Below are 144,179 nucleotides of genomic sequence, written 5' to 3' on the forward strand. Positions count from 1 at the left end.
GGGGAATGGAATATCCCACTGGAATAGCATTAGAATTACGGAATAGAATTATGAAGAGAAATAACATCCAATAGTCCGGGAACCCCCTAATCCGGCAACACCAGGCGCCCCCACCCTGCCGGGTTAACGGAGTTGTGCAGCATCTCTCCGCGCGCTTTACCGTCGTTGACGCGCGCGGGAACGGGCGGTCCGTGCGCGCGCCGGGAAGGGAGGGGGGGGCGTGCGCGCGCCGGGAGGGGCGGGGCCGTGCTCGCGCCCGGAGGGGACGGTCCGTGCTCGCGCCGGGTGGGGCCGTGCTCGCGCCCGGAGGGGACGGTCCGTGCTCGCGCCGGGAGGGTGGGGGGCCGTGCGCGTGCCGGGTGGGGCGGACCGTGCGCGCGCCGGGAGGGGGCGGGGCCGTGCTCGCGCCGGGAGGGGGCGGTCCGTTATATAAAAGCTAATTATAGCCGCACGGCCGGCCGCTCGGAGACATGAGACTTGCTTGAGTGGTCTTGGCCCCGCTCCGGGAGTGGGGTGGGGTGGGGCGGTTCCGCAGCCGCGATGGCCGTGAACCCCAGGCCGAGCTCGGCGATTACCTGCCTGATTCTGCTGCTGTTGGAGGTGAGGTGCTGCGCCCGGGGCCTTTTACCCAGCTGGGGTGGTGGGAGGATGGAGCAGCTGTTAAATCCCGGGGCAGCCGAGCTGGCGTCTCCGGGCAGCTCGGCTGATGTCGACGGTGTGAGGGAGCCTTGCTGCTTGTGTCTTAATCAAACTGGCTGAGTCCGGTGGGCCCCGGGGAAGGACGCGGTGCTCGGGTGGGAGCCGACCATTCCCTCCCTATCTCCCACTGTGGAGGGGCATTTGTTTATATGAACGCGGGATTGGAAGCCTACATACGTATATTTACATCGGTTTTGGGTTTTGTAATTCGGAGTGAAAATCCTCTTCTTGATAAAAAAGAGGAGATTTTCACACTTCGAATATGTGTCGTGGATAATATGCATAAATGGAACAGAGTTTGCGGGGACAAGCTGTTCCAGATCTGTTTGAAAACTTCGTTAATGCCACAAACCATTAAACCCACTGCAGTTTTGTAATGTTTGGGGTCATAAAATCTCTTAATTAACCAGCTTCCCTGTTATGTAAATGGCTGCAAACTGATTATAGGATAAGAAGTTGGTTTGGGTTTATCTATGAAAATATTTTTGTCATGGCTGTAGTTTGTATTGGATTGTAAGTACACATTTTGTACATTCTTTCCAAATACTGGCCCTTTCTCGATACCCTTTGTCTTGGGATATCCCTGTTTACCATATGTGTGAAGTTTTTTAAATTTTGTTTTAAAATGAATAATTTTAAAGTTTTTGCCATCATATTTCAATAGACCAAGACCTGGAAATTGAACACTAGACATTTGAGTGGCATGAAAACAATGTTTCCACATTGCATTTAAAGATCTAATAAAAGATACTCATCTTGAGAATGCCTCAAATAAGATTAAATATTACATGTGATTCAGTGTTAGCTGGAGCAGTGGTAGGTGCCCCATAGTTTGCTGCAAAATAGTCATGGTTGTTATTTAATGGCAGCTGTTGAAAATGTGCAGGATCAAACTGCAGCAATGAACTTTAAGCAGGCTTCTGGGAATTCATGTGAAAAGTGGCTGTTTGAAATAGATAACCAGAGTGTGATAATATGTGATATCTTTGGAAATGGAGGAAAGCTTTGAATATTTAAAAAAAATGCTGGAAATACTCCGCAGATCAGGCTGCATCTGTGGGAAGAAAGACAGCTAACATTGAGCTTGAAGACCCTTGTCAATTTGGAGAAATTTGCTGGATGTGAATTTCTTAAGTATATTGAGATCTGCTACAAAATGTAACAATATGAAGTTCTTGACTGTAATTTTGTTTTAAGCCAATGGTTGGTGGAGAAAAATCTTGAAATGTAGCTGTTAGCAAAGCAGCATTTATAGTTGTGTAAAATTGGTGGTTTTGAATTGTTCTGGTTTTATAGTGATAGTAACTAAATGGAACAAGAAAGAATGGTTTGCTTGTAATACTTAGATGATTTGCACTCCCAGATATCTGTTTATATGTGAGGTATATGGACTAGAGAAAGCTCAGCTGACCTTGTCTCAGTCAGAATGACTATAATTGGATTTGACACTTCTTGGATTAGGGAGAAAATAATTGGCCAACTTCCTTCCTTGATGGCTATTTACTAACTCCAGATGAAAGGGTGTATAATGACATTTGTGGTTTCTTAACATGTTGCTATTAACTCTCATAGAACAGTAGTGGAAAAAGTACCAATAAAAGATTGTGAAGGCAGAGTGGATAATATTGGAGTAATTCGAGATTTTCAACTAGTTTTACTTCAATACATCCAGTTTTAGATGTTTACTCACCAAAGCAATTTCAAATTTGGAAAATGTTAAGAAATGAAATCCGGCACTGATGTGTTAATGGTAAATGGTCAGGGTAAATTAATTTCTTAGGAATGACAGGATTACTGAAGGTAGTGCAAGTAATACTACATATGGATATTAAAAGGTACTTTATCAGAATTTAAGTCCATATGGTTAAAGCAGCATGGAAAGGGAACTAGTGAAGAACAGAAATTGTTCTAATAGATGGTTAATTTTCAGACTAGAGGGAAGTGTGCAATGTTTTCCTCTTGTGAATTGGTGTTGGGACTGCAGTTCTTTTGCATATTAATTGCATGGACTTAGAGGTTCGTGGAATTTATCCAAAGTTTGCTGAGGATTTGAAACTCATGGTATAAATAGTAAGGAAAATAGTAATGAGACGTGAGGATGTAGACATTCAATAGGAATGACGTGCCTGGCATTCGTATTTGATTTGAAATGTCAATTGTGCTCCCAGTAGCTGTTGGTTGGACAGAACCTTTGTAGCCCTGTTGTGTGAGGGACACTGTATAGCTGTCATTTTGAAGAAGGGGATTTTAATTTTTTTTAAATTTAGATACACTTTCATGGTTTATAAAACAATATGAGTCAAATTTAGCACTTTTTAACTTTTTTTGACTGGATCCTGCCTAATTAAAGTTGGCCTGAAGTTGCAACCATTTCATTAAAAATAAGCTCTCTTGATATTTGGTAACTTGACATTGACCTTTTCAAAATGTCAATAAATCCTCATCCATAAAATGGAAGCAAATTGAGTTTCAAATTATCAAAAACATCATATTAAAGTATTTTTAGTTTAATTGAACAGACTTTTTTAATGGTAAGGACTGGATGGGTGGCATAAGTACAGCAGAGGATCAATATCTGCTAATCCAAATGCATACTAATGTATTCTATAATATAACCAAATATGAATTTTTTGGCTGTATTCATTACCATCTGACTTTCCAATTTGGATGCACTCCATATAACTAGTTTTCACTAATTTCTGTTGGACTGATGTGGAATGATGTTCTTTGTTTGAAAATGTACCTTTTTCCAGTTCTAAAAACATTTCATTATGGAAAGTCAGGGGGACACAGGACTGCAGATTGTGGATGCTGGAATCTGGAGCAACGCAGAAGGTGCTGGAGGAACTCAGTGGGTCAGGCAGCATCTGTGGAGGGAAATGGACAGTGTCTAGATAAAGGGGTCTCGACCCGAAATGTTGACTATCTATTTTCCACAACAGATGCTGCCTGACCTGCTGAGTTCCTCTAGTGCCTTTTGTGTTACTCACCAACTCACCATGGAAAGGCTACATTTTTACAGCATCTTTCACAACCTTGGGATATGGCAATGGCTTTTAGAGCCATTGAATTGGTAGTACATTTTGTATGAGAAATTGTGACAACCATAAATACAAACAGAAAATGCTGGAAATGCTCAACATGTCGGGCAGCATCTGTGGAGTGGGAAAGCTATTGTTTCAGGTCAATGACCTTCTGTCAGAACTCAGAAACTGAACATGTTTTAAGTTGCAGAGAAATGGGAGCGATGGGAACAGACAATGGTTGTGGTAGTATGGTAACTGAGAGAATGGATGACACAATGGTTTTGGCTAAGCTTCTGGTAGGAGTGTTTGGGTTTCTGGACAGTGGTAAGGGAAGAAGGCAAAGAGTAGATATTGCATCTCCCACAGTTGCCTGGGAAGGTACCATGAGAAGGGGAGTGGATGTTTGTTGAAGTGGAATTGTGAACTAGTGAGTTGCAGAAGAAATAGTCCCCTTGGAATGCTGAAGGAGGAGAGGGAAGATCTTCTCCATTTTGATGGAGATGACGGCATTCGGAAGTTATTTTGAAAATAGAGGCAAATGAAGATAAGGAGATAAGAAGAAAAGGAATGGAAGTAGTAGTGCAAAAAATGAAACAGACTATTCCAATCCTCTCTTGTTCTCTCTATTTACTCCAATAATAAACATTTACCCAAGACACCCTTTTCTGTCCTTGCCATCTCAATGCAAAATATGCATTTCACTGAGTGTTTTGATGCACGTGTGACTAATAAAGACATCTGATCTTATCTCCCCACCACTCAGCCAACATGAATTTCTGTCATCCATATTTCCTTGGTCTCCACATACATTCTATTTGACCCTCCCCCTCTTCCCCCTCCCTCCTCCACCTCTACTCTGCAGGTAAAACATAATTGTTTTATAAATTTTTCCAGTTCTGATACACAATCTCTCTCGCTCCAGTGATGCTGGCTGACATACTGAGACATTTTACTGCACTTTTCAGATTTGCAACATCAGCTTTTTGCTTTAAGTCATCGGCAAGTTTCTTGAAGAAAGGACATGACAGCCAATTATCTAGTTTACAATTGTTGATTGAGGTCTAAATATTGCCATGGAAACGTGATTTTTGTTTTTCAAACAGCATCCTGTGATTTACTTTTATATTTGCCCTCTTGGATAGGCAGAGCAGCCCTTGTTCTAGCATCTCCTTAGACTACTTTTGACAATGTAATATTTGGACTGTAGTAAATGTAAATGCAAAGATTGAGCTTTGGTGTTAATTAAACAATGATTTTTGAATCAGATGAGTACTGTGAACTGATCAAATGTTAAATTATATTTCAATCATAAATTATCAACCTATACCTTTCAGAGTAATTGATTGAAGGTTTGATTTGCTACTGAAAACAATGCTGGAAACGTTTGTCAGGTCAGGCAGCACGTGGTTAGAGAAACTTTGGGAATGAGAGAAAAGCTGCAGAGAAGATGAGACGAAGGGTATATCTCTAAGGTGAGGCTAGGGTTGCTTTGGTGATAAGCAGATGATTAGATCATCTGATTAATGGGGGATATCAGACAGAACATGGACAAAGGAATATAAAATCTATGAAAGAAGGGTAGTTTAGAGTGCGAAAACAAAGGTATGTAAAAGCTGCAAAATGTAGAGCTATAGGACATGCCCAGAAGGTCAGGCTGTGCTAATGGAGAGAGAAATCTTGAGGATCACAATCTGGCCAGTTCTGATACTAAAAGTGAGTTACCTGAAATTGTAGAACTTGGTAGAGTTCAGAAGGCTGCAATGTGCTCAGTCAGAAGATGAGATGCTGTTCCTCAAGCTTTTGTTGGGCCACAGGGTTGGGAGTGGGTTAGAGAATTAGTGGCAGGAAGCTTGTCATCACTCCTGTGGACTAAATGCAGTCACCTGTTCCATGTTTAGATTTTCCAGTGTAATTTTGTACTTGAATGTTTATTTATTTTCTAATATACTTGATATAAAATGTATGTTAATCAAGCATAGCATTGAACAAAGAAGTCACTGTTTCGATAGACTGGGAGAGGTATAGCACTATTCCTTTGGAATAAATTAACATTTCATCATTTGACTCATGCACTGCACAATAGTGAATTAGAGAAATATTAGAGTATTAAAAGTGCATAAACAACGTGATTTCCTGTTCTCTTTCCTTTTTCCGTTTTACCACCACCCCCCCCCCCCCCACCTCCAATTAGTATTTCTGTTGGTTAATGGGGTTGTTTAAATTCTGATCTGTCTTAGCTAGGCCAGTGTACAGGAACTCTTTTAACAGTTTACTAAATTAGGGAGATGGCAATAGATCAGGGTGTCTGCTCTGATCTCCACCCAATAACTATGACAATGTAGATATCTAATAAGGTATTTGGGTTTGGTGTGAATCTCCCTTTCAAGCCTCTGATAGTCTAGACTTCCTTTGATTCCTTGTGTACCAGTCAGACCATACTTAGATCTTTTGAGCTTCAGAGTACTCGTATTCCGAAAGTCTGCGCGTGTTATTGGTGTATTCATTATTGTTATATTGTTGATTTGCTGCTTAAGCTAGCTGGATCACCACATTGCCTTTATAATACTTCCACATCACATATATGGCGGAGTTGCCCACATTGCTTTTTAATGCATGTCATGAATTGTTAATCAGCTCAATTGATTTCCATATAGTTTAGCCATTGTTTGGTATCTGACAATGTGTTGACTGCCCAGTCAGATTTCCAGCCCTTTAAAGCAATGTTCTTATTCCTCTTACGTGGGCCTGATCATATTAAGTTGGGGGGGAGGGGGAGGCATGACTTTGCTTCGTGAGGCAAGGGAGATTGCTGAACTGTTGGTTAGGATCTTTGAGTCCTCGTTGTCAATGGGGATGGTACTGGAGGATTGGAGGGTGGCGAATGTTGTCCCCTTATTCAAAAATGGTAGTAGGGATAGTCCAAGGAATTACAAACTGGTGAGCCTTACGTCTGTGGTGGGTAAGCTGTTGGAAAGGATTCTAAGAGATAGGATCTATGAACATTTGGAGAAACATGGACTGATTAGGGACAGCCAGCATGGCTTTTTGAAGGGAAGATCTTGCCTCAAGCCTGATAGTGTTCTTTGAGGAGGTGACCAGGAAGATTGAGGGTAGTGCAGTGGATGCGGTCTACATGGATTTTAGTAAGGCGTTTGACAAGGTTCCACATGGTAGGCTTCTTCAGAAGGTCAGAGGCCAAGGGATCCAGGAAAGCTTGGCTGTGTGGATTCAAAATTGGCTTGCCTGTAGAAAGCAGAGGGTTGTGGTGGAGGGAGTGCATTTGGATTGGAGGGCTGTGACTACTGGTGTCCCACAGGGATCGGTTCTGGGACCTCTACTCTTTGTGATATTTATTAACGACTCAGATGAGGGGATGGAAGGCTGGGTTAGCAAATTTGCAGACGACACAAAGGTAGGTGGTGTTGTGGATAGTGTGGAGAGCTGTCGAAGCTTGCAGAGGGATATTGATAGGATGCAGAGCTGGGCTGAGAAGTGGCAGATGGAGTTCAATCCAGAGAAGTGTGAGGTAGTACACTTTGGAAGGACAAATTTCAAGGCAGAGTACAAGGTAAATGGCAGGATTCTGGGCAGTGTAGAGGAGCAGAGGGATCTGGGGGTTCATATCCACAGATCACTGAAAGTTGCCTTGCAGGTGGATAGGGTAGTTAAGAAAGCTTATGGGATGTTAGCTTTCATAAGTCGGGGGATCGAGTTTAAGTGTCGCGAAGTGATGATGCAGCTTTACAAAACTCTGGTTAGGCCACGCTTAGAGTACTGTGTCCAGTTCTGGTCGCCTCATAGGAAGGATGCGGAGGTGTTGGAAAGGAGATTTACCAGGATGCTGCCTGGATTAGAGAGTATGAATTATAAGGAGAGACTAAAGGAGCTAGGGCTGTTCTCATTGGAGAGAAGGAGGATGAGGGGAGACGTGATAGAGGTATACAAGATATTGAGAGGAATGGATAGTGGACAGCCAGTGCCTCTTTCCCAGGGCGCTGATGCTCAAAACAAGAGGACATGGCTTTAAGGTATTGGGTAGGAAGTCCAAGGGAGATGTCAGAGGGAGGTTTTTCACCCAGAGAGTGGTTGGAGCATGGAATGCGCTGCCTGGAGTGGTGGTGGAGGCTGATACATTGGACAAGTTCAGGAGATTGTTAGATAAGCATATGGAGGAATTTAAGTTGGAGGGATATGTGGGAGGAAGGGGTTAGATAGTCTTAGGTGTGGTTTGAAGGTCGGCACAACATGGTGGGCCGAAGGGCCTGTATTGTGCTGTATTGTTCTATGGTTTGCTCTATGAAATGGTGTGTTTTGTGTATTTTTTCAACACTATTAACTACTGGCATTGTTACCAACTTGGGGTCTTGCATCTAAACATGGTAAACTTCAAAAATATGAGTAAGTTAGCTATAATAGATTTGGGAGCTTCTTTGAAAGGCATAATGTTGTATTAGCAATGGCTAATACTTCAGGAATGAATGGAGAAACTGCAATAGCTATATATTCCATTCAGGTCCAAGAACACAAGGGAAAGTGACCAAACGTGGCTAACAAAAGAAGTTAAGGATAATATTAGTTGTATGAATGGGAGTCGTATGAATTTGCCAGAAAAAGTAGCAAGCTTGAGGATTGTGGGTAGTTTAGAATTCAGCAAAAAAAGTAAGGGTATGATTGAGAGCAAGAATAAGTATGAGAGTAAAAACACAGTGAAAGCTTCTATGAGTACGTGGAAAAAAATAATTGGAGAAGGCAAATATAAGCCCCTCTGGTCAGAACTGGGAGAATCTGTAACGGGCAGAGCATTTAAACATTTTCTTTTTGTTCCCTCCTCATGGAAGAGGACACAAATAACTTCCCAGTGCTGGGGAACCAGAGGACTAATGAAAAAGAGGAATTGAAGGAAATTAGCTCACTTAAAGTGCTGATGAAATAAATGCTACTGAAAGCTGTTAATTTACATTCCAGTTTACTAACAAGCAGCCATGGAAATAGTGGGTGCATTGGTTGTTGTCTTCCAAACTTCTATAGATTATGGAATGGAGGGAGGCAAATGTAACTCCACAATTTAACAACCAACAGGAAATAGAAGGAATAAATGGGCCCTTTTCAGGGTGGAAGGCTGTGACTAGTGGGGTGCTACGGTACTTGGGCAATATAAATTCATTAATTTGGATAAAAGAGCCAAATGTAATTTTTCTATATTTGTGATGACATGAAACTAGGTGGGACTGTGAATTGAGGGGGATGCCAAAAGGCATGAAAGTGATTTGGATAAGTATCTGGCAAATGCATAGCAGATGCAGTATAATGTAATCAATGTGAATTTATTCTCTTTAGCTGGAAAAACAAAGGCAGAGAAATAATTGTGATTGACTAGGAAGTGTTGATTTATGAAAAGGGATCTTGACGTCCTTGTACATGGTTCACTGAAAGCAAATGTGCAAGTGCAGCAATACAATTAAGAAGGCAAATGGTATGTTGGCCTTATTGCAAGAGGCTTTGAGTATAAAAGCAAGAATGTCTTGCCACAAATATGTGGACCTTGAGACCGCACCAGGAGTATTGTGTGTAGTTTTGAATGTCTTGTGTAAGAAATCATACACTTGCCCTGGAGGGAGCGCTGTGGGGGATCACCAGGTTAATTGCTGGGATGGTGGGAATGTTGTAGGAGGAGAGATTGGGACAACAAGGCTTCTGCTTGCTAGAGTTCAGAAAAATAAGAAGAAATCCCATTGAATCATTCTGATGGGGCTTGATAGGCTGGATGCAGGAAAGCTGTTTCCCCTGAGTGGGGAAGGTCTAAAATGAGGGGTATTATTCTTGGCATGTAGGGCAAGACATTTGGATGAGGAGAAATTTCTGCACTTAGATGGTGATGAACCTGTAGCATTCTCTACCACAGAAGGTGGAAGACCATGGCCCTAAATATAGATTTTTGTGGACACAAAATGCATCTAGGGGCATGGGGAGAGAAGAACATGGATTGAGAAAGAGGATCAACCATGACTGTTGGAATGGCAGAGTAGGCTTATGGAGCCATATGGCCTGCTATTGTTACTTGTATGGAGTCCTGAGATACTAAATTGTGTGAATGTTGGGAAGTTAGGCTATCATATCAGTTGAAATCTATGAACAAATTCACTACACAGTGTCAATAATCCAATGGGATTGCAATAACTGACCTCAGAAGCAAATTATTATTTGAGAAATTTCCAACTATGGTGATCAATATCATGATGCTGTTGTACACCTTTGTAGTGCGTGCTGTATGTACATATCCTGCGTTGATTCTGTTGAAATCCCTAAGCCTTTAACACTGATGCCACTAACGTTCTGCTGAAAATTGTAGCGGTATTGTTGCACCCAAATGGTTCATTATCAATGCCAATAGAGTCCTTGCATCAACTTGCATTTATACCCTTGTACAAACTTCAAGGTCTGTAATTCCCTGATGCATGAATTGCCAGTTTTATTTTAATTGGAAATGAAGATAAATTGTGGTTTGTTATGCTAAGTTAATTGGTAGATCACTTTCATCAGTCAAAATTGCTGATGTGGTGTCAGAAATGTATGGCAAAAAATCTTGTTGGGTATTGTGATGCATTTTGAGATGTCATGGACTCTGGATTCTACTCGGTATACAACTACTCAATACTCTGAATTAAGTACAACTGAGCCAGCCTCTCCTAGAAATGGGATTTTATGTGAATTCACAGGGTTTGTAGTGTGCTGCAGCACCTTCGTCTCTTCCAGCACTTCAGGATATAATTAAATGGTCAAGTATTTCTTTAAAATAAAAAAAACTGCTGAAAATCTGAAATAAAAATCACTGCCTTAAGGCATTTTATGCAGCTGCAGAAGATGCAACGATTATCCTTTTGCCTTTTTTTCCTCCACCTTCCAGGGACCCAAATGGTCCTTGCAAGTTAAGTAGCGATTTCACAAGATCGCAAGACAAAGGAGCAGAAGTGGGCCATTCGGCCCATCAAGTCTGCTCTGCCACTCCACCATGAGCTAAACTATTCTCCCATCTTGCCCCAATTCCTGGCCTTATCCCTGTATCCCTTGATACCCTGACTAATTAGATACCTATCAATCTCCTCCTTAAACACCCCTAATGATCGGGCCTCCACAGCTGTATGTGGCAATGAATTCCATAAATCCACGACCCTCTGGCTAAAGAAATTTCTCCTCATCTCGGTTTTAAATGGGTACCCTCTAATTCTAAGACTGTGCCCTCTTGTCCTGGACTCGCCCACCAAGGGAAACAACTTAGCCACATCTACTCTGTCCAATCCTTTCAACATTTGAAATGTTTCTGAGGTCCCCTCTCATTCTTCTAAACTCCAATGTCCAAGAGCCGACAAACACTCCTCGTATGTAAGCCCTTGCATTCTGGAATCATCCTCGTAAATCTTCTCTGAACCCTCTCCGACATCAGTACGTCCTTCCTAAGATAAGGGGTCCAGAACTGCACACAGTATTCCAACAGAGGTCTCACCAGTGCCCCATAGAGCCTCATCAACACATCCTTTTATACACTATTCCTCTTGAAATGAATGCCAACTTAGCATTCGCTTTCCTTGCTACCAATCCAACCTGGTGGTTAACCTTTAGGGTATCCTGCACGAGGACCCCCAAGTCCCTTTGCACTTCTGAATTTTGAATTTCCTCCCCCTCTAGATAATAACCTGCCTGTTTATTTCAAAGTGTACAACTGCACATTTTTCGACATTGTATCCCATCTGCCTTTTCTTTGCCCACTCTCCTGAACTGTTCAAGTCTCTCTGCAATCTTTCTGTTTCTTCAGCATTTCCTGCTCCTCCATCTATCTTGGTGTCATCTGCAAACTTAGCCACAAAACCATTTATTCCATAATCTAAATCATCGACATACAGTGTAAAAAGAAGCGGCCCCAACACCGACCCCTGCTGAACACCACCAGTAACCGGCAGCCAACCGGAACAGGATCCCTATATTCCCACCCTTTGCTTTCTGCCTATCAGCCAATGCTCCACCCATTCTAGTATCTTTCCTGTAATTCCATGGGCTCTCATCTTACTAAGTAGCCTCTTGTGTGGCACCTTGTCGAAGGCCTTTTGAAAATCCAAATACACAACATCCACAGCCTCTCCCTTGTCCATATTACTTGAGATTACCTCAAAAAAATTCCAATAGGTTGGTCTAAAATAGATTTGCCTACACTTCTTCCAATCTAGGTTACTCACAATGTGATACCTTTACCTTGAAGACACCAAATGCAAATTGGTGACCATTTTATGAAGCACCTGTGTCAGTCTGTATTGATTGCCTATCACTTTATTCTGTACTCCATTCCCACTCTGACTTATCTTTTTGTGGCCTCTGACACTTATATCAAGGCTCAATGTAGGCTTGAAGATCAGCACTTCATTTTTCATCTGGGCACACAACAGCCTTCCAGATTCTATCAAATTCTATAACCTCTGGTAACTCTTTCTCTGTATCATAACTGGCCAGACCTATGTTTCCTATAACTCTGCAATTCACAGCAGTTAATTTCTATTGACTCTGTTCTGAGTCTCTAATTGCTTTCCTTTCATTGATTAATGAAAGAAACAAAAGCTATCAACGGAATGGCTTCATGGACTACTTTTTAACCACAGAAATCCAGGTCCTTCTATTAGAGAGATTACCTTTGTCTTATCCATTTCTCCTTCTCTTTCCTCTACCACCACCCACCCCCACCCCCTGCCCTACTTGCATCTTGTTTTCTATTAAGAATTTTGATGGAGGGTGTTTGACCTGAAATGTTAGCTGTTTCTTTTTCCACAGATACTGCCTTTGTGCTGAATGTTTCCATTTTCTGTTTTTCATGGTTGATTCTATTGGTTAGAGACTAATTTTACTTTTGCAAATAACTAATTTTCCAGGATTAATTTCATAAAGATGTGGCCCCAGTCCTCCTCTGCAGTGGATGTATAATTTAGAGTCTACAGTTCCCTGGCCATTGGTCTCACGAAAAGCTAGGGCTGACGAGGAGAATGTGGTAGGTTCCAAATGCTGATAGGGCCTTCACAATGATCTTTCCTTTTTGCCAAATTATTATAGCACAAGGCAACTATTTAGCCTAGCGAGTCTTGCTGACTCCTTGCAGAACAATCCAGTCAGTCTAATTTGCCACATTTTTCTTCATAACCCTGTGAATGCTTTTACCATCAGATATTTATTGATTTCCTTTTTGAAATTGAATCTGCATTCCCCATGCTTTCTGCAGTGCATTCTAAATCATAACCACAGATCTAATTTTTTGTCATGTCACCCTAAATCTTTTGCCAGTCACATCAGTTGTCCTCTGCTTCCTGCATTAATGAGACCAATTTTTCTCCACCCTTTTGTTACTTTTCATTATTTTGTTACACTGCTGTCAAACCTCCTCTGCTCTAAGAAGAATAATGCTCACTTCTCTAGTCCATTCTTGTAACTGAAATTCCCTCATCCCTCACACCATTCTATTAAATCTCTTCTCCATCCTCCACAGGACCTTGTGTCCTTTCAGAATTTGGCACATTACTCTAGTTGTAACCTATCAATGTTTTATAAAAGTTTAACATGACCCTCTTGCTCTTTCACTCTGGCTGTATACATGAAGCCCAGGTTCCCATGTGCTGCTTTAACTGCATTCTTAACCTACCCTGTTACCTTCAAAGGTTTATACAATCCATGTCTTTGTTCCTGCATCCTTTTAGAATTACATCATTTAATTTGTCTCCTCTATCTTCCTTCCAAGATGTATCCTTTTGTACTTGTTGCAGAAGGAAATTTAGTGCTTATTTGTCATATTATTCCACCAGCTTATCTTCGTTCTCATGAGGTCTGCTACAGTTGTCCTTGCTGCTTACTGCTCCAAGGGTTGAAGTTTCTTTGCATTTGGAGGTCTGAGACCCCTTTCTGGGTGAGTGGGTAGGGGCAAGGGGAAGAATACCATTCTGCTTCCCTGCAGTCTTAAAACCTTGCGGTTCTACTTTGTCCTTTAAGTATTTTTATCTATACCACCATTGACCCTTTCATTTCATGGGCTTTGTTTTGCCAGCCACCTAGTATACAAATGTTTATCAAATCCCATCGAAAAATCGACTTGTGCAAGCAACATCTACCACAATACACTCATCCTCTTACTCAGCGGAAACATTCAAATTGTTTGGTTATGTTTTACTTTTTAACAAGCTCTTATTAGTTTGTACTTCTCTAAATGGTAATTTTTCCTGATTCTCATTTCTAGAAACTTCTCCAGCAAACATTAAACCTGTAGATTTGTCCTTGCATCCTTTCTAGTGTGGAATATTTGCCATTTTAGTCTTCCAACATCATCCATGCGACTATGAATGATTGTAAAAGGGTGGTTGGTCTTTCTGGAATTTTCTTTTAACGACGGCCTTGCACTCGCACCCCCCACCCTGACCCCTATTTTCCCTCCCTTGTCCTTTGCCTTCTGTCATCTGGGCCCCATCCCTTTTTTTTTTGAAAAATACTTGCACAACCTTTACTAGCCAAATACTGTTACCACCTTTGCTAATTATAACCCTCCAGCCTTTTGATTTATCTACATTTTTCTCTTTCCAAGCTCCCTGTTTTCTAAAAGCTCTTTATTTTTAATAACTTTGTTCCTCTTTTCCGCTGACATGTTTTTTATCGGCTTTTTTAAGCTTCTGATAAAACCCACTTTAGTTTAAAACTGTATCATCTAACGGTCAATAAAGGCATTACTGATCCACAAGCTATTCCAGCTGTCTGTATGTCTGTTCTAACGCCACCAATTAGCAAGCTCATCCAATTAGTGAACAGCATTAATACTGATTTTTTTTTAAATAGTACAAATCATTGATACAATTATTGTAATCACCATTAAATATATTTAAATCCTGTAAATTCATTTAACAGGCCATGCCTTGTTACCCCAGAGGAATCCATAGCAGAGCAATTTTCTGGGTATACACATCATAGACTTGGTGTTACAATTGTTATAATCATTGCCAGGCCCAACTCTAAATCAAAATTTAGGACACAGGAGGTGGCCATTCAGCCCATCCTGTCTACATAGGAGAAAAATGGCTAATCCCACTTCCCAAACCTTACCTTATTGCCCTGTGGGTTATGACTCTTCACATGCTCATCCAAATACCTTTTAAATCATGGTGAGGATTTTGGTTTTGCCATTCTTTTGGGCAGTGGATTTTAGACCCGACCCCACAAAAATTAATGTGAAATAATGACTTGGTATTCTTGAAGAAAAAAATTGTGTATCAGATCTAAAGGCTTTATTGCTGTATGCAATGAGTGTAAGAGCTCAGAATCCTTCTAATACCCTTCTGATATGCAAATCGGGATTAAGCTGGGTCAACCGCAATGTTTAACCACCTGTGAAACCATTTAGGGATACTTGCATTGTGCAGAATAAAATCGGAGCAGCTTTGTACAGTAAATGGCTTTCATTTAGCTGATGATGGGTTTAGATTGAAAAGTTTCTTTTTTCTGAATACTTCGTTTTGCTTTTCCTATAATTGGAAACAAAGCAGTTGCTATTTGATCCTCCAAGCCTTGTGCATAGCTTTTATTTCAGTCCTTGCATATTTTCACTGCTTTTACTTGAATTTTAAAATTATATAATGAACATAAATGTTGAATCCAATGTTTTTAGAATTTTTACTGGTAATTGTGCAATAAATTTGTTCAGATTATGAATGTAAGATTTTTAATCTTAAAATGACTTTTGATGAACTACCTATATGGATCTGATGTTTGAAGCACTTATCTGCTGATTTCTTAGAATCATCTATTGACTGCAAATGGTTCTTGTATCAATATTGTTGAAGTGACCAAAACTTGCTGTCCAGATCCACACATGAAAAATAGTAGAGCAATTACTGCAGAACTTCGTGTAAGGTGCTTTACTCCTGCCTCCTTTCCTCCCTCCCAAGAATCAGTGTCTATCAAGAAAGCGGAGAAGACTGATAAACTATAACTAATAGTGTTTTAAGTTTGCTCTATAAGAATCGCATTCTTCTTTTCTGTAAAGTATGTTTTCAATGCCAGCAAAGCTTGTTTGGCAAGTGTGTGCTTTGAAATTAATCACCTGCTACATACTGAATGATATGATCATTAATATTGGGAGCTGTAAGCTACTTGTTCCATCAAGATGCCTTGAATCAAATCAAATCAAGCTTCCTTGTTCCCCTCTTTACAAGGGTATGAAAACACACACAAGTAGGAGTGCTGTAAATGATTAAGCAGCAAAGCATCTATTGTGTGGGATCAGCTGGCCCATGTGCAAACAAAAATTAAGTATGGTTCTTTGTACACAACAGAAGATTAATAGTGCAACAGAGCGAAGCTTGGATCAGTCAGGTAATGAATTTACTGTGATAAATCACAATGCTGATTTTTGCTGGTGGCAGCCATCTAACATTGGTATTATTAAAAAGCAAAGCTTGGGAAACTGAATGTAGCATTTGTTTATGATGATGATGTGTGGAACAAGTTCTATAGCTACAACTGGAATGATTGGGTCTTTGTCAGTTCTAAGTGTCTTTGAACGTCTACTTTCTGATTTTAGTTAATGGACTTTTAGCAGGAAATTTGTTAACATCACTTTCTGTTCTAGCCAAATCATTGTTGGGCTGGCAGGGTTTGAGGTCAAAGGTACTCTTGCTAAAGCTTGAGTACTCAACCCAGAAGTGACTAGAAAATTTGTTAAAGCATTATAAGTGGGCTCCACACATTGGCTTGCATTGCTTTGTGGTCTATGAATTGACAATGGCATGTTTCAAGATGGATTGCAAATTGTGTGGACATGGCACTGGAGGTCCAAAGGGAAAATGTGTTCAATACCTGCTGGAGGAAAGAGACCATTTTACTCTCCCATTCCTTAGTGTTCCTGTGTGCTTTGCATGCTCTCTGCCCTGATCCCATTGCTCTGCAAACCAAGGGATACTCCTAGCAAAACATCGCAGACTACTTTTTCCTGTAGGCACTCCTGTATGGCTCTCTTGGAGAAATCTTTGAATTTACAGATATTTATTCTAGTTTTGGTGGCTTTGACTATATCCAAGATAATCTCCCAGATATGTTGAGGGGAAAAGTCCTTGAGCAGTAAGACGGTGATCCTCTTTAGTACTTCAATACAAAGTTAGCAGGCAATTTAAGTGACATTAGATGCCTTAAAAATCATCTGGGTGGCTGTTTCTTGTGTAAGCTTCAAGTCATTTAATAAAATGCATCAAATGTAGACTAAGTTGGGTTTTGAACAACTTCAAAGTGGCAACCTAACCAGAAACGAAGTATGTAGGGGAAATGGTTAGAGTTCTTTTGCATCTATTTGAAAAGGAAAGAAATAAGCCCAAAAAAACAGCAATTTCTTTTTCATGTCTGGATATATGACGGCATGAATAGTGACCTGTCTGAGGGATTAATTGGAGATGTATGTCAATAATACTCTTAAACTCTCAGGAGGAGATGTCATGATACTGCTCCCAACAAGAGAAGAGGCACAAAAATGCCAATGCTGATGTAAAGTATTCCAAGACACCATGAAATGACACATTTGCTGTTTTATCTTGAATAACTTGAGGTAAATTCTTGATTGAAAATGACTGACTTGCCCTCTGGTTTTGTGGGTTCTGAGGCTGCTGATCTCTTCCCAAAATGGGGTAGGTTATGTCTGATGGAGCAGGTGGGTAGTTTGAGGTGGTGCACCCTTCCTACTGCTCTCATTGGGGCTTCTGTGTGCTACTGATGCACAGCCTAAAGTTTCATTACCATCCTGAATATCCTTCTCTACCTTGAGTGGTCATTATCAGAGGGAATGTTGCATCTCTTCAAAGAGGCTTGGAGGACATCCTTGAATCTTTTCCTGTCTGCCAGGTAATTTCTTTCCATGATCAACCTGTTTTGAGTGTCTGGTATTGGCCTGCCAATGTAGCTTCTAATTTCTAGTTTAAATGTCATAGCCCCTTATTTTGCAGCTATATGTCCTTGTCTTTTCCTCTCCCACAAGTGGAAACATCTCAACATCTGTTCTGTCAAGCCCCCTTAGCATCTTATGTTTGAATGATGTTACTCATTCTTCTAAACACCAAGGAATACAGATCCAAACTGTATAGCTCTCTTGATAATTCAACCCTCTCATCCCAGGAACTGGCGAATCTCCTTTGGACTGTCTCTAATACTAACTGTGTGTAGCATTCCCTATGTGGCCACGCCAACTGCAACAAAATCTCCCTATTCTCAAATTCCAACCCCTTTTGTAACAAAGGTTAATGTCCTGTTTGCCTTAACTACTTGTTAGACTTGCCTACTAACTTTGTGATTCATACACAAGCACAGTATTCTCTGCATATCACAGCTTGTCCAGGTGACCTTTTCTCTGGAATGAAGAGTCAGTTATATAGCCTCCAGCCCTGAGCTGGTCCCATTTACCTGCATTTGGCCCATGTCCCTCTAAACCTTTCCTATCCCTATACCTGTCCAAATGTCTTTTAAATGTTTAATTGTACTTGCCTGTATCACTTTGTCTGGCAGCTCATTCCATATACCAATCAACCTGTGTGTGGGGGAAAAACTTGCCCCTCAGATTCCCTATAAATCTTTTTCCCCCTCTCTCCTTAAACCCATGTTCTCTTGTTTTAGACTTCCCTACACTGGGAAGAAGACTGACTGTCCACATTACCCATGCTCGTTATGATTTTATAAACGACTATAAGGTTAGTCCTCAGCCTCCTTCACTCCAGGGAAAACAGACCCAGCCTATCTAGTCTCACCTTGTAGCTCAAGCCCTCCAGTCCCAGCACCTGCTCTAGTTTAATCGTATCCTCATCAACATCTTGTAATATAACATCCCGACTGATGAAGGCAATTGTGCCAAATGCTGCCTTCACTACCCTGTCTACCTGTGTCACCACTTTCAGGGGATTATGTACTTGTATTCCTAAGTCTGTGTTCTACCACAGGAACCTGCCATTCACTGAGGCCTGCCCTGGTTTAACTTCCCAAAGTGCATCACTGCATTTGAGTTGAATTCCATCTTCCACTCCTTTTCCCACTCTCCCAGTTGATCTAGCTGTTGTAATCTTGGATAACCTTCACTGTTCACTATACCACTAATTTTGGTGTCATCCACAAACTTATTAACCATGCTACATAATTCTCATTCAAATTGTTAATATAGATGATGAACAATGGGACCCAGCATGGATTCCTGTGGCACACCACTGATCACAGGCCTCCAATCTGAAAAGTAACCCACTACCAGCCTTTGACTCCTACCACCAAGCCAATATTGTATCCAATTGACTAGACCACCCTGGATCCCATGTGATCTAATATTCTGGACCAGTTTACCATATGGGACCTGATCAAAGGCCTTATAATTTTGTACATTGAACAGTTTCCTATTATTTCTACTCTCATGGGAAGTTTGTGAGTAATGTGTAACATTGCAGCAAGAAACAGAATTAGTGCTTATACTGATACTGGTGCTGCTCATACTGGTACTGTTAGTCTCAAGGCCATGCACTGGGAGCAAGTAGTGGCCTTAAATAATCAGCAGGAGCGCACAGCCTCTCAAACTAACTACCCATTTGCAAATGGAGGCACCTTCTGCTCCATTTGTGTGAAGTTTCTACATTGGTTGTATTAGCCACCTCGGAACACAACCAAGTGTGCCTGTATGTGTGTGAAAGTTGGTACCTACCCATGTGTCCACATATGTGTGTGTTAATTATCTTGAATAATGCTGAGTTAACAACAGCTGATAGAAGAGAAGCTGTTAAATAATCCTCGAAATTAGGCAAGATCTTTCTCATCCTTGGCTGTAATCCTTTTCAAAACTAAAATCCTGAGACTATAGGCAAGAGCTAGGCTGTGGAAGTATGTGTCATTGTGCAATTTTGTTACTTCTGATGAATTGCAGTACATATTGGGAGTCTAGTCAGGCATACAGGTGATCCCTACAATACAGAGGGGTTATGTTCCTAGAAAAGTGCCTGTATTATGATTTTCTGTAATGCAAAACCCTATTTCCCATTGAATTCCTTCTTCTAAGAGGAGATGAGTTCCCACAGATGGTTTTCTTTCAACTGTAATTAAAGTACTGCAGCTGCTGGTTCATGGCAGGGGGCCACTTAAGAGATTGCCTTGTCAGTTTCCAAAGTAAATCTCAAGTGGCCAGCAGCTTCCTTTAGAGACACAAGTGACTACAGATGATCAACTTCCAGTCTTCAGTTTGAATGGAGACTTACACTTTTCAATGCATATCAAATATAGGTGTTAGTTTAATTATATAAAATCTCATCGAGTAAGTGGTCGTTTAGGTTTACAACTTGCACTTAAACTTGCTGGCCTTGTTTCAGACATCTTGAGGGTAAATAAAATGGAAAACTTTTGAAAACAAAACTGCTAGATAGCAAAATGAACTAACAAAAGCACCACATTGTGCAAGCATCAAAAAATGCAAGTTTAAAAATATATACAAAATTTTTTTTCTCTCCACATGAATTGTGTAAGGGTGAATTTTATTCTATATTTTGGGTGGTGATTTGTGAATTCCAAAAGGGTGAATTTCTGTAACCAGACAACTAATGCGAAGCTTGTATTTATACTGTTGAGGGAGCTAGTTGAAATATCATTTTTTGATACATTTACAGGTTAACAAGATTGAGTAAATTTTCTTGGCCACTTGATTTGTCTGTCTGAAGTGATCCATATCTTAAGTTTTGAGAATTTTTCTTGCAAACAATTGCAGTAAATTCCTGATCAGCTATGCACGTCATGGGATTCCTGCAGAATTTCAGTTGGGGATATGAAAACATTATTTATGTGGTACAGCAAACAATTCTTGAACATCATCACCTGTAGGTCTCCCTCCAAGATGCAAACTGTCCTGACCCGGTCTTTCATCATCACTGGGTCTGAATCCTGGAACTCCCTACCCAACAGCACAATGGGAGTACTTTCACCAGAAGGACTGCAGCAATTCAAAAGGCGACTTGCCACCACATTCTCAAGGGCCATTAGGGGTGAGTAATAAATTTACCAGTGAGGCCCAGATCCTGGTAATGACTTGTCTAGCTCAATGGGGAACATAAAAATATAGAACAGGACAGGAACAGGCCCTTCAACCCATGACCTCTGCGCCAAACACTATGTCGAATTAAGCTTGTATCGGGAGAATGCTTTGTCTTGTGTTAGAATGAAAAAGGCAAAGATCTTGATTTTGTTTTCTATTTTGTGCTGTTAGGTAATTCCAGCAGTAGAAGCACTGTGAGGCCAAATGTCCTTGTCTGTTGATTCCTGCTGGCTTCCATAATGTGGTTTCTTTTATCGTTGATGCTATAATTTTATATATTTGTGATCTGAGCATTACTGGCAAGTCCAGCATTTGTTGTCCAAGTGGCCTGTTAAGCAATTTCAGAGGGCATTTGAGAATTAACCACATTGGCCTGGAGAATCATATATGCCAGATAGGGTGGCAGATCCACCTCAGAAAGACGCTTCTGAACCAGATTGGTTCTGATGACAATTTGATAGTTGTTGGTGATGACCACACAAAGGCAAATCTTTTTAAATTCTAGGCTGTTAATTGAATTTAATTTCCACACTTGCTGTGGTGGAATTTGAACTCTGGTTTCCAGATTGTTGGTCCAGGCCTATAGATTTCTAATCCAGTAATTTAATCTGTGCCTCTGCCATACCTCATCGTGTTCAACATCATGAAAAAATTTAAGAGAATGAGATAAATCTACAAATATGGAAATATAAATTGCAGACAAAATGCTAGAAATTTGCACCAGGTTAGTGGGTGATTTTACTTGAACAAGAAAGCCAGTGACCTGTCAGGTAATGATTTTGATTCTGTTTGGGTTAATGTTTCAGAACAAATACAATCCTAAAATGTTCTTTGTCTAATGCTGATTTACCAGTTGTGAATAATTATTGAAGAAACTTTTTTAAAATAAACATTTGTAGGTTGCTCAATGTATCTTTTTTTCACCTCATTCCCCTTTGCAGCTAGGTGCTCAAGTTTACCTGTATGAAATACAAAGAAAGCACATGCATTAAGAAAATAGTTTGAAATATTGGCTTGCATTATATGGGACCTTTTTTTTACTGTTGAAGAAAATCCTGTTAACACGCTGGAACACTTAAATCTGTAAGCCATATTGTTTGACTTCCCTTGGTTTTAGTGCTTAAGTGAATGTTTTGTGTCTACTCAGCATACAAAATCTAATCTGTTGGTACAAATCAAATGATTTTTTCGCCCCCCCAGAGTACAGCAGCCAAAAAGTACTGCTGGTATGTGGATGCAGGATATCCCACTTATTTTATGTAAGTATTTGAATATCTTAATTTTTTAATATTGTTTTACACTATTAAATGCTGCTCAAGTACAGAAGTCATTAAATCCCTGGGTGGGTGGAGATTCTTGTCTAGTTGGCCTGTTTAAATTAAGATCTTTTCTAAGAGTAAACCTTTTTGGGGACCTACTATATGAAATTTGTAGATTGCAATGCATATCTTTAATTTTGAGTTTAAAAAATTTTAGTTATCAATCCTGTTTGCATGGATCAATCTAGGAATGTCTCCATTCTAGACTTACGGTTATGCATATTACATACCAGTAAACATGATTTATCCTTTTTTGCTATTCCTATTTGGCACTTTATACCCAGGTTTATCTGGAAGTTTAGGGATTGATGAAGCATCATAATGAAGCACCAACATAAGATGGGTTCCATCCTTGAGTCACAGCACCACCATTTTGGCACGTTAGATGCTGACCAGGGAGTTGACAGGTGTATGATCATTAAATTGAGAGGCCAGCCCTTTGCCACCTGCATTAATTGAGTCTGCAGACTAATACCAGTCTGTGCACTATCTGTATGAGAGATTGTGCACAAGAGAAGGTTTAAGGGAAAATGATTAATTTTAAAATGGATCAAACGCCATTTAGTGAGGATAAAAGTATGCTGGTAAAGTTGTGAAAATACAAGTAATTGGTACAAATATGCATTTCTGCTTCAGCTTAATTGGAACTGCTGGGACTGTTTTTCTCATTCCATTGATTTACAAGATGAAAATGGACAAGCCAATGCAGCTGGTCTGTTCACATTATTGTTTATGCTCCCACCTTTCGTATAATCCTACTGGCACAACTGTATTCCTTACCCCCTCTTTGCTCTTATCTAGTTGTCCTTTAAATGCAAATGTTAGTCATCTCTACTATGTGACATTGTGGAAAATTCCTCATTAAAACTGCCTTATAGGTGAAGATTTTTTTTATTCTATGTACTGGGCCTGTCTTGTATTTATAGGTTTAGTTTTGCATTTCCCCTACAAGTAAAAAATATCATCCCAGTCCTCTTTAATATCGATAACCTCTAATCAGTACACTGACTTCTGTAGAGAAAATGACCTTCAGTCTGGGGTTTGGCCTTTTGACCTAACTAGATGATTGGACTGGTCTTCCATGCCTTTATCATAATTTAGAAAACACTACTGAGCAACTTTGGTAAACTGCTTTGCTATCAATAGCATCCATTTTTGGTAAGAGCAGTGCAAGAGCCAACATGACTTATTAAAACACAGATCCTTTGCTGTTGAGATGTAACAAACTACCTTTGCCAAGTTTTGCTTAAATTCTTGTAATATGTGCTGTATAAGGTGTCATAAAGCAATGGTACTTGTTAATTGGCTGGGTTTCGGTTTAATATCTTTCCCTGAAAGATTGTACATGCCAGTACTTGCAGCATTTCAGTGCTGCACTCATTACTATTTGCTTGTCTAACATTCTAAATTCTAAAGTGGGATTGAATTCTCAGCTTTCTAGTTTGAGACTGAGTGCTAATAAGTGGAAAAGCATTGGTACTTGCAGCACATAAATGCAGCCGGTCTCACTCCTGATTCCTTTATCTATAAAGGACCTGATGTTGGCACCAAAAAATGACAACATTGATCCGTATAATAAATTTGCTATTGTGTTGACTAGTTTATCTAATGTTTTCATAGATGCCGTGCATATGAAGATTGTTGTGGTACAAGATGCTGCATGCGAGCATTCTCTATTCAACGGTTATGGTATTTTTGGTAAGTTTTTGGTGTGATACTTTATGCGTGGGCTTGTAGATTTGGTGTGATGGAGTGTGGGGGAAAGGAAACTATTGATCAATATCTTCATATCTTGTCATCTGTTTTCTGGTACAGTATGAAACGTCTAAATATTTTGTTTAATCTTGATCATTCAGCTTATACAGTGAAATCTGTTACAAGTTGACTCGGCTTGGCTATAAAACATGGCATTTCACATGGCATTTGCTGAATTATTAAAACTGTACTACAGAGTTGTACTTCCTGGATGATTACATACTTATAAGTATGATGTCATGCACAGGTTTTGAATGAATAAAATCCAGATCCCTTAGAACATGAGCATGAGGACATAATATGAAGCATAGATCTGATTTAATTGTCGAAAACCTGGAGGGGAATTGATGGAGGGAGAAAATATAACTGAGGATGAGGTCTGAAACTTAACAAAAGCCCTCACCAAGTTTTACAAACTATTTGGAAGAGCACTGGAAGAGTATAACCAAGAGCCAGGAAGAGGGATTAACCCAAAGTTTACTTTGGGTCAGTATGGACATAAAGGATGAGGGAAGGAGACCCAAGGAAACAACACCTGAGTGTTTTCCGTCAAGTTATGCACTGCCTTGGAAATGAATTACCATTCCTCCTTCATCACAGCATTGAAATCTTTGAACCACAGTCTCAAGGAATCGGCAATTCCTTGAGACTGTGGTTCGGGAATGAATAGTGGCTTTGCCAGTGGCATCCACATAACAATTTTATAAAAAGCTTGTATACATGATTCCTTTTGCTATTTATTCCTTTCACAGGTTTCTTTTAATGATGGGAGTCCTATTTTGTTGTGGTGCTGGTTTCTTTATCCGGAGACGACTGCATCCTCCTCAAATGACTGATGACCCTCCCTTTACAGTGGGTTTCACCAGGCAGCCTGTTAACACAACTGGATGTCAGACAACAGGAAGTAAGTACTAAACCAGCTCAAATTCTAGGAGTAGATTTGTGCCGCGAATGAGCTCATTTCTGTTGAACATTGTATTTCCAAAGTAGTGTACCAAGAAAATTGTGCAAAGCAATGAAGTAATTACTAAAATCTGCTGGTTGATCTTGGGCCAAGCAGTTTGCATCAGGACTGAGTGGAGAGGTGAGGTGGCCAGTATATAAAAAAAAGAGGAGCGGTGAGAAAGGAGTCCAAAATGATTGGTGGACTAAGGAGGGGTGTAAGAAGACAGGCAGGTAATAACAGGTAGGGGAGATGAGAGAGGGGTGGAGGTGGGAGACAGAGGCAGTGAATAATGGAGGCAGATGGAGCAAGATGGGGGGAGGAGTGTATGAAGATTGGAGACAGCTGCTGGGGAGATGAGCAGGAACACAAGTAAGTAAAACTCACTCTGATAAGTAAAGGAGGTGATAAAGGAAACCATTAGGGGACAGGTGAATGGCACTTGGAACCAGAAGCAGATAGGGGAGAGAGGGGAAATGTGTGTGTAGTGAGTGGATGAGTGATTTACCAAACTGATACCTGGAATGGGCAGGCTGTCTTATGAGGAAAGGTTAAACAAGCTATGCTTGTGAATGCTGGAGTTTAGATGAGAGGGGACTTGATTGAAGTGCACAAGATTCTGAGAGGCCTTAATGTGGTGAGGATATTTCCTTTTGTGGGAGAATCTATAAACTGTGGTCACTTAAATACAAGAAGTTGTCCAGTTAAGACTGGGATGAAGTGAATTTTTTTTGTATTCCAAAGATTCAACCTTGAAAATGCAGTGGAAGCAGAGTCTTTGAATATGTTTAAGATAGATTAGTGGCAGGCAACAAGAAGCTCGGGGTCACCCTTGGTAAATTAAATTGGTTTATTATTGTTGTATGTACTGAGGTACAGTGAAAAACTTTTGTTTTGCATGCCATCCATACAAATCATTTAATTACAACACTGTATTGAGGTAGTACAAAGGAAACAATAACAGAATACAGAATAGTGTTACCGTTACAGAGAGTGCAGGTAGACAAGGTGCGAGGTAGATGGTAAGGTCAAGAGTTCATCTTATTGTACTAGGGAACCGTTCAATTGTCTTATAACTGTGGGATAGAAGCTGTCCTTGAACCTGGTGGTACGTGCTTTCAGGCTTTTGTATCTTCTGCCCCCAATGGGAAGGGGGAGAAGGGAGAATGTTGAGGGTGGGTGGGGTCTTTGATTATGTTGGCTTCTTTACTGAGACAGCGAGAAGTGTAGACAGAACTCACGGACGGAAGGCTGGTTTCCTTTTTGTGCTGAGCTGTGTCCACAACTCTCTGCAGTTTCTTGAGGTCACGGGCAGAGCAGTTGCCATACCAAGCTGTGATACATCTATAAAAATTGGAGAGGGTTAAAGGAGACGTGCCAGATTTCTTTAGCCTCCTGAGGAAGTAGACGCGCTAGTGAGCTTTCTTGACTATGGCGGCTATGTGGTTGGACCAGGACAGGCTATTGATCATGTTCACTCTTAGGAACTGAAGCTCTCAACCCTTTCAACCTCAGCACAGTTGAAGCAAACAGGAGCATGTGCACTGACCCCTTTCCTGATGTCAAGGACTAGCTGTTTTGTTTTGCTGACATTGAGGGAAAGGTTGTTGTCATGACACCATGCATCTAGGCTCTCTCTCTTCTTCCTGTACTCTGACTCGTCGTTATTTGAGATGTGGCCCATTATGGTGGTGTCATTTCCAAACTAGTAGATGGAGTTAGAGCAGAATCTCGCCACACATTCGTGAGTGTATAGGGAGTAGAGAGCTGAGGATGTAGCCTTGTGGGGCACCAGTGTTGAGTATTATCGTGGTGGAGGTTTTGCTGTCTATCCTTACTGATTGTGGTCTATTGGTCAGGAAGTCAAGGATTCAGTTGCAAAGGGAGGTGTTGATTCCCAGGTCTAGGAGTTTGGAGATGTTTGCTTGGAATTTCAGTATTGAAGGTGGAGCTGTAATTAGTAAACAATCTAATATAGATGTATTTTACTCATAGACTGAATGCAGGTGTTCTGCAAATCAGTCACCCAATCCGTTTGCTTCCTCCAGTGTAGAGGAGACAACAGTGAACACTGAATTCAGTACCCTAGATTGGAAGTGCAAGTGAAGAACTGCTTCACCTGGAAAGACTTTGAGCCCCTTGATGGTGGGAAGGGAAATGGTGAAAGGACAAGTGTTGTATCGCCTGCAGTTGTAAGGGAAAGTGCTGTGAGAAGGGGGTTGGTTGGTGGGAGTGGAAGAGTGGACTGGGGAGTCATGAAGGGAAGCTTCTCTGCACAATGTAGAGATAGAATGTCTGGTGGTGCAATCTCTTTTGAGGGTGGCAGAAATTGCAGAGAATGACCTGTTGAATGTGGAGGCTGGTCGGGTGGAAGGTGAGGACTGGGAGAACTCTATCCCTGTCCTGGAGGAGAGGGGGTGGGAGCAGAGGATTTTTGTATGTATATTGAGATTGTGTTTCACAATGTCCCAAACACTTCAGCCAAAAAAATACTTTGTAGTGTTGTGGTCAACCATGGGATTTTGTGTAATCCTAAACTGACCTTTTCTGATTTTGAATAAGAAAGACACTGGTATTCTGCCTAGTGCTACCCTGCAGGGCACTGATTTATTTTGGCACTCTCAGCCCACCAAACATTCATGAATTGTTACCCCTGTACTATAAAGAAATCTTCCACTTGGACTGCATGGGAACATGCCACAAATCCTGCCATCTCTGCTGCTGTAGTGGCTGTTACCTGGAAACCTCCAGGCTAAGAGCTTTGCAGTCAGAGTAGGGGGAGACTGCACCTCCCATCACATCTAACAGGTGTTGAGAGAAACCAGAGGATTGGGGTGGCCCATCGACACATGGAGCAGGTGCTGCCAGACCCCAGCAAAGGCCTGCACTCACCCTACTGGCCAGGTTGCAGCTGAGCCCAATATTTATGTTCAGTAGCTGCATTGATTGACCGAAGCCCACCCAACACCAGTTATTGTTGCATTTATTACCACGTATACTGTTTACTTTTGGCTTCACATGAGCAAGGAGTTTCATTGCACCCTGGTTGTGTGACAAAAAACTAATCTGAATCCTCACAGGCAGCCTCTCCATATTCATTGCTGTGGAGGACAGGAATTCGCACTGGGTTCCCCCCACAGCAGTAATCCAGCTCCCTAATATAGTGGTCCCTTTTAGCTCTAATTCCATTTTCCCCTTGTTGCTGGGAGTACCTTCTGACACTGCAGGGTACCAGTGTATGAATTGGAGTCGTCCATAGCAACCCCTCAATCCTGTTCTTCCATTCAATTAAGTTTATCAGAATTTTGACCCCAACTTAATTTTCTGCCTGATCCCCATAACCTTGATTTCCCTTATTGTTCAGAAATGCATCGTTGCCTTGGATTAAAGTGTCAAAATTCGCAGCCTGCTGGGTAGAGAATTCCAGTGAATTGCAACTCAATTTATTCTCATGCTTGTGCTGACCTCATATCCTGAGGCTGGCTGTAGTCCTATATTTTCCCATCCTCAAGGGGAAACATTCTCATGTTAAGAATCTCATTGAAACAAGATTCTAATGCTGGAGAATGCAAGCCCAATCTGCTGCTGCTTTCAGCAGAAGTCAACACCCTAATTCAGGAATCAGTCTGTTGAAATTTTGCTGCATTGGCTTAAATCAAGTATATTTATCTATAAGGCGATCAAAAGTTTGCAGTTTTCCAGGTATGGTCCCAGCAACATCGTTGCCAAGATTTTCTTAGTTTTGTATTCTAATTTCCTTAGAATAAAGCTTAACATTTTATTTGCCACTTTAATTGCTGTATCTCTGTGCCAACTTTGTGGCACCCTGAATATTAATAAAGTCTCACTCTCCTACCTCCCTTTGAAATGCTTTTCATGTCCTCAAGTTCCTGCCTATCTTTGTATGAGCAAACTTGGTCCCTTTCCCCAAGTCATTAATACAAATTGCAAGTAAATGTTAGCAGCTGATTCTTGATGCATTCCACTTGTTACAGCCTACTAATCTGAAAATGACCTGTTTATCCCTAATTTGTTTCTATTATAAACAAGTCTCCAGCCATGCTAATATATTGCCCTCATTCCCACAAACCTTTATCCATCAGAATCAGGTTTATTATCACTGATATATGTTGTGAAATTTGTTTTGTGGCAGCAGTATAGTGCAAAACATAAAAATTACTACAAGTTACAAAAATAAATTAGTGGAAAAGAGGAATAACAAGTTGGTGTTCATGGACTGTTCAGAAATCTGATGGTGGAGGGAAGAAGCTGTTCCTGAAACGCTGAGTGTGGGTCTTTAGGCAGATGGTGAGGGTCTTTAATGACGGATGCTGCCTCTTGAGGATGTCCTTGATGGTGAGGAGGGTTGTATCCGCGATGGAGCTGGCTGAGTCTACAACCTTCAGCTTTTTTTGATCCTGCGCATTGGGGCCTCCGTACCAGGCAGTGATGCAATCAGTCAGAATGTTCTCCCTGTACATCTATAGAAATTTGCAAGAATCTGACATACCAAATCTCCTCAAACTCCTAATAAAGTAGAACTGCTGGTGTTCCTCTTTCATGATTGCCTCAGTGTTGGTCCCAGGATAGATCCTCTGAGATGTTGACGCCCAGGAATTTGAAGCTGCTCACCCTTTCCATTGCTGACCCCTCAATGAGGACTGGTGTGTGTTGTCCCAACTTCCCCTTCCTGAAGTCCACAATCAATTCTTTGGTCTTGCTGATGTCAAGTGTGAGGTTGTTGTGACACCACTCAACCAGCCGATCTATCACTCCTGTAAGCTGCCTCATCGCCATCTGAGATTCCGCTAACAATAGTGGTGTCATTGGTGAATTTATAGATGGTTTGAGCGTTTGATCAAAGATGGCACCAGAGAGGGGCAACTTTTTGTGTGCTGCTCCCAAGGGAATTATAAAATACTCCCGTTTACAACTACTACAGCTGAAATCTGCAGCCAAAGACACTGCAATAAGTAACATTGTTTCAAGTCATTTAAAACTAGTGATCTTCAGAACTGACAGACGAGGGACTCCAGACCACCAGGTAGTGAGTGCAGCAGCTGGAAGCTTGGGGAACGTCTCCATTGTTTCAGAAAGTGTGGTTACAGGTATAATGCCATCCACCCTTAGCGATAAGCTTTTGTCACACTCATTTTATCAGATGCCTTTTGGGATTCCAAGAGCACATCCATTGGCTATGCTTTTTATCTTTTCATCTGTAGTGTATGCCCAGTCATTCCCTCCATCAAGAATTATTTTATATTCTGTTTTGAGCTCCAATTTAGAAACCCAAATAGCAACTGCGTTCTCACAAAACACTCAATCTTACACCCCTTTATTCTTATCAGCTTGTTGTGCCTTAGCATATTTGTTTCAAGTTCTCCATTCTTGTCAAATCCTTTATCATGCTTGAACTATCTTCATCTTTCCATCCATTAATGAATGAATCCTTAGTTATTGCTCACTTCATGCTAGTTGATCCACCACTAGTAAGCAGATTTGTTGGAACATATCACAACCAAGTATGAAACTGCAGAAGCTGGAAATCTGGGGAAAAAAAACAATGCTGGAAATGCTCATTAGAACAAGCAGCATCTGTGGAAAGAAGTACAATTAATGTTTCAGGCTGAAGATTCTTTGTCAGAATCTCTTGACTGGAATGTGCACTTCAGGGTAAAGTTTCTGAATATTTTTGAGCAGAAATCTAAGCATTATATCAACTCTCCCTAATGCAGGAACACTAAGGTGAGCTGTTACATTTGAGCTCTCTTGCAGCAGACACTCCTTGAAGTAACACAAGCTGACAATCAGACTGAGACATGCTTAGTCCATAATTCAGTTCCCTACTGGATAAACTTGCCGAAGCTCTCAAGGGAACCTATTTTAACTTTCTAACTATCTAATTTTCTAGTATATTTAAAAATAATCTAACTTGCTGGCATCAGTTTTTTCTGGCTTAAAAGCTGCCTTTGAAGTCCATTTTACTTAAATGATAAAACCTAAAATGTGTAATTGCATTGTTGTAATAATCAAGACAAATCTTTGGTATTTTAAATGTCAGACTTGGAAGGGAATACATGTTAGCAGTATTTAGACAGTTCTTGTCCTGGAGGGTGGCAGTCTCATGCTAATGGCTGGCTATTGGCGATTTGTGACATTAAGCTCAAATCAAATTGCATGCAGATTGATATCCAGAATGAGTTTGACAGTGTACTGGTGTTTCTGCTCCTTATGTTACTGTTGATTACTCATCTTGCACCATTTGCAGTTATTCTCATCTCAAGTGCAAGAACAAGTAGCTTCACACTATATAAACTGGATGGTATGAGAATCTTGTGAACAATGATGTAAGGGATAACCTTTTGAGATTTGTTTTAAATTTCATTTGTTTTTTTTGAAGAGCTGAAATGACGAATCTAGCCTTGCTGTACAAATCTTGTCTGAAATCCAATCTTGTATTGAAAAGTAATTTGCCCAACACAGTTTTACTATTTAAACTGAGATTACATCTGTTTTGTGGTTTTTCAGCTTTTGAGCACCATTTCATTGCTAGGTAAATAGAACACTTAAGCAAGAGGATTAGTGGACCATATACTGTGTAAAGGAAACTAATGTATAGAAAGCTTTCTATACATTTGATAGTCAAGACCTTGGGACCTGTTTATAAAATAACTATGGAGATTGCCTGCCTTCTAAAAAAAAATCTGCCTATGGTAACAGCATCCCAAGCAAAACAATTACCAAGCTCATTGCTGTTTCTGTCAAGGCTTTGGCTAAGAATTTTTCAGTTGCAGAGCATGGAAAATAAATTCCTGAGGTGTTTATGCAGGTAAAATTGAATTTTTAAACAATATTTTTTTTAAAAAAAGCTTGAAAGCATTGCCCATATGGCTATTTCATCAGGCCCCTAATTAGGGATGTATTTTCAAAGGAATTAATAAAATTGTTTTGACTTGATTTATAGGGTCCACCAAATTTTCTATGAAATAAAACTGAAGACCATTCAGCCAATCATGCTTGTGCTTTTATATATTTATCAGGTTAATGGCACAATGACCATTTGTTGGGCAGCACTATTAAGGTTTAAGCTGTAACAGTAATTTTCCATGTGTCATCCTTGATTATAATCATCTTTTCCTATTTGCTTACAGATACTCAGAGTGGAATGCAATATTATACAGAACCTGGAGCACCTGTTGTTAATCCTATTGCCTCAACTTTTCAAATCCAGCCTAATTTTCCTCTCCTCAACCCAGCCTATCCACCCCCACCAGCATACTGCAATCAGCCACCCCCTCCCTATGAGCAAGTTGTAAAAACCTCAAATAAGGAAGCGGAGAGATAAATGTTGAATTTCAGCAGACATCACACTTGTAGATGCTGATTTTATCTTTTTATACAGTCTGGAGAGCTGCAAGTCTTCAGTGATTATACCCTTGACCTCACAGTACACCTTACGAGTTGCATTTAGCTCTGTGATGCTTTTGATAGGTTAATATACTGTAGAGACTTAAGCATGTATGATCAGGAATTTGTAGAAAATAATGTTTTATTTAAAAACTGAATTTAAATTGGGGAGGTGGAAGGAAATGTGCATCAGATTCTGTAGAGGTTGTTTAAAAAGCTATTTCCCATGATGGTTACAAGTAACTTGTCTTCCTTTTAAATATTTGACAATTTTTGGTTGGATTTAAATAGAGGAAAAAATCATAGTTTAATTGGACTAGTGTTAATGAGCATACTGGTTAGCTAATCTGAAGACATTTAATTTTTATGATAAATGTTGATAACTGAACAATGTGCTATAAAGTCATTGAAAAGTTTTAAATGATTTATGGATTACAATTCTATTTGTCTTGTTTGCAATAGCACCTTGAAGGTTTTGAATACAGTTTTGTTTCGGGGTTTAGATTTGTCATGTGAAATACAGGTTTAGTGGCTAGCTAGGTGTTTACTGTAGAATATTCCATAAAATGGATTATATTTAATTGTGAATGGAGAGTCATTTAGTGCTTTGTAAATTTATTTAGAACATTTAGGAAATTACTAAATGATATGATTGAGAAGATTTCAGTAATTTTTCAATGCTCATTGTATTCTTAGTTTCTCAGTGAGGTTAAATCAGTCTTGTTAATTTAAAAACCCTTATGGTTTTTCTACATAGCACAATAGTGTTCAGAAAGATGCATGACTGCATTTGGTTCTGCTTTTTTTAAATGTATAAACTGTTGAATTGTATACTTTATTAGATTTTTTTTTGGAGCCAAATACTTGAGATGCTCTGTATTCATAGTGTTCAGTTCCATCAGCTACTTGTACTAAAGTAACAGTTTGTAAAATTCTCATTCTGAGCACCTATTTTGTGTGATCTGTCAATTAATGGAATAGAACTATTGATTCAATGCAAAAGATCAGTGTAAAAATAAATTTAGTTCTGCACTATGCTAATAAGGAACTATTGTAATTATGTATATCAGAAAGCATTTAAGTAGCAAATACTTATCAGTTTTCTTATTTTCCCCTTACTATATGCCCAATAATTCAGGAGGTATGAAGTCATTCATGAGCATATTGCTTTTGATTTTTAGATATAGAATTGCAGTCTTAAAACCAACAAAATGCTACTTAATCCTGTGATTTCATCAGGTTACTAAACTACAGGGTTATATTCTCATGCACAGCAATGAAATCTGCTTTCTAAGTAGGTTAATAAACAATGTAAACAGTAAATACTTCAGTGGACTAAAAGCTTCTTGGGACCCAGATCTTCAAAATTAAAATTGAATGCAAAGGTAACCTGAATATATCCAAGCAAGGGGTAGATTGGAGCACTTTGCCAGATTGTGTTCTATTGTGGTAAGATTTTTGGTGCATGGCCTATAAGTATAGGACTGGGAATAATTTCAACTGTAGAAGTTGCAGGTCTATGCAAAAAAAATGCAGTTGTGAATAGTTGAGTGACACTGGTTTGGACCAATGGTTGACTTTTGCTATAAAATAGTTTCAAACATAGCTATGATCTTCAAGTGGGGAAGGCTACTTAGAAATGCAGTAGAAATGTACAGTACTTGAGGTTTGAAATGCTAAATGAGAATTAAGTACTTCATTTTTGTACAGTTTCCCTCATGTATACCTTGAAGTTTAACTAAGGCACATGACTAGAAAATTTGTTTAATGTCTGATACCTTTATAGATAAGACTACATGCTGAAAATGCAAGGAACATTTTGTTACAAAAGGGGAAGGTTAAAAGACAATTTTACATGTGGCTCATTGACTAAAATAAGTGACTATATAATGTTCTATTAAATGTATGCAGAATTTTGAAACAGCAGCACCATTGAGGAAATTTGAATAAGATGGATGGGGAGAAGGGGTGAAAATGTTAATTTAATAGTACCTTGGTTAACATAGGCACATTCAGTATTTATAGTCTGCAGATGCCATATTCTGCAGTTTTGTAATGAATAGTTGAGGCTGTTGTATCTCATTCGACCTATAACTTGGTCCTTGGATTAATTTTCTGTAGTTATCTTGGTTTTTTTGGCGGGGGGGGGGGGGGAAGAGAGAGAAAGAGGTGGTGTGTTGAGAAATGCATAATTAGTTGGTTTGTTGCATGTTCACATTCATATGCAGTTTGATGCATTTAAGTCCTTAACATTTATGAATAAATAACCAGACATTGGCTTGAATTTCACACCCCTTTTTGGTTTAAGTGCAAGTCTTCATTTTTTTGATTGTCAACTCATTTAAAAGGGGAGTTGAGCTCAAAGCTTTTGGTTAAAAGTAAAACAACTCAGCCAGCCCTGCTCAGGGCAATCTTTTCCTGTCCACAAGAAGAACAGGGATACAAGGAGGTCAGAAGTTTGAAGTGGAAGCGAGTGACTTCAGTGAAATTTTTCTACTTGCATTTAAAGAATGGAAAAGATTTTTTTTTTACCTTTTTGTCCATCAATCATTCTCACACTGCTCTACAAAATAAGTGCTGCTGGTGGACAAATGTAGATTTTGGATAAAGATGGATTTGGGCTCAACTGTAATGTTTGCCATAATTTAGCAGCTTGTTCTGTTCTATACTTCAAGTTTCATATTTTCTTACCATCATTGGACCATCAATGTTGGCTATCAGAGCAACCTCATCAATTCCAGTCCCACACTTATTTCCCAGTTATCTATTCTCATCTGCCCATCAAATCCATTCAGGTTCTTCTGCTCATTTATCCTTATCAAATTGAGGGTTATGTGGAACTGGCAGAGGAGGAGAGTTGAAGCTAGTATAGACCAGCCATGGTCTTTGCAATTTCTTCCCTTCTGCCACTGCCACCAGCAACCCCCCCAGCCAAAAAAACTTTTCATTTCACTTCACATCCCTCTATTGAGCACCCATTTACACCAATCCTACATTAATACCATTATATTGTTCCCATGCTCCAATCAACCGTGCACAAGATTCAATTTAATGACTTATTAAACTAGCAACCCATTCTTTGGGATGGGTCAGCAAACTAGAGCATGCAGAGGAAATCCATGCACTCAAGGACAATGCAAACTCCACACATACCATACCAGAGGTCAGGATTGAACTTGGGTTGCTGAACTATGAAGCAGCTACAAAATCTCCCAGCTAAATTTCATACTTGCTGAACAAAACCAGTATGTTGCTTTGCCAATGTAATTCATACAAGGCTTTGGTCTAACAAGTAGATTCTTCTTTGTCAAACCAGCTCAAAAGGTCAACATGAACCCCTTTGTGAATCCAATATTATCATCCAAAACATGTATAAAGTCCAGTATCCAGCAGCATTCCCATTTGTTTCAAATTAATATCAGGCAGTCTCTTCATTAATGTTTGTATTTTTTCTTTGTAGGTTAAACCATTTGAGAAAGCATTTAATTAAACTAGATCTTCAAACAGCAGGTGGACCAGCTGATCTTTCAAGATATTGCCAGGATTCTTTCCTGCACAAGGCACTAAAATTTACATTTAAGTCTTAACTTTTCATTCACTAAAGATAATTCATATACTGACCTTCTATGGGCTGGTCATTCATGCTAATCTTCAGTGTCCTCTATATCCTTATGATCGTAAACAGCTGGAGCAGAGGGAGACCATTTCTTCCTTCAAACTTTGCCATTTATTAACATACCTGATGAGATTACCCCAGCTCCTGCACAATCTATTTCTTCCTTGATTTCTTTAGATCCTAAAGTCTATTAATATGTCTCAACTGTACTGAACAATTCAGTATCCACTGTCCTGTGGAATAGAGAATTCCATAGATGCACGTTGACAAACCTTTTGGTCAAGACAGATTTTTGCCCTATATTCACAATCTTCTCTTTCCATGTCCCCCCCCGATACTGATCAACAGATGTGGCAGAATTCTTGTAACAAGTTCACTCTTGGATAGTTTGTACAGATAACTTTTTCCAGGATATGTGCAAAGTTGGCAAGGTTGCATTTACTGATCGAGGTTGGAGAAAGGAGTAGGCTGAATTCTGATCCTGCTCCATCCAATTAAATCACAACTGATCCAGTGCATCAAGTATATTTTACCACCCACTCTTCATATCTTCCCAATCCCTTAATCTCACCATTGAATGTACTCAATGACTGAGCATCCACACCTTCCAAGGTAAAGAATTCCAGAGATTTGCATGAAGAAATTTGTCCTCATCCAGGTACTTACCATGTTACTCTCTGACCATCAGCCCTAGTTCTAGACCCCAAACAGAGGAGAACTTTTTTGCCATCAACCACTCAAAATTTTGTGCATCTGAATGAGATTGCTGCTTCTTCTTCCAAAGACTGGCAAGAATAAGGCTATTCTCTTCATGGGACAATCCAGTCATAATATGTTCAAAATCTGATTCCAGTCCCACATGGTAGTTCCTGTAACTCCAATGGAAAGAGCATAAAGCACATCACTGATGCATGTGAAAGAAACAATGACTGTTGCAATAAGGTTTAACTGAAGACTGGAGGGGACATGGGTTATGAAAGACTGTCCTAATTATCCTGGATACATCAGTTGATAGCTAAACAAACCAACTTGGTCATTCTCATAAACCCGTGTAATACCAGTTATAAGGGAAGGGAAGGGTGCAAAAAAAAACGCACAAAGGATAAAGAACAGTTAATGTGGTGGGCAGAAGTTTAGCAAATGAAGCGTATTATGGGAGAACTATTACCACATCCTGTAGTGTGACAGAACTGTACACAATACTCAATGTGGTTGAAGCAATGTTTTGTACAGTGGTTCAAAACATTGGTTTAACATGTCTCAACTCTTAGGTGGCTCAGACTATGAAGGGAAGCATACCAAATGCCTCCTTCACTATCCTATCCACCTGTGTTGCCACTTTCAGGGAACTTTGGCCTTGCACCTCAAGTCTCTCTGTACATCAGTGCTTTGAAATGTACCTGCAATTTACATGTCCTATGAGAATTTCACTTCCCAAAGTGCATTACTTCACACTTGCCTGGATTAAGTTCCATCTGCCACTGCTCTACCGAACTTTCCAGCTGGTCTATGTCCCACTGTATCTTTAAACAGCCACTTTTGGCATCTATGACTCCATTAAATTTGTCATCTGCAGACATACCCCCTACATGCTCATCCAAGTTATTATTACACACACAATAAATACATTGCAAATATCCAAGCACCAGTCCCTGGGTTTCATCACTTGTTACAGATTTGCAGTCAGAAGATTACCCATCCACTACTACCTTCTGGCTCCTACCATCAAGCCAGTGTTGACCATTCCTTTCCCTCCACAGATGCTCCCTAACCCACTGAGTTCCTCCAGCAGTTTTTTGCTCCAATTTTGGATCCAGTTTGCCAACATGCTTTAAACATCTGGACCAGCCTATGATGTGGGACAAAGTTTTGACAAAGTCCTTAATAAGCAACTGCTCTGCCTTCAACAACTTTCTTACTTTCTCAAAAAACTCAGATGTTCTCTTTCCAACTGCTCCCATTTGTTTATTTACCAGATAACCTTGTTTACAGGTTAGGGTTTTACCATATCAGAGTCATTCCCCTCTTCACCACCCTCCCTATAGTTTAATGAGCTTTTCTCTCCTTCCTAGTTCTGACGAAGGGCCTTCGATCTGAAATGTTACCTCTTCTTTTCCACAGATGTGGCCTGACCTACTGAGCATTTCCAGCATTTTGTATTTATGTTAAAGCATCTGCAATTTTTTGATTTTCAATATCAAAACATGCCTATTTTGTACCTCAATTCCATTTATACACTAAATAATCCTGGATCCTCTTACCTAATAAAATATCTATTTTTCTGAACTGTTAAATTTCAATTGATCCTCAAGTTTCAGGATTTCCATATCATCCCACTGCCCATGTATTCCAAAACCTCAGACCCTCACTCTAATCCCTCCACCCCCACCTCAAACTACCAACTCACTACTCATACAGCTGCCCTGAGACACACAGATCCTCCCCAGCTCCATGTAACCACAACCCCAAACTGGATACTAACACTCATGGATCCTTGGAGCATCTTCCCAACATGGCCAGTCACTTTTGTCACCTTCCCACTACTGCAGAAATGTAGTTTACCTTTTATACAAGTATATTTCAGTATACTTAATACTAAGATTACAAAGCAATCACACTTTTTAAATTCCAGCATGCAGCCAATAGGTGGCACAAGTAGCACAGTAAGTGATCTGGCAATACTGATTTTACATTTGTTCCATACCCTGCATCTACATCACAAGTGCAATTGCATTTCTTGTTACATTATTTTTGAGTTGAACTTTGCAGTTTCTTTTGGTGTGGACTCAGTGGGCCGGATGGCTTGTTTCTGTGCTGTCTCTTGCTATGACTCTAATTTACCTATGTGTCATATCTTGGCATCACCTGTGATTTGTGAATCACAGAATTATTACAGCACATTTGGCCAGTCATGTCATCACTAGCTCTCTACCAGAATAACTCTAGCTCGAGCCATTGACCTTTCCTCTGTCATCTTGCAAATTTTTCTGCATTGTATATTTATCCATTTACTTTTGAAGGTTACATAGCAACTTGCTCCACCATATTTGCAGGCAGTGCATTCCCCAATTCCAACCATCTGCTGTGTAAGAAGTTTTTCCTCATGTCACTCTCAGTTCTCTAATTTTATGCAAGTGAACTCCAGTCCTGATCCCTTCAAAGGGACCCGCTTTCGATTATCCATGCTGTCCAGACCCCTCAATATTTTATATACTTCTATTAAATCTTCCCTCAGCCTTCTCTTCTTCAAAGTAAAGAGAACTAATCTCTCTAATCCATCCTTGTAACTAGTCCCTCCTCCCAGGAACCATTCTTGTAAATCTACTTAGGACCCTCTCTAATGTCTTCACGTCTTCCTATAATGTGGCAACCAGAATCAAGTGCAAAGGTCCTGTTGAGACCAGACTAGTGTCTTATAATATCAATTCTTTATATGATCCAATACTTCAAATGCAGTCTGTTCAATGTTTTCTACAGCTGCAACAACTCTTATACTTAATGGCTTGGCCTATGAAAACAAGCATAGATATGATTTGGAGTTGGCATCATAGATAGATTTTGCTTTGCTTTGCATCAATTACATGGGGCCTCTTATGAATATCCATTCAGTTTCCCAAGCTTGATCAGGGTCAAAGCCACATTATTGAAGACACAAGAGACTGCAGATGGTGGAATCTGGAGCAACACAGCGGGTGCTGCCTGACCCACATTATTGAAGGCTATGTGCATGGGTCCAGAAGGAATTTAGAAGACTCTATAATAAGCACTCTCTTGTTAGTTACTAAGTTGTGGATGCACCTAGCTCAAAGATTTAAGTACATGATCCAGGCAAATATTTCAATAAGTTTAAATACAAACAGGAGTATTCCATAGTCAGACATGCTGACTTTCAGACATTAAAACCAAGGCTGAGCCAACTGCTTTGAAGATTAACACAGCAATTTCCCACCATCTTAACCAATACTTCTCAGAACCAATGTTAAAAAGTCACATTACCATGTGGAATACATGTATGCAACATGGCTTGTTTGCCTTTGCATCAATTTTGAGGCAAAAGCAATGTTCCAAAGTGCTACAAGGTATTCTCAGACTTAAGATACTGAATAAAATCATTATGGCACAAATGGAGATCAATCATGCCGACTCCCTGTACCGTGACTGATTGAATCTCATTACCCCGCAAATACTGCAAGTTTAACGTCCTGAACACAGTAGCTAATTCCAGATAAAACAAAGAAGCCAGGCCATGTGGAGAGTGGTAGTGGCCTGACAAGTAAGCTTTGCTTTTTGTACCAATTGAAGGAACAATTCATCTTTAAATCAAGATATATACTTAAAACACCAATACCCATACACTGAAGATTTGACAAACTGTTACAATCACTAAGAAAAATGCTATTTTTTTTGGATCCTGTTAGACACACTTTGGAATCCATAGCCTTTGGGCATAATAGATGTAATTTGATTTTCAGAAGACAGAACTGAAACAAGTGTGTGAAAAACAGTAACATTTAACACAGTCTTTTTGTTCAGGTGAATGGAATCTATGAAATTAGCAAAGTATTTAAAAATGGAAAAAAAATCCCTTGAGCACCTTACTTTTCCATCTGACAACATTGACACATAGATGAATGATTGTGGCTTTCAGCTTGTATAATGCATTTTGTCAAAACAAGCACAGTTTGCTCTCGATTTACTGCATCCTTACTGGAAGGAGGTTGACTACCTTCTGAATTCTTACCATCCATGGCAAATGGCATCTCCCACGAAAGTTAAAGGTTTACTCTGTGTGTGTGTGTGAGAGAGTGAGAGAGAGTGAGAGTGAGAGTGAGAGTGAGAGAGAGAGTGAGAGAGAGAGAATTTTCACAAAAAGGATTGCTTAGAAACTTTGCCTCTTAGTTAACCAGGAAGGCCTATCATAAAAACAGCTCTGTTTGCATTTACATTACTCCTTTCACAAAGAAATGTTTGTTATTTGGGAGGCAAAAAGGACAGAACCAAAGAAAATCCTTTGAGGTTGCTTTTACGTTATCACTTTCTGCAAAAATTGTTCCTTATCACCAATGGCAAAAGCAGTATTAAGGCAACATTTGTATTACATGTGGTGTTGCAAGATTATAACACAACAGAACAGCGATAATGAAGGAGTGGTAAAGAAACGAAACATAAGTGAGAGAGATGTTATTTGGGGAGAATTCTACTTAATATTTTTCCTCAGCACAAGCCAACTGCCAGATTTAGCAAAGATGTACTTTATTTTCTGCCTTGTTGCAAATTTTTTAAAAATCAAAACATGACCAACAACCCTAACTACATAAAACAATTGTATGAGCCTTGTTCTAAAAGGTATCTCCAAGCAGAATCATAAATAAATTGGCACCAGTGGATTAATGATTAGCTTCTTCACATGCATGAAAAGTACTATGATCGATATTTTACAAAATGCATGGATTCCAAATGAACAAGACCAAAGACAACCTAAGATGCTAAGATTTTAAGCGTGCATACAGTCAAACTCTGAAGTAAGCACGTGTTAATTTTAAGTATTTAATTTTGTTTAAACTGAAATGCAATGAATTGCAAGACAAAAATAATGTTACTCAGAGATTTTGCTCCATTTGTTGCCTTCAATTTTTAAAGTTCTTGAGATAACGGTGGTTTTAGTCTGTGTAGGTATTGAGAAAAGAGGTACCAAGAAGTCCTATTCTCCACAGAAAAGATGTGGTCCTACACCATATCCAAAATCATTCATTCTTCAAGCAGCACAACTGATGTACATTACAGTTCCAAGGCTGGAAATCGGGCTGCCTCGGGATTCAAAATGTCAGACAAGAAGTGAATAGCTCCAGCCATCCCTGGAAAAATAATACAAGTGTACAATTATTAGTCCATCTATAGTTTAAAAAAAGTTAGCTAGCACAATGTGGAAAAAAATCTTCTCTGCTATGTACTTAAACATCCATATTACTTTAAAACCTGCATAAATGTTTGCTTTGTTTTTAAAATTACTTTGGCAGCTTGGTGTCCAATTCATGGTAACCAGTAACTCTTAACTCAGGAACAGAAATTCAGAGATAGAAGCTCCCAAACCAGAAGCATATAGTAACTTGCAACTTGAAAAGTAAGACCCAATTAACTATTTGGGATGATTGATCAACCCTAGAAACAAGAACAGCCCTTTCAGCTTCTCTTCTCATTAGAGAATGGCTATTCTGTTACCTTAACTCCATCTAGCTGGTTTCACTCCTATAACACCCATCTCCATATAAAATCCTATCAATTTTAGTTTTAAAGTTTTCAATTGATCCAGACACACAGCTCTTCAAGGAAAGACAGTTCTTTGCATGAAAAAAAGGTTTTAAAAAAAAAACCACACCTAAGCTATCCATTACTAATTTTAAAGTTGTTCTAGGTTTTTCCACCACAGCAAATAGATTTCTTAGAGTCAGAGCATGGAAACAGTCCTGAACTAATCGCATTTTTTTTATTTTCCCCCACAAACCAGTCAACTCCTCCCCACCACCACCCCCCCCAAGATTCTATACTCAGCTACACACTATGGCCAATTAACTCACTAAAAACTTGCATGTCTTTAGCACGTGGAAGGAAACTAAAGCAGATGGAAGAAACCTACAGGGAGAGTATGCAAACTCCATACAGAGAGCACCCAAGGTCAGGATTGAACCAGAGTTCCTGGAGCTGCAAGCTGGCAGTTCTACTAACTCTGTGATCGTGCTAACCTTTTCTATTTAATCTGTAACATTTCAACTACATTATGAGGAAATAAGCCTAATCTGTGCAACATTTAGTTTTAATTCAACTCTTTTAGCCTATGTAGCTCTTTAGTGAATGTAGCTTGCATCTTCTCCAGGACTAACTTGATTGCCTCCAAGGTGTAGTGCACAGACCTGAACAGAGTTCTCTATATATTCTGATACAGCTGATACTCTTGTACTTCAAGGTACAAGTTACCTTCTAGTGAGTAGGAATGACATCTCTTTATATCATTCCTACTCACCAGAAGGTAACTTGTACCTGGAAATACAGGACTACCAACCCTTAAATTTCTTCTGTCATTCAGCTAATCTCAGACTTGCATCTAGATTCCAACTAGGCTACTTTACAGTCCACTTCCTATTTCCTGTATAACTGTAATTATATTCCTGCAAAAGTGACTTTAAAGGAATTAGGGACAATATTTGGCATTGGTTTGTAGCAGATATTTAAAATTCTTATCACCAAGATATTCCAATCGCTGATTTTTAAAAAATAACAATCCCCTCAAATAATTCAGTAAATGGAAATTTCATCACTATCATAACTTATGGTAATGAAGATTTATCAAATCACTCTTTAACTGTATCACTTCTAGCATAAACTTGGTTGCATAAATATAACTTCTCAGATAATTTCTCCAGGTTAATCTGTGGCACACCTTTCTAATTCCTCAATGTTTGTTAAAAATTATACACCATCCAAGCATCTTGAAACTCAAAGGTCAATTTTTTTCTGGAACAAGTCACTCAAAGAATGTCAACAATATTAGGTATTCAGAATAACAAACAAAACCTTTGATAATAGAACTTGCTGGAAATCCTCAGGTCTGGCAGCAAGTGTGGAAATGTTAACATTTCAGGTCAATGATGCTTCATCTAAACTGAAAATTTGACCGTTTATGTTCAACTCCTTATCCCAATCCCAGGAGAGTAGTAGACATAAACATCATAGATTCAGTTGTTACAAACATGATTACAACACTTTCTGGATTTCTGGTTTTGAAGGGCAATTGACCCAAATTATTGTTTCTCTCCCACAGATGCTGCTTCACATGCTACGTAATTATCTCTGCACAGAAACATTGTTCAGAAACTGTAAATATATTTGTACTACAGCAAAATGAATAAGGATAAAATATAGCTCAAGGATCTTGATTCCTGCCCCCCCCCCCCACCAGACAAAAAGGAAAGGATAGTCATTTTAAAAATATTTGCATAGAAACTCATGGGCTTGAATGCTTATATTAAACATGTCAGCACTATATTATTAGTAATGTTTAACTTTTAACAATGTTACTAGAATCTTTAAACTGCATTTCCAGCACCTCTGAAGGCTTTTGAAGCAAAGTGTGCTATTGATTGATAAGTTCATGGAAGTGTCCAAGAGATTCAGTGATCTTTGCCTCATTAATGCTAAAAGCTTTCATTATGGCTGTGTGGCCATTCCAAATGAATCAAATATTTTTCGTGTTAGTTTGTCTTGGGTTTATTTCTGCCAAACTTAACGCTTCAAATTTCTTTGGAAAAGATTACTGCAGTGCATAAACAGGTCATTTACTGTTTTCTCCTAAACTGATCTAAAGACTGTTTGCGTCCCAAATGCTTTAATTTTTTTTTCTAAGCAACTGCCCAACACCATTTTAATATAATTAATATACCCTTCTTTAAAAGGTTTATAACGACACCAAATTAACACTGCACAATGAACAAAGAGGGACTATAGTCTCACTCTTCTCCAATGTAAGTACAGTTCCCATAGAAACAATTTCCATATACCATCTTGTGCATTGATTTTTTTTCCCCCAGTGGAAACTGGAGTTCTGAGTGCCAAGGAGAAATTTCCATTTCTGACTTGAAGCAGAAATTTTAAACATTGGTCACGTAGAAACATGCAGCACTGTGGGGAAAAATCTTTTCAGTTACTTTACGTCTTTTAGATCATTAGTCAATTGTTAGAGCTGTATAATTTGTATCAGTGGTACTGTTATTTTTTTTACCATATGCAGATTGAAAAAGGATGAAGAATGGCATGCAAGTGTAACCTCTGAGTGATTTAATTGGTTTGTTTTTGTATCATGTATTGACTGTCAAGCTGGTTGCATCTGTATAGATAGCTAGCTTGTGACTGACAGCTTTTCCTATTTTGGCATGCAACTTCCCCCAAAATATACACACATTTATAATGACATCACTTGAAACCATGTGAAAATGGAATATTGCAGATACAAGAACTCTGAAGAATGGAAAATAAAAGGAAACATTTCAAGAAAAAGACCCATCAGAACCAGTAAACATTTAAAAAAAATACAAATGTTTATCAATTTCCAGATCAACCCAGCAACAGTACCTTCATCACCTCACCTAATAAGTTCAGATGAAGAAGCCCAATGAGGCCTACAGTGAGGCCCAATGTAAGCTTGGGGAACAACACCTCATCTTTTATCTGGGCACATTGTGGCCAGCAGAACTCAATTTTGAATTCTCCAGCTTCAGATAGCTTGCTCTTTCTGTTTGCATCAGCACTGGCCATTTTTGCTTGTCACTCTTCCTTTCTTCCCTTTGTACATCCTGGCTTGTTGGACTTGTCTAAGTTGGCCAGACTATACAACTTTACCCACCCTTAACAACACATGACAGTCAAAGGAGCTTAACTTCCCATTTTATAACATCATTTCACCTTATTACATATATCTACTTTGTTCAAACATATTGCCCCCTCCATCTTCTCTGCTAGATGACCCAACTAGCTCTTTCTCAGTTTTGATGAAGGGGCTTCAATCTGAAACCTTAACTGTTTCTCTCTCTCCACAGATGCTGCCCGACCTGAGTCACTCAGCACAGAAGCAGTCCCTTTGGCCCAATTTATCCACAGCAACCAAACTGCCTACCTGAGCTAGTCCCACTTGCCCATGTTTGGCCCATATCCCTCAAAACCTATCCTATTCATGTACCTATCCAAATGCCTTTTGAATGTAATAATTGTACGCACTTCTATCACTTCCTCTGGCAGATTGTTTCATATACCCACCATTCTGTGGAAAAACCTGCCCCTCACGTTCCCTTTAAATCTTTCTCCTCTTACCTTAAACCCATACCCTCTAGTTTTAGACTTCCCTAAACTGGAAAAAGATTGTGTCCATTCATCATATCTATGCCCCTATGATTTTAAACCTCTACAAGGTCACCCCTCAACCTCCTTTGCTGGATAGTCCCAGCCTATCCAGTCTCTCCTTGTAACTCAAGCCCTCCAGAACCAAGAACACCTTTGTGAATCTTTTCTGCAGCCTCTCTCTAGCTTAATCACATCCTCCCTACGGCATGGCAACCAAAAATGCACACAATACTCCAAGTACAGTCTCAACAACATCTTGTACAGCTGTAACATGACATCCCAACTCCTCTTCTCAATGACCCAACCCATGAAGGTAAGCATGCCATATGCCTTCTTCACCACCTGTCTACAAGTGTCGGAATTTTCAGGAACTGTGTACTTGTACTGCTAGGTCTCTGTTCTACAACACGCCCCAGGGCCTGAGCTTATCCAAAGTTTTGTTTTTATTTCAAGTTTCTTGCATCTGCAGTTTTTAAAAAAAATTTCTGATGAAGAATTTTTCCACTGAAACATTATTTCTCTCTCCAAAGGTGCCTCCTGACCCAAGTATTTTCAGCATTTTATTTTCATAAAATTATATATTTCTTTTAGATTGGCAAATCATGCAAAGATTTGGTTTATCTCAAACCATTATTAAAAGACCAACATATTGCTCAATGCGTTACCTTCAAACAAAGAATATGGTCTGTCAGGAATGCGACATCCATGAGTCCCATAATCCAAGCACCATTCTGCAAACTAATGAGAAATTTTAAAGATGCAATGGGTTTCTCACTTTATATTTTTTAAAAACAACTAGCCAAAAATTGCCTAGGAACAGACAGCAACATCAAGCTTAGAGCTAAAGGATTACAGTGACAATGTGAAATGGTAATATGGCTCAGGAGAGAGGCACAACCATCAATGCACTGTCACATACCCCATAGCTGGTTTTAAAATAATAATCAGGATTAAAAGTTAAAATGTACCGCCATCCTCTTGAGGAATAATGAAATTGGGCCAGTTTCAAAATAAGGATACAGTTAAAATGGAACACTGAGGAATGTTTTGTACCTTTGGTTTCATTTGAGATGTTGTGATGAAGATTACAATGTCTCTCAAATGCACCCACAGTCAACACATTAATGTTCAACATGTTAATAGTTCAGAATTAGTGACTAAGAAATACAGATATCTAACAAAATGGACAAACACATACAATCTTTCAAGACCCCTGTTGGTAGGATCAAAATGGTTAAGTACAGATGGAGTGCTGAACAACATGATCAAAACTATATTCCTTCATATTAGCCCATGAACAGAAGTCGAAGACAAGTTGTTATATTGATAGATGTTAATAAAGATATTTCCCTCTCAATCTGGGGAGGCTGTTCAAATTCTGGGCTGGCATACAATCTGCTGATTTTTTTTTAGGTTGCAAGCTGATCAATATTTCCTAACCACATTTTAGCCCTTCAGATGATAATCTAATAAATCCATTATAATTTTTTTAAAAATCAGCATATATTCACTTATACCTATGTTGATTCGCTACAAATGGAAAAGGAATTCAGGTTTTCAGACTAGAATTTAGTTATCTGCAGAACAAGTTTTTTTTAAAAAAACATACAGGTACACGCCTTCAGATAAGGTAAAAAAAAATCACAAAAACCCAAGCTCAAGGCCAACATAGATGGAGAGAAGAAACAGACTATTGTACATACTACAGACTAGGCTAATTATAATCAATTGGCATGGCTAACTGAAGGAACTAAGGCTTTTAACAAGACATGCAAGTTTGGAACAAGACAAGATTATGGCATCAATTACAACCAAGCAGGTAGATGTAAATAGTAGGGTGGGGATGGGCATTCCTCCTAGCAGCAAGAAACAAAGTTAGAAAAAAAAGCCAAAATGAGGTAAATGTGGCTAAGAGGTGGTCTTGTTAGAACCATCTGATCAAAAGAGATCAAATCTATTATTTTGTTCTACGCGCACACACGCACAGGATTGGCAGAACTAATTAGTGTATAAAACTGATACTTCTGCAGCCTAAGAATTGCCTGAAGGATGGTCAACTTCAAAAATATATGCTAGCCTAATAATTTGAAAGAGAATTTTCAGAAGAGAAAACAAAGTGAAAATACTTACCCAGACCTTACTCTGTCCTATTAGTTGATAATTTAACTGTCTGGGCAAGTTTCAATCACGACCCACATTTCAATACTGTGGCCTCACAATCAGCACAAAGAAAACAGAAATTATGTACCAACCTGCACAAAACACCCCATGTACAGAACCAAACATCCTTGTGGATGGTCAGAAGCTTTCAGTAGCAGACAAGTTCAGATACCTTGGCAGCACTCTCTCAAGATCAGTCAACATTGATGAAGACAACGATAGCAAAAGCCAGCTCTGCCTTTGGAAAACTGAGAAGTTTGGGAAGGAAGAGGAGGCAGCCTACAGACCAAGCTGAAGGTGCATTGTGCTGCTGTCATACCCACTTTATGTTTGCAAGACACGGAGTGTACAGCAGACATGCCAGACAGTTCAACCACTTCCACACAAATTGTCTGTGCAGAATACTCCACATCAAGTGCAAAGGTTCCAGACACACAGATTCTGTCCCAAACAAACCATCCCAGCATTTACACATTGTTAAAAGAATCACAGATCAGGTGGGCAGGACCTGTCAGAAGAATGTCTGATGACAGAATACCAAAGCAACTACTTTATGGAGAACCAAGGACAAACGATCATGTGTTGGACAGAAAAAGATTCAAAGTCTCTTTCAGAACATCCCTGAAGAGCTTCAACATTAACACATACCACTAGGTTCTACAAGCACTGGATTGTCCTGTTTGGTGTACCCACATAAAAGGTAGTGCTCACTCATGAGGAAGCAAAGAGGAAAAAAGAATCTCGAAAATCAAGAACCACCATTGCAACAGCATCCCTACACCTCTGATACCTGTGTGAAAGGAACCTACGAGCCCTGGCTTACCAGAATGTCGCCTGGATTGGAGCGTATTAGCTACAAAGAGAGGTTGGACAAACTTGTATTCTTTTCTCAGGAGCAAAGGCTGAGAAGTATATAAAATTATGAAAAGCATAGATAGGGTAGATAGAGTTTTATCCTCAGAAGGGAAATGTCAAATATTAGAGGGCATACCATCGACTTCGTTAGGAGTTGAGGAGATTCAGTATGTCACCAAAGACTCTTACAAATTTCTATAGATGTACAGTGGAGAGCAATCTGACTGGTTGCACCACAACCTGGTATGAAGGCTCCAATGCATAGGATCACAAGAGGCTGCAGAGGGTTGTAGACTCAGCCAGCTCCATAATGGGCACAACCCTCTCCACCATCAAGGACATCTTCAAGAGGTGGTGCCTCAAGAAGGTGGCATCTATCACTAAGGACCCTCAGTATCTGGGACATGCCCTCTTGTTACTACCTTTAGGGAGGAGGTACAGGAGCCTGAAGACCCACACTCAATTCAGAAACAGCTTCTCCTCCACCATCAGATTCCTGAATGGTCCATGAACATCACCTCACTAATCCTTTTTGCACTTTATTTTTGTAATTTATAGTAATTTTATGTCTTTACACTGTACTGCTGCTGCAAAACAACTAATTTCACGTCACCCAAGTCAGTGATAATAGATCCGATTCTGATTCAAGTTGAGTGGGGAAAGTTTAAAGATTTGGGAGACAAGTTTTTTTAAACTCAGTGGTAGGTGATGGAATGCGCTGACAGGGGAAGTAAGGAAACAGATACAACAGTAATGGTTAAGAGCAATTTACACAGACATTACCAAGCAGGGAATGAAGGGAACATAGACCACATGCAGTTTAAGTTGTCACCACAGACATTATGGGTGAAAGGCCTGTTCCTGTTCTGTACCATACTATGTTCCATGTTCTCTTCAAGTCCCATTACATTATAGGAACTATGAACACTGCATTGAACACTGAAGCTGTCTGATTGGCTAATTTGAGAAAAAGACAGCCAATAAAAAGGTGGCAAGGAAGAGTGGCCACTGTCAGGAGTGGCAGTGTTTGAGTTCCTGAGTACAGTGTCTGAAGAATAAGTGCCGAGGCTTTGGTTTGTGAGGCTTCGGTGAGAGGAGGCGGAGCAGAGGAAGGAAACAGGTGAGGTCTGGCAAGTCCTTTTCAACTTTACTATTTAGAACGATTGTAATTGGAATGTCAGTTAGGGCAGTGGTATGCTGCTCCTGCAGGATGAGAGAGATCAGGGAGACTCCCAGTGTCCTTGAGGACTACACCTGTGTGAAGTGCTCCCAGGTACAGCTGCTGACTGACCACATTAAGGAACTGGAGCTGGACTTGGACATACTTAGGATCATCCAGGATACTGAGAGCATCATAGACAAGATCTTTAGTGAGGTGGTCACATCTAAAGTACAGACAGCAGATAATTGGGTCACCACCAAGAGAGGCAAGGGGAAAGAGACAGACAGTACAGGGTCCCCCTGTGGCCAGTCCCCTCAGCAACAAATATACCCCTTTAGATACTGCAGGGGGTTGGGGAGTGACCTATCTGGACACAGCAGGTTGGTGGCACCGAGACCAGCTTGGAGAAGTCAGGTAGAGCAGTAGTGATAGGAGACTCAATAGTTAGGTGGACAGACAGATGATTCTGTGCTCAAAAAAGAGACGCCAGGATGGTGTGTTGCCTTCCTGGTGCCAGGATCAAGGATGTCTCAAAGTGGCTACAGAACATTCAAGGGGGAGGGGGAGCAGTCAGAGGTTGTGGTGCATGTTGGTACCAAAGGCATAGGTTGAAAGAGGAATGAGGTTCTGCGCAGCGAATATAGAGAGTAGGGAGAGAACCTAAAAAGCTGGACCTCAAGGGTAGTAATCTTTGGATTACTCCCAGTGCCATGTGCTAGTGAGGGTAGAAATAGAACGATAGCTCAGATGAATGCATGGCTGAGGAGCTGGTGCAGGGGGCAGGGATTCAAGTTCTTGGATAATTGGGATCTCTTCTGTACAAGAGAGACAGGTTGCACCTGAACTAGATGGGGACCAATATCCTGGCTAGGAGATTTGTCAGTGCTACTCGGGAGTGTTTGAACTAGTGGCAGAGGGGGTGGGCCTCTGAGTGGCTGATGAGAAATTGGGGATAATACTGTGGCAAAATTGAGAGCAAATTTGGTCATCAGGATAAGACAGGAGCCCAGTACAGGGAGAGGAAAGACCATTGGTTTAAACTGCATTTATTTCAATGCAAGAAGCTTAGCAGGTAAGGTGGATGAACTCGGGGTGTGGATTGGCTCTGGGGACTGGGATATCATAGCCATAAGAGAAACATGGTTGAGAGAAGGGCAGGACTGGCAGCTCAATATTCCAGGGTACAGATATCGCAGGTGTGACAGAGGTGCAGGTAAGTGGGGGGGGGGGGGAGGAGGAGATGTTGCCTTCTTGATGAAAGAGGACGTAACAACAGTCCTGAGAGGATATCCTTGGGGGATCATCCAGTGAAGCTATAAAGGTAGAACTCGGAAACAAGAAGGGGATGGTCACTCTGATGGTATTAGATAGTCAGTGGGAATTGGAGGAGCAGATATGTAGAGAGATTGCAGCTGGTTGTAAATAGTAGTTTTTGTGGGAGATTTTACTTTCCTAACATTGACTGGGCTATAGTGTAAAATGTTTGGACAGAGTAGAATTTGTGAAGTGTGGCCAAGAAAGATTCCTTTATCAATATATAGAGGGACCTACTAGAGAAGGTGGAACACTGGACCTCCTCCTGGGGAATGAGGTAGGAGAGGTGGCAGAAGTGTCTGTCAGCAAGCACTTTGGATCCAATGACCATAATTCTATTAGTTTTAAAATAGTTATGGAGAAGAATACAACTGGTTCACAGGTTAAGGTCTTCAACTGGGGCAGAGCAATTAGGCAGGATCTAGCAGAGGTTGATTGGGCGAGATTGTTTGCAGGGAAAGGAGTGTCTGCCACGTGGAGGCCATTAAAAGTGTGATGTCAAGAGTTTAAGGCCTGCATTTTCCTGTTAGAATGAAGATCAAGGCTTGCAGGCTTCAGGAACCCTGGTTGATGAGAGATACTGAGGCTCTGATTAAGAAAAAGAGGGAGGCATACACTGCACATAAGCAATTGAGAACTAGTGAATTGCTTGATGACTACAAGGTGTGTAGGTGTGCAGAGCGAAGTTAGGAGGGCAAAAAGAGGATATGAGGGGGATCTGGCAGTCAGTTGAGGCAAAATCCCAAGATATTCTATAGGTATAAAGAGTAAAAGGGTGTTTAGGGAGACAATAGGTCCCCTTAAAAATCAGCATGGCTGTCTGTGTGTGTGTGGAACCACAGGAAATGGGAGATTTTTATTGAATATTTCTCTTCAATTGTTACAGTGGAGAAAACAATGGAAGCTAAGGAAGTGGGGGAAAATGAGTGTTGTTGTCATCTTGGACCATATATGAATTAGCGGGGAGAAGGTATTGGAGGCCTTAAAGTGCATCACGGTGAATAAATCCCTGGGGTCAGACCTAGTGCATTCTCAGACTTTGTGGGAAGCTAGAGAAGAAATTGCAGAGGCCCTTGCAGAGATTTTTCCTTCATCTCTGGGCACAGGTGAGGTTCTGGAGGACTGGAGAGTGGCTAATGTGGTACCATTGTTTAAGAAGAGCAGCAAAAACAAGCCAGGAACCTTCAGGCTAGTGAGTCTGACATCAGTGGCGGGTAAATTGCTGGAGGAGATTCTGAGTGACAGGATCTACCAACATTTGGAGAGAGGGGGCCTGATAGAGGACAGTCAGCACGGCTTTGTGTGTGGGAAGTAGTGTCCGACAAATCTTGGAGTTCTTCGAGGTGACAAAGAGGGTAGGCCAGTGAATGTTGTCTGCATGAACTTTAGCAAGGCCTTTGACAAGCTCCTTCATGGTGGGCTAGTCTGAAAGGTTAGATTGCATGGGATCCAGGGAGAGATAGCAGATTGGACTCAAATTTGCTCAGTAGTAGGAAGCAGAGGGTGATGGTCGAGAAATGCTTCTCAAATTGGAAGCCTGAGTCCAGTAGTGTGCCTCGGGTTGGTGCTGGGACCTTTACTGTTTGCAGTTTATATAAATGATTTGGATGTGAATGTACAAGGCATGGTTAGTAAGTCTATGGATGACACTTAAATAGGTGGTGTTGTAGACAGTATAGAAGGTTATGAAAAATAACAGGGGGATCTTGATCAGCTAGGTATGCAGTCTATGGATTGGCAAATGGCTTTCAATCCAGATAAATGAGGTATTGCATTTTGGGAGATCAAACCAGGGTAGACTTATACAGTGAATGGTAGGGCCCAGGGGAGTGTTATGGAACAGAGGGACCTAGGAGTGCAAGTGCATAGTTTGCTGAAAGCAGTGTTGCAGGTAGATAGGGTGGCAAAGGCAGCATTTGGAATGCTGGCCTTCATCAGTCAGGGCATTGAGTATAGGAGTTGGGAAGTTATGTTGCAGTTACACAGATGTTGGTGAGGCCTCACTCAGTATTATGTACAGTTTTGGTCATCCATTATAGAAAAGACGTTATTAAACTGGAAAGAGTGCAGAAAAGATTTACCAGAATGTTACTTAGACTTGGAGGCCTGAGTTACAAGGAGAGGTGGTGTAGACTGGGACCTTATTCCCTGGAATGTAGGAGATGGAGGGTGACCTGATAGAGGTATACAAAATCATGAGGGGTATAGACAGGGTAAAAGCACAGGTCATTTTTCCCCCCCCCAGGGAGGGGGTGCTAAAAACATAAGTTTTAGGCAGGACATAGATTTACGATCACAGGCAAGAGATTTAAAAGGGACATCAAGGCAGCCTCTTCACACAATCTGGAATGAGCTGCCAGAAATAGTGGTTAAGATGGGCACATTAGCAATATTTAAAAGCCATCTAGATAAGTACATGCATAGGACAGATTTAGAGCACTATGGCCAAATGCAGGCAGATGGGACTAGCTCGCTGAGCGACACAGTCAGCATGGGTAAGTTGGGCCAAAGTGCCTGCTTCCATGCTGTATGACTATGACTGCATGAAAACCTTGTACATTTGAGCAGAGAGATCATCCCATCATAAATCAACTCTGTTCCTAATCGGGTTGTTTAACTTGGGTTAATGGCATGTAGAAGATTACCCAATGCAAATAATTCCCCTAGACAATACCCCTTCCCTTTTTCTAGGCTGCCATCAATTCCTCCACTAAAACCCCATACTTGACCCTTTTAATCTTGCAGAAGTGGAGCTGCTGATGCTACCAGTGTTCACAAGATAATTAGATGCACGAGGCAAGGTCCAGAGCAAAGGCAAGGTCCACTATGAAGAAAATGCGCGAAGTAGATTTGTACACAAGATCCATCTGGCTTCAACCTGCATTTTGAATGTTATTGTCACGTACAGAAGTCCCTTGTTTCAATAAATTCCCATTTTATCTTCCTTATCTGTTTCCAAAAAGGACATCTTGATAACTTGTACCAGAAAGGAAAATTGTTTGAATTAAACAAATACTTTAAGTATATTCTGACAAGGGATGGGGGGGTGGAAATGGTGGGTAAAGAACATGCTTTTTAAAATCAACTTTTACCAGAGGATTAAGCAGAAGAAACAAAGTGATGATGATAGACTGAAAACAGTAGCTCAAATTTGGAGTACTACAAGCAGTGATGGCTCTTCACTATAGGGACAGATGTTAATATTTCAGAGAACAAGTAGCACAAGTCAGTAGTAGAATGCTATCCAAATGGAAAGCAATATTAAATATTTGATTGAGATTATGGTAAGACAAATTTAATAACTACAAAAGAATGGAAAAAGGTAGTTAGAAAGTGCATGGTTTCCAGTAATTTAAGTGTCAGGAATAATGAACTATAGATGCAAACTTGTTAAGGATGGAAGCTGCGAAATCCATTTGTAGGATTAAGGGTAAAGCAAAATTTAACAATTAGTACTAGGTTGGTTAGGTGAATGAAGGAAGTGGGGTTGAAGAGGTATGCTACAAGGAAAATTAAATCTGTCTGGAACTAGTTGCTCAAATGAGAGAAGATTAATTGAATGTCATTGGCCCATTTCTGTATTATAGTCACTCTGTATAGCCAATCCATGTAGCAGCAAGTACTGATACACTCAAAAGTATAAACCTTGGTCAGGAATTTCTTTTCCTATACAAGCTATTGTATTTCTATTGTATCCTCAAACAGATTCATGTTCTTGTGATCTGAAGAGATCAAGATAGCATTATGAATATTAAACAGTAAATTTGGTGCCAGCTCAAAGACTCCCATTGGCCCCTCTGTGCTCTTACAATGCTCATCAGTCAACCAGTTCTGAATAAAACACCTATGCTTTACAGTTAAATGCAAGAAAACCAGTGTTGACAAGTCAAATATTATTGGCCCGAGCTCAGAACTCAGGCCCACACTTTGACACAGACAAGACAAGCTTGCTGATATTTAGTTATTAAAAAGAGTAATCAATACATTTGAAAAATAGAACTAGCCAAAATCTTTTAAAATCAAGTTTCTTGAATCCTGTACAATACATTACCCAGCATGTCATCTGAAGGGGGCAATTCTCTTGCCTAAATGCTAGGGAATTTCAGTAAGATAGAGATCCAACGTTGAATTCCACATCAATCAATTCAGAATATCCACATTTAACAGTGCATAAGTGCAAGTCCCAATTTGTGGCATTTATCAGCAAGATCTGGGTTACTGACCAGCAACAACTTCCTTATAATTTTCACTGAATTCACACCCATCCTTGGCAGCTGTCTACAAATTGTTTACAACTTCATCCTGTTCAACTTAGGGCAGGAGTCCAGACCCCATATTATTTCAGTCTCCAAACATCACCCACCTTCTTAGCTCACTTTTTGCTGAAACTTATCCTTAACTTTTAGCTCCAGATTGAACTGTTCCAGTGTCTCCTGCCCAGACTTCCAAACTGCACATTTTGTAACCCAGTTCATTAAGACTGTTCCTCATATACTATGTCATTCATCCATTAAAGTATTCAACTATAACGATCCAATGCTGCTAAGTTTCACATTTCAAATCTGTTCATGGCATTATTTACTCCCAATATTTTCAGCCATAATCCCCAAAATTTCTCTTTTCTACCTCCCTCACTCAATAACCCTCTGTGGCTATTATTTGGTTACCTATCCTTCATTCTTATCAGATTATACCTCTGAAATGCCTTAGAAAGTTGGGCAAGTCAATGTCCTACCTGGAGGAACCTAATAAAGAAACTACACATTTGACTTTAAGGCACATTCTCAATTTCAATAGATAATCTAATACAAAAAGAAATGTTCACCAGATGCTCACATGATCACCTACTTGCCCAATGTATAGGATCCACCAATAGAAAACTTCAAATTAGAAGCACAGAAAATTAAATACCTAAAATGAAATTACGCAGACATTGGATGTTACAGTTGCTGCTCTACATTATTTAATGATATAAAATTCAGGTATTTATTATTCCATCCATTTTTCAACTTACCTTGCAAGCTCTATAGAGATATTTTTTGTCCTGAGTTAACTTGTATAGACAGAGGAAAGAGTATCCATTTCCCGCAGTTCCATGGCAGATTCCATAACCCTTCCGCAGCAGCCCTCGCTGCCAGATAACATCACTACACTCAGTTGCATCTCTCAGGTACTTTTCTTCTTTGAAAGTCTGTATGGGAAAAAGTTATCAATTTTTAATCTTGAATAACAAAATAGCTCGTGTATTGAAGGTCAAATGGGTACTGCTATAGTATACTAGAAATCTTGTCTTTGATTACTAGCATTTCATTGTATTAATCTTCATCTGCATGCTTTGAACTGCATTATAGATAGCATATGCATTACAAGAAGTCAAAATTGTCTTTTCTGACACTTCACAAGTGCACCAAATTCTGCATGGATTTACTGAACAGAAGGAAAAGGAACGTTTACCATTAATCTTCTTATGTGCCTTGTTCATTGAGCATCAACTGGCTAAAGAAATCTATAATAGTTGGAATGGAAGTAACTATTGCAATATGCAATGTGCCAAGAACATGTTGACATTAGGTATTTCAGCCAACTTCTGAAGACAAAGCATGATGGTTGGGGAAATATGAACCCTATCATTGTATGACTGTATTTTACAGCAATTACAAGGCTCCAAAATGATCTTCACATTTAGGTTTGCTTTGGAAAAAGAACTTCAACATGCCCCTCTTCACTTCCTTTCCAGCTACTTTACTTAAGTGTGACCATGAGGAAAAGAAAATGTAGTTTTAGAATAAAAACATATTCCAATAACAGAAAATTCCCCAAGGAGCCTTTAAAACTACTAACCTTGTAAGATTGTATCAACATGTGTATAACACCAGGAGCACCATGGCACCAATGAACCAGTCTGTCAGTTTCATTGCTTAACGAAGAAGGATAATTTCCAGACCTGAATTTTTTATGTCGCACATAGTCCACACTGGGTTTTACCAATTCAATCAAAGTCTCTTGCTCCACCTTTGAACCTGGCTGGAACAGAATTTAAAATTTTAAAAACCATAAGACATAAGAGCAGAATTAGGCCAATCGGCCCATTGAGTCTGCTCCGCCACTTGATCATGGCCAATTTATTTTTTCCCCTTCTCCCAAAAACCTAACAAACAACATTCAAAAACCATTAGAATAAACGTTTGTAAAGTAAAGGGGAGGTAAAACTAAATTCCAGTACAATCACAGGCAATAACATAACATATCCTTGGAGTTTATTTTTCTTGGTAAAAGTGAGAAAATGGAAAAAAATATTTGAAGTAGAGCAATACAGTAGACATCAGGGGCAGGCCAGTGGGATTAGTTTTGGTTGTCCCAGTAAAAAGCACAACAATGTTGATTTCTCCTTAACACACCCAATGTAAAACAGATGCCTCTGCATCAATTACACATTTTAGTTTGTCCAATGAAATCATGGAGAGTATAAAATGGGAAGCTAACACAGTAATACTTTCTTGCTAGATAGGTTGAATTAAAATCGCTCCGATGGGCCAAACAGACAACTTCTTGTGCTGTTAATTATTATAGAAATTATAGCTTTACACGCGTTTCACAACTGTCTTTACATTGACAAAAATCACATTTCAAATGGAGCTTGGTGATCACATTTTTGCAATTAACTGAGATTGAATACATGCACACAATTTGTATAATGATCCTCCAGTCACTGCATTCTTCTAGTTCTCTATTAGATTTTCTAATGACTGCTCTTTAAAATATACCTTGTTTTCGGAGCAATTGACATTGTTGCTGCAAGTCAAGTGAACAAACTTCTCTCTAAATGACTGATGCATATTCTAATCTCCTCTGTTCAGCACTGTGGGAAAATATTCCACTGTGCTAATATTACTAACAGCAAAGCCTTTTGCTTAAATGGAGTGTTTCATACTGGATAGATTTGATGAACATATCAATTCACCATCACATCAAAAAATATTTCTGATAAAGATTTATTTTTAAAAAGGGCAATTTTCAGCAAAAAAAAAGTGCAGGAGCCAAGAACATTAAATCAAGCCTCATCCTTCCCATCAGTTGCCCATGCACACAATTTTGCTTAAGTCACTGTTCACATCAGGAATAGGAATTCTGGATGATTGTCAGTGCTCAATGTTCAGTATACAGACATTAACTAACTTTCTTTAAACCTGTCCAATTTAAACATTTCTGCATTTTTCATTTCCTTTCACACTAATAAAGCCATTTGAATGAGATTATAGACTTCAATGATGAAATCAACTGGATAGCATATGTAGATCATAATCTAGTCTGTATTTTCATTAGCAAAATGTAACAGACAAAAGGAAAAACAGATGTTTTTACAACTGTAAAAATAATGTTTGGAGAGGACATCTAATATTTCAAATGCAGATAGCATTTTCTCTAATGCAAGATCTACACTTGAAATTAAGCACATCAAGCTATGCTAAATATTTCTAGCATTTATTGATTACATAAATTGAGTTCCTTTATACGATCAGCAAATCCTCTTTCAAATTTAAAAATACCAAGTCCAGAATAAAAATTTTTAATTTAATTTTTTTTTTATGGATTCTGCAACAGAAATATCAAATCTAGAATTTGCACTTTGCAAAGAGTAATGGACCCCTATACAAAACTAGCATTTGTAACTTTTCAACTTCAAAGATGTAGTCAAACAACACATCTTAATTAATGAGTTAAGGTTTAATCTTTACTTCCAAGGAACATTCATTCCATATTCAGGTGGCATGCTCAAAAAGATTTAAAGAGCAAAACTATTATTCAATATGTTACATTTGAAGGGCATATGCCTGTGGTATAATAACCCAGATTTTATGGACAAATTTTGGCATAATGCTCTTCATTATACTTAAGTTTCCTACAAAGACACTGCAAATTTCTTTTAAACCCTCAATAACATAAAATCTTAAGATACAAGATGCTTTTAAAAAATGCATTTTAGTGCTAGAGTTTGGTAGTAATTAAGCCTTATTTTTAAAGTTTACATAAATAGAAAAGTGACAACTATTTCTGCCACATTCAGTGTGTGCCTAGTGTCAAGTGCCAGAACTTCACACCTTCCACATTTCAGTGTTGAATCTCTCAACAAGAGACATAAGAAAGTCAGGGAGGGGAGCTACAAATGTACTGATGTTGCTGTCCAATTTGCTCTCTAATAAGTGCAAGTGCCAAAGCACCACTGCTGTTTGTATAACTAAAGATGGACCAGTATTCTTGACATGTAAATAGAGTTTGACACCTTTTTCTTTCACTGGCTAGTGATATTATTAGTTTTTGGTATCAAAGGTAACACTGCATCTCTTAATTTTCTCCAGTTATAGTCTATCTGTCCATTGAATTATTGAATTCAGTTCTGTTTAAAATATGATACAAATTCCACAAGTTGTCTTTGTTTTCCAAAAAAGGGGACTGAGTTATAGGGAGAGGTTGGACAGGCTAGGACTTTATTCCTCAGAGCACAGGAGACTGAGAGGTGATTTTACAGAAGTGCATAAAATCATGAGGGGCATAGATAGACTGAGTGCACTCAGTCTCTCTCTCTCCCCCCCACCTCCCCAAAAGAGTTGGGGAATAAAGAACTAGAGGGCATAGGTTTAAGGCGAGAGGAATTTGAGGGGCAACTTTTTTTGCTGCACAAAGGATGGTATCTATGCGGAATCAACTGCCGGAGGAAGTAGTTGAGGCAGGTACAATAACAACTTTTAAAAGACAGTTGGACAGGTAAATGGATTGGAGAAGGTTTAGAAGGTTATAGACCAAACAGGACTAGTTTGGGTGGGGCATCTTCATAGGCATGGACCAATTGGGCAGAAGGGCCTGTTTCTGTGCTGTATAACTGACTCAAAAAAAACTGAAATAATTCCAATAAAGTTAAGAATTAGAGGCCAACCTGCATTAGCATGTAGTAGATCCCAGCAAGACCATGGGCTGCTCCAACATACTGTTTTCTGTGCCATTGATACAAAAGTGGACAGCGTTCCGTTTTGCGCTCTTCCTTGGAAAAGTTCTTGCCAGATTCAATTATGGCACTAACCACCTGTTTGCCAAGATTAGAGTTTGGAAGGAAAGAGGTTTTGGAGGTGTGGGGGTTGGTGGTACAAGGAAGGAAGAAAGGAGAACTGAATTTTAAAAAAGGCAGCAATCCAATTCTTAACATATAGTCAAACTAACAAGTTTCAGAAAAATGTGGTTTTAAATAATTTAAATCATAAATTTTGATTTGAACAAAAACAAAATCAAGCACATTAAGCAGCATTCATCATGGGGGAATGAATCAGATTAGGGGCCTTGACTGAAACCTTTGTATCGTCTCTAGCCACAGAAGAAATCCTAGAAGATTGGAGAATAACCAATGTCGTTCCTTTGTTTAAGAAGGGCAATAGGGATAATCCAGGAAATTGTACACCTGTGATCCCTACATAGGGAAATTATTGGAGAAGATTCTCAAGGACAGGATTTACTTGCATTGGTAAGAGCATGGACGTCTTAGGGAAAGAAAGCCTGGCTTTGAGTGGAGGAGGTCCTGTCATATAAATTTGATTGAGTTTTTTCCCCCCCCCCCCGAGGAAGTGACAAAGATTATTGATGAGGGTAGGGCTGTGGATGCTGTCGACATGGACTTCAGTAAAGCATTTGGCATGGTCCCTCATGGATGGCTGGTCCAGAAGTTTAAGTCACATGGGATCAATGCGAGTTGGTAAGTTGGATACAGAATTGGCTAGATCATAGAAGACAGAGGGTAGTAGTGGAGGGATGCCTCTCCAACTGGAAATCCATGACCAATGGTCTTCTGCAAGGATCAGTGCTGGGACCTCTTATTTGTAATATACATTGATGATTTGGATTAACATGTAGGTAGTTCGATTAATAAGTTTGCAAATGACACAAAAATTGGTGGAGTTGCAGATAGTATGGAGAGTTGCCAGAGAATACAGCAGGATCAATTGGAAACATGAGCAGAGAAATGGCAGATGGAGTTTAAATCCAGACAAGTGAGGTAGTGCATTTTGGGACAACAAATGTAACAGGAAAGTACACAGTAAATGACAGGCTCCTTAGCATTGATGTACAGAGGGATCTTGGGATGCAAGTACATAGACCCTGGAAAGAGTCAACACAAGTAGATAGGGTAGAAAAAAGGCAGACGACGTGCATGCCTTTATCAGTCAGGGTATAGAGTATAAAAGTTGGCAAATCATATTGCAACTCTATAAAACTTTGGTTAGGTCACATTTGAGTATTGTGTGCAGTTCTGGTTGCCACACTATAGGTAGGATGTGGAAGCTTTGGTGAGGCTGCAGAAAAGGTTCACCAAGACATTGCCTGGATTAGAGTATTAGCTGTAAGGAAAGGCTGAACAAAATTGGATTGTTTTCTCTGGAGCATTGGAAACTGAGGGGTGACATGATAAAAGTATATAAAATTATGAGAGGCATAGATAATGTAAATAGTCAGTCCCCCGTTCTCCCCCCCCCCCCCCCAGTGTAGAGAATGTCAAGCACAGCTTTAAGGTGAGAGGGGAAAGTTTAAAGGAAACTTGAGGAAAGTTTACCCCCCCCCCCCCACCAAATATATTCAGAGTGGTAGGTACAGGGAACATGCTGCCAAGGGAGGCAGTAGAAGCAGACATGATAGCAACATTTAAGAGGCATTTAGACAGACATGAACAGATGGGAAATAAGGGGATACAGACTATGTGGCCAAGTTACTTTCTTGAAACACAACTATCTTTTGATGAGTACACAAATGCTGGTACTGAATTGTTCTGAACTACAGGGCAGAACTACAGAATGCCGTGGGGATCAGATACATTGGACCTCTTGTTCCCGCTTTACACTTAACATCAGTCTAGCTGTATTGAATAATGTTATATCTGGCCCCTCAACTTTATGCCAGCCAGAGCATAGTCCCAATCATATGAATCAAGTTGCTAACCTTCACAAAAAAGCTGAATAAAGATTTTTTTCCACCTCCCTCACTTAAGTGTTTTTAATGTCAACTTAAAAATTAAAAGGAATTTCCCCCACCCCCTTTTTCTTAAGGTCAAATCATCAGAATACAAGGTCACTGCAGAGCCAAGAGGAAAACTAAAAGCACATGTCTAGCAAAATTTGGCCTGATATCTACTGAGAAGAGGTAAGCTTTGTTACAAAAAGGATAGTTTTAGACATTTAAGAAACAGAATTTCGAGCAACTCTCACATCTTAATACCACCATGGACAATCCTCCACTATGTTAGAGCAATGTCCCAGACAAAACCCAACACCAACAATAGTGATGGTCTACGAGGTGGTAGCACCCAAACGAACACGATATGCCTCCATTCTTGTCCGGATAAAAAGCGGAACAGCCAGACAAAATCAACAGAGCAAATCTTCTGCCCTAACAGCAGTGCTAATGTGAGGACTTCTGGACATCACTGCAGAAGTTCCACTTTCCATTCAATCATCAATGGTTCCTGTTGCTCGTGCCACACAGGGTAGCATAATTTTCCATAGACTTGCCAGCTCGTGCCGAGCTTGACCTGATTGAACAGCATCAGTCTTCATTCAAATTAATGGGATACATAATTTCCCCAAGTGAAAAGGTAATGTTTTCATTAGAAGATAGGTTTAATTATTTTAATTCATTTTTAGAGTGTGGATGTGCTTTTTTAGATTAAAAAGTGTAAAAACATAGTTAATTTGTTTTGTGCCCTCAAATCTCAAAACTGGTCACAAGCATTTAATGGCCTTGATAGTGCTGATGGCTTCAATCACCGTCAAAGTGGTTCAGTGAGATCAGTCATTTACACTTAAGTGACCTCCAAGCTGATCACAGTAGAAAATGTTGGGAGCTGAATACCCAACAAAAGATGTGCCAGGGCCACATGGGAACAAAGTAAGTGGCATAGGGGCTGTCAGGCAGTGATTTGAGGACAACAGGTCCATCCCACTGTATACACAGATGAGGGAGACATTACTAAGAGATTTTAAAAATGAATCTTGATCTTAAATGCATGAAGTGAAAGTGGAACAAGATCCTGAGGTGTCACGTAATAAATAGATTCACAAACAGTGGAAATAATGTGTAACAATCAAATCAGTATGACATACAAGTCTAAGGAGGCAAGTTTGATGGTGTATTTGGAAGGGGCAACTTTGTTTTACTTACCATGTTTTTTTCTTTCATTAGGCACATTTTGACAAATGTACTATAGTGCATTAATCATATTCTTAAGTGACAAATATAAACTGCTTCTTATGAAATAAAACATTACAGACAATAACATGTAGCAACAGTAATTATCTTGTGTCCACTGAATAAAAAACATTTAGCTCTATGCTCCAAATATTGCCACACAATCTTTTACATCTACCCGAACAGTATATAGGATGACATCACATCCAAAGAGTAGTTTTCCAATAATGTAGCAATTGATCACATCATTCAAACAATATAATCAAAAGGTAGTTTTCTTACCTCCTGAATAACAGAACAAGGAACAGTATCTTCCCCAATCTCTGTATTTACATATAGTAAAGCATACAAGTACCCAGCTCGGCCATACAGAAGCTCATCTGAGATATCAGAGTCCAAACTTACAACTGCTCTCTGCAACTGTATCAATCTAACAAGAAGAAAAAAAATAGCAAGCACGTGCACCTAAAGCAGTCCCTTAGTGGTCATCACAAAATAGTAAAACATTCTAGATAAAATATTTTACATCCAAACCATTTTAAATAATCAGTTAATTCTGTCTTAATTTTGGGGGGGGGGGGGGGGGGGGGGGGGGGAGAGGGGGGGGAAGGTGCAGAATGTAGATGCCACAGTCAACATCTGCTATCTTTCTAATCTCTAATTGCATTGTGAAATGTGACGGTGAGCCATCTTGAACTGCTGCAGTCCTTCTGTTGAATGCTGTTGGGTAGGGAGTTCCAGGGTTAAGACCCAGTGACGGCAATACATTTCCAAATCAAGATGGTATGCAACTTGGAGGGGAACATATTGGTGGTACTATTTCCATGCAATTGCTGCCTTTCAGTGGGCAGGCATTTGGAATCTGCGGTTGGTGTAGCCCTGAGAATAATAGTAGTGCATTTTGTAGATGGTACTGACTAAGATGTGCAAATGGTGGTGGAAGTGACTAAATAGGGTAGTGGATGGGGTGCCAATCAAGCAATGTTGATGGTCAATCTGAGTTTTGTTGGAGCTGCACTCATCCAGCAAATGGAAAGTATTCCATTACACTCCTGATTTGTACCCTGCAGATCATGGAAATACTTGCAGTATTAAGGGGAAAATGGCATAATGGCCTTTACTGCAAAGGTATTGGAGTTCACAAATATGGAAGTCTTATTATAATTGTACAGGGCAATAGTGAGGCCACACCTGGAGTACCACACACAGTTGGTCCTCTTACTCAAGTGCAACAGTACAGCCCAAAGGAGATTCTCTGGCCAACATCTGGATGAGAGGATATTCCTATCAAGGGAAGCTAAGCAGGTTGGGTCTGTATTCTTTGGAGTTTAGAAGAATGAGGGGTGATCTTATTGAAATATACAAGACCCTAAGAGAACATGACAAGGTAAGTGCTGAGATGTTGTCACTAGTGGACAAATCTTTGAACAAAGTGACATTTTTTTAAGTGAGGGGCCAGTCACTTAAAACCAATGGTCCATAGAAATGTCTCTTTGCAGAAGGTAGTCCACCTCTAATTCTCTACCCGAGACAGTTGTGGAGGCTAGATCATTACAAGTATTTAAAGTGGAAGTAGAAAATTTTAGAAGATTGGGGAACTGCAGTATATGGGGATCTGGAACAGAGGAATAGTTGAGGCCTGGGGTGGATCAGCCATGATCATAGTGAATGCTGGGTATACAAGAGGGGGCAAATGGGCCTAATCCTGTTCCTACTTTCTGGTGTGATTCATTCAAGGATATTCAGATTGTGACCTCTTGTAGTATATGTGTGGCTGATCCAGTTGAGTTTCTGGTTAATGGGGGCCTCAAGTAATGGTAATCTCTAACAAGATGACTACTTTCTGGCCAGAACGTTACTTGCCACTTATCCACCAGTGCCCAAATGTTGTCTAGGTCTTGCTGTATGCAGACATGGACCTCTTCATTTCTGAATTACAATGGAATTGAACCATTGTGGATACGTGTTCACTTCAGAATTTATGAAGCAGTTGAAGGACAACATCCTGAAAAACCCATGGCTGTGTCCTGGGATGATTGACCCTCAATAGCCACACCATATCATTTTGTTCAACATAAAAGTCCAAACAGCAGATTGTTTTCCCTGTTATGCCCACTGATTTCAGCTTTGCTAGTGCTCCTTACTGCCCCCTTGGTCAAATGCCAATTTTATGTCAGGGCAGTCTCTCTCACTTCACCTGTAGAATTCAGCTCCTAGGTCCATGATTTGATCAAAGCTGTAAATTAAGGTCTAGAGTCAATAGCCCTGGTACAACCTAAACTCAGCATCAGTAAACATGTTATTAGCATGTGCCACTTGACAATACTGAAACCATGTGCCAACATGTAGCTGAAGATTGGGAGGAGGACAGTAATTAGCCAGATTACATTTTTCCTGCTTTCTGTGGACAGGAAATACCTAGGCAATTTTTCCCACTGCTGTGTAGTTGTCACTTTCATTTCATAATTGCACTGGAGCAGCATGGCTAGATACGTGGGTTGCTCTACAGTGCAGGACCACAAGTGGGATATTGTCTGTTCCTATTGTCTTTGCTACCTCTGGTGCTCTCAGGCATGTCTTGAGATCCCTTGGTGCAAATTAAAATTCACTGAAGACTAGTTTCTTTGATGGTGGGTCTTACAGGAGGAAGGAAGTCAAAATGGATCATCCACTCAGTAATTCTAGCTGAATGCGAATGCAAATATTTCAAACGTCATATGCTGGGACCTCCCATGGTTGTAGAAGGTTACTCATTCTATTAGAAGAATAATTGTCCATCACCATTCATGACTGGCAGAATTGCAAGCTTTGATAGGATCTGTTATGAGATCACTCAAGTCTATTTATTGCACGCTAAACAGCATATGCTACACTTATGATAGTTTCAACATTTTGTGGAGGAGGGCCTCAGTGTGAAGACAGAGTTTGTCCTTACAGGGCTTGTTGTAGCAGTTACTCCTACCAGTTTTGTTGGGCACAGATGCATCAGCACAGGTAGATTGGAAAGAATAAGGGCAATTCCATCACTTTGAATTTGTTATAAGTGCTTTGTGCAATTTAATGAGAAAATGTCCAAGCTATTGTTTGTGAAAGTTGTATATTAATAGTGGAATTGAGAAAAAGTAGAAACTATTCAGGTTCACCTCATCTAAAATATCATAACTTCATGAACATCTGAATGAACAACTAAAGCCAAGTTTTAAAATACAATTTATTGAACTCAATGAAAAATTACAGTCTTACTTTGCAATGCATTCCTGCGATCTGTTTTCATTCTTAAGCTTGTGGTGCACAACAGCACCAACAGCCAAGGTCCTGCGTCACCACATAGAAAGGTGACTCTCCGACCATTCAGATTACGCAGAGTCCTCTTCACATAATGCAGAGATCGCTGGAGATATGCTGTATCCTGGGTTGCACGGAAGCATTGCAGATAAAGAAGTGCAATTCCTAGTCCCAAGAAGAGAATACATTAGCTGTGTAATTAATTGAAACCGTGCACAATCTACAGAAATGGCTTATTTATCTCTCAATCCATCAAACTTCTTAATTACACCCACTTTTGTAATCAGCAACTTAAGACAACCTAGTCACCAATGTCTTTCAAAATTAGCAACAAGCATTTAATCAGGAAAATTGGAATCCATATCGATGAACCCTGAAGCAGCAGCACTGCAGCTTCTGACAAAAGGATTTATACTCAATAGATAGACCCGATTTTCTTCCAACCTTTCATTATTACTGTCACTGAAATTTTAGTGACAGATTTTAAATAATTTGTCTCTTCAAAAGTGCAATTGCAAGGGAGGTGAAGACTGGAGTTTGCAATCCTACTCAAATAGCAGATCAGATGTTAATTAGCAAATATTACAAACCAGGAAACTCAACACAGAAATCATGCTTTGATGGCAAGGCTTCAGAAACAAATTATTCAAGTGATTTGAGAAACAGAAGGATGGCTGCAGAACATACAGCCAATTATGTAACATTTGGCTCATTTGTTTAGAAGCATACATACAATGATCATTTTTGAGAAGGAAACCTAATAGAAGTTCATAAAACAGATTTCAAATAGACTTTGATTCTGTTTCATTCTTGCACTTCCATCTAGTTTCAAGATATAATACTCCCTTTGTTTGGCTTCACTTTCTCCAGCTTTTATAAAGTTCAACTTGCTGTGTTTATCCTATCTTTCAAGTTGCATTTACCCATCATTGTCATCCTTACTATCATGACCTCCCTTCCCCAAATAACTATATATAAAAAAAACTTGAAAAGTTTTCAATAACTTGCTGCAATATCCTCCACAATTACATACTTCTAGACCACTATGCAGTTTGTGAATTCCTCATTTTGCTTTCAAACAAACAAGGGCAGAATTTGCAGGTGCATCATTCCATGCTATATAGTACCCATAGTACTTTTCCTCCATTTTAAAAAAAACTCTTCTCTTCTAGAATTTCTTTGGCCACCAGAGGAAAAGTGCTTATATATAAAAAAAACACTCAAACCTAGCATGAGTCTCACAATCTACAAGGCAGTGATCTCTGCCCTCAGGTACTCCTCAGACATTGTCCATCTGTAGAAAACACCACACTCCCAGAACAGACACTCCAACTCGAAATGGAAAAGTGCAGCAAGAATCACAAGCCCCTTTGTCGGGAGCTCAGCAAAAGCAATGGAAGGAGCTCACCACCTCACACTGCCCATTGACCTGCCTATCCCAAGAAACATTTCCTACATTACTTGTAGCAGACCCCATGGCTTTTAGACACGGACCTCAGTCACCTCCGAGTACACAGAATTAGAGTGAAATCAAGTCAATCCAAGGAACAGCTTAAGTTAATAGATAGATTCCTACTTGGAAAGGATTTGAAATTCCCATGGTCAGTTCTGGACATAAACCTTGGAAATAAACAAAAACCCAGGAACAATTACTACAATAACATCAGGGACAAAGAAACTTCAGTTGTAAATATTAGATGCATGGGCACAAGTGATCTTAAAGGATTTAAAATAAGTAATAGATTTAAAATAAAATGAAAAGCACTGCACATGTGGGGTTTTTCCATATCTCCCTTATAAAGCTCAAGTGCAATACAAAATATAACAAATTGCCCTTCTGAAGTAATTGAACCCATAGACCCATCTGATGGAATACAAAAATACTAGAGAATTAATAATAAACGTTATTAGAGTTAACAGAGTTCCTGTTAACCAAATTGTCATGTGCTGTCGGTGGAACTTTGTGCACAAAATAGTTAATATGAACTTCATCACAACAGGAACTTAATTTCACATTCAATTGATTATGTTTAAAGGAGTTTTATACTTTTGGGCTGTAATAATGTTTCTTAGAATCCATTTCTATTAACATAGTACAATAAAACCCCGATAACCCACTATCTACTTTGTGCTCCTTTTAACACACTGGGGCCCCAGTACTTGCACTCCCTTTAAACTCACTGGATTCTCTTTCAACTTGTCAAATTTGCTGGAAAAATTTATTGTAACTACTGTGCAACATCCCAAAACAAAGGAGTGACTTAAGAATGTTGGGAATAATATCCAATAGTCTGGAAAATCTGCCAGTCCAGGATCAAAGACCCAAGCATGCCAGATGAATGGAATTTTAAAGATAGTACATTATAGAATCACAATTGCTCAGAACCCAGAGTCTAAACCATGTATTGATCTGAGGCAATGAGTACAAATCCCACTGCAGCAGCTAGAAAACTTTAAATTCAGTACATGAATTGTCATCAAATACATTTGGTCTATAAATTTCCTTCAGAGAAGGAAATCTGCAGTCCTCATCTTAGCAATGTGATTAGCTGTTGGCTGCTCTGAGATAGCCCAGCAAGCAATTCAAGGGAAATGAGGGATGACAAATAAACCCTGACCTAGATAGCTGGACAGCAATGCCCTCATCCTGTGAGCAAATGGAAAGAAGGTAGTATAAGGCACCTGTAATGATGTACTGATGACCCCTACATTATTGGAGGGGTGGGGGAAGGTGGGTTGTGTTCCTAGAAAATTGTCCATACTTTGATTTTCTGCAATGCAAAGCCACATCATCTGCACATTCGTCAAGAAATGCAAGTTGTAAAAAAAAACTTTCCACAAATTCTGCAAGAGTGAATTTTACTCTGCATCTCAAATTTTTGGGTGGTGGTTGTGAATTCAGTAAGGGTGAATTTCCGTTATTTGAACAGTTGTAATGCAGGGGTTGCCTGTATCTGTAAAATAACAAATGCATCTTTGATGAAGAAGGTTATAAAAGTTACAGATTTGCAAACTTTTTAGAGATCAAGGGTAGGGGTGGTGACAGTGAGCTTTAACACTAGATCAGACATAGGTACTAACACTGTTGATAAGCTTATTTGGGACCATGCAAGTTTAATTCCTACTGAGGCACAGCTTCGTCACTTTCAAGTGAAACAAGACCGATACCATCCTCCTACAGCATGAAAGGCACCAAGTCATCTCTCCAGTTAAGAAAGGCAATATCAAATAATAGACTACCAAATACAATAGACAGGCCATGTAATGCTGTTGATTGGTCCAAGATCTATTTTGTACTTTGACCTCTGTTGTAAATAATGAAAAACAATTGAAATGACAACTGAACTTCCTTTGCAAGTTCCATTGATTTGGATTACTTCTGTTTTCTTTCTCCCCTCTCCCATATTCAATAATTAAATACCAGCAACTATGATTTTGAATCAATAACCAATTAATTGTAAACTTTATAATAACAGACACTAACCCTGATAATTGGTAAAGAAGCTTAATTGGAACCCAATGGGTGACAGTTAATGTAAATTACAATTTGGCAACTATACTTGAGCATCATTCACCCTACTGCTGAGACTGGATACCAAACCCCAAAAACTTATTCCTTGAAGACAGAATAAAGGGTTACAATGGTTAAATTCAAGTACGAAATCTGAAATTGCAAATATCTAAAGCTACAGAATGTTCACCTGTCCAGCCAGTGTAAGCACAACAGTCATGAGGATCTGCAGTCTTCAGACCTTCTTCCATCTGCATCAGGAGGTCTTTGATTTTAGACTGAATCCGCTTTATGAAGGAAGGGCAAATCTGCAAAAGAAAAAGAAATTACAAATTTTCCCAATACAAATATCACAATTTAAAAAGTTTTGAAGTTATTCCATTAATACAAAACCATTAAGCATAAGTGGGATTTTTAACACCCAATTCTTCTTTGTAGATACAAAAGGTGAAATGTGTACCCAAAATAAAAGTGTCTAAGTTGAAAAAGACCTGATTCAGACATTTAATAAGTGTTTGCAGGTTGTAGAGATGGCCAGACATTTCCACATAATGAAGGGTATTTAAAATAATACATGCAATGGTTCATCTGAACCATAAGATCATCTGGTTCTAATTTGAGGGGAAATGAGCATTACTGGAAAAGCTTCAGAAGCAGGCTAAAAAGATCAGTTGTTATACCTTTAGCTATACTCATGGAGGTTGTCTGGTGAAACTCCAATCTAGATATTATAACACATTCCCCAAATTAACATTTCAATGCAATCCCAAAGAAGTGGTATATAATTGGAAGTGCTGACCTAAGAATGACACATTGAAACAAGCCTCATCCCTCTCAATGGGTGATTGCAAAGTGTCCATGATGTCACTAAGGAGCTAGTAACCCTCCCATTTTGCTGACATTTACACCTCAATCTGGAGTAACAGAAACAGACTAGCCAGTAAATAATCCTTGCCGCTGCACAAAGACAATGCTGTGTGTAAATTAGAAAGCAACAGTGAACCTTGAAATTACATAAAGATGGTTAAAGAATGTGTAGGTAAAATATTTTAGTGATAATGGACTCTCCAGAACCAGAGATATATATATTTAAGGCAAGCAAAATTGAAATCAAAAGTAAATTCAAACAAAATTTAATTAGCTAATTATACTGAATACAAAAAGTTACAAGGTGCTTAACCTGATGATTAATGTATTTTTGAAAGACTGGCTAAATACATTAGTAAGCCTGATAGGCTCTTCAACAACATTCTTGTGTCAGAGGGAAAAAAATTAATCAGAATTTAAAATTCCTAGCTGTAAAGTATTAATCCAGGCTTCTATAATCTCTTGTCCAGTAACAAAACTACTTTACTGTGACATGTATATTTACTAACATATTCTGGAGGTTGTAGCACCCTAAGGAAATGTGCAGTATATTCTTAAGGTCTTCATTTGATTGAACCTCTTCACTCAGGGAAGAAAGGAATGTACAACTCAAACTCAAGGATTACAGTAAAGGAAGTAAAGCATGATGCATCTGATTTTTATACTTTTAAATTCAGATATGTATACATCTAGGCTGGAAATTAAAATGGAGATCAGAATCACTGGGAAAAAACGCATAGATATGACTGATTGAAACAGCAACATTTAAAATTGTTTTTCCATTGGAATTTATGATGAGAATACTTTAAAAAGATTATATTTGAGCCAGGGTGCAATTTAAATACTTTTGACAAATACAAGGAAGAGTTTCCTTTTCCCCTTCCCAATGAGGGGAAAGGAACTTGTATGATAGAGTAAAAAATAATGCAAGGAAGTTTTATTTTACTGCTCTTAATACCACATTCTCCAAAGTTGTCTATTGATAAGAAATATCCAATAAAGGATGTTCATTGTGCATCACTATTACTGCCATAAACATTAATTTCAGTAGAAAATTTCAAGAGATGTAAATTTACTTGACAATTGAACACAATCATTAACAGACAAGGTAAAGACAATAGAACACAAGTATATTCTACTTTTTGGCTTACCCATTTACCAATTAACATGTGGATTATTGTTAATATGGTCACCAACAGTAATGTAGCCACAGGCCACATCCCACTGTTGCACAGTACGAGTGCAATGAACCGCAGTAACAAAAACATTGTGCTGAAATATTGCAATCAACTACTTCATTGTGTAAATAATTATTAATCAAACTGTAGCTAGTGTTTCACAAGAATGGACTTTCATAGAACAAAAGTCACAATGAGTTTGAGAAGATAAAACTAACCTACAGCCTTTTTCAAAATAACTGCATGAAGTGACAACTACAAGACATTAGACACTGGTGAATAACACCACCGTTAATCGAGTCTCTTGACCACAACCTTTAGTGATAGGTTGAATTAATAATTCCGTCTAACTAATCTCCAGCCCTTGCGTTTCTGGCAAGAAAAATTTATTACGATCTCTTACACTAGTTCCATTTCCTCCACTAAGTATTTTCATAGAACAGTACAGCACAGGAACAGACCCTTTGGCCCATGATGTTGTGCTGAACTAATTAAGCTAATGACACCAAGTCCCTTCTGCCTGCACATGATCAATATCCCTCCATTTTCTGCATATTCACGAGTCTCTTTAATACCTCTATCATATCTGTCTCCTCCACCACCCCGGCACATTCCAGGCAACCATTATTCTGTGGAAAAAAAAACTTGCCCAGCACATCTCCTTTGATCTCTCTACCTTAAATAACCTTAAATGCATGCCCTCTAGTATTAGATATTAGTATTTCAACCCTGGGAAAGAGATACCAGCTGTATGCTTCTCATAAAGTTGAGCAATTCCATCAGGTCACCCCTCAGCCTCTGCCGCTCCAGAGAAAACAACCATAGTTTGTCCAACCTCTCCTTATGGCACATGCCCCCTAGTCCAGGCAGCATCCTGGTAAACTTCTTCTGCACCCTCTCCAAAGCCTCCACATCTTTTCTATAATGGGGCAGCCAAAATTGAATACAATACTGTAGATGCAGCCTAACCAGAGTTTTATAAAGCTGCAACTTCCTGTCTCTTGAACTCAATGCCTTGACTAATAAAAGCAAGCATGCCATACACCTTTACCACCCTATTAACTTGTGCAGATGTTTTCAGGGAGCTATGGACTTAGACCCCAAGATCCCCATGTACATCAACACTGTTAAAAGGTCCTGCCATTAACTGTGTACTTTCCTTTTACGTTTTGTCTCCAAGTGGAACATCTTGCACTTGCCTGGATTAAAATCCACCTGCCATTTCTCCACCCATATCTGCAACTACTCTATATCCTGCTGTATCCTTTGGCAACTTTCTACACTATCCACAACACCACCAATCTTTGTGTCATCAGCAAACTTACTAACCCACCCATCCATGTTTTCATTCAAGTCATTTATACATATCACAAACAGCAGAGATCCCAGTACGAATCTCTACAGAACACCACTAGTCATGAACCTCCAGCCAGAATAAGTCCCATTGACCACTACCCTCCATCTTCTATGAGCAAGCCAATTCTGAATCCAAATGGCCAAGTCACTGTACCAACTGCCACCTTGCCTGCCCCCTCAACTAATGAATTAGTGTTCCTCCACATTTGGACAGAGAACTGACAGTAGCAAGGGCACAGAAGGTACTCTAGGTTGGGGACTTGAATGTCTATCACCAATATTGGTTTGGTGGCACCAACACTGCTGGGATGGCAGAGTCCTGAAGGACCCAATTGCCAGACTGGGTCTGCAACAGAAAGTGAGTGAACTAACACAAGAGATCACCTGCTTCATCTTGTTGTTAGCAATCTACCCGTGACAGAAGCCTTAGCCCATTACAGACCAAGTAGAAGTGACTACTGCATAGTCCTTATGGAGGTGATGAAGTTTCATCTTCATACTGAGAAGAACCTTCATCAAGTTTGTGGCATCACTATAGTTGGGATACTTAGAATAGATCTGTAGCTCAAAACTGGGTATCCATGAGGGACTGTGTATTATCAACAGCAGAAATCTACACCAACACAACCTACAATCTTCAGAGGTTAAATGAGACTCCCTATCATGCAAAGGCAGTATTCAATAGATTGTGGTATCAAGGAATCTTGGTAAAACAGAAGGCCATGGCCAATAAAGAGAAAACATTCCATCTTGAATGGTATCACACTTTGTACAAAAGAAGATAGCAGTGGTTGTTGGAGGTCAATGAGTCTTGCCACAAGACATCACTGCAGGAACCCCAGAAAGCAGTGAGCTGAACCCAACCTTCTTCAGCTACTTCATCAAGGACCTTCCTTCCATCACAAGGTCAGAAGTGGAGAGGACACTTAATGAGGTGCTAGAAAGGATATTTTCTCTCATGAGACAGTCTACAACCAGAGTGCATGGTTTCAAGATAAGGGGGCACCCATTTAAGATTTCTTCTCTCAAAGAGCTATAAGTCTTTGGAACTCCTTTCTACAGAGTTCTGTGGGGGAAGAACCTTGCGTATATTTAAGGCCAAGATGGACAGATCTCTAATCAGTAAGGGAATCTTGGGTTATGAGAAAAGGGCAAGAAAATGGACTTGATCAGCCTTATCCTACCGAGTGGCATTGCTGGCTCAAGGGGCTGAATGGCCTTCTCCTGTTCCCATTTCTTGTGGTCTTATGATTGCACAACATTCCATTTCATTCACAACTCCTCAGCAAGTGAACTAGCATGCAGCAGGACCCAAACAACACTTGGGCGTAGACTGATAAGTGGCAAGTAACACATCTTTCCACCAGCTACAAAGTCTAAGTTAGGAGCATGATGGTATACTCTCCAGTTGCCTGGAAGAGTGCAGCTTTGTCAGCTCTCAAGAACTTAATGCCATCCATGACAGAGCTGCCTGTTTGAATGGCAACCCTTACACCATCCCAAGCATTCCTTCCCTCCACATACAGCACAAGGTGGCTGCAGCGTGCATCATGTACTGAACACATTGCAATTCCTCGCTCAGGTTGCTCCAACATCATCTCCCAATCCCATAACATATACCACCAAAGAGGACAAGCAGCAGCAGGCACATCCTGACTTGGAAACATATCACTACTCCATCATTAGGTCTAAATCCTGGCACACCCTACCCAACAGTAATGTGGGAGCAGTGTAGGAATACCACTAGCCCCAGATTGCTTCATCCACTCACTATCTTAACTGTTCCTTCGATGTCACTGGGTCAAAATCCCTTACTTCCTATCCAAAAAGCTATCAATTATGCCGAAATAATGCTATTCATCTATAATATGTCTAAAATTTCTTCCAGCTCACCTGTTGCATTTCACATAAACCAATTTCTAAACATTCAAGCTTTAGAAGCAACAAAAAAAGAAATCCTGCTTCAGAAAGACCAATTCATGTTGGAAAGTAAGTGTGTGTGTGTGTATATATATATATATATATATATAAAAAAAAAATCAGAAAATAATCATCAACTGTGACCCAAAAGATATCTTTATGAATCTAACACTGACACATTTAGAATCCACTACAGAGTTGCTTTCAGAGTTAATTACATTGTTAGTCATACAATCAACTATTTCCAGTGAGTTCAGATATATGGACCACTTATTCACAGCTTTGTCAGCCAAAAACAAACTTTAAAATAAAAGCTCATGCCAGGGAACCTTCATACTTCCCCTGCAGAAAACAGGTGGACCTTCGTACTCTGATAAATATTTGGATGGGCAGCAAACATTCAAAAATCAGAAATAAATTTCACAAGTTTAAGTAATTTTCATTCAGTAAGTGGAAAAAAAAATCTGTTTCTAACTTTTAACCTGGAGAGGACCTGGATTTGAAAGATCGATGAATTGAGGGTTACAGGGAACTGGCACAGAAGAGTCGAGGCCAGCATAGATCAGCCATAATCATATTGAATGGTCAGGGCAGGCTGGAGAGACCAAGTGGCCAACTTCTGTTCCTATTTTATTGTGTATTCTTGTGTAATATGCAGCCAAGAACATAGCCAGCCTATCATATCTGTATTTCATATTTAATCACAATATATACAGTAAATACAATTGGGACATTGCTTTCCCATGTTCATTATGCCATCAATTCAATACCTCTTCTTACAATGTCCTAGAACTAGAGGGCACAAGTTTAAGGTGAAAGGAAAGATTTAAAGGGAACCTAAGGGAGAACTTTTTCCACACAAGAGGGTGGTGAGTATGTGGAAGCAGCTGCTAGAGGATGTGGTAGAGGTGGGTACAATTACAACATTTAAAAGACATTTGGACAGGTTCATGGATAAGAATAGAAGGATATAGGCCAAATGCAGGCAAATAGGACTAGCCAAGGTAGGCACCTTGGTCAGCATGGATGAGTTGGGCCAAAAGGGCCGGTTTCTGTGCTGTATAACTGTGACTATGTAAAAGAAAAGAGCTTTAACCTAATGGGTAGTTTTATATTGCAGGCACAACTCTTGTAGCTTTGCTTTAGGAAGTGAGAACATGTTATTGCAACAAAGCTTTATTGGCCTTTGGAAAGCACAAGTACAGAGATAAAAGCACAGTAGAAAATTATACTTCACTGAACATTTCTCATGAGGGACTTAGAACCCTAGAAGAAAATTATTCTGGAACAAGCTCCATCTTCTTTTGCATGGTGTTGGGTGGGGGGGGGGAGGGGTGGGGGGAGGAATACAATGGTAGAAAAAAAGGTGCTCTTTGAAGTTGGATGGTGAGATTTGATAGACAGTTAATGACTTCTCAGCCATCTAAGTGGATTAGTTCATTTCTTAAAGTGTTTCTAAAATTCAAAGTTCGAGTTTCACTGCACTTTGTTGCTTCAAACATAAAATTAAGAAGTGCCTAGTTATGATATCCCTGGCCTACTTTCGAACATTTAACAGACCAATTTTGCCTCTGGCATCCTTACTGTATACTTATCTGAGCAAAGAACTTCATGCTTTCATTCTTATGATTCTGTCTATGTTTTAGTTTGCTATTCTTCCCTTGCAGTTTTTTTAATTCATTCTTACCATATTTGAAATTCAAGAACCTTGCATGTTTACAATACCATCATATAACATACAGAATAATATGGTAATAAATTACACTGATTTGGGTGCTATATTGAAATTACTCAGGCTATTTCAATAAAAAAAACTTTTCAAACCATACCAAAGTTTATTAATACCAGGCCATCCTCATTGAAGATTCCCAATGTAGTTATAATTGAAAATGAAAGTAATACAATGCTGCTTTTTGGTGGTAAAAATGGGGCTATTACTGAATTACAGTTTCCGAGAAGAAATGATCACTTTGCTTCATGCCCAGATAGATAAAAACAAGCAAGTATGTTCGTATTAAAGCTTGATTATACAATCTATAGCCATTGCAAGTTGATGTTGGAGCACCATAATGGGGGTGAAGGATAGACTGAACAAAAAGTGACAAGCCAACATTTTATACTGAAATCAATTGAAAAAGGCACATCACATATTTTGAATTTGTATTTAACATATTATACTCATCTTATAACTGACGTTAACAGTTTAGCCAAACAAAAATTAAATCAAAAGCCAACAAAGAAAAAAATCTACAGACGCTGCAATCTGAAGAATACTCAGCAAGTCAGGCAAAACTGGGGGAGGGAGTAGAGTTAACATTTAGGGTCAATAACCTTTTATCAGAACCAAGGAAAAAGCCAGAAATTGAACATATTTTAAATTGCAGAGAAGGGAGAGAAGTAGAGAGAAGGGAGAGGAAGGTTTTTTTTTTACCCAGAGAGTGGTTGGGGCATGGAATGCACTGCCTGGGGCAGTGGTGGAGGCAGGTACATTGGTCAAATTCAAGAGATTACTAGATAAGCATATGGAGGAATTTAAAATAGAGGGATATGTGGGAGGAAGGGGTTAGACAGTCTTAGACATGGTTTGAAGGTCAGCACAACATTGTGGACCGAAGGGCCTGTATTGTGCTGTACTGTTCCATGTAGAGAGAATAAAAGAAATGTCTGTAATAGACTGGAGACCCAAGAGACATTGACATAGTGATAGTGCCAGCTGAGAGGGGTGGTTAAGCTTTCTTAACTGCAGCTGATCCATCTGGAAGAATTGCAAATAGATGAATGGGAAAGAGGATAAAAACATTGCTGGAGCTATGGATACATAACATTGTTTATGTTGGAAACTTGAAATGAAAGCAACTGCTGGAAATATCTAGTGGGTCAGGCAGTATATGGCAAAGTAGAGTTAATATTGCAGGTTGATGACTTATTTCAAAATGACTAATTCTCACACAAACTGGAAAGGTTGGTTATTTGAAGTTATCAGATTTGATCACAAGTCCTGAGCTCATTCCTCAAGCTTGTATTGGGATTCACTGAAATAATGCAGAAGGCCAAAAACAGATCACAGTGGAGGTAGATTGGAGAATAAAAGTGACAGGCAACTGGAAGGTCCTAGTCACCCTCCTGAACTAAAGTGGTCACCCAGAGTTTGGTTTTCCCAATGGAAATTATATCACGACCCCTGAATGCAATACACTACACGAAAAGCTGCACAAATGACTTGCTGTTTCATCTAGTGGAAGTGTTTGGGTCCCCAGTTGCTGCAAAGAGTCACATTCCCTTTACTCTGTACCACTTCTCTACAAAATAAAACAGCTTTGAATTTTAACTTTCCCCAATTTTGATGAAAGGCCGACATGAAAAGTTAACTTAGTATCCCCTGCATCGATGCTGACTGAGCCAAAAACAAATAATGAATTTTGTATCTACACAAACCTCAAATAAAGTAAGGAGATGGTTACTAAAACTGCCAAAAGTTGTTTGAAAAAGTTCTTTAGAAAATGTAAGGGGAAAGATGTGGAGATTCAAGACAAAACTGAGGTATGTATTTCAGAGTAGGGAACCCTAATGTAGTGAGAGGCAAGTGCAAAAAGATTAAGAGTTAGGAGGTTCAAAGTGGCAAAGGTTAACTTATTAAATAAAAACAGATTTCAGGAAGTTTTTCAGCACCATAAAGATTGATTAACACTTGGAATAGACCAACAAGCAGAGCAGTGGAAGCAATGAATGGTTTAACAAACAATTAGATAAGGGATGGGAGGGAAATAAAGATTAGTCTTATTTATAAAAATGAAACTAAAGGCAACATGGCCAGAGTCATACAGCATAGAAACAAGCTCTTCACCCCATGTCCATGACGACCTTTTTACCCATCTACACTAATCCCATTTACCCACATTACGTCTGTATCCTTCTATGCCTTATCTATTCAGGTGCCCTAAATTGTATCCAGCTCCACTACCTCCTTAGACAGCACTTTTCCAGATATCAAGCACTGTTTAAAACCTTCCCCTCACATCCCCTTTAAAACTCCTCCCTCTCACCTTAAACTTATGCCCTCTTGCTCTTTATACACCTACCATGTGAAAATGATTCTGATTCGCTACACCTCTGATAGTTTCTCCACCTGTAAGATCACCCCTTAGCCTACACTGTTCCAGAGAAAACAAGCACAGCCTATCCAACCTCTCCCCTTAACTGAAGTCCTCCAATCCAGGCAGCATCCTGTTGTACCACCTCTGTACACTCTCCAATGCAATCACGTCCTTCCTATAGTGGGGCAACCAGAACTGCATACAGTATTTGATATGCAGTCTAACCAGTGTTGTGTAAAGATGCAGCATATCCTCCCAATTTTTATATTCTATGCCCTGACTTGTGAAGGCAAACACGCCATAGGCACCACCTTTTCTATCCATGTTGCCACTTTCAGGGAACTATGGACTTCAACCCCAAGGTCTCTCTCTGTTCAACATTCCTTAGTACCCTATCATTTATTCTACATTTTCTAGTCCTATCCGTCTTTATAAACTGCATCACCTCACCTTTGTCAGGATTACATTCCATCTGCCAACACTCTGCCCAACTTTCCATCTAATCTACATCCTGCTGTAGCTTTAGACAATCTTCCTCAGTATCCATAATACCACCAATTTTCATGTCATCTGCAAACTTACTAAACATACCCTGCACCTTTTAAATAGCACTTGACAAGTTTAAAATCCATTGTTTTGAACCTGGTGCAAAAGAAGTCACACCACAGTCTTTCAATAATGAAAAGCAAACAAACCTGTAACATTGATACAGAAATAGAAAATGCTGGAAGCACTCAGCAGATCATGCAGCATTCATGGAGGGAGAAACACAGTTATTACTTCAAGTCAACAACCCTTCTCAGAATTGGAAAAATTCAGAGACAAGTTTGTTTCAAGTTGCTGGGAGGGAGGTGGGCGCAGAAAACAGATAATACTCGTAACAGAGTGCAGACTAAAATAGTCAAGGTAACCGATACTTTAAACACCAACAGTTAGAGACAGAAGAAAACAAAATAAATTGACATATAAAGATCCAGAGTAAAGAGCTAGATACCGGAAATCGCTGAATTCAATGGAGTCCCAAGGTCTGAAACATGCCCAGATGGAAAATGAGGTAGTATTCAAGGCAACACTGGGCATGGAGACACAAGTGACTGCAGATATTGTCATCTGGAGCAAAAACAAACAAACTGCTGGACAAACTCAGTGGGTTAGGCAGCATCTGTGGTCCTGATGAGAGGTCTCAACCCAAAACGTCAACCATCCCCATCTCCACAGATGCTGCCTGACCCACTGAGTTCTTCCAGCAGTTTGATTTTCTTTTACACTGGGCATCTTTGGCCAAAGGTAGCAAGGTCAGAGTGGGGGTGAAACTGACAGGAAGTTCAGCATCACCCTTGCAATAAGGAGCCATTCTGAAAAGCAGTCACCCAATCTGCATGTGTTCTGCAAAGTAGGGGATACTACTTGCAAGCTCCAAATAAAATGCATGAAGCTGGAAGTAGCTCATTGGGAATGATCTTTGAATTGTAGATAACCCAATGTGTTTGGTGACCACCCCACCCCCAAAGCTTCCACACTTATTATTGAACATTAAAGAAACAGTTTATCATCTGCCTACTGGGCCATTACATCCCTGGGGATTTAATACTGAATTCAACCAGTTATTTTCTTCCCTCCATAGATTTCACCTGATACTGCTCGTTTCAAGTTTTCTTCTACCTCGCTGGTGGTACTTAAAGCAACAGTTACCTTGGTATGCGCCCCATCACAGAGATTACCTCTGCTCCCCATCGCAGAGATTACCTCTGCTCCCCAACCCTTTTCTGCAACTTAAAATGCCCGTTTCTTCACGCTTCCACTTCCAAATGATCATTGACCTAACCAATTGATTCCGTTTCCCTCCAGGAATGCTGCTCGACCTGCTGAGTGCTTCCAGCATTTTCTGGGGTTTTTTTTTTCGCTGGGGTGGGGGTGGGGGTGAAAGGTGGAGGGGATGGGGAGTGGGAGGAGGGTGGGTGGGGAAAGGTGGGTGGGGGTGGGGGGGGTAGGTGGGGGAAAGGTGGAGGGGATAGGGGAGTGGGAGGAGGGTGGGGGGTGGGGAGTGGGAGGAGGAAAGGTGGGTCGCCTCCACCCCCACCAACACCATCGCTCACTATTAAACACCTTTCAATGTATTCCTCTCGTCTCCGTTACCTTTCCCTGCGCGTCGAAGCAGTCGGCCGCCTCCTGTTGTTCGGGCGAGCCGGCGGCCGCGTCGCCCCTGTCCGGGTACGGGTTGGCGAACGACCTCTCCTCCATCTCCAGCTCCAGCTCCGACTTCAGCCGCTTCGACATCGTCTCTCCCATCACACCCCGGGACTACGGAGCCCCGCGCGGGACAAACCGGCAGCCGCTCGCCAGCGGAACGAGGCGTTCTCACCCACCCCACCCCTCCCGTCAACACACAGACGCCCCGGCGGCCGCCAGCCGCGGACACAACCCGAGCCCGGGACGCGCTCTCACACCCTTGACAACAATGAAGGTGGGAGGAGGCTACCCAGCAGCGGTGCGCAGTTTGCCGAGCTCGGCTCGCCAGCACACTCGCTACAAGTGCAGCAGTCGCTCCCCCTTTATTCGGTTACTATTGTACCAGTCATCAACGCTTAATAAGTACAAGAACTCCATACGCATACACGTTGCAAAAAGCCAAGATCGTTACCTCCCGTGAATTTATCTACACAGCAGCACCCACTCCTAACCTCTCAATTACACTTAAGATCACTTGAGAAAATTTGTATCCACTCGGTTTTAACCAAAACGCACTGAAGACCAGCAAATTAATTCAACCATCAAAATTGTACTGCACCGCCGTATGCCCTTCAAGTGTGCGTACGTGGGCTACTTCATATCGAATAGGTACCGTCTATTCAATACAAGCAATATTCATTGATAAATTACTCTACGCTAATAGCTATTTTTTCTCAAGATATACCATCCTTTCCCCTCAGTAAGCAATTTCACATAACCATTGCAATAAAGCTAATTTTTGATCATGAAAGCCACCTGCACGAAAATAGTCCCTTGTAAACGATCTTACTATATTAAACAATAGAGACCTCTGATTTAAAAAAAACAACTACTGGTTTCCTCAAAATACGATTGTACTAATCTGCTCTAATGCTGACAAAAACCGCCAGTCTGCTTTCTTGCGCCAGAAGCTCGTTCGTCAGTTGCATCGAGCATACAAATCCTTTCAATTCTATTTCATCCCACAGCAGCCACTCTGTAGATCACTTCAAGATGACAGGTTGTTCCGGTTTAGGAAACTAATCGAGGTATGAGATTTACGGCAAGAACTTCCACAAATTACTTTTATATCTCGTTTTTCTCCTGCAATAAAGGCGGGAATGTGAAGGGGATTGGGTAGATATGCAGAACCATCAAGCTGTACTGATCTTCTTAATCTTGTGCAGACTCAGTTATTTCTAGACCACTGGACCACTAGAATGAACAGATGGTGCCTTTCTAATTTCAGTACGATGATCTCAGTTCTATCGAAATATTCATTTTACTATCTATATTTAATATATTTTGAATCATTTTTAATTTCATCCGAATGACACAATTTTCGTTATCTGTTTTGCGGGAGGAAGCAAAAGTTTAACTGCAATAGTGGTCCCCCGTTGGTTGCATTCAGAAATGAATCGGAATGGTTAGGCTCTAAGGAAGGCGACATGTCAATTCGTGGGACCAATTGTAATTGACTTATGAAACTATCGCTGTCTGAGCTTCACAGTTTTAAAAGAAGTGGCTGGAAAATTAAATTTCCTGGAGATTGCGGAGAAGAATTACGAAGATGCGTTTAGCTTTGATGAAAACTTTTAGCTTTGATGAAAGATTTGAAAGGTCGTCGTTTTTGTTTGAACTGGGGGGAGACTAATTGTGGTGTATAAAATTTGAGGTGCCTGGAGAGAGTAAAAGGAACGACCGATTTCCCTTGGTTGAGGGGTCAAAAGACAGGGAGGCATAGATTTAATGTAATTGGCAGAAGGGTTGGAGGGGAGGTAAGGAAAAGTTTGATTTTCATCCACTGTGTGAAAGAGGCTTGGAACTCACTGCCTGAAAGGGTGGTAGAGGCAGAAACCCTTGCCTCATTTAAAAAGTGCCTGGATGTGGAATTAATGAATCATGACCTGCAGGGCTATGCACCAAATGCGGGAACGTGGGATTAATGTGGGTAACACGTTTTGACCATCATGAACATGATGGGCCAAATAGTCTCGTGTGTTGTAAAGTTTCTATGATTCCATGTTTCTCGTCCCTTCCTGCACAGAGGTTAACTGTTGTGTCCTAATTTAACTCAATTAATTTAACACTATTATGAAACGATAACTTTACAGTTATATGACTAGCCTCTTATTAGTGGTTTATGTAACCATTAATTATTGGAGGTATCTAAGTAATTTAAAACTAAACAATTGATCACATTTTCTATTAAATAATTTATTCGGAGCCTGATTGCAGGTATTACGAATGCTCTTATTACTTGGCATAACAAAGAACCATTATAATGGTAAAAGTTGGACTCAGTCCCAAAGCAACATTTCAACCTTTGAGTGTACTTTCACATATTGGTTACAGAGTAACAATGTAAATAAACGGAAGTTATTCTTTCTTCTTTCCCTCTTAGGCAGTCCCTTGGAATCAAGGATGACTTGCTTCAGTTTTGTGAGTTCTCCGGCGGCTAATGAGGCCAATGTGGAAACCACAGACACTTTGACAAATGAGGCAGGTGGAGTAGTCCACTCTTTCGGAAAGAAAATGCTCAAAAATACTCAACAGATCAGATAGCATTGATGAAATAAATGATGAAATGTAAGTGATGTGAAACAATAACAATGTTCCTTTAATATTTTAGGTCAATTATATTTAATTTATTTCAGTTCGTTTTGGAGAAAATGTTTCTTACTAGTTGAATTCTCTATTATTACAGGGTTTGAAAGTGCCTCTGTGTTTGCAAGTGTCATTTTAGTTCTGTATGTTCTTAATCAGAGCTAGGATAATGGATTGTTGTGTGCTTTGGGTTCTCCTGACTGGAAACCCTGACCCTTATTTTCCTGAGTAATTATTTTTCTGTATGTGCTGATGAAAGAAATAACTGAAACAACAATATTAATTGTCTCCTGCGCATAAGGATCGCAAACCATTGTTTGAGGTGTTACCGTAATAGGATATGCTTGTTGGAAGTCTGGTGTTAGCACAGAATTTTGATCCTAATTGCTGATTTCCAATTATTTGAATTTTCTTGGAGCTCTCATATAAAAACCTTCAGGTTTTGGCACTGAAAACCTAATTGATGGAATTTTTGCAAGCACATTATATGTGGCCTCCACTCACTCCCTTCCATTGTAGGTGTTGAGTGTGCAGTTTGACACAGCAGCTGTTTTCAGTGTCAAGTCATTTTTATTGTCATAGCACAAGTACGTGTATGTACAGGTGCAATGAAAAAACTTACTTGCAGAAGCATTACAGACACATAGCGTTAGAGGCACAACATTCAGAGACAAGACAAAAATTAAACATAAATTATACAAGAATTGTACAAGAAAGAATACAATTAGAACAAAAAAAACCAAAGTTCATTGTAATGCAAAGTGAGTCAAAGTTGACTATACTGTGGTAGTGTATAAGGGTTGTGCAGGTTGGTTCAAGAACCCAATGGTTGAAGGAAAGTAGCTGTTCTGAACCTGGTGGTGTTAGACTTCTGGCTTCTGTACCTCCTGCCCGATGGTAGCTGTGAGAAGATGGCCTGGCCTGGATGGTGGGGGTCTTTGATGAAAGATTTTGCTTTTCTGATGTATGCCTTTTTTTCAATGGTGGGGAGGGATGTGCCCCTAATTTATTGGGCTGAGTATGGCTTTGGGACTGTGACTGTGAGGCTTCCAGACTGTCAAATGTGGCATTTGAGATTCTGGTGTGGGTGTGCCTGTAGAGTGTTCTGTCAGGATTCAATCCCATTCATCCTGCAACTGAAGGTAGTCTCCTGGAAAAGTGCCTGCCACCAGGCACTCCCATCTCTCTTGGTGACGACAATAAAGTATCCAATATGATAACACATTACCTACATATCTGAGGTGGAGTCTTCAGAGAAATTCCAGAGTAAGTATTGACAGAGCCTTAGTGGTTTTAACGAGGTAATCAAGAAAGTGCCCCAGTGGATTTCAAGGCCCTCTTCCAACCTCCAGTAGCAAATGAACAATACAAGGTTGATAGACTTTAAGTAGCTTGTGAAATATGCTACTGTGCAAAACTTACTTATTCCTAATCATCGGATTGCTATTGGTGGGCATCAGATCAAATGCTATCCATCAAAATACTCTGCAGTTGCCATGATAAATGCGAGCAGATAATTTAAGTTGCATTCAGCCCATTAACAATCCCATGGGTGGCCATTTCTAGTGCACAGTGGCACAGATATTAGAGCTGCTGCCTCGCAGCTCCAGCAACCCAGATTCAATCCTGTCCTTCAACATTGTCTATGTGGAGTTTGTGCTTGGGTTTTCTCTAGGTGCTCCAGTCTCCTCCCAGGTGCCAAAGACATGTGTATTAGTCGGCTAATTGGCCACTGTAAATTATCCCTAGCGGAGGGGTGAGTAGTAGAATTGGGGCAAGAGGCAGTTGATGGGAATGTGGGGAGAATAAATCTGTAAGTAGTACTTGATGGTCAGTGCAGACTCAGTGGGCAAAAGAGCCTGTTTCTGTGCTGCATGACTCTAAGACCACAGAATGGTCACTTGTGAGGCTCTTTGGTGGCTTAAATATCTTCATAAAATTGACTCCACTATGTCCTTGTCGTTGAGATGGTTAAAATTTTGGATATGATCTGTGTATAGAGTGATATTGATACATTATCATTGCTGATCTTCACAATATATATAGTAACAGTGTATACAGATCAGTTATGATCTAATTGAATGCTGGAATAGATTTAAGGGTCTTCTGTTCTTGGATCAATAGGTCACAATCAGATGTTCTTTCCATTATACCATGCCTAAGCGTTGTTATATATGAGCAATAAAGAGACAAAATATACTTCAGGGAGTGAAGGATATTGATTTAAATCACAGATTATATTAATTTCTTATTCTGAAAGCAAAAAAAGTGCAGATTCTGGAAAACTGAAATAAAAACAGAAACAGCTCTACATAATTACCTACTGTTTTACATTGAAAAAGAAGCAAAATTCCATATAGCTGTTCATTTCATATATTCACTTTTTTTTCCTATTCATTCATAGCTACTGGTTATTGTCCATCCCAATTGTCCTTGAGAAGCTGGTGGCAATCTGCTCTCTTGAGCCACTTTACTTTTCCATCCCACTTCCATTCTGGCCTATCTGTCTGTGGCCTCCTGCTCTGTTATAATGAAACCCCGCAAGCTTGAGTAGCAACACTTCACCTTGTTTCTGGCATTGCAGCCTTCCAGATTCAATACCAAATACCACAACTTCAGGTAATTTGCTTCCTCTCTCTGTAACAGAATAGGCCAGATCATCCATCTATGAAACTGGCTCAGTTTTTCTCTCTGCATTAGCACAGTCTGACCTACCAGGCAGGTCCTGCAACCCTACATTTTCCAACCCTTGCATTCTTTTGTTCTCGCTCTCTATCTGCCCTCATTTCATAGCGTTTATGAGCAAACAACCATGTTCTCCCTCCCTAACTGCCTCACTGACTCATTGACCAGATGACCTTGTTTACAGCTCACCCCCATGGCATTCGTCTTGCCCTATCAGAGCTATTTCCTTATCACTCCCCCATTCTCTCTGCAGCTTGATAATAACTTATTTTCTTCCCCTCCCAATTCTGACGAAAGGTCTTCAACCTGGAACATTGATTCTATTTCTCTTTCCACAGATACTGCCTGACTGCTGAGTATGACAGCATTTTGTTTTTTATTTAATTTTTAGATATGTCTGGCACTGCTCTTAGGGTATTCTTGCACATCCCTCATTGAACCAGTGAAGGCCCTCTGGCTTGATGATCATGATAGCATGAAATAGATTCTGAAAGATTAAGTTTTACGATGTGCTGGAATACAGTTCTTCTGCTTCCGATGGCCCCCAGGACATGTAGTGTGAAGCTGCCAGGTCTGTTGTGAACCTATTCCATTTAGTATGCTGGTAGAGCTGCACAATATGATAGTGTCTTCAGTGTGAAAATAAATTTTTGTTTCTGCAAGGAATGTGCAGTGGTCATTCCTGTAATGTGCAGAGTCATCTTCAAAAGATAGATTGGTGAGCTCAGGACGGAATAGATTTTTCCCCTCATGTTGGTTCATAAGGATCACTTTAATCAGGAATGAAGACTTCATTTTATTGCTCAAGTAAGCACCATTTTCAGACTTAGTACTTCTGATGTCCAAGGGGCATAGATTCAAAACAATATTTCCAGATAATCAAGCTGGACCTGAAACTCAGTGCCAAGGAATGAAGGTTAGAGTGAGTCTGCATCAATAAGTTATAACATGGAGGAATATTGCTGTGTCATTGCTGGTTGCTCTAAGTTAACTGATTCTGCTACATAGTCTTGTACAAAGCACTGCATTAAAATTACTGCAGTAGTGCATAGAAAAATGTCGCTTTCTTAGTACATTACTGATCTGATTTAATTAAGCTTTGACAGACTCCAAGCAAGCTTTTTTAGATTATGGAATGCCTTTGTCTATGTCTCTCAAAGTATGACACATAATTTGACTGACATGATCACTTTAACAATCTTTGACTCTGCCAACTATACTATTGATCTAACAAATTTCAACAAATGTGGTTTAAAATCCTTCGACGATTTTAGTTGCATGTTCCTAGTGGTGTCCAAGACAGAATGTAATTAAACATTTAAATAATTCAGACATGGTTGACACTATGTAATGCTGCAACTGAAGATGATAAAGGGCCCCAAGTTGAACTATTAATTCATTTAATTAATCATTTTTGACACACTAGACCTTGCCGAAGATTTCAAAAGTAGCCTTACTGTTTTATTATGCAAAGGAACAATAAACTTGACTTGTACCTAAATATCCAGTAAAATTCATTTGTTATGTCTATAATAATTTCCAACATAATGTGTTTTTCTTTTTTTATAGAGAATATAATGCAAAAGGACAGATTTTCAGAGAAAAGCCTAGTTTTTCTGGTATTGTCCTAATTAATCACAGATGGCTGGACATGAGTGCAAAGATCAACTGAACTGCAACATGCTGATTGCACTTAATTTTCCACTGTCTGCTTGTTATTATAATTATTCCTAGCTCTATGCATCTGGATCTAGACAATTGAAGTTTGGGTGAACTTTAAATGAATGCTTACTTAAAGAGGAATGACTAAGTAAACAAATCTGGAAAAATATTCTGAGTTGTAGCATAAATTAGCAGTTGGAGAAGCCTAGGTTAATCAAGGACAGTCAATATGAATTTGTTAAGAGAAGGTTGTGTAGATTTTTTGAGGAAGTAGGGAGTGTTGATGAGAGTGGGGTTGATATCGTTTACATGGATTTTGGCAAGACATCTGACAAAGGACCACATGATTGATTAGGAAAGTAAAAGCTCATAGATCTTAGAGAAAGTAGCAGGTTGGATTAAAAATTGGATCAATGGAGAAAGCAAAGGGTAAAGTCAATAGAAATCTTAGTGAATGGAGACTGTATAAAGAGAGATTTGTTGGAGCTCGGCTCTAGTTCTTTGCTTTTAGTAATATATATTAATGCCTTGGACAAACGTAGAGGCATGATTAAGAAGTTTGTCAATGATACCAAGATTGGCAAAGTGGCTGATAGTGAGGGAGAAAGTTCTAGATGAAGACATCAACGAAATAAAAGTGAGGTAATGTATTTGGAGAGGGCAAACAAGATGAGGTAATACATAATAAGTGGTAGGATCCTAACACATTTACAGGAAGAAGGAGACAATATAAATAGATCCTTGAAATTAGTTGGACAGATAGGTAATTTGGTTGAGAAGGGATATAGGAAACTTGCACTTATTGCAGAGATGTCATGACAGAACTGCATAAAATGCTAGTTAGGGTACATTTGTACTTTATCTATCTCTGGCCATCACAGGAAAGGTCTGATAGCACAGGGGTGGGGTTAGGGGGTGGTGGTGAAGAGATTAACATGGATGTTGACAAGCAGATTTATGGCAGTGTGGAGAGGTTGACTGGGCTGCAGTTAGAACAAAGAAGGCTGAGAGGAGATTTAAATGAGAGATACAAAATTATGAAATATCTGGACAGAGTGAACAGGAAGGGCCTGCTTCCCTTTACGTAGAGAGGTCAATGATTAGGGGGTATAGATTTAAGTTAATCGGTAGCAGGATTAGAGAGGAGTTGAGAAAATATTTTTTCACACAAAAGACGGGGTAGTCTGCAATTCACTGCTTGAAAGGATGAAGGAGGCAAAAACCCTGATCACCTTTAAAAAGTGCTTGGATGAGCTCCTGAAGAGCCTTAAACTACCAAGTTATTGACCAAAAGATGGGAAGTGGAAGTAACTAAATTGGCTTCCACTTTTTGTTGGCATATATTTAGAGGCTTCCTCTATGCCATGAATTGAGATGATTTCTTTTTTTATATATATAAAAGGCACAGATGACATTTCATTTGATGACTGCTTTTGCAAAACTGAGAGGGAAGAGAGAAAAGGCAAAATGACGTGACAGAAGACCGATTGTAGAGACATGAAACAGAATCTGGAAATAGCTAACTAATCCTGCAGCAGCTGACCAGCATCTCCAACCCTCTGTTTGATGACTGCTGAAATAGAAGAGTTTATGAGGATTAGCCCATGGCACCATTCCCATTGGTCAGTATTGCAGTGCATTTGGGAGGAGATGGAGGTGTGACTAATGCCATTGCTGACTTCTTCTGACGGTGGAACATGGAACATAGAACAGTACAGCAACAGGCCCTTTGGCCCACAATGTTATGCTGAATTAAACAAGTAATTTAACATCTAACTAAACTAATTCCTTCTGACTCCACAATGCCGATATCCCTCCATTCTCTGCACATTCATGTGCCTATCTAAGAGCCTCTTAAAAAATCTCTATTGTATCTGCCTCCATTACTACTCCTGGCACCGCATTCCAGGCACCCACAACTCTCTGTGGAAAAAGAAATCTGACCTGCACATCTCTTTTGAACTTACCCCTCTCACGTTAAATGCATGCCCTCTAGTATATCCTTGTCAAACACCTTACTGAAATCCACGTAGACAACATCCACAGCTCTACCTTCATCGGAAGTGAATGCCCTTTGCAGTAATGGTTGCTATCAACATCCTTGTAACAAATAACACCACCCTGCTTTGCATGATTGCAGTCCACAAGACAATACTACTTGTTTGCCTGGGCTGCTAGGACCTGCACATATAGATCAGGATATCTGGGCAGCTGTAGCCAATCAGACTACATTAGGTTTTAATCACCCTGAGTTGTTTTACATAAGCTTTTAGTTCCCCAGTGCCTCAAAAATAAATCTCTCATCTTGTTGAGCAGCATCTGTGGGAGGAAAGGAATTGTTGACGTTTCTGGTTATGATGCAGGGTTTTGACCCGAGACGTCGACAATTCCTTTTCTCCCACAGATGCTGCTCAACCCGCTGAGTTCCTCCAGCAGATTGTTTGTTGCTCCAAATTCCCGCATCTGCAGTCTCTTGTGTCTCCAAAACTCTCATCTTCATGTTTAACTCTGGAGCGGTGGATAGTGAGGAAGGTTGTCAAATGATATAGCAGCATACAGATCAGTCGGAAATTTGGACGGAGAAATGGCCAATAGAACTTAACCTAGACAAGTGAGGTGATCTATCTTGGGAGGTCATTTGCAAAAGGAAAGTCTAGAGTGAATGGAAGGACCCTTAGGCGCACTAATGTGGGATCTTTGGGTACAAGTCCATAGTTCCTGGAAAGTGACAACACAAGTGTATAGGATAGTAAAGAAGACATATGGCATGTTTGCCTTCATCAGTCGGGGCATTGTGCATAAAAGTCATGAAGCCATGCTGCAGCTGTATAAAACTTTAGTTAGGCCACATTTAGGCTACAATGTTGTGTGCAGTTTTGGTTACCACACTGTAGGAAGATTGTGGAGGCTTAGGAGAGAGTGCAGAAGAGTGCAGGATGTTGCCTGGATTAGTGTGTATCAGCTATAAGAAGAGGTTGGACAAACTTAAACTGTTTTCACTGGAGAGTTGGAGGCTGAAAGGCGACCTCAGAGAGGCATATAAAATCAAAAGAGGCTTAGATAGGGTAGATAGTTAGTCTTTTTCCCAGGGTAGAGCTGTTAAATACTGGAGGGCATGAGTTTAAGGTGAGAGAGGAAATACAGGAAATTTGTGAGGGTAGTTTTGTACACAGAGCATCCTAGGTGCTCTGAACACACGCCGGGGAGGTGGTGGAAGCAGATATGGTAGTGACATTTAAGAAGCATTTAGACAGACACAAGAACAGGCCAGGAATAGAAGGATATGGATCATGTGCAGGCAGATGGGAATAGTTTAGATTGGCATCACGATCAGTGCAGACATGGTGGACAAAGGGGCCTGTTCCTGCGCTGTTATGTTCTATGTTCTCTCTTCATTCAAGGCCTTCCATCTCAATATTTCCTCTAAACCCACAACCATAATCCCCCACTCCCTGAACTCTGCACCCTATAAATTATTTCCCTCCCCTCTGCTCTCCACTCCCTTTGTCCCAGGCAATAATGTGTATTTTTTTGCGCCCGCCCCCCCCCCCCCAATTTCTCATTTCTTTTTCTTTTTCCCTTTTCCTTGGAGCAGACTCGATGGGCTGAATGGCCTACTTCTGCTTCCTTGTCGTGATCTTGTGATCATCCATTTGGAAATCTTTCATTTTCCTTAACCTCCTTAAAATGCGGTTCTTTGATTAATCTTTTGATTACTATTTCTTATACCTCATTCCTTGGTACTTTTGCCTGATCACATCTATGTGAATTATTTTTGAATATTATTATATCAAAGCCACTATAGAAATGCAAGTTACTCTTAGTTGTAGTTAGTGTTTGCTTTCATGCAACATTACAGAAAGCATGATATGGGCAATTGGTCTGTTAATGGATGCAGCATTAATAGTAACCAGAAATAACATTACCAAGTTAGTCCATTTGTACACGTCTTATATGTTTTTCTATTTTTATAGAATTTATACAGATGCATGAGTTTTTCATATTTTTAAATTATTGACTAACTATCGCATGCTTTGTCAAAGATTACTCCAGCAGATTACTCCCATAGTAAACTGGTATTTCATGTCGATTAATCCTGAAATGGATAATGAAGTGAGCTGACGCAGGACACACCCGTATAAATATTGCCTCACATCGTTGCTTGCACAGCTTAATTTTGGTTTCGGTTTATTATTGTCACTTGTACCGAGGTATAGTGAAAAACTTGTCTTGCATTCTGTTCGTACAGATCAATTCTTCACACAGTGCATTGAGGTAGTACAGGGTAAAAACAATAACAGAATACAGAGTAAAGTGTCACAGCTACAGGGAAATGTATTGCAGGTAGACAATAAGGTGCAAGGTCAAACAAGGTAGATTGTGAGGTCACAAGTCCATCTCATCGTATAAGGGAACCGTTCAATGGTCTTATCACAGTGGGATAGAATTTTTTATTGATATACACTTCTTTGTATGGAACACCTAGGCCCATGACTGCAGAAATATGTTGTGTGGTCCAACCCTGCTCCATAGTTTGGTGCTACATGGATTGCTGTTATCTATTTCAGAAATCAGTTGCCTCTGCCTTAAAGTATCACCACTGACAGCAGTCCCATCTTTGGCAGCACTGCTGTTACATAAATAATATGGCTGTGCCACCAACAGCATTGTAAAGAACCACTCAGAGAAATTGTCATTGTAATGATGTGTGGGTTCTTATTACATATAGTGCTAGGAATATAATGAATCACTAAGCACATTTAGCAGAGAACTGCTAAAACACATGCATTTTGTTTAATCTATTCTCTCCAATTATTCTGTTCATGTACACAGACATCATAGTATACTCACATATACTGCACTGTTTTTACCTTTTTGAAAGAAAAGATCAATATTTAAAACATCTATAGGTTTTGTGAGTCTCATTGATCTCAAATGAAGTGATTTTGGCATTGTATCCAGTTCTTATCTTGGGGAAGGTGTTACTTCTTGACTCAATTGAGTAGAATTTCTGTGCCATTTCTTCTACAGTATCCATTGGATTAAGTTCTGGGATACTCCCATGATCACATAGCTCTTTGATATTTTCTTGTATATAACTTGCAGGATTTATAATTCTGACTCGTGTTTTCACAATGTGTCCCTTTACATCACACATTTCAACCATAATTTCCACACTCTGTTTTCAAGTGTCATAGTTCTAAGGTGGTGTTAATGCGTAAACTCTTTCATATTGTTTAAAATGTTTGAGATATAATTGTGTTTCTGTCTCAACTACTTACTTTCCCCTCTTACTTAAATTTGGCTGAGCCAAGCTCAATCGTGTCATTTGTCTATGGTGCATTTATAACCTGTTGTGGAATGTGACATTGTGCTGAAGTTTAGCAAAAAGTTTGCTAATCTATGTTTCAGTGTTACGCTTAGAAACCTTTGTTTTTTTAGTGCTTCTTTGACAATTCTCAATGATCTCTGTACTGTGCCATTTGATGCTTTCTGATTTGGTGAAACAGATATATGCTTAATACCATTTTATAACTTACTCAAATAGAAATTAGTGAAACTGAGGGCCATTTCTTCATATGAGATACATTCTTCATGTCCTTGTCACCAAAGTGTAATTTTGTGTGGGTGCTTATTTGAATGGCATGTGGTGCCAAGAATATTATGAACCACTAAGAGACATGGAGAACTGATAGAATATATGCACCTTGTCTATTCCACCGTCTCTAACTACAGGGCACATGTATCATATATGCAAACACTTATGTCACGTCATTACGCTATGGTCAACCACATTAAGTATGATAGCGGAACTGGAGTAATAATATAAACATTTGGTCCAAGCAGTATAGGCTATACAAATAGGCTGAAGATTGAACCTTTCAATACATTATAGGTCATTTTCACATTGTTTGTGAGATCTTGCTGTATGCAGATTGACAGCTGTATTTCATGCGTTAAAACAGTGATTGCAAAATAAAGGTATTTCATTGGCTACATTGCTTGATCTCATGTATTCACCTGAGCATTTGTGAGATTCAACACATCCCTTTATTTATAAACCCATTTGAGAATTAAATCTTTTTCTTTATACTCAACCATCTCCATTGCTGTAAATTGAAAAATCTCCCATTATTTTCAATGTGAAAATCACACTTTCAGTGCCTGTGTCTGAATTCTCCAATGGTAACCTTGACAACGCTTCTGCAATTGCATTATGTTTTGAAGTTCTATATTTGATCATGGAACCTCAAAGAGAAGAGCCCATCTTTGCATTCTTGACACAATCATTGTAAGTATTGTCGATTTGCAACTAAGAATTGGCGACAAAGGCTTCAGGACTGCGGCCAAAGTAAAAGGTCTGCCCAATGGGAATAGAAACCTTTCCATTCCAAATAAAAAAATGTTTATTTCTCAAATTAAGTACAATTTACCTCACTCCTCATCAATATATGTGACGCAAACAAAATTGTTTTTTTCTTGATCATTGTCTATTACATAAATAATAACAGGTCTTAACCATAATTTAAAGCATCACGTGCAAATTTCATTGCATGGGTCGTACAGTTGTGAATTGACAAAGACTCACCTCCTCTATGTACAAATGGCATGCAAGCCCAATATTCCATCGCAGTCTCTGGATTCAATCCCATGTAAACTTGCGCAATGTGTCTTTTTGCTGTGAAAATTCCCTTCTTGAGAAAACAATCACTCTACTGGAGTGGTATTGGCCAATTGTCTCAGGTTTAGACATACACACTGAGGATGTGTGCCTGTTTTTCTTACATTTAAAATATCTTGTCATTTTGAATTGACAAGCATATAGTGGATGGCTTCCATTATAGAGTCTCAGAGCACAGAAGCATACTTTTCGGCCCACCTTGTCCATGCTGATCATCAAGTACCTATCTACATTAATCCCATTTATCAGCATTTGGTCTGTAGCTGTCTATGCCTTGGCAATTTAAGTGCTCTTGTAACTTCATCTAAGAGATGGTGAGAGTACCTGCCTCTACCACCCATTCAGGCAGTGTTCTCCAGATTCCAAGCACTCTCTGGGTGAAGAATGTTCTTCCTCAGATGCCCACTAAACCCCTTACCCATTACCTTAAACCTATGCCTTCTTGTTTTAGATGTCCCTGCTAAGGGTTATATATGTAGCGACTATTCTTGTCAGTCTTATCATGTGTTTCAGATTCTGGTTTGGAACCCTAGTCTTCACTGTTGATCAACGATTGACCACTGCATTTCTAGCTTATATTAGATGATTTTTTAAAATCATTCATTGACGATATTTCCACATATGTTATTGTATGACATGCAAAATCAACAATGAGATTCTGGGCAATTAATAACTTTGATATAATGTGCTCTTGGATTAAACACACAAACAAACTTGTCAAGCAGATCATGGTCTAAGAAATTGGCAAAGTCACAGTAACAAGACTGGTTCCTCAATGAAGCAATGTACTTGCTCACAGTCTTACCTGATTTGTGATTCCTCGTTCCAGGATATTAGAAGATTTGCTGACATTCTATATGTCTTTGAACTCATTTCAGTTAATCAAATAGAATTCTTTCACTCGTGTATAACATCATTTTGTGCAGGTACATTCTCACAAGTACCATTAATTTCCACTACGTTATTTGTTCTAAGATAATGATTTAGTGTGCCCTATGTGTGAACAGAAGGGATAATGCATCTGATCAAATCCACCAAGGCATCCATGTAACCAGCCTGAATCTGTGCACCCAAGTGCTCTAATGAGCATGTCCTTTTGATGCCATTCTTGCCATAACTGATGATAGCTCACCAGAATATGCAAGATTTCCCATCACTCAAGTACCTATTTAGTTTAATGCTGCACCTTCTGACTCATTAAACTAACCACAACGTCTTTCTTAATTTGATCTCTATGTTTTGAATCAATAGGGAGCTCTCTTACCAATGTGCACACATACATGTATAAGAAAGGTGGGAGGCAGCATAAAGGAAATTACAGACCTATTAGTCTGACGTCAGTGGTGGGAAAGTTATTGGAATCGATCCTCAAGGATGGGGTTATGGAATACCTAGAGGTGCAAGGCAAGATAGGTCCTAGCCAACATGGTTTTGTGAAGGGAAGATCCTGCCTGACCAACCTATTGGAGTTTCTTGAAGAAATCACAGGTAGGGTGGATAAGGGAGAGGCAGTAGATGTTGTGTATTTAGACTTTCAAAAGACCTTCGACAAGTTGCCGCATAAGAGACTGATTAATAAGATGAGAGGTCATGGAATTACAGGTAGGATAACAGAATGGGTGGAGCATTGGCTGGTTGGCAGGAAGCAAAGGGTGGGAATAAAAGAATCTTGTTCTGGCTGGCTACCGGTTACTAGTGGTGTTCCGCAGGGGTCGGTGTTGGGGTCACTTCTTTTTACCTTGTACATTAACGATTTGGATGATGGAGTAAATGGTTTTGTGGCTAAGTTTGCGGATGACACCAAGATAGGTGGAGGAGTAGGGAGTATTGAGGAGACAGGAAGATTGCAGAGAGACCTAGATAGTTTAGGAGAATGGGTAAGGAAATGGCAGATGAGATTCAATGTTGAGAAATGTGCAGTTGTACACTTTAGAAACAGAAATAAATGAGCAGATTATTATCTAGAAGGAGAGAAAATTCAAAGTACAAAGGGAGTTGGGGGTACTCGTGCAGGATACCTTAAAGGTTAACCACCAGGTCGGATGGGTGGTAAAGAAAGCGAATGCTATGTTGGCATTCATTTCGAGAGGTATAGTGTATAAAAGTAAGGAAGTGTTGATGAGGCTCTACGGGGCACTAGTGAGGCCTCACTTGGAATACTGTGCACAGTTTTGGGCCCCATATCTTAGGAAAGATGTGCTGATGTTGGAGAGGGTTCAGAGGAGATTTACGAGGATGATTCCCGGAATGAAAGGGCTTACGTATGATGAGCGTTTGTCGGCACTTGGACTGTACTCACTGGAGTACAGAAGAATGAGAGGGGACCTCATAGAGACATTTAAAATGTTGAAAGGACTGGACAGAGTAGATGTGGCTAGGCTGTTTCCCTTGGTGGGTGAGTCCAGGACTAGAGGGCACAATCTTAGAGGGTACAGGTTTAAAACAGAGATGAGGAGAAATTTCTTTAGCCAGAGGGTGGTGAATTTGTGGAATTCCTTGCCAGGTACAGCAGTGGAGGCCAGATCATTGGAGTCATTTAAGGAAGAGATAGACATATATCTAAATAGTCGGGGTATTAAGGGATATGGGGATAAGGCCGGAAATTGGGGTTAGAATAGTGTGTGTTTTTTTTTGCTCCTGCCCCCCCCCCCAATTTCTCATTTCTTTTTCTTTTTTCCCTTTTCCTTGACACAGACTCAATGGGCCAAATGGCCTACTTCTGCTCCCTTGTCTTGTGATCTTGTGATCTATACACACATGAAATGACTCCAGTAGCTGTACTATATCTACATAATCCCACTCTTCTACATAAGAATTGTGCTGGTCCTCGCCAAAATTACTCGCCTAGGAGCATCTCAAGCCACACAGGCTGTCCATTTTGTGCTGCTATTGCCCCCTTGATCAGGATTAGCTGTCATTATATTCAGCAATGTTGTCAGTGCCTTACACTTCCACCATGATCACCACTGCTGTGGCTTTGTGTGTCAATTAGAAAGCAGTCAATTAGTGAAAAAGAAACAGAGAAACAAATTTCCACAGATCTTGAATAAGGACTTGAAAGGAAAATTTTTGCAATGCTGTAGGTAGAGAACAGGGAAGTAGATTTCCTGGATTGCGCATGCGTAAGGCCAGTACATACTTGATGGACCAAATGGCCTTCTTCCTTCTTGTAATCTTTCTGTGATTATGTGACATGAATAAACTAGATGTATTTTTTATGACAAATGGTTCATTTCACGTTCACTAATGCTGAGACCAGCTTTTTATTCCAGCAATTAATTGATTGTTTTAATTTAAATATCCCAGCTGCTGTGGTTGGAACCATGTCTACAACAGTTGCATTCAAAAAGAACCTTTTCACATTCTCATTACAATCTTTCATTATGACAAGAATGATTCTAGTCCCCAGATGATGAAGCTTTTGATTCCCATTAACCTTATTTTAACCTACTTTTGTCTGGTGTTGTGCTGCTTTGGTGTCCAGATTATCTCAACTCATCTCACCAGTAAGATTTCCATTTAGAATATAGAAGAGTAGAGCGTAGGAACAGCCCTTTTGACTAATGATTCCTGCGCTGACCATAATGCCATTCTAGCTAATCCCATCTGCCTGCAAATGATCCATATCCCTCTATTCCCTGAATGTCCATGTGCCTGTCTAAATGCCTCTTAAACTCCACTGTTGTACCAGCTTCCACCACCGCCACTGACAGTGTGTTCCAGGCACGTACCACTCTCTGTGTGGAAAACAAAAACTTGTCTCGCACAGTTCCTTCAGACATTCCCCTTCTCACCTCAAACTTATGCCCTCTGGTATTTGACATTTCCTCCCTGGGAAAAAGACTCTGACCAGCAATGCTTCTCATACTGTTATAAACTTCTGTCAGGTCTCCCCTCAGCCTCCATTGCTCCAGAGAAAACAATCCACGCTTGTCCAATCTCTTCTTACAGCTAATACTCTCTAGTCCAGGCAACATCCTGGTGAACCTCTTATGCACCCTCCACATCCTTCTTGCAATGTAGCGACCAGACCTGCATACCATCTCCAAACATGCCACAACGAAAGTTTTATACAGCTGCAACCGGACTTCCCTATTGGTTATTGACTTCAGGAAGTGGGACGGAGTACACGGTAGTATGGTAGAAATGCCAAGTACTAGAGGACATGGATTTAAGGTGAGGAGGAGTGTTCAAATGAGATCTATGAGGGCAAGTTTTTACACAGATGCCTTTACACAGGTGCCTGGAACGAGATGCCAGAGGAGGTGGTGGAAGCAGATAAGATAGTGGCATTTAAGAAGCTTTTAGATAGACACATGAATATGCAGGATATGGAGGGATATGGGTCATGTACAGGCAGAAGAGAATTAGTTTAATTCAGCATCATATTTGGCACAGACACTGTGGGCTGAAGGGCCTGTTCCTGTGCTGTACTGCTCTATGTTCTATGTGCACACCCCTGTGTGTATCAATGGTTCTGAGGTGAAGATAGTTGAGAGCTTCAAGTTCCCAGGTGTAAATATCACCAACAATCTGTCCTGGTCCATCCACGTGGACCCTATGGCCAAGAAAGCACACCACTACTTCCTCAGAAGGCTAAGGAAATTCAGCATGTCCCCAATGACCCTCACCAATTTTTACAGATGCGCCATAGATAGCATCCTATCCGTATGCATCATAGCTTGGCATGGCAACTGCTCTGCCCAAGACTGCAAGAAATTGCTGAAAGTTGTGAATGCAGCCCAGTCTTTCACGGAAATTAGCCTCCCCTTAATTGACTGTCTACATTTCCCGCTGCCTCGGGGAAGCAGCCAACATAATCAAGGAACAACATAATCCTATCCTGGTCGTTCTCTCTTATCCCCCCTCTCATCGGGCAGATACAAAAACTTGAGAACACATACCACGAGGATCAAAGACAGCTTCTATCCTGCTGTTATAAGACTCTTGAACGGACTTCTTATATGATAAAGATGAACTCTTAATCTCTCATCTACCTCATCGTGGCCCTTGCACTTTACTTGTCTACCTGCACTGAACTTTCTCTGTAACTGTAAAGCTGTATTCTGCATTCTGTTATTTTGTTTTTCCTTTGGTACTAACTTGAAGTACTTATGTATGGAATGATCTGTCTGGATGGCACACACGCAAAAGCTTTTCACTGTATCTCAGAACATGTGACAATAATAAATTTAATACCAATTTTTCAAATGTGAGTAAATCCTATCCCTAAGAATCTTTTCCATTAGTTTCTCTACCACTGATGTCAGGCTCACTGGCCTATAATTTCCTGGTTTGTCCCTATTGCCCTTAAACAAAGGAACAACGGTGTTGGGACCTCACCTGTGGCTAGAGAGAGTACAAAGATCTCTGTCAAGGCCCCAGCAATCTCTTCTTTTGCCTCTCTCAATAAGCTGGGATCATTTCCATCAGGCCCTAGGGAATTATCCACCTTTATGTTCTTCAAGAGGCCCAACACCACCTCCTTCTTGATATCGATATGCCCTGGAATATTAGCATACCCCACACAGATCTTACTGTCCTCCATGTCCTTCCCTTTGGTGATACCAGTGCAAACATACCTTTGCTCATTTGTGGCCAGAAAGTTCTATTTTAACTTCATCAGTCCACAGGACTTGTTTCCAAAATACATCAGGCTTGTTTAGACGTTCCTTTGCAAACTTCTGACGCTGAATTTTGTGGTGAGGACGCAGGAAAGTTTGGAGAAAAATGGGTGCAGAATTTCATGAAAAGAACACCTCTCCAACTGTTAAGCATGGGGGTGGATCAATCATGCTTTGGGCTTGTGTTGCAGCCAGTGGCATGGGGAACATTTCACTGGTAGAGGGAAGAATGAATTCAATTAAATACCAGCAAATTCTGGAAGCAAACATCATACTGTCTGTAGAAAAAGCTGAGGGTGAAAAGAGGATGGCTTCTACAACAGGATAACGATCCCAAACACACCTCAAAATCCACAATGGACTACCTTAAGAGACACAAGCTGAAGGTTTTGCCATGGTCCTCACAGTCCCACAACCTAAAAATCATCAAAAATCTGTGGATAGACCTCAAAAGAGCAGTGCATGCAAGATGGCCCAAGAATCTCACAGAACTAGAAGCCTTTTGCAAGGAAGAATGGGCAAAAATCCCTCAAACAAGAATTGAAAGACTCTTAGCTGGCTACAGAAAGCGTTTACAAGCTGTGATACTTGCCAAAGGGGGTGTTACTAAGTACTGACCACGCAGGGTGCCCAAAATTTTGCTTCGGGCCCTTTTCTTTTTTTGTTATTTTGAAACTGTAAAAGATGGAAATACAAAAGTAATCTTGCTTAAAATATGAAAGAAATGTGTCATCTTTAACTTTATGCCTTTTGGAAATCAGGTCATCTTTTACTCACTTAGCTATTCACAGTAACAGAAATTTTGACCAGGGGTGCCCAGATTTTTGCATGCCACTGTATATTCCTAAATGGCCCTGTCCAATTTCAGCTTCCTAAACCTTACATATGCTTCTTTTACTTCCTTGATTAAATTTACAATATCTCATGTCATCCAAGGTTCCTGAACCTTATCTTTCTACATCACTGGAACATACCAGTATTGAATTCTGATCAGCTGGTCTTTAAATGACTCCCACATGTCAGATGTAGACTTATCCAATAATAGCTGCTCCCAATCCACTCTCCCCAGCACCTGCCTGATTTGTCTTAATTTGCCTTCCCTTAATTTAGCACTTTTTCCCAAGGTCCAGATTTATCCTTATCCATAACCACCTTAAAACTTAAGGAGTTGTGATCACTGTTCAGAAAATGGTTTCCCACTGAAACCCCAATCACATGGCCTGGTTCATTTAGTATGAAGGTTTAGTATGGCTCCTTCACTGATTGGTCTATCTACATTTACATGCTATGAAATGCTTTAAAGTGCTGTGACTTACAGACAGTGATGAGACAAATGATTAATTAATTTATTTTAAATGGTACTAGCTAAAGAAAAAACACTTCCAAAATATTGGAAGAAATCTTCTTTGACTAGGACCACCAGATGTTTAGATATATAATATGAAATCTCACTTCCATATAATATACCAATAATAGGTTATCTGTTTGACAAATAGTTGTGTATAAGTCCATCCTTAAAATATATTTTTCAGCCTCTTTGACAGCTACCATCAATTCATTTCAAGATGATTTAAACAGTCTGCCAGATGGCTCTGTTCCTTGAAATTAATGAAGACTTTGAGGAGACATTTTTAAACAAGCCAACTGGTTTTAAGACAGTCTAGCTAACCAAGCACAAATGGATTTCTGGATAAATGTAAAGCATTCTGGCCTCTTGACAAGCAAAGTACAAGAAATTATCATAGGGGTATCTAAATAAGGGCCATGGGTCAGGAATAAACTCCCAACACAATTCATCAAAATATTGTAATGTCATAAACAGTAATTAAATTAATTATAATTTAATATCATTATGTGGCTAATGAATATAGCAAGTAAGGTATTTTCTAGCACATTATTTAAATATTATGAAGGTTAAATTGATATCTCTGAAAACAAACTTGGGGATCTTGATATGCAATAATTTAAATTCTTTTCGTTGGGTTGCAAGCAATATATTAAATTCATCCTGTCTGCAGTTTCAAACTGCAAGCATCCAGCATTTCTTGCACTGTTTATTGGCAATGTATCCAACATCACTTGTGGATAGCACTGAACAGCCTCTTCCTCTTAAAGGGGAGTTGTATTGTGAATTCAAGAAGTGGGAATTTTTGCAAAAGTCAGCTGGACTGTGATACTCAGAGCCACAGATGAAAATGAAAATGAAATAGCATCATGCTTTTCAGACAATGCACTGCATATTTTGGTGGAAGGGTCTGAAAGGAGAGACACTTTGAATCTGCAGTGTCGTAGGAGCCCTCCTGACATATGCTCAGGAAGCAGTCAGAATAAGTAGCAGTGGAAATAAATGCCAGGAGTCGTGCTCCAACAAGATTCAGCAGAGGAAGCTTGACAATCTGGCAAGCTAACTTGATTCTCTTAAGTAACATATCCTACCATCTGCACCACCAGTTTTATCCACTACTCAATTCATCCTCTGCCTCCCAACAAACTTTATCAATTACTATTCAGCCCTGAAGTATGTGTTCCTTATCTCATCCTCACACAGTTTGCCTCGTTGCAAGCGTTCCAGCCACGATTCACAGCTCATACATACTGGCAACCGTTCAAAAAGACATCCACATCACTCAAACATACTGAATGACATTTAATCACACATTTCATTCTTTCTTGCAAGGAAAGGTTGTGCATACCAGCAGATAGCAGGAAAGAACAAGAAAGGGACAAGTGCATCTGTATGTTTTAATCTTTTTTCCCTCCCCTTCCTTCAATACTAATTAACCCTTGTCCCTTTTTCATTTCAGAAGTGAAAAAAAGCACCGAAGATGCAACAGAATTATATAGTCTTGTACCAACAGCCACCAACTCAGTAGAAGGCTGAGGAGTGCACTAGAAAGCCTGCCAAAAAATCCTATGCTCAATGTCAAGGAGCACAAAGAGTCCAACACTGACTTGGCAGAGAACACTGCACAGTGTTTGGAATCCATCCACCATGATGCAGGGTTTGATTGCTTATGTCACTGTATCTATTGCAACACAAATAGCTTTTACTGCATGGCAATCCGTTCCATCAAACATCTGAGTACACTCAAGGAAGCCCAGGATGCTGTCTTGGAAACTCAGACAGCTCAAGCCATGGTTGTAATGGGCTTCCTGCTAAAGCAACAAGCCAATGAACAGTTTGGTCAATATTCACTCTGGCATTACAATGTGGGGGGCAGACCACACGAGGTTGATGTGCAACACTATCAGAATAACACATACAGGTTAATCATGTGTCACGAACCAGCAACAAAAGAAACACACTGAGCATGATTCAGTGTTAAAAACTATTTTATTAATCACTATTTATGATAATACATAAAATAAAAGTAAAAATGTTACTATGTTAGAATTCAAAAATGTTAAACCTTGAACGTTAACCCCAAAACTAAACTCTTCGTGTGTGTGTGTGTGTGTGGCAAAGTCCAAAACTCCCAGTTCCGGAATGGTTCTTAAAGTTCAGTTCCGCAAGCCATAAGGTGAAACATGAGGAAGGGCTTCTTCAACAACCACCGTTGTCAGAAGATAAGACGTAGATGTAGAAAAACAGAGAGATTAAATACGAAATCCAAATGTTCCACGATGGAACCCAAACGACACTCCAGTGTTTACTCGGTAGTGACTTCCTCACCCCGAAAAGCATCCGAATCGTGGTCGTCCACACACAAGTACCTGTTTCCTTCTACAGGTCAGCAACAAAGTGAACTCCACCGGATTACTTCCAACTTCCATACATGGATTTCAGTGGCAGACACAGTTATTGTTTCTCATCCATCGATAGAGAAAACTAGCAGGCTGGTGTCTCTCTCCCTTCTCTCTCTCTCTCTCTCTTTCCTCTTCTTCTTCTGCTTCTTCAACCACGTCATTACGTCCTTTACCTTCTATTGATGTAAGCACGCCCCACACACACATACACACACACTCTCTATCTTAAAGGGACTTTCACTGAGTCCGTAACACATGCAATACAATCCTCACACCACCTTTTAGGTCATCCGTAATTGGTAATTGGTTTATTATTGTCACATGTACCAAGATACAATGAAAAACTGTGTTGTGCATGCCATCCATACATTTCAAAACCTAAGTACATCAAGGTAGCACAAAGGGAAAAGCAATAACAGAATGCAGAATATAGTGTTACAGTTACAGTCACAGAGAAAACGCAGTGCAGGTAGGCAATAAGATGCAAGGGCCATGATGAGTTAGGTTGTGAGATCAAAAGTTTATCTTTATCATACAAGAGGTCCATTCAAGAGTCTTATAACAGTGGAATAGAAGCTGTCCTTGAGCCAGGCGGTGCGTGTTTTCAAGCTTTTGCATCTTTGCCTGATAGAAGGAGGGAGAAGAGAGAATGACCAGGGTAGGAGGGGTCTTGAATTATGTCGGCTGCTTTCCCGAGGTAGGGGAAAATGTTGACAGAGTCCATGGTTTTTGTGTTGGACTGAGCTGTGTCCACAACCCTCTGCAATTTCTTGCGGTCTTGGGTGGAGCAGTTGCCATACCAAGCTATGATGAATCTGGATTGGTACTATTTAGTTTAGTTCCCATTTGGTGCCTTGACTCTCTAGGTTTTATAATCTGAAAACAATAAAGCACATTTCAAGATCCCATGTTGTTTTATAGCCAATGAACACCTTGATTGTGCAATCACTGTTTTAATATATGAAATATGAAACATGGCAGTCAAATTACACACAGCAAAATTTGCAAACGGCAATGTGATAATGGCATTCAATGTATTGATTGGTGCAATCTTCTGTCTATTCATGCAGCCCATGCTGTTGGCTGTAAGTGTCTACATTATTACTCCAATTCTGCTGCCATTCTTAGTATGGTTGGCCGGACAGTAAATGTGTGACATGTGTATGCCAGATGCACACATGTGCACAGTTTGTTGGAAAGAGTGGAATAAACAAGATGCAGGTGTTTTAGGAGTTGTCCATGTCTCTTGGTGACTTATTATATTCCTGGCGCTACATAGCATTAGAATAAGAAGCCTCATGCAATTACAAGTTAGCAATAAGGACACAAAGAGCAGACCTCACAGGAAGAAAGAAAACAGACCTTGTGTCAAACCACAAAACAGACTTGTGTTTATTCACACTAATTCACTAACTATTCTCCCATTGGTGTAGGCATGTCTACCATTTCCTTTCTCCAACCAAGTAGATTTCGTCCTTGGTCACTCTAGGATGGCCTCTCTCTCTCCTGCACTAAAATATTCTCTTTAATCAATAATGCCAACACAATCCTTTTTTTACTCATTGCCCATCTTTCTTGAACTCCTTCTAAAGAGGAATATTTTATATCCAGTCCTGCCATGTTTTTGGCCACGTCTCCGTTATCCCACACATCATTATCTTACATGACTAATTACACTTGCAGCTCTTCAAAATGTTTATTTTGCTTTTTGCACTTATGTACATGCACGATAAACCTACATTGTACTTTCAACCAGCTTGATGCTATCTAAAACTTCTAATTTTTAATCTAATGCTATCCATCTCTCCCAAGCCTTTGTGGCTTTTTTCCCTCTACCCCCACCAAGGTGACTGATTCTTTTGAGTGAAGTCCGCATTGAATACTAGGCACTTAATTGATCTTCACCTTGCCTGTCTTTGTAAAATATTATCCCATTACCATCTTCCCTTTCCCCTCCTTGCATCCGCTAGCCTCCTTAATTAATGTCCACCCTTCCTTGAACTTATTGTTTGAATCCTTCTGGTCAGCTTCTTAGTCTACTACCAACAGCTCTTAAAAAAGACATATTGACAATAGAGTCTGACAAAGCTAACATTTTTCTTCTTACCCCTTCGTATTCTTTGACTCAATTGACCATATGATCCTTCATCAAAGCCTCTTCCAGCTGAGTAGGATTTCTTTCTGTCTGGTTCCCTACTTATCGATCCTGCCAGAGCCAGAGAATTGCCACTTCTTTTACTTACTCATTTTTTAGGATGCAGGTTTCAGTGGCAAGGCCAGCATTTATTCTCCATCCCAAATCATCTTCGAGAAAATGGTGGTAAGCCGCCTTCTTCAATCTCTGTAGTTATAGAGTCATAGAGCAATACAGCACGGATATAGGCCCCTCGGCCCAACCAGTCCATGCCGACCATATAGTCCACTCAGCTAATCCCAATTTCCTGCATTCAGCCCATATCCCTCAAAGGGATATGTAACTATCCAAGTGCTTCTTAAATGATACTATTGTGCCTGCCTCAACCACTTCCTCTGGTAGTTTGTTCCATATACTCACTATCCTCTGCATGCAACAGTTGCCCGTCAGGTCCTACTGAAAAGGTTAACTTATCACACAATGGAGGCCTCTTTGGAGGCCAGTTAATAACAATGATATTCCTAGGGGTCTTCCTAGGTCAGACTAGGTGAGGATGTCAACTTTCCTTCCCAAAGCATACTGGTGAACCAGATGGGTTTTTATTATAATACAGCAGTTTCATAGTCACCATTAATAAGATGTGTGTTCTGTTAATATATTTTCAAATTCCAGATTTTTTTAATCTGAATTTAATTTCCACAGCATGATTTGAACTTGACTATTGGTCCAGGCCTCTGGGGTATTAGTCCAATCACTTAACCATTATGCCACCATCATACTTGCAATTACTGTTACTACCCCACTTACAACGTTATCTTGATAGTTCCTTAGGACTTATTCTACTTCTCATCTACCTGCATCCCCCGGGCAAAATCTAACAAAAACTCAGCTTCTGTTTCCACATGTACTCTGATAATATCTGGTTCTACCTCATCACCACTTCCTCTCCATTGCTTCTAAATTGACAGCATCCTTGACCAACGTTCAGGACCAGATTATGAGAAATTGCATCCAAGGATTGCAAATACCAAAACCATTGTCTTTAGTTACCATCGCAAACACTGTTCTGTATGTGTATTGCTCTTTGGCAATGCTCTGAAACTGAATCATATCATTCATGGCCTTTATGTCATATTTGATTCTGGGGTAAGTTTTGGATTTCATAACTGTACTACCATTAAGATCACCTATTTCTGCCTCAAGTAACATCACCTCAATTTGACCCTGCTCATCTAAGTATGAACAAAGAACATAAGAAACTGGAGCAGGAGTAAACTCTCTGAGTCTGTTCTGCTGAACTCATAGCTAATTTTCTGCCTCAAAACCATTTTCTTGCAATATCCTTTGATTCCCTTAATATCCAGGAATCTGTCAACCTCTGTTTTGAATAAATTCAGTGATTGAGTTTCCACAGCTCGCCAAGTAGAGAATTCCAAATATGCACTACCACTTGAGTGAAGAAATAACCTTCCACTTTATTCAGAAACTCTGACCCCTGGTTGTAGACTTCTGTTGAGACCTGTAAGAATTTTGTAAGTTTCAAAGAGTGGGAAGCAGTTTGAAAAGGTAGGCCTGTTGTTGTTGTTCTTGTTGCTGTGGTGAGTTGATAGGCCTGTTGATTAGCTAATTGGCCAATAAAAAGAAGTTAGGGTCAAGCGGAGTGGCCATTGTTGGAGTGGACAGTGTTAGAGTGGGGAGCTGAGGCTTTGGCTAAAGAGGCTTTGGCGTGAAGAGGCGGAGTAGGTGAGCGGAGGCTTCTGGTAGGTTCTCTTTCTTTCGCTGTTATTTGTAACTTACTTTGTATAGAACAGTGGGAATGGCAGTCAGGGCAGAAGTATGCTTCTCCTGTAGGATGTGGGAAATTAGGGAGACCTCCAGTGTTCCTGATGACTTCTCCTGCCGGAAGTGCGTCCAGCTCCAGCTCCTTACAGACGGCGTTAGGGAGCTGGAGCTGCAGCTGGATGAACTCCAGATCATTCGGGAAGCTGAGGAGATGATAGATAGGAGTTACCAGGAGGCAGTTACATCTAGGGTGTGGGATGTAGGTAGTTGGGTGACTGTTAGGGGAGGGAAAAGGAATAGGCATTGGTACAGGATACCCCAGTGACCATTTCCCTTGATAACAAGTATATCATTTTGGATGCTGTTGGGGGGGGATGGATCACCGGTGGCGAGCCACAGCAGCCAGGTCTCTGGTGCAGAGTCTAGCTCTGTGGCTCAAAAGGGAAGGGGGAAAGGGTGAAGAGGAGTGCGATAGTAATAGGGGATTCGTTGGTTAGGCGGACAGACAGGAGATTCTGTGGACAAGAACGAGACTGCCAGATGGTATGTTGATACCCGATGGTATGTTGTCTCCTAGGTGCCAGGGTCAGTGTCATCTCAGATCAAGTGCACAGCATCCTTAAGGGGGAGGGTAAGCGGCCAGATGTCGTGGCGCACATTGGCTCTAATGACATAGGTAAGATAAGGGATGAGGTCCTGAAGAGTGAGTATTGGGAGTTGGGAAGGAAGCTAAAAAGCAGGACCTCAAGGGTAGTAATCTCTGGACTGCTGTCTGTGCTATGCACGAGGGAGGGAAAGAATAGGAAGACATGGCAGACGAATGAGTGGCTGAAGAATTGGTGCAGGGGGCAGGTGTTCAGATTTGTGGATCATTGGGATCTCTTCTGGGGTAGGTATGACCTGTACGAAAGGGACGGGTTACACCTGAACTCGAGAGGGACCAATGTCCTTGTGGGCAGGTTTATTAGAGCTGTTGGGCAGGGTTTAAACTAGCTTGGCTGGGGGATGGGAACTGGAGTGTCAGAGGATGGATCAGTTGATGTAGAAGTAGATGCAATGTGTACAGAGAAGGTGAAGAAGGATAGGCAGGGGACGGGGCATAAGTGGGTTAGATGGGTTGAAATATGTTTACCTTAATGCAAGAAATGTTAAGAACAAGTGTGATGAACTCGGTGCATGAATCAGTACATGGAATTATGATGTTGTGGACATTACAGAGATTTGGCTGTCGCAAGGACAGGAGTGGCTCCTTGAGGTTCTGGGGTTTAGATGTTTCAAAAGGGATAGGGAGGGAGGTAGAAGGGGTGGGGGGTGGCATTGCTAATCAGGGATGGTATCACAGCTGTAGGAAGGGAGGACATCATAGAGGAATCGTCTACTGAGTCAGTGTGGGTGGAAGTCAGAAACAGGAAGAGAGCGATCACTCTACTGGGAGTATTCTATAGGCTCCCAGATAGTCACCGGAACACTGAGGAGCAGATAAGTAGGCAGATTTTGGAAAGGTGCAAAAATAACAGGGCTGTTGTCCTGGGTGACTTCAACTTCCCTAATATTGATTGGCACCTCCTTCGTTCAGAAGGTTTAGATGGGGCAAAATTTGTTAGGTGTGTACAGGAAGGAGTCCTGACACAATATGTAGACAGGCCAACTAGAGGAGAGGCCATGCTGGATCTGGTATTAGGAAATGAACCTGGTCGAGTGAAAGATCTCTCGGTGGGTGAGCATTTCGGGGATAGTGGCCACAACTCCCTGACCTTTAGCATAGCCATGGACAAAGAAAGGAGCAGACATTATGGGAATGTATTTAACTGAGGGAGGGCAATTTATGATGGTATTAGGCAAGAACTTGGAGTGTAAATTGGGAATAGATGTTCTCTGGTAAATGCACCGCAGAAATGTGAAGGTTGTTTAGGGACCAATTGCATGGGGTTCCAGGTAGGTTTGTCCCGCTGAGACAAGGATGGTAGGGTGAAAGAACCATGGTTAATAAGAGGGGTGGAAGGTTTAGTCAAGAAGAAGAAGGAAGCATATTTAAGGTTTAGGAAGCAAAAATCAGATAGGGCTCTTGAGAGTCATAAGGTAGCCAGGAAGGAGCTTAAGAAGGGACTTAGGAGAGCTAGAAGGGGACATGAGAAGCCCTGGCAAGTATGGTTAAGGAAAACCCTAAGGTATTCTACACATATGTGAGGAACAAGAGGATGACTAGGGTGAGGGTAGGACCGCTCAGGGATAAGGTGGGGGAAAATGTGTCTGGAGATGAAGGAAGTAGGGGAGGTCCTAAATGAATATTTTACTTCAGTGTTCACCGGTGAGAGGGACTTAGATGAATGTGAGGTTAGCGTAGAACAGGCAAATGTGTTGGAGCATGTCAAGGTTAAGAGAAGCAGTGTTGGAGCTATTCAAAAGCATTAGGACAGATAAGTCCCTGGGGTTAGACAGGATATACCCCAGATTACTATGGGAAGTGAGGGAAGAGATTGCTGGAGCATTAACAATGATCTTTGAGTCCTCCCTGGCCACAGGAGTGGTACCGGAGGATTGGGGGATGGCAAATGTTGTTCCATTGTTCAAGAAAGATAAAAGGGATAATCCCGGGAAATAGACCAGTGAGTCTTATGTCAGTAGTGGGCAAACTATTGGAGAGGATTCTTAGGGACAGGAGTTATGAGCATTTGGAGAAGCATAGTCTTATTAGGGATAGTCAACATGGATTTGTGAAGGGCAGGTCGTGCCTCACGAGCTTAATAGAGTTTTTTGAGGAGGTGACAAGACAAATTGTTGAAGATAGTGTGGTGGATGTGGATTTTAGCAAGGCATTTGACAAGGTTCCCCGTGGTAGGCTCATCCAGAAAGTCATGAGGTATGGGATCCATAGAAAATTGGCTGTGTAGATTTGAAATTAGCTTGCCCACAGAAGGCAGAAGGTGGTTGTAGAAGGGGAGTATTCGACCTGGAGTTCAGTGACTAGTGGTGTTCTGCAGGGATCTGTTCTAGGACCCCTGCTCTTTGTGATTTTTATAAATGATTTGGATGAGGAAATGGAAGGATGGGTTGGTAAATTCGCAGATGACATGAAGGTTGGTGGTGTAGTAGATAGTGAAGAAGGTTGTCATAGGTTGCAATGGGATTTAGACAGGATGCAGAGCTGGGGAGAGAAGTGGCAGATGGAGTTCAATCCAGAGAAGTGTGAAGTGATACACTTTGGAAGAATGAATTTGAAGGCAGAGCACATGGTTAATAGCAGGATTCTTAGCAGTGTGGAGGAATAGAGAGATCTTGGGATCCAAGTACATAGATCCCTCAAAGTTACCACACAAGTGGATAAGGCAGTTAAGAAGGCGTATGGTGTGCTGGCCCTTCATTAGCCGGGGTATTGAGTTCAAGAGCTGAGAGGTAATGTTGCAGCTCCGTAAGACTCTGGTTAGAGCACACTTGGAATATTGTGTTCAGTTCTGGTCACCACATTATAGGAAGGATGTGGAAGCTTTGGATAGGGTGCAGAGGAGATTTACAAGGATGCTACCTGGGTAGGAGAGCATGTCTTATGAGGAGAGGTTGAGCAAGTTAGGGCTTTTCTCTTTGGAGTGATGCAGGATGAGAGGAGACTTGATAGAGGTATATAAGATTATGAGAGGCATAGGCAGAGTAGACAGCCAGCATCTTTTCCCCAGGGTGGCAATGGCCAATACTAGAAGTCACCCAATTAAGGTGCATGGAGGAAAGTTCAGGGGAGATATCAGAGGTGTTTTTTTACACACAGAGTGGTGGGTGCCTGGAATGCACTGCCGGGGGGTGGTAGGGGCCGATACAATAGGGTCATTTAAGAGACTATTAGATAGGCTCATGGATGAAAGAAAAATAGAGAGTTATGGGAGGGTGAAGTAGAGAGGGGGATAGATTGAATGGGGATACGGTTTATATAGGTCAGCACAACATTGTGGGCTGAAGGGCCCGTACTGTGCTGTACTGTTCTATGTTCTATGTTCTGTATCTCTCATTCTTCTAAACTCTAGAGAAAACAGGCCGAGTTTACTCAATTTCTCCTCATATACCAAACTCACCATATTTTGAACCAGTCTAATGAAACTTCACTGCACTCCCTCTAAGGCAAGTATATCCTCTTTTAGATAATGAGACCAAAACTGTAAGTAAAACTCCAGATGCTTTCTCACCAAGACCAATATCATTGTGGATTAATTCCACTCCCGTGGGAAGTCTGTTGGAGGTGAGATGCAATATTACTGCAGGAAAGATTGAAAAAAGTTTTGAGGCAATATTGCTGCTTTGTTTGATGCTGGTCTTCACTGAGAATGGTTCTGTTGAGACCCTTTGGTTAACATCATGGCTTAATGCTATCAAGGAGCAAAGATTGAGTTGGATTGCTGTGGGGTGAGGACGATGCTTCAGTCTTTCCTGATTGATGAAGTCAAAGGCTTTGATGAAGTCAGAAAAAAAGTATAGTTGCTGGTCATGCTCTCTACATTTTTTCTTGGAGTTGTCACAGTGAAGATCATGCTTACTGTGCCTCTGGATAGACAGAATGCACACTGTGATTTGGGAGCAGCTTTTTGGCTCCTCAGAGAAGGTGATTGTGGAAGACTCTGACAATGACTTTCTGTGTGGCAAACAGCAGACCCCTCCGTTGTAACCAAAGCAAGGCTTGTCTCCTTTCTTGTCACAATTATGGCATCCTCCTCTTTCCAGATGCAGGTGATGAGTCTGCGGATTATGACTAAAGCTCTTAACTACTGAGTTTTAGGATTTCAGCAGGAAAACCTTCTGCTCCCAAGACCTTGTTATTTTTGAGATATGTCCTTCTTGATTTCCTGTCAGATAGGAGTGGCAGCAGATAGGAGTAGAGTTAATCTTTAGAACTAAGGGGTAGTCATCATCCCATGGCAAATACATCCAAACCCAAGGTTGCCCAAATCTCAGTAGTCCAGCTGCAGTCTGCAGACTTGGAGGACAAACTCTAAACCATTCTTGATGCTTTCACTGAAGCATATGAGAGAATGGGCATTACGTTCAATATCTGCAAGACATAGGTGCTCGATAACCTGCCCTCACTGCGCCCTCACTGCACCCACACTGCCCTCTGTAAATGAAGGTTCACAGCAAGACCCTGGAACACATGGAACACTTCCCATATCTCAGGAGCCACCTCTCAGTTAGGGCAGACATCAATGATGAAATTCATCACTGCATTCAATGTGCCAGAACAGCCTTTGTTGATTGAGGAAATGGGTATTTGAAGATCAAGAACTCATAAAACTTACAATCTCCCAGGCAGCAGTGATTCATGCCCTCCTACATGCTTCTGAATCTTGAACCACCTACAGCAGTCATCTCAAGGCACTGAGAAAACACCACCAATGCTGGCTCTGCAAATTCCTCCACATTCAATGGAAGGATAAGCAAAGTAATTTTGGTGTCCTCTTCCAGGCCAATGTCACCAGCATTGAGGCTCTAGCTACATTGGGTTAGCCTTGTTGTTTGCACGCCCAACATCAGACACCCTATTCTGACCTCCATCGTGGGAAGAGATTAGCAAGTGGACAGAGGAAAAGATTCATGGATGTGCTCAGGCCTCCTTAAAAAAATGCAAGATTGTGTCCTAGTGAACCAATAGTTCAATTTTAAAATTCTCAGCTTTGTTTTCTAATTCCTCCATGGTTTTGAACTCCCACTCCCCAACTCTGTAGCTCCTTTAGACAATAGTCCTCACATATCTGTGGTCCTTCAGTTCCGCCCTTATTCACACCCTCAATTTAATCAGTTCATCACTGACTCCTGTTCTTTCTGCAGGTCTTCTCTGTTCTTAACGGTTTGCCTTTTTAATCATCACACAATTTACCATCGTATCACTGTCTGACATGACTTCAATTGTCAAGGCCTTAAGCTCTGAAATTCAAGCCTGAATCTCATTGCCTTTTACCTCACTTCTTTAAGACATTCTTTAAAACCAGTCTCTTTGTGCAAGATCTTGGTCATCTGTCCTTTTGCTTTCATCTTAAATTTTGTTTTAAGGCTCTGCCATGTGCTTAAAGATTTTTTTACATCAAAAGTGCTGGAGATTCATTGTTGTTAACTGGCCTATCGATATTAAAACTTTGTTCACAAGAGCAAAGCAGATGTGGACGCTCTGCAATCAAAGTGATACCTCTGAACCCTCAAAATCTTCCACCATCTGTAATGAGTGAGATATAGTAGTTGATGCTTGCCTTAATGGGTTCAGCTGCAACAACGCTCAGGAAGCCCTGTGTCATCCAGAACAGAGTATTCACATGACTAAATCACATGCAATTGGAAGACCATGCTGCAGTATGTGCAATAGAAACCAGAATGCAAAGCAGCAATTCACAAAGGCAACTTTGACAGCACCTCCTTTTCCTCAGGCTTTTACCACCAAGAAGCAACGAGCCATGAAAACACAATAACTTCCTAGTTCCCTTCAAGTAAAGTTATTGTCTATTACCTCTTGCTGTTTCTGAAGTTGTCATCAAATTAAATCAGTTTCTAGAATTGAGACACAAGAGATTCTGCAGATGCTGGAATCTGCAGCGATACACCCAAAATGCTGGAGGAATTCAGCAGGTCAGGCAGCATCTATGGAGGGAAATAAACAGTCGACATTTCGGGTCAAGACCCTTCATCAGGACTGGAAAGGAAGAGGGCAGAAGCCAGAATAAAAAGGTAGGGGGAGAGGGAGAATCACAAGCTGGCAGGTTAGAGAAGTCGATTTCTCTAACTTCCGGTAACTCCTCCCCTCTGTTTTTCCCCCCCTTTTGCTCCTTTCCACCCCCCCTTTGTTTTCCCTCATTCCTGTGGTCCCCTCACCCCTTCTCTTTCCCTTCCCCTGCCCTCATGACCTGCCCATCTATTCCTTAGCTCCTTCCCATTATTCCATGGTCTACTGTCCTCTTCTACGAATCCTTCTTCTTTTGCCTCTTCCACCTCTCACCTCTCAGCTTCTCACATCATTCCCTTTCATCCCCCTCCCCCACCCACCTACCTTCCCCCCTATCACCTGCCAGCTTGTGATCCTCCCCCTCCCCCTACCTTTTTATTCCGGCTTCTGCCCTCTTCCTTTCCAGTCCTGATGAAGGGTCTCGACCCGAAACGTCGACTGTTTATTTCCCTCCATAGATTCTGCCTGACCTGCTGAGTTCCTCCAGCATTTTGGGTGTTTCTAGAATTGTGTGGAATTCACATTAAAGTCTTGCGTTTTTTTTTTGATCCTTTGGGAGAAAGGTGGAAATCTGTTTAACAAGTCAGGCAAAATATTTGACACAAATTAATGACCCAAAAACTATTACAGACTATTTTGTTAGATACATAAAGAAAATCTGTACTGTAATTTGTAGATGCACTTATGTGGAAAATATCATATGTGACAAGACAGTCTGTAAAAGGCCGTTAACCTGGTGCAGACACAATTATCCAATGTTTTCTGCTTCAGCATATCTTCAGCTACTAGGAGGCAGGTGATGGCACTTTGTCAGATCTCTTCTGGCAAAGTATGTAGAGCCCACCAGATTTTACTTCACAAAAAATATAGTTGCTGTCAGGAACTCAACATGAGGATAATTGTAAGTTCAGTCGGATTTTTTATGTCAATGCTTCAACTTGCTGTAACTTCCCATAGAACAGACAAAGGAAAAACAATGTGTTCTTATTAAATAATCATTTAGTATATCTTTACAAATGATTTAGATTCTACCTTTTTAGACCCCATATATTTATTTTTGAAATTGATTTAATTTGATGACAGCTTCAGATATACCAACAAAGCATGAAGTATTGACCATAACAGGAGGTATCACAATACATTCTAATCTGAGGCAGCCTTAATTTACACAATAGCATGACACCAAGCTGGAAGTGAGACCAACTAACATTTTTCTTTTATAGAGGATTCATTGCAGCTCAAAACCTTGATGCAGTCTTGTTTCTATTTGTACCTTTTCCTATAAATGTTTATGACACCCAGTGCCTACTTATTGATAGAGGCAGCAGAAATGCTGTCACAATTACCTTGATGATTTGCTGCAAAGTATACTATGTAGCTTATTTTACCATTGGTTTCAGCTCAGAGCTGCTGTCTGCGTGGTAGGGCTGCTTTGTGTTAGGAGAACTGGGATAAATGGCTTGATTGAATATCTTGCTGCTTTTATTTGTAGTAGTGGATCTTTAAATACTTTATTGTAGTGTCTCCATCTAGTCAATTGTGGGGCTATGGGCTGTTGGGAGAAATCTGACAGCATGATGTTATACTTGAGTTGGCCTGAGAGCAGGTAGATCTAGTAGAGTGGTGGGAATGGTTAGGAGAGGGGGACGGAGCATAGGAAGTAGCTGGTAGTAGCATAACACTAAGGAAGCCCTGCAACATCCAGGATGGAACACTCACTTGATTGGAAGACCTGCAATTGGTTCACTGTGTAGACTTCCATACCTGGGAGAGTCCTCTGATCAGATTGTTGTTATCCAATTGCTTTGGGGAAGATCTGATGGCGGTCATAGATGGGTGAATTGTAATCTGGGAAATAGTTAGATCACGGTGTGGGAGGTTTATATGGTAGTTTGTTGAACCTGGAGGAAATACTCCTGCTTCTCCTGCCACACAAATAGTGCTTTGAAGGCACTTAACTCATGGATTCAATCCTACCTACTGCCACCTGCTGGGTGTCCAAAGCCTGGGATACTCACCCGATGTGATTTTAAAATGTAATGTCTATTAGTACGCAGGCACACGGCCTCATGGTATCAAAATGACAGATCCATCTCCTGCAAGTAGATTGGTCACCTACCCAGCATTTGCCTCCATTAAAACTTGAAATGGCCAGGTTCAAGGACATTTTCCCATTTGCTTGAGGTTTTATTTTGGAATTTTACCTTCTGAGCTGACAACATATTCATTCCTGGGAGTCAAGGTTTAGCCCTTTATTCCCTAGGCCAAGATTATAGCTAATAGTGATATGCCTGTTACTATCAAGAACAACATATTTTTACTGCAGTCACATGCTGTTGAACCATGTAGATCCACTCTTCATAAGTGTGATTACATGCAAATGTAGCAATCTGTTAACTTTCAAATCTGTCTCCTGCAGAACAATATGTAATTGCAAACATAACCTAATTGTTTTCCCAACTCAACAATCTTCTGACAACAGTTCCCATATCCTATTCACACATTTATGTAAAAATCCTTCTTTAAGCAATTTCCTTAAGTCACTGATTAGGTAGTCTAAATGATTCCAGCCAAAGAATCATGTTATTATGTTTGAAAACAAAATATATGATTTACACTATAGGTCACATGTACAAACACCAGCAGCCTTGGGACAAATCTGTTCTGGATTTTGGATTTCCCTGTATTTTGAACAATATACCAAAAACATAAATTTTTGCAAAAAAATATTTGTCCTTACAAGATAGGCTATGAATCACTTCTTTTCTGAAGTCCTACCAATTGGGGTTCTGCTGACTTTTTGACATGATTGCAATGGTACACAGTGTAGGTAATCACAGTAAGCCAGAGGCTGCACAGTTCAGGGTGTGTCTGGCGGGGTTGAGGATATTTTGAGCTGAAGTATGGGATTTAGACCAGCATGCCACTATAAACTAAGTGACAAAACTAATGTGCCACCAAGAACTAATGCCCAGCCGAAGTGTCCCAGAATTTGGGCAATAAATCAGAACTTCATTTAAATGAATGTAAAATGAATATCAAAGTTTAATAAATATCAGAATATTAACTGAATGTCAGAAATATTTTCAAAAGTGTGTGGTTTTTGGTTAGCTGGATCTTGGACATTCAACCTGTGATATAAAACCATGTATGGCGAGGTAAACTAATGAATCCTCTCATTAATCAATTTAACTGGAGGATTTCTTCTGTTTCCCTGGTTAACCCTTTCCAACTGCCTCCGGTTCTACTATCTGTGCCATAAGCTATTTCGGATGCTTTTGTGCACAATGTATTAGATTCTTATTGATAAGAATAAGTAAGTGAGTTAATAGTGGTAAAAAGTATACTCACTGTTCATCTTTGGGACTTGGTTTAAATCAAGACAATCCTGATTGTGTCAATTTTTCCTTTCTTAACTAAGTGTGAAATGAATCCTGTACAGCATTGATTTAGTTTCCAGGAACTGAAATCAGAAACAAATAAACACTATGTTGGCAAATCAATTTGGAGTTCGGATGTGTAAAAGAAAAAAAGAGACATTCTACTGAGGTTTTGGTTAAAACACATTGAAGGGCAGAGTGCTGGAAGTGACCTGAGAGTGCATGTCCTGGTGTTATTCCTACCAGGGAATAGGTGTGGGTATATTTTTATACAGCATTTTAGAAAAAAACCACAAGAACAATAAAAAAAAGCCAAAGGAACCTCCTGAAAGTTATTGCTTGCACCCTATGAGCGCATACAACAGTAGAAAACAATAAATATTATGTAACAATTGGAATATGGAACTTAATCCGGACAAGTGTGAGGTGATGTATTTTGGGATGTCAAAAGCAAGAGGAAAGTATGCAGTAAATGACAGGACCCTGAGGAGCATTGAGGTACAGAAGGAGCAACAAACAATATGCTGGAGGATCTCCGTGGGTCAAGCATTCACACTCCCCTCCCCCCAGCTTGCTTCATCTGCCTCTCAATGTAATTTTTTTTCTTCTCTGTCTCTTTGTCTGTCTCCACCTCTCATTCCCCTGCCACTGTCTCCTGTCTCACTACTCCTCTTTATGCTGGACATCTCACCCCTCCACTCTCAGTCCTAATGCAGGGGTTCGAACTGAAACATCGACAATTCCTTTCCTCCCACAGATGCTGCTCGACCCACTGAGTTCCTTCAGCAGATTATTTGTTGCTCCAGATTCTAGCATCTGCAGTCTCTTGTGTCTCTGATATACAGAAGGATTTTGGGGTGCAAGTCCATCGCTCCCTGGAAGTGGCAACACAAGTGGATAGGGTGGTAAAGGAGCAATATGGCATTCTTGCCTTCATCTAAAAGTTAGCAAGTCATGTTGCAGCTATAAAAAAATTTAGTTGGGCCATATTTGGAGTATTGTGTGCAGTTCTAGTCACCACACTATAGGAAGGATGTGAGGCTTTTGAGAGGGTGCAGAAGAGGTTCACCAGGAAGTTGCCTGGATTGGTGTGCATTTGCTATAAGGAGAGGTTAGACAAACTTGGATTGTCTTCTCTGGAGCGCTGGAGGCTGAGGGGAGACCTGATAGAAGTTTATAAAATTATGAGAGGCATAGATGGGTTAGATAGTCAGAGTCATTTACACAGGGTGGAAAAGTCAAATACTAGAGGGTATAAGCTTAAGGTGAGAGGGGGAAAGCTTAAAGGAAATTTGCAGGGGAAGGTTTTTACACAGAGAGTGACAGGTGACCGGGATGTACTTCCAGGCGAGGTGGTAGAAGCAGATATGATAGCAATGTTTAAGAGACATTTAGACACACACACACATGAACACGCAGGGAATAGAGGGATACAAACTATACAGATGGGATTCACTGGATTGGCATCATGGTTGCAGCAGACATGGTGGGCTGAAGGGCCTGTTTCTGAGCTGTACTGTCTGTGTTCCATGTAAATTTTGGGGAGCTGAGTATCAGGATAGAGGACCAACATTGTATACCAAGAATGATGTGATAATTAATTGAAAAGATCACTTTTCACTTCAACTGGTGCTAAATAGCATCTATAATAACTGGGATTAACCAGCCTGGGTTGATATTATGTACCTCCTTTGGTTCTTCATATAATACTATTGGCAGGAGCTAGGAAGAAGCTGAAAATCCATCTTTGTCAAGTGTAAAGTGATCTTCGAGGACGAGAAATTTCAAGTAATGGTACTTGTTGGGAAGACTGGGTAGTTTTAATACAACAACATGCATTTCTTTTTTACACACAGGTTTGCTGTCAACAGGCCAGCCTAATTGACAAAGTTGACCATTTTAAAAAGGCTGCAACCCAAGAGCAGTTTTGTGCTCCTTGGGATACAGGTCACGTGGCAGTGGGGAATACTGTGGTTTTCAGGGCTATGGGTGATCATGGGAGTCAGGTTGTTTGGAGAAAATGCTACTTTACTTTTTATCACCCAGATTATTTGCAGAAAATACTGTTTTACTTTTTATCACCATTTAAGTATATACGAAATTCATAACTCTTTTTGTTCATTTGCCTCAATATAGTGTGAACCTCCCCACTCGTTTTGTTTCACTGTCATTGTTTCCATCTGTTGGGACACTGCCTGACTGCTATGATTTAGGTTTACAGTATTTTGTTTGGCTTTGTATTCAGGAGCTATGTTCCCTTGCTTCCTACAGTTAAAGCATCTGTCGGCTCTGAACATACTTATGCTGAATGTTTTCCATAGCGGCAGGTTTGCTTGCTGGGCTTGGTCTTTGCAGCATTCTTGCTTATGTGTCCTGGATTCAAGGTTGGAGCTCCCAGCATTGGTCCTGCCATTGATCCATATACTAATTCCTTCACACTCTGAGATGCCATTTCTATTGTTATATCTTACTTGCCCATTCCAACATTTAGTCTTAAGTAACTTGGGCTGGAAATACTCATCCATCAGTCTGGACACAGACTCATTTCCGAGTGTTCAATCCAACCTCCACCCCTCCCCTCCAATGTTGCAATGCTGCAACAAATCCTTTCAGAGCAACTATGCAGTCACTAATTTCTGTCCTCATCTCTGGTTGTGGATTTTAACTTATAACATGGAACATAGAACTGTACAGCGCAGGAACAAGCCCTTTGGCTCACCACGTCTGCAACGACCGTGATGAATCGAATCCCATCTGCCCACACACGATCCATATCCCTCTATTCCCTGCCTGTTCGTGTGTCTGTCTAAATGCTTCCTAAACATCACTATCATATCATCTTCTACCACATTTACTGGCAGCGCATTCCTTGCACCTACCACCCCCTGTGTGAAAAATCTTGCCTTGCACATGTCCTTTGAATTTTCCTCCTCTCATCTTAAACCTATGCCCTCTAATATGTGTCATTTTTACCCTGGGGGAAAAAGACTCTCCCTATCTACCCTACCTATGCTGAACATAATTTTATATACTCCTATCAGGTTGCCCGTTGGCCTTCGACACTCCAGAGAAAATAATTCAAGTTTGTCCAACCTCTTCTTATATCTAATATACTCCAATCCAGGCAACATGCTGGTGAACCTCTTCTGCACCCTCTCTAAAGCCTCGATATCCTTCCTATAGTGTGGTGACCAGAACTGCACACAATACTCCAAATGTGGCCTAACTAAAATTTTATACAGCTGCAATATGACTCCCTGACTTTTATGCTCAATGCCCTGACTGATAAAGGCAAGCATGCTATATGCCTTCTTTACCACTCTATCTACTAGGGAGCTACGGACTTGCACCCCAAGGTCCCTCTGTACATCAATGTTCCTAAGGGTCCTGCCATTTACTATATGGCCTCTTGTGTTTGATCTCCCAAAATCACACTTGTCTGCATTAAACTCCATTTGCCATAATTTACCACAATCTCTGATGGTATTGGATTGAAATGACTTAGCAATTTCTCTGTTGCATCATTAAGTGGGACATTGATTGTCCAAGGGAGTGTTTATAAGTTGGCCACTGTTGCAAAAGTATCTTATCCCATTTCCACCAATGAAATTTCCATATTGCCTCATTCTGATCACCTCACCCTTGACCTCTACTTTGCCTGAAAAATACTTCCATCCTTTTGATATACAAGTTGTAGGGATCCCATGCCTTTTTGAAATCACCAAGGCTTCTGATATAACCAGTCTCTGACTGGTCTGTCAGTTTATATTGTATACCATCACGACCATTCCTAGGCTTGATCTTTTATCTACACTTAATTTTGCATGCTCTATCTTTTCTTGATACTTGAATCTGTTGCAATTTATTATGAGCTTCTCACCCACCTAAAACAGTCATGTAGTAACTCCACATCCTCACTGATGCTGTGATTCTTCATTCTCTTCATTGACGGTGTAATGTATCTGGGTTCATTGGGTTCTTAACCTCTAACAATGTCAAATGTAGAATGTACAGAGGTTTCTATTAAAATCCTCCATGTTTTTTTTAGAGGATGTTCACAAACTGTCTCTGGAACTTTCTGCAAAAAATTGTTGCATTACTAATCGGTAAAGGGTAGAAGAATGACTGATGTGTTTAAACTGGGCAGAAATAAAATCCAGTATTTGCTGATTTAAAATTTGACCTTGGTTACTACAGCATAGAAAAAGCTGAACATATCTGAAGTGTAACCATTACTACGTTTAGTAATTCAAGTTTTAAAAATATGTTTTAATAGAATGTTTAGCAACCTTTTTTGCAAAAGTTAAATCACAATTTGACTGCTGTTTTATAAAATCATGAATGGAAGATTTATAATAGTACTGGGAATAGTCCCTGCTGTTTTATGTGTTATCTTGAGGATATTACATAATTTAGTTGCTTCTAAGCCTTCATTTGACTAATTTCCTATCCAGGTTGCAGAAATTTTAACAGCCTGCTCATTAAAAGTTTTCTATGTTTTATTCGCTGTGAGACTTTTAACATTGCTTGTTATTAAATATTTTAGTGTTCATACCATTACAGTCTGTATACAAGATTTTGATAGAATTTTAAATATACAAGCTGAAGATTTTCTTCATTTCTTCAGCTGATTTGTTTGCACCAGTAACCCTGAAAGTAAGAAATGGATGGAACCATAAGCTTCAAAGGAAATTAGAACTGAATTTTGATCATGGACAACACAGAAATGGGGAATATTAGCTTGGATACAAATATAAGTAAATTCTTACTAGCCTGAATTTTTGATTTATATATATGCATCGTATTTAATGTATTATTACTCTTTTTCCACTTGTCATATTTGTACACATCAAGCAGCCTGTGAGGGGAGGAACGAGTACCCAATGTATTGATTAGGGTTGTGGGGATGTGGTGCAAACAATCACTTTTTCAGTGGAGTTGACAATAATTTCTCACTTCCATGAATGAAGCATGTTCAAAAAATGTTGAAATTATTAATTTTTGTTTTCAACCATTGATATGTGCTACATTCTTACTGAGGACAATATTGTGACATATGGTACTTCAGTGGTAGGTTATAGTATCAGTGGACCCACAAGTGCCTCTGACTTTGCTGCCAGTCAGCACTGTCACCAGCCCTTTCACATATCATGTTCCGATGTTCTATGTTAACTCCCAGGACCTCAATCACATGGATGATCCATTTAAATCACCTCCATTGCTGCTTAGCTTGAAACCTTTAATAGGGAACGTTCTGTTGTTAGCTCTGCCTTAGTCTGAGGAATAGTTTTTGAAACAACACTAAGGAAATCTACAGACACCACAATTATTCTGTAGAAGGGCAAATAGTCTCACAAGCCCAAGTATAAACATGTTATCACTCTTTGAAGATGTACTTCTGTAGCATTCTGTGGACTATCAAGGGAGAGCTGCAGTTTTATCACTTAGATTAAATCCGGATTTTTCTCTGTTAGTCCAGGCGAATGTTTAAGCTCCTACGACATTATTTTTCTATGTGTATCGGGCAACATTTCCCCTTCAACATTGTCATGTCTGCATGTTTCCTGCTCACTGCTCTGACTTCAGTGGAACTTCTACTTCCATTTATAAATAAGGATCCCACTGAACGGCCTCCAAAATTACAACAGTGAAGTTGGTGAAATCCCAAGGACATTTGTCCCATGGACAGTCAGTTCTGCATCTTGCTGTGTGCCAAATGACTGATACATATACTTAGATTAACAATAGTTATTGTGCTTCATGGTTGTGAAGATGTGAGGATATTATTCACTGTTTTATAAATGCAAGTACCTTTAAGTACATTTATCTATGTATATGGACTGTTGAAGAAATTTCAGTTTTGTATTCCTTACTGAGCTGTCTACGCTGATTGATGCATACTTAATTATTGTTATGGCATTGTTATATCTGGTCGGTTAAATTAAACAGCAACAAAAATTCAAAGGTGAAAGGACAGCAGATGCTGGAAGTCTGAAATCAAAACAAAGACTGCTAGAAATACACAACAGACTTGGACACACCTATGGAGAGGGAAAAGGTTAATGATCTATCATCAGAACTGGCTAGTTATGACACAAACTGGAAGGGCTGGTTATCTGAAATTGTTGAAGGCATTGCTAGGTGCTGAAGGTTGTAACATGCCCAGTGAGAAGATGAAGTGCTGTTCCTTGAGAGTGTAAGAGGCCTAAGTCAGAGAGGTCAAAGGGGGAAGGAGATGGCTAATTATAGTGACAGGCAATTGAAGCTCAGGGTCACCCTAGCGGACTGAATGGAGATGTTCTGCAAGGTGATAACCCAGTCTGAATTTAGTTTATCTGGTATAGAGGAGACCACATAGCGAACATCGAATGTAGTGTACTAAGTTGGAAGAAATAAAAGTGATTTGGAAAAATCAAATGTCTGAAAAGGATCTGAGGTTAAATTTTTAAAAAAGTTGTGAAAACAAATATTAGGACATTTTTCATCATACTTCTCCTTGCAATGATTTATTACACCAGCCAACACAGAACCTAGAATTTCCTGGTCTGCATGGTTCAGCCACCAATGATATACCTGCTTCCTCATTGGTGGAACTACATAAATATTGTTTTGATTTCACTAATGAAACATAAGGCAAGCAAACCTAGTTAATAGATCAAGTCACAGCAAGCCATTCAGCCGTAACAGGAGAAGGCACAGCAGGGAGGTTCATTTGGATTCATTATGGCAGACAAATGAGGCAAGTAGACTGCATTTGAATAAATTAAATATGCAAGGCATGAACTGTTTGGATGTAAGTGCTACCTCTTAACAAGCAAAATAATGACAATGAAGCATAATATCAACTTCTCCAGCATCATTACCAAAATAAGCTCTTTCAGAGCAAAGATCTGTATTCATTAAGGTGAAGCGACTGTACTTTTTGGAATGAAGTATTTCACAAATTAGTTACCTTTTTTTCTCCTCTCGATGTTAACAAATCAAATTAAAGCCAATTGATGTCCATCTTAACCCTGGCACTATTTTTTAAATTGAAATTGCTCTTCATATTAGATGTACTTGTCATTCTGTCCTAAGTGAAATGTTATGCACTTCACCCCAAAGAAGAATTACAAATAAAGTGTGATTTAAAAAAAATATTGATGCTACAGCACAGATAAAATGAATTCGAACATCAAGCAAAGTGTTTAATTATTTCTATAGTGTCTGTAAGTTCCTATGTGTGACGCTTGTATAAGGAAATAGACAGATATAATGCTATAAACAGAATACACTTCACATTTATTTAGCTTTAGCGATAGTAGTAACTCACAAGTTTGATATAAATTTCAACATGTAAAAGTCATACCAAGTGGTACATTCCATTCTTAAGGGTACATGTACAGTATGTGATAACATGAACATGTTCATGAGTCATGAACAAAGGATATATAAACTTAACCATCATGACTTCTACTAAATGTCTACATAGCTCAATAAATGTCTAGAAAAGATTGAAAAGTTTAGTATTCCTGCTCCTAATGATTGAAATCATAAATCTTTATGTAGCCTGGAATTATACTATTACACATTTGAAATCGCCCAAGAACAATTTGGAATGTTCTAGTTATATTAAGATGTGCCTAACTAATGCTGTGATATAATCCTTAGATTCAGGGTTATTACTGTGCTTTTGACTGTCATCCCCTAGCTAGCTCATCTGCTGCTGAAAACCTCATCAATGTCTTTGTAACCATTTGGCCACTATAATGGTCTCCTGGCTGGCCTCCCATCTCCCACCACCCTCCGCAAATGTGAATTCATCCAATACTCATATCAAGTCCCATTCATTCATCATTCTGTGCTTGCTGACCTGTACTAGCTTCCGTTTTGGCAATGTTTAATGTTAAACATGCTTATCTTTGTTTTCAGATGGCTTGATGCTTCACCTCCTCCTATCTCTGCAATCTCTGAGGGCTCTGTGCTCCTCCAACTTTGGCCTTTGCCTTTTCCTGTTTTATTGGCTCCACTATTACAGGCTGTGCCTTCCTCTGGCCGGCACAAGTCTCAGGAGTTCATTCCCTAAGTCTCTTCACCTCTCTGTTCTATTCTAAACATGCCCCCTTAATTGTATGACCCCTTATGCATGATATTAATTTTACTCTGATAATATTCCTATGCAGTGCCTTAGTGCATTTTACTGCATTATAGCCTCTGCACAAATGGAGGTTATGAATAATATCTTTCAAAGTTAAACAAATGTAATCACTTGTACTGAATCTCTGAAATAGCATCATGGTGAAAATACCAGACCAGTACACAGAGGTCTGATAATTGATCCGGAGGCATGAATTCGAATCCCACAATGGCAGCTGGAGAAATTAAATTTACTTACTTAAGTAAATCTGGATAGGAAGCTGGTATCTGTAATGGTAACCGTGAAATATCAGCTGGTTGGAAAAGTCCATTTGTACATTAACATTCTTTAGAGAGTAAATCTGCATCTTATGCACTATACGTGACTCCAGACCCACCAAGGTTGTTGACTCAGCTTGGCTAATAGAACGGTTCAGAGACAACTCAGGGATGTGCAATAAGTGCCGGCACTCATGTCCTCCCATGAATAAATAAGTGAAAGCATTTACAGAGTCATAGAGTTATGCAGCACAGAGACAGGCCCTCCAGCCCAACTCGTCCATATCGACCAAGATGTCTATCCGAGCTAGTCCCACTTGCCTGCATTTGGCCCATGTCCCTCTAAACCTGTACCTGCCCAAATGTCTTTTAAACATTGTAATTATACCCGCCTCTACAGCTTCCTCTGGCAGCTCATTCCATATACCCACCACACTGTGTGAAAAAGTTGCCCCTCAGGTCCCCTTTAAATCTTTACCTTCTCACCTTCAACAAATGTGTCTTATAGTTTTGGACTCCCCTAGCCTGAGAAAAAGACTGGGACCATCCACCTTATCTATGCCCCTCATGATTTATATACCTCTATAAGGCCACCCCTCAAGCCTTCTACGCTCCAAGGAAAAAAGTCTTGGCCTATCCAGTCTCTCCTTATAACTTAAGCCCTCCAGTCCTGGTAAAATCCTCGTGAATATTTTCTGTACCCTTTTCCCGCTTAATAACATCCTCCAGAATGGCACACAGTACTCCAAGTAAAATAAATAAGTAATAAATCTTACATTTGTGGCGACTCACCGTCTAGTCGGGCGAACCGGCTCGGCAGTCGGGTCGCGCAGCATCGGAGCGACGAGGCCCAAGATGGCGGCGGGCCTCGTCTTTCCGAGCGACGGGGAGAACCTGCGCATGGGAAAGTCCTGATGACGTAGGACTTACGTCATTGCCGGTTGTTTTTGGGCGGGAACATTCTCCCTTAAAGGGCCCACGCAAGGCGGGAAAATAAACCAGTTCTGTTTAGCAATCCTCCGAGTAGAGTCTTGTTTTATTCCGCGGTAGCAACCGCTACATTGGTGACCCCGATGGTCCAAACGGCTTTTGGACCCACGAAATGAACGACAGCGCAGCAGCCAACGCAGTGGCCCTCAAGCTGCCCACCTTTTGGACACTTCGGCCCAGCGTCTGGTTTGACCAGGCCGAAGCGCAATTCCACCTTCGGCAGATCACTTCCGACTCCATGAAGTACTACCATGTGGTTAGCTCTCTGGACCAGGAGACAGCCGCCCAGGTTGGAGACTTCATCCAGTCGCCTCCGGAGGAAGATAAGTACCCGGCTTTCAAAGAGCTTTTGATTCGGACCTTCGGCCTCTCCCGTCGTGAGCGCGCTGCACGCCTGCTTCATCTGGACGGCCTGGGGGACAGATCCCCATCCGCCCTAATGAATGAGATGCTGGCATTGGCCGAGGGACACAAGCCATGCCTGATGTTCGAACAGGCCTTCCTCGAACAGCTCCCCGATGACATCCACTTGTTGTTAGCTGACGCCGACTTCAGCAACCCCCGTGAGGTGGCTGCCCGGGCAGATGTCCTGTGGAGGGCCAAGCGCGAGAGCGGCTCGTCCGTCAGTCAAATCACCAGGCCGCGAGCCCAATGCCCGCCTCGCCCGGCCCCAGCAACCGAGCAACCACGCCCCAGGAACGCAGACGACGACACGGGTGACCAACTGTGCTTCTACCATCAGAGGTGGGGTGCGGAGGCCCGTCGATGCCGCCCACCCTGCAAGTTTCAGGGAAACTCCAGGGCCAGCCGCCGCTGATGGCTACGGCGGCTGGCCGCCGACAGAGCCTCCTGTTCGTTCAGGACAAGAAATCTGGACGGCGTTTCCTCGTTGATACTGGAGCGGAGGTCAGTATTTTGCCCCCGACAGGCCACGACACTCGTGACAGGCCACCAGGTCCTCTACTCAATGCCGCCAACGGTACAACGATACGGTCTTTTGGCACCCGTACGCTTCAATTACACTTTGGCGGCAGCCGTTTTACCTGGACCTTTACTCTTGCCACCATCGCCCGACCACTCCTAGGAGCCGATTTCCTTCGGGCCCACAACCTGTTAGTCGACCTGCGAAGGAAGCGGTTAGTCCACTCTAGCACTCTCCGGACCTATCCCCTGGGAGAAATCAGCCCACCAGCCCCGCGCCTGGACTCCATTTCCCTTTCTGGCGACGATTTCGCCAAGCTCCTAGCCGAATTCCCATCGATTTTGGCACCTTCGTTTACAAATTCTAGGCCCACACACGGGGTACGACACCACATCATTACCACAGGGCCACCCCTTCACGCCCGAGCACGACGATTACCTCCAGACAAGCTGCGCCTGGCAAAGGAAGAGTTCCGTCACATGGAGGAGCTGGGGATTGTTCGCAGGTCAGACAGCCCCTGGGCCTCCCCCCAAAGCCACCGGAGGGTGGAGGCCCTGCGGCGACTACCGCAGGCTGAATGACGCCACCACCCTGGACCGCTATCCCATCCCTCACATCCAGGACTTCGCAGCGAACTTACACGGGGCTCGCATCTTTTCCAAAGTGGACCTCGTTAGGGGATACCACCAAATCCCGGTCCATCCGGATGACGTCCCCAAAACTGCGATTATCACCCCATTCGGCCTGTTCGAATTCCTTCGGATGCTGTTCGGCCTTAAGAACGCCGCGCAGACCTTCCAGCGGCTGATGGACGCGGTAGGCCGAGACCTGGACTTCGTGTTCATTTACTTGGACGACATACTGATCGCCAGCCGTAACCGCCAGGAACACCTTTCCCACCTCCGCCAGCTGTATTCCCGCCTCCGCGATTTCGGCCTCACGATCAACCCGTCCAAGTGCCAATTCGGACTTGACTCTATCGATTTCCTCGGCCACAAAATCACCAGCGACGGGGCAACACTCCTACCCGCCAAGGTGGATGCTATCCGCCATTTTGCCCGCCCTGACACAGTCAAAGGCCTACAGGAATTCCTTGGGATGGTCAACTTTTACCATCGTTTCATCCCTGAAGCAGCCCGTATCATGCGCCCTCTGTTCTCGCTGCTGGCTGGTAAGGGCAAGGACATCACCTGGACTGACGAGGCTGCGGCTGCTTTCGTTAAGGCCAAAGACGCCCTGGCAGACGCCATGATGCTGGTACACCCCAGGACTGACGTCCCGACTGCCCTCACGGTAGACGCGTCCAACACCGCGGTGGGTGGGGTACTGGAACAGCTACTCGAAGGCCGCTGGCAACCCTTGGCATTTTTCAGCAAGCACCTTAGACCGCCCGAACTGAAGTACAGCGCTTTTGATCGGGAACTTCTAGCGCTGTATCTGGCGGTCCGGCATTTCCGATACTTTCTAGAAGGCAGGCCTTTCACCGCTTTCACCGATCATAAGCCTCTGTCCTTTGCCTTCTCCAAAGTCTCCGATCCCTGGTCAGTTCGTCAGCAGAGACATTTATCCTACATTTCCGAGTTCACAACTGACATCCAACATGTCTCCGGAAAGGATAATGTCGTTGCTGATGCACTTTCCAGACCAACCATCCACAACCTATCCTTGGGTGTCGACTACACGGCCCTAGCTGACGCACAGCAAGCCGACGACGAACTGCCCAGCTACAGAACCGCAGTCTCGGGTCTGCAGCTCCGAGATTTCTTGGTTGGTCCAGGTCAGCGGACCCTACTTTGCGATGTTGCGACTGGTCAGCCCTGCCCTATAGTCCCTGCAGCCTGGCGGAGACGCGTTTTTGACTCGGTACATGGGTTGGCGCACCCGTCCATCAGATCTACTGTCCGACTGGTCGCCAGCAAGTTTGTCTGGCATGGCCTGCGCAAACAGGTCAGTGAGTGGGCCAGGACTTGTCTGCACTGCCAGACGTCAAAAATCCAGCGACACACCAAGGTCCCACCACGGCAGTTCAAGCCTACCCGTAGGAGGTTCGACCACATACACGTCGACCTCGTGGGCCCTCTGCCGGTTTCAAGAGGAGCCCGGTACCTCCTTACCAACGTGGACTGGTTCACGAGGTGGCCTGAGGCAACCCCCCTGACTGACATCACCACTGATTCCTGCGCCCGGGCGCTGCTCACAACTTGGGTCTCACGTTTTGGCGTTCCGGCCCACATCACTTCAGACAGATGCACCCAATTCACTTCCAGTCTCTGGGCTGCATTAGCGAACCTGCTAGGGACGCAGCTGCACACCACCACGGCCTACCATCTTCAATCAAACGGGTTGGTGGAACGTTTTCACCGCCATCTGAAATCGGCCTTGATGGCCCGCCTGAAAGGTCCTAACTGGGTTGACGAGCTGCCTTGGGTCCTGCTCGGCATACGCACTGCCCCCAAAGAAGACCTCCGCACTTTGTCAGCTGAGCTTGTATACGGGGCGCCACTAGTTGTCCCCGGGGATTTCATACCTGCCCTTCGGGACCAAGGGGAACAACCCCCAGCAGTCCTACAAAGACTGCGCGAGAAGCTTGGCGACTTGGCCCCGATTCCCACCTCACGGCACGGTCAAGCCCCATCCTGCCAGCCCAAGGAACTACGGGACTGTAAGTTTGTTTTCGTTCGCAGGGGCACACCTCGGGCGCCATTGCAACAACCATATGAGGGACCGTTCCGAGTCATACACAATAACGGATCCACTTTTATTTTGGACATTGGAGGCAGGGAACAGGTTTTCACGGCGGACCGCCTCAAACCGGCCCATTTGGATCTGCAACAGCCTGTCGAGGTTGCCACGCCGCGACGCAGAGGCCGCCCCCCTAAGCGGCAGCTGGCACAGCCCACGGACCTTGGGGACTGTATCGCCGGTTCTGGGGGGGGTTGTGTGGCGACTCACCGTCTAGTCGGGCGAACCGGCTCGGCGGTCGGGTTGCGCGGCGTCGGAGCGACGAGGCCCAAGATGGCGGCGGGCCTCATCTTTCCGAGCGACGGGGAGAACCTGCGCGCGGGAAAGTCCTGATGACGTAGGACTTACGTCATTACCGGTTGTTTTTGGGCGGGAACATTCTCCCTTAAAGGGCCCGCGCAAGGCGGGAAAATAAACCAGTGCTGTTTGGCAACCCTCCGAGTAGAGTCTTGTTTTATTCCGCGGTAGCAACCGCTACACATTGAACATTTTGAAATTCTTGAGTTGTGATTAAAGGAAAGCATAAAGGAAATATCTTGAATTAACTTATCACAGAGTGTCCCAAAGCACATTAAGGCACATGATTTATTTTGAATGAATAATTTTGCGAATTAGGCAAATACAATGGCTAATATATGCATAGCAGATTCTGACAGCAAAATCAACTATCAGTGACCTGTGCTGAGGAAAACAAAGTTGGGCTGGACATTAAGCTGGGAAGAGTGCAGCAGAGGTTTATGAGGGTGATGGTGGGACTTGAAGGACTGAGTTCTGGAACGAGGTTGAGCAGGTTGGGATATTTTTCATGGGACCGTAGGAGAATGCAGGGTGATCTTATAGAGGTGTATAAAATCATGAGGGACATAGATAGGGTCAATGCACAGTCTTTTCCCCAGTATTGGGAAATCAATAACTAGAGGGCATAGGTCTATGGTGACAGAGGAGCGATTTAATAGGAACCTGAGGGGCAACTATTTTGCCCAAAGGGTGGTCAATATATGGAATGAGCTGCCAGAGGAAATGGTTGAGGGAGATACATTAACAGCATTTGAAATGTACTTGGACAGGTATAGGAAAGGTTTAAAGGGATATGGGCCAAATGCGGGCAAATGGGATTGCCTTAGATGGGAATCTTAGTCGGTATGGACCAGTTGGGCCAAAGGGCCTGTTTCCATGCCATATGACCTGGGAATCAACACCTCTCTGCAACTGGATCCTTGACTTCCTGACCAACAGACCACAATCAGTGAGGATAGGCAGCGTCCTCAGCCCCCTACTCTACTGCCTATACACTAATGACTACATGGCCAGATTCTGCTCTAGCTCCATCTGCAAGTTTACAGATGACACCACTGTAGTGGGCTGAATCTCAAATAATGATGAGTCAGAGTACCGAAAGGATAGAGAGCCTAGTGGTATGGTGTTATGACAACAACCTTTCCCTCAATGTCAGCAAGACAAAAGAACTGCTCATTGACTTCAGGAAGGGGGATGGTGCACACATTTTTGTTTATATCAATGGTACTGAGGTCGAGAGGGTTGAGAGCTTCAAGTTCTTAGGAGTGAACATCACCAATAGCCTGTCCTGGCCCAACTGCTTAGATACCATGCCCAAGAAAGCGCACCAGTCCCTCTACTTCCTCAGAAGGCCAAAGAAATTTAGCATGTCCCCTTTGACCCTCACCAATTTTTATTGATTCACCATAAAAAGCATCCTATCCAGATTCATCACAGCTTGTTATGGCATCTGCTCTGCCCACGACCGTAAGAAATTGCAGAGAACTGTGGACACAGCTCAGCACATCACAGAAACCAGCCTCCCCTGCGTGGACTCTGCTCTACAGTTCTCGCTGCCTCAGTAAAGCAGCCAACGTAAGCAGGACCCCACCCACCCCAGACGTTGTCTCTTCTCCCTCCTCCAATTGGACAGAAGATACAAAAGCCTGAAAGCACGTACCACCAGGCTCAAGGATAGCTTCTGTCCCACTGTTATAAGACCATTGAATAGTTCCCTAGTATGGTAAGATGGACTCTTGACCTCACAATCTACTTCATTATGGCCCTGCACTGCACTTTTCTTTCTAACTGCGACACTTTATTCTGCATTCTGTTATTGTTTTCCCTTGTACTACCTCAGTGAACTGTTGTAATGAAGTGATCTGTATGGATGGCATGCAAAACAAAGTTTTTCACTGTACCTCAGTACATGTGACAATAATAAACCAATTTACCAATCTATGAATCTATTAGGAGAACTCCTGCTTTAAACACTGCGGCAAGGTCTTTTAAGTAGGCAGATGTGCCACACTTTAATAGCTGATATTCAAAATTTGGCCTCTTCAGCATCTCAGTCATCAATACTGCACTGAGTGTGTGCTCAAAGCTGAGCAGATTGTGTACCCTTTTAATTCAGCGATATGTGAACTACCACTTATGTCAAGCTGACATAACTCATTCTTTTGCTGCTAAATGCAATTATAGGATCTTCAGCAAGATAGATTTTAGCAGGATATTAATTGTTATGTCAAATAGTCAAAGCACAGTGTGCTCTTTGTAAAATACTCCAAAGTTCATAAGAAATAAGTGCGGACACATAGCCCAATACCCTTCCATGATTTGATCTCGCCCTTAACTGTCCTGCAAAATCCTTGACTCCTCTACAGACCAAAATTCTGTCAAACTCAGTGTCAAATATATTCAATGGCTCACCATCCAAAATTCTTTGGGGTCGAGAATTCAAAAGGTTCACAACTTCTCCAAGGGAAGAAATTTTTCCTCATCTTAAGAGGGTGATGCTTTATTCCCAGACTTTATCACCTAACTTTAGATTACCCCCATAGGAAACATCCTCACAAGCATCTACCCTCAACGTTTCAACGGGAATCACCTTTTACTCTTCCGAGTCATAGGCCCAATCTACTCAATCATTCCTCATAATCATTCCTTTATCCCACCAATCAACCTTGTGAACCTACTCTACACTGCCTCTATTTGAACTCCTGTTAGATCTCTCTAAGAATCCTAGTTTCCTTGTCTGCATTCTGCTAACTCTCTTCTGCACTCACTGCCACTGTTCACAAAATATAAGAGTAATTCAGTTATTACCAGTTTGGTATTGGGAAGATATATATATACTTTGACATCAATAAAATCAATAATGCACATTTGCAAGTCTTGTGAAGGCTTGCACACATTTCAGTGAAGGCCAAAATGCAGGTGCAGCAGGTGATTAGCAAGGCAAATAGTTTATTATCCATTATTGTGAGGGCATTTGATGGGGTAAGGAAGTCTAATTGCAACCGTATAGGGGGCCTTGGTGAGATTGTACTTGGAATATTCTGTACAGTTTAAATTTATCCACCTAAGGAAGGATATACTTGCCCTGGGAGAGTTCAGCAAAGATTCAAGTTTGCCATATGAAGAGAGATTGAAAAAATGTTGCCTTATGCTCAAGGAAACTTGGAGAATGTCTTTGAAATGTTCTCTCTTGTTATCATGGGAAATCTCCTGCCATGATAGAGCTTGCAGTAGAGTGCTTGTTCTGGGACTTTGGATTAGGCATGGGATGATGTAGCCTGCCCACTGGAGCTGAGTGAGTGTGATATGTGCCTCATTCCTGGGATGTCGGTCTGGGAGTGAATGTTGATATTAGTTCACCTATCTGCCAGTACATTTGGAGGATTTTACAGAGTAAAATTGCTGGTACGTCTCCAGTGCTTTGAGGTGTCTACTGTCAGCTGTTCATATCTCCAACATGTACAGGAGACTGTGAACTTGATGCCAGGTTTGAGGTCTTGGTCTTCAGACTCTTACAGAAAGTCATAGAGTCACAAGCCATGGAAACACGCTGATGTCTTAAAAGAACGAGAGAAGATCTTATTGAAACAGTAGATTCTTAAGTTGCTTGACAGGCTATTTGATTGCTCTGAATGAGGAGCCTAGGACCAATGGTCACAGTCTGAAAATGAGGGGTAGGCTGTTTAGGCCTGAAATGGAAAGAAAATTCTATATTAAAAGGTTAGTGAACTTTGTGAATTCTCTATATTGCAGGGCCATGCCTACTTTGTCATTGTGTTAATTCAAAGTAGTGATTGATAGATTTCTGGACATTGAGTTTCAGGGATTTGGAGGCAGCGATGGAAAGTGGCACTGAAGTAGACCAGTCATGATCTTGATGAATGGCAGAGCAGCCTCAGAAGGCTGGATGACCTTCTCCTGTTCCTACGTCTCATGTTCTTATGAATGAAATTTATAAACAAGGTTTCACTACGCCAGGTTGCCCTGGAGGCCTTACTGTTGTAGTCACCCCGCCAAGGGGACTGATCTGTGAGTGGCACTGGGTCTCAAGTGGTTTCTCCTGAGGTTCTGCTTCCGGATGTGCTGATGGTCATTTGTCAAATGCATTTGAACTGCTTTTAGCAACTTTGTTTAAAATAGTTTTAAAATAATTTAAATAATTAAAAAAATTAAAAACTATTAACAGAATTAAAAAGTCAAACATAATAAATATACTGAAAAACTTTAAATGCCATAAATTAAATAAAAACATTAAAATTATGTAAAATGAAGGGGAAAAGAAACATTCCTGCACTAAACTTTTCCATCAAGATCAGTGACCCCCTTTAAATACATGCAAATTTACAAATTAGTAGCTGGAGAAAGGCTGATAATGGGCGAACTGATTGCAACTTCAACTCCACATTCCTGCTTACCCTGGCACTCTTCTAATCTCTTCTTATCGATATGACTTTGCCTTAAGAATATTTAAAGACTCTTTTCCTACTGCCCTTTGTGAAGAGAAGTTCAAAGATTCACAACCATCTGAGAGAAAAAAAAATCATCTCACCTTTGTGATTCCTGGTTCTAGATCCTCCCACAGGAGGAAACTATTGACCCTTGCCTTGGTCAACCAACTTTGGTTAGGTGAATAATCACACAAAGTCTAATTAATTCAAACTACTCACAACTTTCATAGAGCATAGAACATGGAACAGTACAGCACAATTGCAAATATCCACCTAATTCCTGAATTCTACTGTTCCTTTTGGACCAATACTCACCCAAACTCACTTTCACCGGAATAGGGGATCTCCTGTTGGCCAACTGACTGATCCTTTTTCTCCTTGCCCCAGACACAGTGGTCTTCCTTGTGATAGTTGGTCTCCCTAGAGTTCTCATTCATTAGTCTCTTGAGTTTTCGCTCGTTAGTCTCCTGAATTGTCTTTCTACCTCCAAAAACCTTCATTATTATACTTTTTTCTTATCAGTTGTGCACCGTTCCTCTTTGATTCTGTTGGCTCTGATTCATCGGGTCATCCTGTGTCCACCCCTCATTGGCTCTGGCCCAAGGCTATGGTGTCACCCGCTCACTGCCTACCTCCAATGTCATTTCTTTAATTTTTTGCTGAATCAGGTCATTTCACTCTAATTATAGCCAGTTCAAGTCAAATACTGGGCTCAGGCCACTTCGGTTCATGGACACAGACTACTTCTCATAAGCCTGTTTTCTTCTGCCTTATAACAGAGCATCCCACTAATAATTCCTTATTTGGGATTATCAGTAGGGCCTTCGTTATGTTCACTTCCAAGTACTTCAATGCAGAAAGAGTTAACTCAGGAAATGACAGCCTCCACTTCCACCACCTGGCAAGAACTAAAACATTTGTTTTGTCTACTCGTCCACTGCCCTTGACTTGTTCCAGATATCTGTTCTGCGGATTTTTTATTTCTTCAGGCCAACAAAGCACCCTCTCCACATCACCTTGTCAAGGCCACTCACAATCTTGCGTGTTTCAATCAAATCCCCTCTCATTTTTCTGAACTCAAGGCGGCGGCATTGATCACTAGGGACCCTCACTATCCGAGACATGCCCTCTCCTCATTACTACCATTGGGGAGGAGGTACAGCAGCTTTTCCCCTTCTGCCATCAGATTTCTGAATGGTCCATGAATGCTACCTTGTTATTCTTTTTTTTGCACAATTTATTTATTTTGTAATTTACAGTAATTTTATGTCTTTGCACTGTACTGCTGCTGCAAAACAACTAATTTCATGTCATATAAGACAGTGATAATAAACCTGATTCTGAAGTGATATAACAAGCCCAGTCTGACCAACCTTTCCTCAGAAGATAACCTGCTAATTCCATGTTTTGGTCTAGCAAACCATCTCTGACCGGCTTCTAACACGTTACCATCCTTGGTTAAGTAAGGAGACCAATACGGTACACAGTACTCCAGATGTGGTCTCACTAATGCCCCATATAACAAAAGCATAACTTCACTACTTTTTTATTCAAGTCCCTTCACAATAAATGATCGCATTCTGTTAGTTTTTTTCAAATAATGCACCTGATCCTTCTGTAAGCAGGAGTCCTGTGATCTCTCAACATTTAGAAAATGTGCTTCAATTTAAATTTTTTAAAATATTTTTCCCACCCAATTGGACAAGATCATTTTTCCCCACCTTATTCTCCATTTCAAGATCTTTACCCTCGCTCTCCACCTCCCCATATCTCTTTGGAACCTCCTTCACAACTTAATTTCCTGCCTTTTGTTATGCCAACAGAAAATGTAGCAACTATACCTAAGGAGCCTTCATTGATACTATGCTATGTGCCTGTGATGCTGCTGCATGTAAGTTTTTCAATGGACCTGTGAATACATGTTCTTGTGCATATGACAATAACCTTGACTTTGACTTTGAAGTCATTTATATAAAAAGTTGGTGCCCCAGCACTGATTTCAGTGGTACGCCATTCGTTCATCTTGCCAACCATGAGAAAAAACATTCATGCCTATGCTCTGTTCCCTATTAGTCAATCAATCTTCTATCCACTCCAGTATGTTACTTCTTGCAGCATGAGCTTTTATTTTCCACCATAACATTTTATGCAGCACCTGATTAAATGCCTACTGGAAATCCAAACATAATATATCTGCCAGTTCCCCTTTATCCACAGTATGTGCTCCTTTTTCAAATGACTCCAGTAAACTGGTCAAACATAATTTTCCTTTCACAAAACCATTCCTTGATTATCCTGATTTTTTTTCTAAGTGCCCCACTACAATGTGTATAGCTTCTAACATTTTCCCTTTGACAGATATTAAGCTATCTGCCTTATTTCTCTTTGATTTTGTGAATAAAGGAGATACATTTGTTATTTTCCAATCAGATGGAATCTTCCCTGAATCTAGGGAATTCTGAAAAACCAACACATCAAATATTTCACTAGCCACTTCTTTTAAGATGCTAGGATAAAGTCTATTAGGATTCAAGGACTTGAATGGAAATTTTTTGCAGAAGAGGTCAAATACAAAGTGATTTGAAAATACTTGACATTTAGTCATGAGATTTTTATCGGGAGAATTCAGTATCCAGCCAATGCAAAAATCCAGATAGAAAATTAATGATGTACATAACCAGGTTGAAAAGATGCACATAAAACCAACAGCTCATTGCAAAACCTATCTGGAATAGTACACTGACTACTGAGTACTGAATAGAATAACCATTGAACTGAAAGAGAAATCTGCTGGTGTGCTTCTTAAACCTTCAGTTTGTTCTTAATCTGCCTAATCACCTGACAGTATCCATTCAAAGTAAATAGCTCCAGATACCCTGAGTAAAATTATTCCTCAGTTGAAAAGTGTGGCTTGCATTCCTCCTAAACAATTTTCAAAGAACCAATACCTGCACAATGGCTGAGTGGTTTTCTTCTGTGCTGTGTGATTTTATAAACTGCAGGACAGTGGCCAACTGTAGCTTCACCAGACTGCACAGTAATTAAAAAAAAAGCCGTCTAGCATTAAACCTACTGCTTTATATCTATACAAACAAATTTCCCTCAGCTCCCAGGAAGGGCAATGCACCCACCAGGTACAGAAAAATGTGCAGGAGAATAAAAAAGCATTCTACATATTTTATAAATAAATTACTGCATTAAATATACTCCCGCCACCACCAGTTTAGCCAGACCTTTCTTTAATTTCATTGCTAGCTAATGTATTCGTTCTAATTTAAATAGGTACAACATCACAGATAATCAACCAGATTTTAAGTAAATTTCAGATTTGATTGTCTTTGTACAAACACAATTGGTGAGGTTAACAAGGTCTTGTGTTTCATCATTTCCATTATTCCATAGACTACAACGATTATTTCTGGTAGTTTTCATGATCCTGTGAATTCAGGTGGGTTTAAATTTAAATAAAGAATACCTTCCATTTGTTACTTATGGGTGCTTACCATGAGGAAATTGATTGCCATGTTCATTTACATAACAAGTCACTGTATTTCAAAAGAAATGAGTTGGTTGCAATGTAGAATGTCCTGATATTGTGTTAATCCTGCCTTCTTTTTTCTCTTCCTCCCACTGGTAACAGATGCTGTGGTGATATCAAGAAGCAAAAAGAGACTACAGATCCTTATGACTGAATCTTGGGAATGTGTAATTCTAGTTCTTCATTTAAAAGGGAGGCAGAGCACTTAAGTTAATGGAATAGCTTTCAGAAACTCACTATCAAAATAAAAAATGTCTTTTTTTATCGTAATGCTCCTAAGTTAGAAAAGGAAATGTTTCAATCAGTACCCAACTGCACACAAGGTTACTTAATGAAATGCATTTTGCTAAACTTCAGATCAAAGAATTTATATTCAGACAACTGCAATGAGTCATCATTCATTATCCCCTTGCGACAGATTTTCAATAGATTTGACAATTGAGGGAATTATTCCTGTAATTTTCTTATAGTTAGAGAAGCAATGCTCTTGGGTGGTTCTAGCATCCAAACAGCTCCAATTCTTGATAAATTTACAATTGTATTCTTTGATATTGGGGTGATATCCTAAAAGACCTGTAGTCTGCAAATATTTCCCTCATCTTGCATTCAGCTTTAGCCACTTCAATTTAGGCTTTATTTTCTAAGAAGGTTGTTTTAGAAGAACTTCAATGCTACTGTTTTATGGATGTTCCTCATACAGAATTACATAACGATTACTGTGTTAAGTGGATGTAGCCCACTTCTGGAACACAACTATGTTTGTTTTAGAGCAGATCTTCATATGAAACGTATTGGCCAGAAAAAGCCTTAGGTATTTCTTCAATAATTTTAGATAACTTTATTACTGTAACTGCTGGGTCATCTAAATTCAGAGATATGAAAATAACCAATAGAGGTTTTTCTCATCATTTTATCTAGTGAGCAGTTATTGCCTTTGAGAATGTGGTGATGTGCCAACTTCTTGAACTTCTGCATCCCCTTTGTGAATGCAGAAGTTCCCTTTGCTGTTGGGTGGGGAGTTCAAGGATTTAGGCCCAGCGATGATGAGGAATTGGTGATACATTTCCAAATCAGGATGATGTGTTAATGGAGGGGAATGATAGTGATGATGACACCTGATGCTTGTCTTTGGGGTTGGGAGCTGCTATTGGAGCAGCCTAGGCAAGTAACTATGGTACATTTTGTATATTGAACACACTGCTGCCACTGTGCAGTGGTGAAGGAAATAAAGCTTTAGGTTAGTTGATGTGTGTTAATCAAATTGGCAGCTGTTAGAAGTGGCCAGGGTGAAAGTAGCATTGCAAAAGTGGACATATAGGAATGCATAAGTAGATATGTTACAGAATGGAGAACTGACTAGATACTGCGGGACTTGACCACATTCCATTTCTGTGGTCTCATAGACAGAAATGATGAGATGGGTATTTGCACATCGGTACTGAGGTAGTTTGAGTTGGGTGCACAAAGTCACTGAATACTAGGGCCGTTGTTCTGGTTCAGATACAGTGAGTGTGTGCTAAGCATCAGGATATGGTCCACAGTTGTCTATTATCATGATGAGATGGGTATTTGCACATCGGTACTGAGGTAGTTTGAGTTGGGTGCACAAAGTCACTGAATACTAGGGCCGTTGTTCTGGTTCAGATACAGTGAGTGTGTGCTAAGCATCAGGATATGGTCCACAGTTGTCTATTATCTGTCTTAATATGGTTAAACCATCCTCTGATACCTTAGATACCTGATTGGGTATGCATTTAATGTATACAATCAATTGATACTATCATTGCTCTGTGGCTGGCTGAGGATTAAGTGGAAAAAGCTATAATAATAAATGCCTTCCTTTGTACTGTGGAGAAGTTGCCCAAGATTTTCACCAGCTTTCTCCCCACTGGTGATAAAAGATAAAAAACTGACATTTGTAACAAACCTGGGCCTTCAGTGATTCTTCAATCATTCAATTTCCTCTAACAGCCATTTTGCTCCCAAAGGTGTTGAGAGTTGTTTGAGCCACACTTATCCAGGCAAGTGGAGAGGATTCCAACATGCTTCTGACTTATTCTTTGCAGATAGTGGAAAGGTTGTGGACTGTCAGGAGGCACATCATTCACTGCAGGACAAAGTCTCTCAACTGCACTTCCAGCCATGTGTCTGGTCTAAATGAGTTTCTGATCAATTGTATAGTGAGGATTTGGTGCAGTCATCCCATTGAATGTAAAGGATAAAGTGTAGACTTTCTCTTATTGAAGATGGTCATTACTGATACTACTGTCGCGGGAATATTACCTGCCACTTCTCAGCCTATGCTGGAATATTGTCTAGGCCTTGCTGCATGCTGGCTTAGACCACTTCATTAGCTGAGGAGTTGCAAACAGAATTGAACTTTATACCATCTTCAGTGAACATCCCCACTTCTAATCTTGTGATGGAAAGGTCATTGATTAAACAACTGACTAGGACACTGTCCTGAGGAACTCCTGCAGTGATGTTCTGGGGCTGGAATGAGTAACCTCCAACAACCACAGGAGTAATGAACTCACCTAGGCAAGGTGCTAGAAGGTCTCCTGCACTCATGAAACTGTACCTCTGGAAAGTCTCAGGAGGGGAGGCATTATTTGGATTCAAGTAATACTTCAAAAAGCTGCTAAACAGTAGGAGACTTATTTGCAGTGGTTCAGAATAGAGGCAGGCATGCAGGACTTTGGATGTATGTGTACATGTAAATAAGATATTGGTAGATTGAAATGCAAAACACTGTAGATATTGGGAAAAAAATCAGCAGTGGATCGCACCTATAGAGCAAGAAGCAGAGTTAGCAGTTCATGCCAATGACTTGTAATTAGAACTGAGAGAAGTTTGAAATTAAAGCAAGAGAAAGTGGGTTGGAATGGTAAGTCCAGGGTGTTCCATGAAGTAGTGAGCCGAGGAGTCAGATGCATTAAAGATGAGTGAAACCAGGGGCATCCTGCAAGGTGTGGATGCAAGGTGCAGCCTGGGTCCAATGTGATCCAGCCCTACGGATGATCACACAGTCCGAGATACAATTATTCTTGTTCAGTCAGTCAGTGAAACTTCATATTATATATTGGAGTATACCATCTGATGCATGTCCAGAGCAACCATTATTGGCTGCCTCAGTAAAGCAGGCTCCTTCACACAGTGGCTCTTGGGCTTTGCTGCAGGCACCATGGACTGCCTTATGTTTAAGAAACCTAACTCACTTGCCTTACTTGAATGATGAACACCTTGAATATACATTGGCTGGTTCCAACACTTTGTTGTTGCCACACATTCATCCATGCCTTCAAGTTTTATTTGTGAACATAAGGAAAATGTACCTGACACAGTGGCTCAGCGGTGCACGGTGTGACAGTAACAGAAGGTAAATCTGGGGGATGGCTTGGCTTGAAAACTTTCAGCTGATCAGAGAGCCAGTGTGGATTTGTAAAGGGCAAGTTATGCCTAAGAAATATGACTGTGTTTTTGAAAAGGTGATTGGAGTAAGGAACTGGGGAACTTTTACAGATTTTATTTATATGAACATTTAACAAAATTCCTAATAAAATAATTTTAGCTAATGTTGAATGTTCAATTCTTTTATAGACAAATTAGATGCTAGGAAAGTAAGTCATAAGTTTACTCACTGCCTCAGTAAAGCAGCCAACATAATCAAAGACCTCAACCACTCCAGACATTCTCTCTTCTGTCTGCCCCCTCCCATTGGGCAGAAGATACAAAGCCTGAAAGCCGTACCACCAGGCTCAGGGACAGCTTCTATCCTGCTGTTATAAGACTATTAGCAGTCCCCTATGATAAGATGGATTCTTAACCTCACAGTCTACCTCGTTATGGCCTTGTGCCTTATTGTCTGCCTGCAATGGCACTTTCTCTGTAACTGTAACGCTTTATGCGCTGTTGTAATGAAATGATCTGCATGGATGGCATGCAAAACAAAGTTTATCATTGCCACATGT

The 144,179-nt window shown here is 40.6% G+C and overlaps 2 protein-coding genes across 2 annotated transcripts; one reads left to right on the forward strand and one right to left on the reverse strand.

Moving 5' to 3' along the window:
• Nucleotides 1-413: 413 nt before the first annotated feature.
• Nucleotides 414-33,294, forward strand: vopp1b (VOPP1 WW domain binding protein b). The gene is made up of 5 exons (XM_052016015.1): nucleotides 414-600; nucleotides 22,027-22,085; nucleotides 23,766-23,843; nucleotides 24,653-24,804; nucleotides 31,995-33,294. Exons 1-5 carry the CDS (start codon nucleotides 541-543, stop codon nucleotides 32,186-32,188), a joined length of 543 nt encoding a protein of 180 aa, XP_051871975.1. The 5' UTR covers nucleotides 414-540; the 3' UTR covers nucleotides 32,189-33,294.
• Nucleotides 33,295-41,084: 7,790 nt separating this feature from the next.
• Nucleotides 41,085-83,009, reverse strand: lancl2 (LanC lantibiotic synthetase component C-like 2 (bacterial)). The gene is given in 10 exon segments (XM_052016150.1): nucleotides 41,085-41,721; nucleotides 46,420-46,492; nucleotides 56,260-56,436; nucleotides 57,087-57,269; nucleotides 60,178-60,324; nucleotides 63,750-63,897; nucleotides 66,711-66,777; nucleotides 66,780-66,917; nucleotides 70,454-70,571; nucleotides 81,815-83,009. Coding segments are annotated over 10 exon segments (1,281 nt in total). The 5' UTR covers nucleotides 81,968-83,009; the 3' UTR covers nucleotides 41,085-41,644.
• Nucleotides 83,010-144,179: the final 61,170 nt, after the last annotated feature.

Source organism: Pristis pectinata, chromosome 5, assembly GCF_009764475.1.
Source record: "Pristis pectinata isolate sPriPec2 chromosome 5, sPriPec2.1.pri, whole genome shotgun sequence".
Classification (NCBI taxonomy): domain Eukaryota; kingdom Metazoa; phylum Chordata; class Chondrichthyes; order Rhinopristiformes; family Pristidae; genus Pristis; species Pristis pectinata.

Excerpts from the sequence above, each read along its gene's own strand:
- vopp1b (XM_052016015.1), top strand. The coding sequence starts at position 541 with ATGGCCGTGAACCCCAGGCCGAGCTCGGCGATTACCTGCCTGATTCTG. Across the intron at positions 22,086-23,765 it reads GGATATCCCACTTATTTTAT|ATGCCGTGCATATGAAGATT; the intron begins GTAAGTATTTGA and ends ATGTTTTCATAG. Across the intron at positions 23,844-24,652 it reads CAACGGTTATGGTATTTTTG|GTTTCTTTTAATGATGGGAG; the intron begins GTAAGTTTTTGG and ends TTCCTTTCACAG.